General features: G+C 32.3%; 13 protein-coding genes, 1 non-coding gene and 1 pseudogene across 15 annotated transcripts; 10 read left to right on the top strand and 5 right to left on the bottom strand.

The window, feature by feature from the left end:
* Positions 1-8930: 8930 nt before the first annotated feature.
* Positions 8931-9529, bottom strand: LOC125810077 (histone H3.2). The gene has a single exon (XM_049489594.1). The coding sequence runs from the start codon at positions 9480-9482 to the stop codon at positions 9072-9074; it is 411 nt and encodes a 136-aa protein (XP_049345551.1). The 5' UTR covers positions 9483-9529; the 3' UTR covers positions 8931-9071.
* Positions 9530-11907: 2378 nt separating this feature from the next.
* LOC125810072 (dirigent protein 22-like) lies at positions 11908-13183 on the bottom strand. Its single transcript, XM_049489589.1, has 2 exons — positions 12876-13183; positions 11908-12303 (listed from the first exon to the last, which is right to left on the bottom strand). The coding sequence occupies exons 1-2, from the start codon at positions 13158-13160 to the stop codon at positions 12022-12024; spliced, it is 567 nt and encodes a 188-aa protein (XP_049345546.1). The 5' UTR covers positions 13161-13183; the 3' UTR covers positions 11908-12021.
* Positions 13184-14358: 1175 nt separating this feature from the next.
* On the top strand, positions 14359-20200 carry LOC125810074 (uncharacterized). Its single transcript, XM_049489590.1, has 4 exons — positions 14359-14543; positions 17449-17583; positions 19270-19356; positions 19944-20200. The coding sequence occupies exons 1-4, from the start codon at positions 14415-14417 to the stop codon at positions 20100-20102; spliced, it is 510 nt and encodes a 169-aa protein (XP_049345547.1). The 5' UTR covers positions 14359-14414; the 3' UTR covers positions 20103-20200.
* Positions 20201-21875: 1675 nt separating this feature from the next.
* LOC125810041 (transcription factor VOZ1) lies at positions 21876-25727 on the top strand. 2 transcript variants are annotated; one of them, XM_049489556.1, is made up of 5 exons: positions 21876-22068; positions 22614-22875; positions 23272-23409; positions 24161-24677; positions 24791-25727. In XM_049489556.1, the coding sequence occupies exons 2-5, from the start codon at positions 22648-22650 to the stop codon at positions 25339-25341; spliced, it is 1434 nt and encodes a 477-aa protein (XP_049345513.1). In that variant the 5' UTR covers positions 21876-22068; positions 22614-22647; the 3' UTR covers positions 25342-25727. The 2 variants fall into 2 exon arrangements, with proteins under 2 accessions (XP_049345513.1, XP_049345514.1); XM_049489557.1 differs by lacking the exon at positions 21876-22068 and adding an exon at positions 22204-22396.
* A 402-nt stretch (positions 25728-26129) lies between these two features.
* LOC125810080 (transcription elongation factor 1 homolog) lies at positions 26130-28540 on the bottom strand. Its single transcript, XM_049489597.1, has 5 exons — positions 28413-28540; positions 27316-27439; positions 27052-27122; positions 26610-26631; positions 26130-26450 (listed from the first exon to the last, which is right to left on the bottom strand). The coding sequence occupies exons 2-5, from the start codon at positions 27426-27428 to the stop codon at positions 26378-26380; spliced, it is 279 nt and encodes a 92-aa protein (XP_049345554.1). The 5' UTR covers positions 27429-27439; positions 28413-28540; the 3' UTR covers positions 26130-26377.
* A 5175-nt stretch (positions 28541-33715) lies between these two features.
* Positions 33716-35123, top strand: LOC125810042 (cyanidin 3-O-galactoside 2''-O-xylosyltransferase FGGT1-like). Its single transcript, XM_049489558.1, has one exon. It carries the CDS (start codon positions 33726-33728, stop codon positions 35121-35123), a length of 1398 nt encoding a protein of 465 aa, XP_049345515.1. The 5' UTR covers positions 33716-33725.
* Positions 35124-37754: 2631 nt separating this feature from the next.
* Positions 37755-38177, top strand: LOC125810079 (uncharacterized). The gene has a single exon (XM_049489596.1). The coding sequence runs from the start codon at positions 37774-37776 to the stop codon at positions 38158-38160; it is 387 nt and encodes a 128-aa protein (XP_049345553.1). The 5' UTR covers positions 37755-37773; the 3' UTR covers positions 38161-38177.
* Positions 38178-41740: 3563 nt separating this feature from the next.
* On the bottom strand, positions 41741-43828 carry LOC125810071 (ras-related protein RABA1f-like). The gene is made up of 2 exons (XM_049489588.1): positions 43531-43828; positions 41741-42930 (listed from the first exon to the last, which is right to left on the bottom strand). The coding sequence occupies exons 1-2, from the start codon at positions 43749-43751 to the stop codon at positions 42504-42506; spliced, it is 648 nt and encodes a 215-aa protein (XP_049345545.1). The 5' UTR covers positions 43752-43828; the 3' UTR covers positions 41741-42503.
* Positions 43829-50495: 6667 nt separating this feature from the next.
* LOC125810054 (GDSL esterase/lipase At5g45960-like) lies at positions 50496-55131 on the top strand. The gene is made up of 5 exons (XM_049489569.1): positions 50496-50834; positions 51371-51501; positions 52446-52682; positions 54092-54350; positions 54928-55131. Exons 1-5 carry the CDS (start codon positions 50528-50530, stop codon positions 55122-55124), a joined length of 1131 nt encoding a protein of 376 aa, XP_049345526.1. The 5' UTR covers positions 50496-50527; the 3' UTR covers positions 55125-55131.
* Positions 55132-59931: 4800 nt separating this feature from the next.
* Positions 59932-63151, top strand: LOC125810124 (GDSL esterase/lipase At5g45960-like; annotated as a pseudogene).
* A 2471-nt stretch (positions 63152-65622) lies between these two features.
* Positions 65623-69632, top strand: LOC125810055 (GDSL esterase/lipase At5g45960-like). Its single transcript, XM_049489571.1, has 5 exons — positions 65623-65920; positions 66334-66464; positions 67425-67658; positions 68571-68838; positions 69362-69632. The coding sequence occupies exons 1-5, from the start codon at positions 65662-65664 to the stop codon at positions 69550-69552; spliced, it is 1083 nt and encodes a 360-aa protein (XP_049345528.1). The 5' UTR covers positions 65623-65661; the 3' UTR covers positions 69553-69632.
* Positions 69633-71830: 2198 nt separating this feature from the next.
* On the top strand, positions 71831-84614 carry LOC125810037 (apoptosis inhibitor 5-like protein API5). Its single transcript, XM_049489551.1, has 16 exons — positions 71831-72006; positions 72794-72958; positions 74861-74960; positions 75051-75116; positions 78461-78558; positions 78651-78725; positions 79000-79149; positions 79912-79977; positions 80063-80128; positions 80372-80482; positions 80712-80801; positions 80874-80980; positions 82768-82882; positions 82974-83039; positions 83131-83234; positions 84045-84614. The coding sequence occupies exons 1-16, from the start codon at positions 71923-71925 to the stop codon at positions 84238-84240; spliced, it is 1659 nt and encodes a 552-aa protein (XP_049345508.1). The 5' UTR covers positions 71831-71922; the 3' UTR covers positions 84241-84614.
* Positions 84615-85305: 691 nt separating this feature from the next.
* TRNAI-UAU (transfer RNA isoleucine (anticodon UAU)) lies at positions 85306-85379 on the top strand. The gene has a single exon. It is a non-coding gene; the product is annotated as a tRNA-Ile (tRNA).
* Positions 85380-90236: 4857 nt separating this feature from the next.
* Positions 90237-93809, top strand: LOC125810064 (protein IQ-DOMAIN 9-like). Its single transcript, XM_049489579.1, has 5 exons — positions 90237-90345; positions 91059-91211; positions 91354-91581; positions 92886-92999; positions 93092-93809. The coding sequence occupies exons 1-5, from the start codon at positions 90271-90273 to the stop codon at positions 93434-93436; spliced, it is 915 nt and encodes a 304-aa protein (XP_049345536.1). The 5' UTR covers positions 90237-90270; the 3' UTR covers positions 93437-93809.
* A 3100-nt stretch (positions 93810-96909) lies between these two features.
* On the bottom strand, positions 96910-98643 carry LOC125810123 (uncharacterized). The gene has a single exon (XM_049489650.1). It carries the CDS (start codon positions 98641-98643, stop codon positions 96910-96912), a length of 1734 nt encoding a protein of 577 aa, XP_049345607.1.
* Positions 98644-102800: the final 4157 nt, after the last annotated feature.

Raw genomic sequence — 102800 nt, 5'->3', positions numbered from 1 at the left:
TTTTTTCTTATCGAATATCGAATGAGAAATAAAAGGAAAGTGTACCCAATTTTAGAACTATTTGCTACTGTTATTGCATTAAATTTATAATTTTTTTAGTGACTTCAAGAAAAGAGATATGGCTAAAGCTCAGAAAATATTTGTCTGAATTTCAGAAAGTTCAGTCATTTTTCTTCGAAGTTAAACAATTATTGTATGGACTTTTACTCGTACGATTAATACTATGTGTATTAATAGTATTGGACTATGGATATGCGAGTTTCTAAATTATCTACCAAATATCATATTAATTTGTATACATAAATAACTTATTTCTTATATGCTTATCAAACGTCAGATAAAGATATACGTAATTCATTTAGGATAGGTCTGGGTGGAGTGGAGGAGATCACTACTGGAAATAAGCCAAGTCAGATCAATTTATTATATCACGACCAATCATATATTATATCACTTTACCTAACTTGTTAAATAATTATTAGTACATTAAAATTCATAGGTACAGTGACATTATTGTTTGTACGAACTTGATAATTAAGTTTCACTATTTATTACACATAAACTTAACCACTAAAAATTGTACCATCAATTTCTTTGTTATCATTTATCACCGTGAAGCTTTAGGTTTGATTTTCAAACAGTAATCTTTTTTATTAAAAGAATTTTTCTTTTTAATGATTGCATTAAGTTTATAATTATACATGTTTAGTGAGTTGATGCATTTAATTTTTCGCACGCTAACGACTTCAAGAAAAAAACTTGACATGACTGAAGCATAGACATTTATTTATGGACATAATTACTCGTATAGAACTTCAGACACGATATATTTAAATTATTACAAAGTAAGTAGATGAATTACAAAAGGAAAAATCATTTTGGCCAGAAAATTTGACCAGAATGATATTTTACCTTTTTAACTTTTAATATCTTTTAATTAAAAAATGGAAAAAAAGATCAATTTATTTTATAATAAAAAATTATTATAATTTTTTTAAAATTTCTGGTCATTTAGCATTATCTTAAAAAAAAATTAAAATGAGTACAAATTAATAGCGGTGTTAACATAAGATATTCTATAATTTTATTTAGGGAAAAAGGACAAATATATCCCCGAACTATCGTAAATGGTATGCAGATACTCTCCGTCATACTTTTGGGACATTGGTGCCCCTCCGTTCAAAAACTAGAGCATATATACCATTTATACTAACGGACATACAAGTGTCATAATCTTATTCATTGATCGACATTTATTAAATATTGGATCGACGGATAAGATTGCACCACGTATCCATATTTAGTCTTCCGTTAGAGTGAAGGGTATATATGCTCTAGTTTTTGGATGGCAGGGGTACCAGTGTCCCAAAAGTATGACGGAGGGTAACTGCATATCATTTAAGATAGTTCGGAGGTTTATTTATCTTTTTTCCCTTTTATTTATGATTTACTGTTACTTTTTTCTACTCGATATTAGATAAATTTTACAGAAATTATATATAATATTTTTTTTTTCTGGATCCTCGACATTGAGGGTCCTATTAACATCCTATATATGTTAATACGTTCTGTTGAATAATAAGAACTGTATATAGAAAAATCGAATCAACTCTTTCTACTCATAATGGTACCACGTGACATTGTTTAATTAAATAAATTGATTTGATTTTTAAAAAAAAATTACATCGATAGTATTTGATGTGGATTTGATTTTGTTTGAAAAAAATTGAAGAAATAATTGAATTTAACTGACAAATTATATGCATATATTTTATTATAATACATACGTAATATATTATTTTTACAAACAATTTTAAAGAGCTTATATACGTTTTTCATCAAATTTTATTTTTAATCTATTTATGAAAGCAAATATGTCCAAGACAAAAATATTTATTTTAGGGAAAATTATGCGGTTAAGCAAACTTATACTACTTAATTAGTCATTATAGCTATAATTTGCTATAATTACCACTTGCGACTAACATTAACCATTAATTACGTGGGTTGACTTCGAATTTGTATAATTCGTCACATTTGTATAATTGGCAACTAACATCTTCATTTGATTTGTATTTGTATATGATGATTTGTATTTTCATATGACGATGATTTCGTTTGGTTTCTCAGTTTTATCATCATATACATTCAATCTTCTTTTGTATAACTTTTTAAAGTTTGTATAATTGTAGTTTTCAGATTTTGTATAATATAATTTATATAATGTAATTTGTATAATATAATTTGTATAACTGTTTATAGTTTATATGTTTATGTTTGTATTAATTTGTTATTTCGAGTTTTGTCATATTTGTATGATTTCAGACTTTGTATTTCTCAATTATACAAAAACACACGAATTATACAAACGTACCAGTGAATTATACAAACGAAATGCGAATTATACAAATTATTGCACTCACTCGCTCGCCTCTCTCCTCTCTCTCCCAATCTCGCCCGCTAGATATATAAATACATATGTATATCAATTACATATATACAATTATTTTGATAGATATACATATACAATTCGTCTCTCTCCAATCTCTACCCTCTCTCGCTTGTCTCTCTCCTCCCTCTCCCAATCTCGCTCATCACTCTCTTCCTTATAACATGTAGCTACGAATCGTAATTAGCAAACTATAGCTATGAAGTGTAATTAAACTATTTTTGAGTGGCCATATGCGAAAGTTCCCGCTTATTTTATTGGTTTATATGTATATGAGTATCTATGACAATTTTTGGTAGGACTAGAAATGTCATTGTCACTCATTCTTCTAGGCCAAAATGGTGAATTATAAAGTTTCATTCATAGTAAATTTAGTAATTGAAAGCTTGATAATGTTTTCTAACTATTTTTCATTTTGACTGGATTGTTGTCACTTTTTTCCCCATTTTCAGTGAATCATTGCTTTTATTTTGGGAAAAATTACAGAAATCCCACATTTTAATTTACTTATTACCATTATCCCTTATAAGTTTTACAAATTTTCAAAATCCCCCATTTTCGCGCATCAAATTAATATATCAGCGTTTATATTATTGTATCTCGCACATCAGATTAATTTATCAATGCTTATATTATTGTATCTCGCGCATCAAATTAATGTATCAGAGCTATATAAGTGTTGATACATGCGCGAGATACAATAATATAAGCGCTGATACATTAATATGATGCGCAAGATATAATAATATAAGCGCTGATACAATAATCTGATGCGCGAGATACAATAATATAAGCGCTGATACACTAATCTGATGCGCGAAAATGAGGGATTTCTGTAATTATAAACTTTTAAGGGATAAATTGTAATTTTGCCTTTAAAGTATGTGATTTCTATAATTTGTCCTTTATTCTGTGTGTGATTAATAATCGAATAACCGAAATCGATAAAAACCAAACTGGTAAATGTATATTATAATTGGTTTGGTTTGATGTTGAGAATTCAAAAATCGATTAAATTGATTTGATTTTGATTTTGACCAATAATCGACCTATAAATACCCCTACTTAAGACAAATAAATTACTAATTTCTTTTGATGACAAATAAATTATAAGAAACCTTCTTTTATCATCATGAAAAGTATACCACTAAAATATACAATAAGAATAATTTGAAGCTGTTTTGATAATGGGTGGGATAAGACCCTTAAAGAAAAAAATATTTCTATCGTAATTTTTTTTTAATTCTAAAAATAGATAAATATCAAATTCATCACTTCACCGCAACTTTTAATTTGATGATTACATTAATAAAAAGGAAAAATTGTATATAATACCAAACTATTAATTCAAATTAAATGTCATAAATATACTTTGATTTAATTGTACCCTATAGCAAACTATTGTTATTTTCGCCACTCTCCCTGGTGGAATCTCGCTCGCCACTCTCATTTGGTGGCAGTCTCGCTCGCCCTCTCTCGCTTTTATGCAAACACAAATGTATAAAATGTGTTTGTGTTTGTATAAAACGAGAGGAAATTGTATATATACATATATTTTCGTTCCCCTCTCCCAGATCTTGCTCGCCACCCTCGCCTCTCTCGCTTATACAAACTGAAAACAAAATGTATAAATTGCGCTTATGTTTGTATAAAGCGAGAGAAAATTATAAATACATATGCAAATACATATATATTCGTCCTATACACTTATAATTATACAATAGAAATATTTTTCTGCCCAGTTTTCTTTTCCTTTCTCTCTATCTCGTTTTATACATACACAAATTATACAATTGATCTTTTGTATACAACTGCTTCTGTTTGTATAAAGCGAGAGAAAATTGTATATACACATGCAAATACATATATATTCGTCCTATACACTTATAATTATACAATACAAATATTTCTCTGCCCAGTTTTCTTTTGCCTTTCTCTCTTTCTCGTTTTTATACATGTACAGATTATACAATTGATCTTTTGTATACAACTGCTTTCTTTTGTATATGTATAGCAAATTATACAACTGTATTCTTTGTATATGTATAGCGAATTATACAACTGTTTTTTTGTATATGTATAGCGAATTATACATATATATATTTGCTATGGAGCGTAATTATGTAAATTTTGTTATAGCATACAAATATGAATTTTGTGTTTGATGTGAAAGTTGCTCAGAATAAAAATAAGGACACATCAAGTGAACTTAATAAGAAAGTTGAACCAAAGCGTATGAAGCTTCCATTAAGGAACAAATAAATTGACAAGATCCAAAAATGACAACTTAGTAAACTTGTTGGAAAAAAAAGGAAATTTCTTCTTTATTTTCGTGTGTTTAGTATATAGTAAGAAATATTAATCTAAGGGTGTATTTGATAGGAAAAATAATTCATGCAAATGTTTTTATTGGAAAATAAGTAAAAAATTTATTTATTTGTAATGTTTGATAGATAAGAAAAAAAAAATTATTTCAAAAATATTTATATATTATCTATCAAAACACGGTGAAAATGAGATATAAGTGATGTGTATAGATATTATATACTTCGATCATTAAATGATCAGAGAGTGCATTTACATGAACTTTTCTTTTAAAAGTATTTTTTTTTTAAAAAAAAAAGGAAAAATAACAAGCAACAGCTAATATAGAAAATAATTAAAGTAGTGTACAAATTTTGGACCACTTGGCTTGGAAAAATTAAAATTGGGAATCTTTTGCTTGTAAAGGTGGACATAATCGTAGGCTTTCCACATTTAATCCTCATTAAAGTCTCAATTCAGACAATATGGTCCACTTAGGGTGTGTTTGGTACGGAGGAAAATATTTTCCAATTTTTCCATATTTGATTGGCTTAAAATGTTTGAAAAATGTTTTTCAAATCAACTCATTTTCCTCAAATTATTTTGGAATAAGAATTTTCTACTTGATTAGTTTGCTTGACATAATAAGTTATAGTAGAAGATTCTATGGAAAATAGTGTGCAACTTCTCTCATATTTGAATTGATTTTTAATTTGTTTTACTAAAAATTTTGTTAAATCATTTTCCCCTTTTAATTTTGTGTTAAAAAAATCTAGTCTACTTAATTATCCCACGATTTAACTTCGTTTGCATGAGCTTGTTTACATTACCGATTTAGGATTACGATAAGATGAACAAAAAGATCAAAGCAATTAGTTTCACTTAACAATATCTATAACCTAACACAGTGGAGTAGTGTTTTTCATCTATTGTTTATTGTGTTTAAGTAATCACACTATTTGTTGATATTATTGTTCCTTTTCCGAATGTTCTACCTTGCTTTTCTATTAGTTATCATGTTTTTTACACTATCATTTTTCCTTTTCATTACTACTTTGATTTGCTACACTCGAGCTAAAGATCCTTCGAAAACAGTCTATCTACCTCCACAAGGAGGTACAGGTAAGGTCTGTAACCCTCACTTGTGTGCTTTCACCGGATATGTTAATGTTGTATACTGACTCAGTAAAGAGCTACATAATCTTGATAACTCTATGACTTAGCTACGCCTCAATCCTAAATAAGTCGACCAACAAAATAGTTAAAAGAGTAGGAATTTTAATGAAGGAATATTATTATCAAATACCTATCTTGGTTAACTTTTAAATCAATGAATCTGATTACTATTAGTTACCAAAAGTTTACAACTTCCAGATGTCTACCTAATGAAAATGTACAAATTTCTGGCAGTTACATATAGAGAAAAACCATAACATCAATACAGTTATGTATGGAATTCTCAGCTAGGCAGACTATACATGTTAGTAATAGATACTGTTATTTAAATTTAACGTTAAACCCCTTCGAATTGGCTCGTCTTAGTGAGCCTCTAACGCTTTGTTCGTCCTTGTCCATTGACACAGGGGAATCAGGATTAGATGAAGCAGCATTCCAAGAATCAAGATTAGAAGATGGACATTTCAGAATCCCTTTCAAATGCTTTTTTAGTAGACAAACGCCTTCTTTGTTCGAATCATCATTTGGAGTAACCTCTTTAGCTTTGACAGATATATGATTTGTGTCATCATCTGTACTAGCTTCTTTAGATTTGTCATAAGTAACTTTGGCTCGGACAAAGGCATCATCGTAATCCATTTCACCACCTCTAACACGAGGAGAAACATCTTCTAAGTTAACCTTACTACATTTTACTTGGACATGATGATCGCCATTGGCACGTTCTATACCAGCCCATACACTTGCAAAATCATCACAGAAGGTATCCTCCTCTGTAACTTTGGCATGAATTAAGTCGTAACTAACAGCAGCTTCTTCATGTTCGGGTGCAGCATGAACTATATTGGTGATAAAAAAATCTTCATCATTTGTTGTCCGAACAAGATTATACGTATCCATTGTTTGAACAGATTGTAACTTGTCTCCCTTTTTGGTTTTAGGCAATTTGAACCATCCTTCTAAAGGGAGAGACAGATTCTTTAGAAATGAGGACTTCTTTGGAGCTTCTGCCAATTTTTTCTTGTCCTTTGTGGTGAAGAATGTTATGGCAATCACGGTGGATATGAAAAGCTGACAGATTGCACATTTGATCTGCTCATGTCTCTCGAAAGACGAAGCCTGTGTAAGGCCAATCATTTTCTTGATCCCAAGAACTTTGCGCGCCAAATCTCCTAGCTCATATCTCTTGTACTTTGAGTCATTGAAAAACTTGGCAGCCAGGTAGCCTATATCAACTTTATCTTTCGACAAGCCTAGTTCTTCAAATGGGAACATATCTTTCTTTTCTGGGATAGCAAAACCAACGAAACGAATCCTCTTGTCTGTAAGAAATTTGAGGAATGGATCAGGTAACTGTTCCCCAGAATGAAATCTGAGGATCAGACAACCTACTCCAAAACACAAAAGAACCAAGATTATCTTGGGATCACGAGGGTGGCGCATGACATCAATGCCAACAATAGGTGGTTGTGCCCAAGTCTTACCTTCTGGGAAAAGAATATCAGCTGTGAATAAAGATTCAAACTCTTTTGCCTTAAAGGTTATACCTTCTAATTTAACCTCAAATCTATTGGTTTTCAAGTACACAATTCCTGCCATATTTTTTATCCGATGAATGATGACTCTAAAATACTGCTGACATGAGCTGATGGGAACAAGAATAGAAATAATCAAGATGTATCTCACAAAAGAAGCAGGAAAAATGAAAATTCTTTAACCATAATGATGTTTTGCGCAAATATTGCAACACAATGAGTGATGAAAACTAGCAAGATGGAAAAACAAATTGTGAGTCAATGGTATCCAAAACCACAAATAAAAAAGGGAGGAAAATAATGGAAACTAGTGGTTCTTGAGAAACAAACCTGTAAAAGTGGATGGTTCTAGGCTAAAGTTGTTACATTTGAGAGGTTTATGTTAGTCAATTTAGGAGATTTCACATCCACACAAATTAGGAATTTCACCATGGAAGTTATCTCAAAATTTGAGGATTTTCAAATGTATCTGTTCCACTAAAAAAGGAGACTAGTACTAAACCAGACTTTAAAGACCTTTTTCTAAGTATTCACATCCAGAAGTGTAAAGATTGGCCATTTACCATAATTTTCATTGTTTAATTAACATCTTACACCACCACAACTTACCCAGTGTAATCCCACAAGTGAGGTTGAGGGAGGCTAAAGTACACACAAATCTACCTTAACTTGGGAGGTAAAGCGGTTGTTTTTTGATAGACATTCGGCTCAAGGATAAGCATATCAAAGCAAATAATATAGAAAGTATGACAAAGCAAAGAAAGGAAAAACAAACTACAATAAAATAGTGTGGTAAACGGAGTACAAGAGATAGTAGACAGTAACACAAATCAAAGGACTAGAAACTACATGTGAAATACTATTTTAACCAAATTGAATCCAATTTGAGAAGCTGAGATTGACTAATTCATAACCTCTCAACAGAGCAAAGGGAAGTTTAAAGATCAATTGCAATCACGGACATTGTTCAAGCAAGAAAAAAATACTAGCAAAACTTTCTAAATGCATAATAGAATAGACACAGGCTTCAAGGAATTGTCTTAAGGATTCAACATGGTGTAAAAAAATGGTCATTTTCCATTACTTGTATCGTTTGATTAACGTCTTTAGACTTCACATTCATGTTTAATACTGGAATTAACTTCGAAGCAGATGGACATAAATAGGATGAAACAGATTTCACTAACCTTCAATAACAAAAAAGAGCATTTAACTCCATTGAAGCAGAATATTACTGGAAACACACCCATGCTACCTATGAGTCTTCCTTGATTTAATATTCAGCATATTCAGATTACTAACATCCAGCAATTCCCATAACATCTTTCATTTCTCATAACAAAACACAATCTGCTTGGAACAGAAGATAATTAGTGCTTGCAAAACAATGAACAAACTGCAAGACCATCTATAGCTATGCCGAACAATATATATATAGTAAGAATAATGTATGCAAGAGAAAGAGATAGTCAACTGAACATAATACGCAATATTTCATTGGAATAGACTTCATACATTTTCAGAATTGAGAAAATTCCGAATCAAAACATCAAAGGTTCAAAACACAGAAAAACACCCCCACTATATACTCAAAACACTACAACATTTTAAGCTCTTTCACCCCTAATTCTCCTTGCAAGCTGAATATCTTTTGGCATAATGGTAACCCTCTTAGCATGAATTGCACAAAGGTTAGTATCCTCAAATAATCCTACGAGATACGCCTCAGCTGCCTCCTGTAGCGCGGCAACAGCAGAGCTCTGGAAACGGAGATCAGTCTTAAAGTCCTGAGCAATCTCACGAACCAAACGCTGGAACGGAAGCTTCCTGATCAGAAGCTCAGTTGATTTCTGATACTTACGAATTTCTCTCAGCGCCACGGTACCTGGCCTGAATCTGTGTGGCTTCTTCACTCCTCCGGTCGCCGGAGCAGATTTCCTAGCAGCTTTTGTTGCCAATTGCTTCCTTGGAGCTTTGCCTCCAGTCGATTTACGAGCAGTTTGCTTTGTACGAGCCATTTCTTATTCTCGATTTCCAATTGCTTTAGGGTTTGTAGATTTGGGATTTTGATATGAAATTTTGTTTGAAAATGGGAGACTATTTATAGAGGAAAATTTTGAAAGTTTGGGCGGGGAGGGAGGATTAATCGTGGGCGTTGATTTTGTTGACACGGATCGATGACGTGGAAGAATGAGAAGGTGATCCTGAGCGTTGGTTTTGAAAGAGTTCATTGTGGAATCAACGGTTCTGATTGAGTTGAAAGAGATGTGAGTTGCGGATCGATGACGTGGAAAGTATTGTGCTTCTTTGTTTTTTTATTTGTGAATTTTGTATAGTTGAAATGATTAGAACCGTCGATAGTGCTTTGATCGAACGGTTTAGATTGATCTAAGAAGGGATTCATGGATCGATGACGTGGTAGGATCATTTTGGACATTGCTAACTACCACAATCAATTTTTCGTGGTCACCAATCACATTAACCAAACAGTTATCAATTACTACCGATAATCATCACCATTAGCTGCTTCCTCCGTTCATATTGTTTGTCAAGTATACTAAAAATAATTATCCAAAATTAATTGTCAATTTAAACAATCAAGAAATAATTAGTCAATTTTTTTCAATTCTGTCCTTAATAATTACATAACTACTAGTTTCAAAAAGTAGTCATTTTAAAGTTACAAGACTACTTTGTTGTGAAAAAAATTGTTTTTACACTTTTCAAAAAGCACAAACCATTTTAAGAATGATTGATAGTAGGGTTATATTAGTCAAATTGCACCTTATATTAAATTTTTCTTAAGGGTTGTGCATGATCTTACCCTAACAAACAATAGTGGACGGAGGGAGTAGCATTTAGCCATATATTTCTAAATATTTATGGCAAATATTATTTGATGAAATTTTATCATGTGTTTGGTCATAGTATTTGGGAAATATATTTAACCTTTTTAAGAAATATGATTTATACCATAAGTTTTAAAAACTATCAAAACTAATCATAGGTTTGTATTACATGGCACATGACTTTGTTATCATTAGCTGATTGTTCATCATTTTCATCAACAATCATATCATCACTGAATATTGTTAGCAATCAGTGTTTAAAACAGAATTACTGATTCCAATAAACTTTGCAGAAATACGAAGTAACCAAAGTTTTAATGAACCAGTAAGAACAGAAGAACAGAAATTAATTAAGAACAACTAAAATCTATAAAACATACCAGAATCTGGAAATAGACAGAACAGAAAAGATCAAGCCCACTGAATGCACAGTGTCCCCTTAAGGAAATTATTCCCCTCTAGTATTCGAGGTTTGATTTGGAATATGTCCTCCTAGGATAGAATGATCTCAATCACTAGTGTATTGATACCCAAAATTCTAGTGTCAGCGAACCACTCAACAACAGTAAAATACACGAAGAAACTTTGTGCAGAAGAAGAAGAAGAAATCAGAAAAATTCGTAAGGAAAAAGTTTGAAGAATTAGTGGTATTTATAGCCAAAAGGAACTGATTCCAAAAGGTTGCAACCTTTCAGAATCCACACGACCATTAATGAAAGTTTGCAACCTTTCAAACGGGAAAGTTTAAATAAAATGGGTCGCGCGTGGATCCGAGTCGGATCGGAACGTTTTGGTTAATTAACTAATTAATTGAAACGTTTTGGCCATTTAATTTAATTTAATTTAATTAATTAAATAAATAATTAAAATAAACTTTGTCCAAAAAATAATCTCTCGATCGTTTTTCAAAGCCAAAGCCAAAGCCGAGCCGAGCGACGACGACGGCGCGAGGGGGGTCCCTCTTTCCAACCCTTTTAACAATTAATAGAAGTGTTTCTCTATTTTTAAACTCTTTTATTATTCTTTCCACCACCGATGAGAGACAAATGCCTCTTTACTAAAGCATAAGAGGACTTTTCAAGTTCCTCTCTTTTCATCTTCCCTCCATTTCCCATTAACTCTTGTTATATATACACAACAAATATTCCATTACTACTTTGATGTTTACGAAAAAAATTATGTAAAACAACACAAACAACTATTATAGAGGGTGTTCTTATAAAAAATAAATGTTTGGTGTTGAATTTGAATTATTAAAAGTTCTCAAATAATAAGACTTGGCCCAAATACTAGTTTTTTATAGTATTCGGGAATTTGGGTTATTTGCCAAAAATATTTGCCAAATAATGACAAATTGTATGGACAAACACTATTTGCAAAAAATTTCCCCAAATTTTACTTGGGAAATCGATGGCCAAACGGGTCCATCATTACTATATATCGTCAAGATGCCAATCACTACTATCAATCATCATCACTATTAGCTATTACTATCATCCACTATAATTATCCGTTATCACCACTAACTAACTAACTATATATATATATATATATATATATACCACCATTGTTAACCATTACTCCAACAGACCGATATAGGACATAACAAAAACATTACTGTATAATTTATTGATTTGTTACAATAAAGTTCACCATACATGAACAATTACAAAAACAAACTAAACAAATAGGGAGGAAATTAAGGAGTTCAATAATGTAAAATTATAACATGACATTCAATTATTACATCACGAGTAGTGGCATTGTACCAATAAGTTCTCGCCGTCACAGTACCTCGTGCTAGCCGGAAAACACCGGAACCACCAACCACTGGCAATTCACGATACTCGCGAGACGCTTGGTTGTGTCCGAGGATACTGAGTGTGCTGCCATTGTACTTGCCTAGGGTGAACACAAAGTTAAAAGTCATAAGTAGTTCTCTATCTTCAAACGAGGTGAAGCCATATATTCCTTGAGCTCGACCAATTATCTGTTAAAAAATTAATTGAGTAAATTTAAAACATTTAATAAGATATATAGTCAGAAACAACAGTAGTCTGCTTTGAATCTCACTGTCATCCATTATTAAAAAAAAAAAGAATGTTCATGTGCTTGACAATCAAAACGAATCAATCCACGAGCATGTTTCAGTGTTAAAGTACAGGAAAAATGTTCAAATTTACCCTTATGCGGCCCTCCCTTTCACGATTGTCTAGCTTGACTATGACATTTATCACAATGAAGCCACGTAGATAAATAAAAGATTCAAAATTTACCACTAAACTATCAAATTTGTTTATTTACCTTCTTACGATAATTCAAAGTATGTCCCTAAACAACAGAAATAGTTCAAATATGCTTCCATACATTTGAAAAGATTTAGATATACCTTCACATGCTGTGAATCAAGCTTTTCATGATAGAAAATCATCAATCGAAGGATCATATATATATATATATATATTTGAGATGAAAAATACCAGCGAGATCTCTTATGTGCCAAAAGGTAAGCACATGAACTTTAGTATTTTGAATGAGATGATTACAGACTTCAATATTTACCTCGGAATTGATATTTGGTCCAATAGTCATTGGGTTGTCCATCATCCTCACTAACCCAAAAGATGTGGGAGACAAAGAGGTAATATTGGCTTGTGCTATCTGAATTGCTGATGGATCATTTCCACTCACAATGTCATGAAAATAAAAGTGAAATTTGGTCATTTTTTCCTTTGCATGTGATAAATTCTTGAACCATTTTTCAACTCCTTTTGGACTTAAATTAAGCCCAAGAGTTGAATGCAAATTAGCAATTAACAAGCAAATCATAAACAAAAATTTCTTCATATTTTCTTTCTTATTTTGTGTTACATTCATATGAAACTAGCTAGTAACTAACTAACTATATATATATATATATATATATATATATATACAATACATAAAGGTTTATGTTGACTTTGGAAAAAAATGAAATTTGAGTTGACCTTGGGAAACTCATAAACAACTAAGTATTGACCAAATAAAAATGTGAAACTTAAGAACCAACTAATCAATGCGACTTCCATATAATATGCAGCTAGAAACGCTCCAAAAGGCTTCTTATGGTGAGTTACGTTATACCTAGAATTTCAAACTTGATATCGAAGCAGCTAAATTATAAATAATGTATAAATTTTGAATTTGTCTTAAATAACGATGTTTCAAACTACTATCACATATTGCCTATTTGAATTGACTTATTATAAGTGTTTTTAAGTCAAAGTACCTTTTAGATTTTTTAAAAATATTTGAGAAAATTTAAAAAGATGCACTTAGAAGGAAAAATTACGTGACACGACAAACATAGACTTAGAGGTTTGATCAACTTTTAATTTACGGAAAAGGGTCATATTTGCCCTTGAACTCTTAGAAAAGGGTCATATTTATCCTTCGTCATACTTTTTTGATATATTTTCCCTTACCATCCAACTTTGGATACATATTTGCCCTTGTACAGTTAAGTATTGTGTCACTAGTTTTATTAGTCTACGTGGCGCCTACATGGCTCCATGTGTATATATTTTTATTATAATTAAAATTTTATTTTCTCTCAATATGAAGCGTCGCAAGAATGAAGATAATAGAAATTAGGGCTAGGGTATTGAAATCGGGTTAATGGGTCTTTATTTTGGTTGGGTCGGATAGAATACTAAATAGAAAGTAAAATTTTAATTATAATAAAAATATATAGAGATGGAGCCATGTAGGCGCCACGTAGTCTAATAAAACTGGTGATACAATAAATATATACCCAAAGTTGGATGAAGAGTTGGACGAGGGTATATATATACAGATTTAATTTAAATGTGCTTGAAGACCATAGCCTACTTATACTATTTCCTAATTGGATCATTCCAAAAAGAATTTCCAGCGCTAACCTTGGGTACACGCAGCAGTTAGCTTATTCCTCAAGAAAATGTATCAACCACCGGACTGGTCAAATTCCGGGGATCAAGCAAGAATAATACTATACAATATATATAAAATACAAAATTCCCAGATCAAAGAATTTTACTTTTTAGTGTTAAAATTAAAATCGAGTAGACAAAATCCAAAGTGATGGTCCTTCCATTATTGAAGTTAGGGACACTTGCTTTGAGAACTTTGAGTAAACCCATTGCTGCTAGGCTTAAGAAAGAAGCTGGGTTGCATCCCAAATTCCGTAATTTCATCATCAGCATTGCCCAGGTAATTCCCATGATAAACCCTTTTAATAGTATTATGTAATAGTAATAATAGTTTGTGATTCAAGTTTTTTTTTTTTGGGTTGAGCTGAGGGTTTATTGAAAATAGTATATTTACTTGGGTGAAGTGTGCGTATATTTTATCTTTTTCACGCCTCATTATATGGGACTACACTGGGTATGTTGTTGTTGTTGGGTTGGTGATTGGATTGAGCCGATGATCTATTGGAAACAACCTCTGCATACATTTATTTTTCTTAGACCCCATTGTGTGGGCCTACACCGGCTGTTGTTGTTGGGTTAGTGATTGGATTGAGCCGATGATCTATTGGAAACAACCTCTTTTACCTATTGAGGTAGGGGTAAGCTATGCATACATTTTCTTTTTCAGACACCGCCTGTGTGTGTGGGACTATACTGGTTATATTGTTGTTAGGTTGGTGATTGGATTGAGCTGAGGGTTTATCAGGAACAAACTCTTTTATCACTTGAGAAAGAAGTCTGCATATATTTATCTTTTTTAGACTCCACTATGTGGGACTACACTGGGTATATTGTTGGGTTGGTGATTGGATTGAGCCGAGGGTCTATTAGAAATGATCTCTCTACCTGTGAGTTAGGGGTAAGGTCTGCCTAGATTCTATCTTTTCCAGACCCCATTGTGTGGGGCCACACTGGGTATGTTGTTGTTGGGTTGGTGACTGGATTGAGCTGAGAGTCTATCAGAAATAGTTACTCTACCTATGAGGTAGGGGTAAGGTCCGTCTACATTTTATCTTTTCCAGACCTCATTGTGTGGGAGTAAACTGGTATGTTGGTGTTGGGTTGGTGATTGAATTGATCAAATACATGTAAATTTAAAACTAATTGGGGTTGATTATATGTACTCCTTCTGTTTCAAAAAGACTGGCCTCGTTTCCTTTTTAGTCTGTTTCAAAAAGAATGACCCCTTTTCCTTTTTTGGCAACACTTTAACTTAAACTTTCCACGTGACTTGTTTAAGAACACAAGATTAAAGGGTATTTTGGTACATTTGACATAACTTTAATTTAGAACCACAAGATTAAAAAGTTTCTTTCTTTTCTTAAACTCTGTTCCAAGTCAAACTAAGTCTTTGAAACGGAGGGAGTATCATTTTTAGGATAAGTGTCATTCTTTGGTTGATCTTGGGTCGACATTTAAATAGGATGAGTTGGGTTGATGATTGTATATTGATTTGAATTTATTCTGTCATGATTCCTTTTCTGGAATACATCAACAATATATCCAGTATAATCTTACAAGTGAGGTCTGGAGAGAGTGGTGTGTGCGCAGACCATACCTTTATTTTGGGAGGGTAGAGAGTTGTTTTCGGAAGATCCTCAATTCAAACAAAACAATTTTAAGCAAATAATGGAAAAAAATGAAGAACATAACAATAGCAATAAGTCAATAACAAAATAATATGATAACTGAAGTAAAAGAAACAACATATGATAATTAAAATAGAAAAATAAGATAATAGGAGAGTGATAATAAAGCAAAGGGGACAACAAGTATAATAAGAGATTGTTGGTTTTAGAAGAATTGTGGAATTTTTTGTATGCGACTGTTTTGGTCATGTTTATGAATGAAAATACGTTTACCTGATCAAAATAAAGAATTGTGGAATTTTGCCGTTAAAATGGTGAGAATTTATAGATTCTAGCTTTTTTTCCAACTTGATATTCAATTATTTGTAGAAGAACTGTTGTGGGATCACCTTTTCTTGCTTTGGTTTTGGGTTGTTCAAGTCAAGAGATTGTAGGTTTTAGAAGAGCTCAAAATGTAGGAGAATCATGTTTTTTTTTTAATGGTGACGACTTATAACTTCTTGTTTTCTTCCAACGTGACATTCAATTATTTGTAGCAGAATTGTTGGGGAATTTTACCATCTTTTGTTGGTTCTGATCCACATTTAAATTTTCCAGAAGGTTGGATCATCTTAGAAGGTCAACTAAGAGGAAAATTGTTCCCTGTCATTACAATCTCTCTGTTTAGCTATGAGTCCAGTTGCATCATGTAAAGTTTTTTTTTCCTGAAGAGGGTATAAATTCTGCTGTTTTTGTATTTGATAGTATGATTAGTAGATGCTAGTGCTAGTTTAAAAGAGTGTGTCCAATTCTAAAATGTGGGTGGCTGCCTCATTGAGTAATGGCCTTAAATTTATATGAACAGAAATGTATCACGTTCTGTCTTTCAAATGTTGGCAAGTCTCTTCTCAAGTATTTCTGGTAGTATAGATATATAGAATTGCAATTCGTCACTGAAAGACTGCAAATCTTAATGCCATGCAATGACATCATTGCTCTGTTAGAAAGACTACCTGTTGCGCCTAACATATTTGTAATTGACTCCTACTACTTTTGTTCATACAAGAAAATGTGATCTAGACATTGACAGGAATATATTGACGTATTGATGACAAACTACAGTGACTAGCAAATGCAATGGTTAGACTTCACAAGCATGATGGTCATTTTTTGAAAATATTGTGTCCATTGATGCTTGTGGTATCTCCATTAAGGGATTTTACGTCTTAGAAATTTTGTTGCATGCGCCTCACTTTTGTGGTTAATACTGGTTTGTATTATAGTTCATGAGTTTATCTGAAATTTGTTGTCTACGCAGTTCTTCTCGCAAAATAGCTGTTCATTTCACGTGGTCTGTTTTCCTCTATGCTTCATGTGGTTATACATGTAGCACACTTGCATCCCTCTCTGATTGTTCCTAGATATGTTTCAATACATTCCACATATTTCGTTTCAGATGTGAATACTCTAGTAGACTTCATTCTTTCAACGTTATGCTCCACTTCTGTTTTTACTTTGACTTGTTAAGAGTTTCTGCATATATAGATCATCTTTCATTACATACATTGCTGAATCCAGGCGAATCACCGGATAACAACAACCATGCAAAGACGGATATATGGCCATGCAACTGATGTTGGAATAAGACCTTTGAATGAAGAGAAAGCGGTTCAAGCCGCTGTTGATCTTCTGGGGGAACTTTTTGTTTTCTCGGTATTGTTTATTCTCCTAGTTGATTTTTGCAATAATGTCTGATAGTTAGCTACCCTGATTCTTACCTATTACATATGTTATTTTTGTGAATGCGCAGACAAACGTTGCTAAGCAATCGAATGGTACAAATTTTTTTACACATGTAAAACTTTATATGTTCTCCTTAGTTACCCCCAAAAGAAAAAAGGAACATGTTATGTTCTCTCACTCAAATAAGGTACTCCCTCCGTTTGTGGGGTAAAGAGGCGGTCTCCGATAGACCCTCGGCTCAAGAAAATTGTTTTTGAGAAACGCATGAAAAAAAATGCAAGAGTAGAAAAGCTATGATGAAAATACAAAGGCTTATAACTCTCATCTTCCATTGATGTGTGCGCTTCGCCTAGACCAATATGACTTCTAAATCTTTCTCTGTACAACTCCCTTAAAATTTATTCTTCCAAAAAGTCGACTGCTAGTAGAACAGAAGGCACAAAGAGCCATGAGAGATATACCACCTTGCTTAGGAAATTTTCATATGTCAATATACATATCAAAGCTTTGTGCATGTGCACAACATCTGATCTTGGTAATTTAAGAATTATTGCTTTGGGTGATTTGCTTCAATGAAAATAAAGTCTCAGCTGCCTGTCATGGCAAATTGGCAACACAGTTTTGAAGGCCAGAGTTGTCTACGCTATTTCATGCATGTGCCGATGTTTAGAATCTCTACATTGCTTTCTTGCAACATAATTTTCTTATGGATAAATCTATTGAAAGGGCTTTTGACAGAGAACTCTTTTAATTCCAAGCTAGCATATGCAATAAACATTTGAAACTTAATTAAAATCTGATAGTGTAGTAGCCAAATACGTGTCAGTGGAGGAAGATAAGAGAAGGCGGGAAGTTTTTAGGGTTGGTTTTGGGTGTTTATGAAGTATTAACAGTTCAACAAATGATTCGATTCATTTACTTGCTTGCCCAAAAATATTTGTTCAATGACTGCAGTAAGTTCTTGAAAAGAAAAAACTCCAAGTCTTGACAAATTTTGTCTTGTACTTGCTGGCATAGTAAGAGTTGGCGCAAACATGCGAGGTAAGAATGCATACAATAGACCGCTTTGGCTCTGCCCTTTTGGGCCTTGCACATAGCGGGAGTTTAGTGTACCATGATGCCCTTCAGTGCTTGCTGCTACTAAATCGGATATTGTAATGTCTCACAATTTCTTAATTGGATGGTCAAGCAGTTTCTAAATTCTTTGGAACTAATATGTCAATGGAAGTGGAGAATGCAATGGAAAAGTTATTAGTCCAGCAGAGCTGGCTGAAGCTGCCATATTGAAAGTCCTAATGCCTGTTTCAGCTGCTCATTAACAGTGTGATAGAGTAATTAGGTTTAAATTAATGTCGGTGCATGTTGCATGATGCATCCCGTTATACTAATGCTTGGTCACTGGAACGTACAGATTATCTTATGCCGTGACGCATTTTGTGTATGTCACTTTCAGTATAACGACAAGCCATTAGGACTTTTTTTCTTGAATCTATTTATGTTCAGTGGAATCTAAACATACACACATCAATGTCTATGTCTTGAATCTCTTGAGACTTGTGGTCAACTTTAACCCTTGAAACATGACCTGCCGTTGCCATCTGCTGCCTGTGCATCTTCTAATTAATGTTTGTGCAACTTTTGCAATGTGCTGAACAGGTCGCAGGTGCTATTGTTGTATTTGAGGTGCAAAGGAATTCTCGGTCAGAGGCTAAGAAGGAGGAACTTCGTAGGCAAGAAATGGAGGTAATCCTATAATATTCTTCTTATTTCTTCTTAGCAAACTGTTATGTGTGCTTTATCTATTATCTAATCTTCAAGCTTGACTGTTTCATTTTCACCTGAAAGTTTTAACATTGTCCTCTTGATATTTCTCTTAAATATGTACTTTATCATCTCTCTTTGAAGTTTTTCCTTTAATATTCTATCTAAATCTGATTGCCTTGGATGATGACGTGCATTAGTCTGTTGATTTGCCTCTCGTGGCGGGGTATTTTTGCACCACTAACCACTAGTAATATCAATATTTCCACCTGTACTGTTGGATATAATTCAAAGTCAAACTCAGATATATACACCATCTATTAGAGTAGTACATGCTATTTTATTTTATCACTTCTGGTACTAGATATCAGCATGGGGTTCTAATTCAAAAAGATTTTCTTCCTTTGCTACTTTTGCTTTTTATATCTGATGATCTGGTGAACTATGTTCATGTTACGTTCCACCTAATTGGAAATTTTAAAAGTTCTATATTTCGTATAAGAACCTGTGAACTTTCTTCCTAGATATGTGTTCAAAAGTTATATCTTAGTTCAAGAAGTGTTTTTCAGAAATTGAGACTACGAGATGAAGCATTGGAAAAGGAGATTAAGGGCCTTCAAAGCAAAATTCAAGAGCTGGAACAGCTAGCTAGGGGAAAGGGACTTGCTGGTATGTTCAATTTCAGAATTCCTCATATTGGAGAAGGCAAGTCAGCAACACCAGCATGATTTGTTTGCTCAGTTTTGGCTACATAGGAATCATTTTTTTTCTTTTCATTCTTTTGATCCAAGTCCTATTTGGCTCATTTTTTTAAAAGCTCGGTCTAAGCTTCTATCTGCTCACTGTAAATAAAGTTGAATCTTGAATTAGCCGTTGTTTATGAAAGTTTTTGAATGCTAAATTTGGTGAAATTAGCCTAAATTTTGTTGTGCCATGTTCTTCTTAGTTTTACATTCATCCACCCAACCTGATAGAAAAGTTGATGTCTGTGACGATATACGCTTAAGAAACTTATCATCTTCAACTAGCATCTGATGTTGATGCTAGTTAAAAGTGAGTCTAGATGCCCCCTTATCTGCAGAAATCATTATTGATAGCAGATATCAGTAGTGATCAAGAATTTGACTATCATGGAATCTTGAAGATGATAATGGGGGTGTACCCTTTATGCCTTTCTTCCCTTGTTCTTTCTCTTTTTATTATTCACACACACAATAAAAGCCCTTTCTGCTGAACGGATCTGGATGCTGCTCATAAAGGCTGAAAAAAAGAGGCCAATCTCTCATTAACACATCATCACAAAGAGTCATATTCTTCACTTTGGTTCTTGATGAAAAGTGTCAATGGGAATCACTTTTTCCCTTTTTTTTGTCCGTCAGAAACAACCGCTCTGCTCGCCAAGGTAAGGAGTAAGGTCTACGTATACATTACTTTCTCCAGATCCCAGATCCCATATGTTGGATTACGTCGGATATGTTGTTATCTTTTTGATTTAGTGAGATTGCAGCTCTTCAAGATTGCCTTGGAAACAACTTGCAAACTTATTACCTGACTTATTATTTATTGATTTGATCTAAATATCGAGCGGTTGTTGGCAACTTTTTTTTCTAGTCATCTGTTTTAGGAAGGGAATTGATATTCCCACAACATGAGTGAGAATCTCATTGTGAAATTGTAGTCCTCAAACTTCATATTGGGAACAAGATTCTATTTTTGTCCTTATTCCTAGACAATGCAATTGTATTCCATCCACTATATTGGTGTGGGGCTAGAAAGTTACTTAATTGTTCGATCGATTCAGTAATTTTAGTCTAAATTATATATTTTTATCAAATAATTTATTCAATATGTATAAAAAAAATGAATTTAAAATTCAATTACCAACACCTAATATCATTATATTAAAATTTAGAATCTATAAAATTTAAATTTTAACTTTATCGCTAACAATCTCCCCACTTGGGCCAGTCTGTTTTGTCGGTAATTAACATTATTCTTAGGCTTAGCTATAGAAAAATGGTAATTTAATATAATTTTTAAATGTATAAATTTTATTTTTTATTTTACATATTTTTGGAGGAGTAGGAAAAAAAGAAGTTCCATGGCTTTTTCTAGTCAAATAAATAAAGATGATAAAACAAATGGAAGGGATGGTGAGATTGTTAAGAGATCTTTTTGTCCTTGAACTTTTTTTCGTGTTTGAGCTTTGAGAATAAAAAAACAATTTGTAATCTTGTTAAGTGAAATTTAGCAAAACTTAAAACACATACGTCGAAAGTTTCTATGCAGAAATAATACGAAACTTCAAGCGCAACTTCAATCACGAATACTCAACGACACTTAAATAAAGGACCCAATATCAATCATCAAACATAAATCTAAATTAGTCGAGCCAATCGGGGAGTGGGGGTATAAAAGGAAATTCAAAGCAACAACATACATATATGCACCCCTTGCCTCATGCTTTTGCCGCGTAGACATGAAATGTCATCAAAATCGCATTTTTTTTTGCTTTCTTTAGGTATTGATAGTAACCACTAACCAGTCTTCTTCTACTTTCTCTAAGCTCAAAATTCCAAGAAATCTACCGAAGCAAAATCCCAATTCTTCTCTATATAGAAGGAACACTGAGCAGCATTTTCACTTCCTCTCTATCTTCACTTGCATTTGTTCAGTTTGGTTCACCGCTAACTGGTGCAACCCCTTTTAGTTTTTTTTTGTTGGTTTACTTTTCGAATTTCTTTATGTTTGGAATGTGATTCTGCTTTTTGGCGAATTGAGTGTCTTTTTTTTCTTGTTTTTATTCTGTTTTTTAATATATATATATGCATAGATTTTAGTAGAATCTGATGCTCCAATTGTTTTTGATTCCGATAATTTGGGGGTTTCAAGTTGTTGTTTCCATCTGGAGATCGTGAGGAGCGAGTTTTATTGGTTGTTTTGAGGTTTAACTTGGGTAATCTTTCATTTATAATTTTGGGTTTCTTTGGGATTTGATGCTTGTGAGAAATACTTGGATTTGGTAAGAAATTGATGTTTGAATTTTAGTATTGTGTTACATTATGAGTTGGGTTTTTCTTCTTGTTGTTTGAGGTATTGGGTTTGTAACAGATATTCTGTACTGGTATTTATTTGTTGCATATGGTTTAGGTGTTGTGGTGGGTATGTATTTGAAGAGAAATTGATAAACAGAATGGGATGTTTAGAGTTAAGTATGTTTACTTGTTGGTTTTTTGCAGGTGAGGAGTTTAGGGTGTTCTTTTGTTTGATTGGATGAGGAAGGTTTCGAAGAGGGGTGCATGTAAGTCTGCATCACACCAGCTCTTTAAAGACAGGGCAAAGAACCGTGTGGATGATCTGCAGGGTGTGTTAACTAATCTACAATCTGCAAGGAAGGAAAGCCGAACGTATGATGTTGGGTTGCTTGAAGAGCAAGTCCACCAGATGCTGCGTGAATGGAAATCTGAGCTTAACGAGCCATCTCCGGCTTCTTCTTTGCAGGCAAGAACAAATATTTACGTCCCTTTTAGCTCCGAGCACACTTAGAGGTTTTATCTTTTGTACCTGCCCGTGGTTGGTGCATTGCAAAGAAAAAAATGCATGTTGGTGTGTCTTCTTATATGTAAGCTTGCGTTTTAATGGTCTCGTGTCTTGAAGCATGCTTGAGCACATGCACAGAGAAAGTTTTGGCATATAGCGAGTGCGGATCAATTCCACTATGTTAGTCAAAAGACAGTATTTATGAATATTGTAGGTTGTGTGAATTTATGTTTCCTATATCCTTTGTGTTGGTTTCGTTTATTGAACGTGGTATTGTTATAAGTATGTTTCTGTCTTCGGGTATTGGTGGCATAGAGCTATACAATTATGTGTCTTTCATAATGGCTGCCTTTGCAGGGAGGAAGCCATGTGTCATCATCAGCAGATATCTATAGACTGCTATTGGGTGAGGAAGAAGATGATGCCACCAGCCCATTAGCTGCACCTAAGCCTGAGCCTGATGCTCAAAAAGTTAGCGTTACTGGTTTTCAAGAGGTATGCATTTTACTTGTAATTTCATCTTCTGCAATTGCTGGACTCTTCTGATTGGTATGACCTTGTGACAGAGTTATCTTTCTATAGATTAGCTTGAGCATCACTTGATTGATATTTGATGTTTAGACCTGGTAATTACAAGGAGGTTGCTGCTTCTCCTTGGGAAACCTTTCACAATTGATCAACTTTTATGTCTAAAATAAATGGGAAGATTATTTCTAGCCCACATTGATCAATATCAATAAGAATAACAGCCGTATATGTATAGGTATCTCCAATCAAATTTAAGCTTCATCTTAATGGTTTCTCTATCAGGTAGCCATTACAGTACTATTTTCTTCCACAAGTATTAATGCTTGGAGGAAGTCACATTTGACATATTGTTAATGCCCGATTGAACGACATAGAATAAAACTGAGAGTATCACTTGAATTAATCTGAAAGTGAGTGCTATGTACACTTTGGCCTTTTAGGAAGAAACTGATGGTCTAATTTGGTTTGAAGTTCATGTCTGTTGTGGCTGCTATTTTGCTTGAAGTTTTCCTTAACCATTATCCTACAGCATGTTTCTCATTTATGTATATAGCCTCCTGACCCTTTTCTTCATATAGCTTTGTATATCTCCTTTGTTGGTTGATTTCTAACAAGTGAAGATTAAACCTTTTGCAATCTTTTGTTTCTTCAGCTGGTTTAGAATGCCTGTTTAAGTGATCAATTAATTCTTACCTGTTAAGCAATTTGTTTGCTGTAGGGTTTCAATGTAACTCAGGTGCTGCAGGAGCAAGGTTTCCAGTTGGTTGATCAATGCAAAGGCTTGCCTTTGATGGTTAATAACACAGTAGTCAACAATCTTGGCATTGCAACACAATTGGATTACCATTCTTTTGATTTGCATCACGAATACGATCAGCAGTACTTACCTGGATTTGATGCTTTAAATCTCTGCCTAGAGGATGCTATGCCTCCTATTCATATTAGTCCTCCGCCCTCTGCTTTCCTGGGGCCGAAATGTGCACTTTGGGATTGTCCTCGGCCTGCGATGGGGTCAGACTGGTGTCAGAAGTCTCAAGACTACTGCAGCGACTATCATGCTTCTCTTGCACCTAATGAAGGCTATCCTGGGAGACCTCCAGTTGTTCGGCCAATGGGTATTGGCTTAAAGGATAATTTGCTTTTTCAAGCTCTTAGTGCTAAAGCACATGGAAAAGATGTTGGTGTTCCCGAGTGTGAGGGTGCTGCCACGGCAAAGTCCCCCTGGAATGCACCTGGTGAGAGTTCTGGGGCATATCTGTATTCCTGATTGCTGAGATTTTTTGTGTACTTAGTGTTACACTTTTACTTGTGAAATCTGATATCCGCTGGTTTGCTTATGCTTCTGCAGAGCTATTTGATCTTAAAGTTGTTGAAGGTGAAATAATTAGGGAGTGGCTTTTCTTTGATAAGCCTCGAAGAGCATTTGAAAGTGGAAACAGGAAGCAGAGGTCATTGCCAGATTATAATGGACGGGGTTGGCACGAGTCAAGGAAGCAAATGATAAATGAATTTGGTGGGTTGAAGAGATCCTACTACATGGATCCACAACCGATGAAAAATCTAGAATGGCATCTTTACGAGTATGAGATCAACAAGTATGATGCATGTGCCTTGTACAGATTGGAACTGAAACTTGTTGATGGGAAAAAGATTCCCAAAGGGAAGATAAGCAATGTATCAGTTGCTGATTTGCAAAAGCAAATGGGAAGACTAACTGCTGAATTTCCTTTGGACAACAAGCGAACTGTGAAGGGCAGAGTGAAGGCTAATATGAAGTATGTGGGAAACATTCATACTGCTCCGGTTCCAATTGTTCCAACTTGTGAAGGATTTGATTATGGGAATAGCGACCCTTATGACTATCTTGTCGACGATCTGGATGGCTACTTCATAACGTAATTATATACATTCGATGATACTCTTTTTCAAACAAGAGGCTTTTCGCCTTTGTATTATACAGCAGTTTCATCTTGAGACTCAAACATCCGGTGGTAGAAGTGTTACCCTGGTTCTGTTTATTCATCAGTCGGGGTCAACCAGATGTCTCCCCTTTCCGTGGGCTTATGGTCAATGCTTCTTTGTCATGTGAGACGCGGTCCCATCTAACTATGGAGCACACTTTTAACTGCATGAGAATGAAAACCCTTTTTACTTGTTCTCAATCTACATACTTTAGAACCAAGTTGACACTAAATGTATTTATGTTGTAGTGTCGAATTTGGTGACCAAATGTAATGGTCATTTTCTTCAACATCTGCTGCTTTCTATGTGTAATGGGGTTCCATTATTATGATTTAATAATTTTTTTTGGTAATATTTGCGTTAACTATGTTCAGGTAGGCCTTCACTCCAAATGGGAAAGATATGCTCCTTTTAACATTGACAACTCTAATAAGCTTTGTTATACTAAAGGGACGTAACAAGTGTCCCTTCAACAAGTACTCAGTGAAATAATCGATGCGATGGACGAATTGGTTCAGATACTTGCACCTATATTGTGCTGAAGATATGTTAATTGCAAGGTTAGGATGATTTGTCAGGAAGTTGGTTGGCTTATATTGAACTGGACCAGCCAACTTCAAGCTTCTATAATACTGCTAAATGACTATTTTGAATCCTTGATTTCAAAATTCCAGATATGGTTTGAACAGTCACCCTATAACATGTACTTGAGACATCATGTAATGGGAGAAATAAAACTACTTGACATTAGGTAGATACGTCGTTAATCCAATTTCATAGAAACAGTTGTACTTGCACAAGCAGAATATAAACAAGATAGGTTCTGCGTCTATTTCAAACTATTTAGACATAGAAAGCCTCTTAAATGGAGTTACTTATTAGACTCCAGCGAGGCCTGGATAAGTTTCTCGTTCTTCTGAGGCAGTGAGATAGAACTATTGCCAACGGTCTACTCATAGTCCTGAGCAGTTCATCAGGATCTATAAGAAACATCTTCTTCTTCGTAGTTGTTGACTCGTTCACACTCGTCGATCCATTCACTATATCTGTGAGTTCCCAACAAAGACACATGAGAAATGCAGAGAGGAGAGATAGTTTACAGTAAATGTATGTGAATTCAGTATAAATATGTGTGTACTTCTCAAAATAGTTTAATATCTATATCCATCACTGAAGAAATCAATGGCAAGGTTAGGTGCACTTACATATCAATAGGTTCTGTTAGCGCTGCAAAGACAAACACAAAAAGAAAAAACTTGTTAGCGATCCAGTTATACTTGTGCAAGCAAAAGTCAAATGAGACATTAAAAGGGTGAAAAGACATGAAGCCACGGACAAAATCTTTCGTCAATACAAATATGGCATGAGCAAATGCAATATGCAGTCTTATCTGACAGAAGGCAGATCCTTTAATCTAGAGTCTGTTAGGTAAACTAGAAAATACTCATTCATTGAACACATCGATAAAGATTACTCTTCTATGTTATCCCCATTTCCTCTTGACTACTTTCTCATGGAAGTAGTAGGTCGCAAGTTATACATTATATTTTCCGACCAAGTGGTTTTAATCATCTAATCAAATGTTATTACAAAACATAAGCATAGATAAATTAATAGATACTCGAGAAACCAAAAGTCTAGATATACCTGTGACAGTGGTGCTGAAGCTCTCCTGGCAGATTCTGCAATTTGCCTCGCCAATCAAGTTTTTCATATCACTGGATACCAGGAAAGATGAACGTGCCATAAGAGTGAGCCAAAAGCAATTACATGTTAAATTAATTGTTGACCAAGAATGAGAAGCAATGCAATGTCCAAAGTGGTGAGGAGGCGGAGAGGGAAAAGCTCAATCTATCCAATGTCTATGAAGAAAAATAACTTGGACATGAGAATGCTATATAATTAACTTACATGCGACATTCCACGCTGGTGCCATGGCTACAGAAAGGACAGCTGAAAACAGTATCAAGTTTGTCCATCCTCTTCCTTGGAGGTGGCTTTGATTTTGCCTTCCTCTTTCCCATAGCTCAAGTTACTGTAAAGTGCATTTAAAAACACAAGTCAGCCGCAAGAACGTTAAAACTAACTACTAAAAGGAAGTCTGAGTACTTAACTATTCTATAACCCATCTTAATTAATTCCATTATAATAGATCAAAACTATGAGCTATTAAGTTACTGTGGCTCATTGCACCAAGATAGCAGCAGAGAACAATTCTGCACTAGACTGATATGATACTATCATAGTGCCAACTACCAAGATCGCAAAGAAATAGTTATACACCGATAGCGGTTTAACACAAAGAAAACACGTCCATGCTTATATTTTTCTCTCTTTCTTTTACCCCGAACAAAGTATAATGCAGTATGATGGGAGATCCAGCTTAGAGTTACAGTCTTAAGCATACTTCACTCCATATTCTCCGAATGCAAGTTGAAAACTAGAGTAAACGAGACCTTGAAGAACATTCAGTTCCCCTAAAATCCTACAGCAACGACATTCAAAACAAGATCCTCAAATTGTTGGACCCCCATTTAAAATCCTCCTTAGATTGTCCTCTAATTAAGTCATATACCAGAAAATAACAACTTTTAGCAACCAAATCAAGACATAAAACTACAAACATGTGCAGAGAAGTAAAAAATCAATTTTTACGAAAAAATTAGCATAACGGAAATCCGAAGCAGCCAAGAAATAACAGATTTTCCTGCAACACCAAGATGTCTTTTCTGAGCAATTTACAGATGAAAATTGATTATCAATACTTCATGAAACAGAAACAAAATCAACAGATTCGTCAAGGAAAGACAAAAGGGTGTTTGCCAATAAAATCAAAAAGTTAATCAAACATATCAATCAACAGATCCAGATTTTCTATACACACACACACACACACACACATATATATATTCAAAGTCTTCTCTCTATGCTAGATCGAAAAAAACCCAATCAATTATATGCAAATCGGGATCAAAGGGTGTGTTAAAAAATCGGAAGAGAAATCAAACCTGAAATCGGTTGAACAGCAACAAAAATCAAAATCGCCTTTCAATAATCTGCAAAAAAAACAACAAAATTGAATCTTTTTATACAAAATAAATTCATAAAAAGGATTGAATTAGAAATTCGATAAAAAGGGAAATCACCTGGAAACCCTTGGACCTCAAAGAAGAAGAAGAAAAAAAAGCTATCAATTTATGGCGTTGGAAGGCCTTTTTATCACAATCGGAATTGTATTTATACCTTGTCATTTTATTTATTTTTGGGGCTCTTTTCTCGAGGATAAAAAAATGTATCACGTAAATTAAATCTAAAGACTCATACAAAATTGTATGAGGAGTAAGTAATAATTGGTGCAAATTTTTCTCGGTCTTAATTGCTAAAAGGAAAAAAAGTTTATTGTAAATTATATATGATTTCGTGTGTGTAAATTATTTGGAAAAGTTAAAGGCTCGTAGAGAGTTAGAAACAAGCTAAGTAAAAAATGCAAAATTTTTTTTTAGACAAGCCGTAAAGATCTTGTCGTCTATGACGCGTCAATTTTATTTATGCTGTAATATGGAGATATATTGTGAACTATTAATTATTCCTCTAATGTTTTAAAATTTACCCTTGGAAATAATAAATAATAGAGAATTATAACCTCTCCAAAATGGGATGTCAGCTATAACCAGGGGCAAATTGACATGTTAAAAAATGGATACATGACCTTTCGATATCTTTATAAAATTCTTTAAATATTTAATATATATTATAAAATTAATGTAATATTATTTATTGACATATATACAAATTAAATGGTGCAATTGATTAAAAGTTAAATTACATATATACCTAGTGGATTTTTTTATTAATATTGCCTTCTTGTTTGATGTTTTATGAATACAAGGAACTTGATCAAAGGGATACAAATTCAAAATGCTTAAAGATTTTAAAGTGTGATAACGATTACAAATTCGTCTCCTCCTCCTCCTCTTACTTTTTTTTTCTCCAATAAATTTTAATAATTATCGACTTCAAAATTTATTACAACTATAATAGTTATCGCAATAACTAAAAGATTTGTTGAGTTATTACAACATCTTTTGATGATAATTGATAGTTGTTGTAATAATTCCATAATTATTGCAACAACTCAAATTTATTATAGCAAATAAAAATTAGGTCACTCATCTTTTAATATATAACTTTTAAGTTATCTTTAATTGAAAACACTTAAATAATCGAATGTATCTAAAAGATGTATATATAGCCTTCGTGTGTCCCTTTAATTGGTCGGTCCTACTAGCATGTTAGAAAAAAAAGAGAGAGGATATTTTTGCTCTAAATTCACGTAAGATAGAGTGTCAAATTAAATTAAATTAAATGTTCAGATGATCATTTTATTCGAGTCAAATGTATTGAGGGAGATAACGTTTTATTTATTTGTTATTTGTATCGTATTTCACTATTTCTTAACAAACCATTTATTGACAAAATATTAAGATATATTAACTTTTGACAGACTTGACAATCTTGTCGATGTAAATAAGCTTTTTTTTTTAAGAATTGAATAAATTTTTATTTTCAACTATTCCAACACCAACTTTTTAATAGGTTTCTTGTCAAAGTTCCTTTATTTAGTTGAAGACTTTGATCGTAGTAAATTTACATGCATAAACTCAATTCACTTACAATTATATTGATTAGAATGACTAAGTTTAATGAACTTTGAATTTCGATCAGTTATAAATCCTCATATTATAATACCACAGCACCAACTGATCGACATTCCATTAATCAAATTACAAAAAAAAATATTGAAGAGTTATCATATCTATATTACTATATATAATAAGTGGGAATGTCTACTACTTAGCACATGACAAGTGTTGGATGATATGTGCTTAGATAGTGTTGTACATTCTTCTTTTATGGTTGTACCTTTAAAATTTATATTATTGAACAATTTAACACCATTAATTACCTACCTCATTTGGGCCCATATTTAAAATTTTAAAAGACTTTAATGCTTTATACTTATTCTATTTCCACTTTGGACAAAAATATCCTCCCAATATGCATATTTTTTAAAACAAAAAGTGGGATCCATTATTGATGTATTGAAGGATGCTTTGGTAATTTTCCTATGATGAATTCGTTTTGTTTGTTGTTAATTTTTTTTTAAATAATTGTATAAAATATTATAAATCACAATAATTATTTACTTAAATATTCAAAAGATATAAAAATATGTAAAAGATCTTATTAACTCTTCAAATTTTATCAGTGACACATAAATTGGACAAATGAAATAATATATATTATTTGAAAATTACTTAGAAAGTACAATAATTTACAGTAATTAACAATAGAATATTTTAAAGACAAAAAAATTGATTGAATCTCAAAATTTTATTAGTACCACGTAAATTGAGAAAGAAGAAATAACTTTTATTATTTGAAAATTGCGTAAAAGATATTACAAATTATACAACAATAATTAGCAATTTAGACTATCCATTGATTTCATAAAGTGCACAAGTATTGTAGGACATTCTAAAATAGTGTAATAGACAATAATTGTTGGACGGATGGAGTAGGATTAAGTCTTTCTTTCAGTACTTTTCTCACATTAATTAATTTCTCTCAGCATTCAATTAGTGAATCTTTAGTAGAATTAATTAGAATATTTTTACTTAATACAATAAAAGTTCAAATAAGATTAACATAAAGAAAAATAAAAAAAATCCGAAAAATCTATCAATATATTAAACAACATACAACATATATAACAAAAGTTATAATAAGATTAGCAAAAAGGAAGAAAAAAACAAAATTCTTAAAAATCATCAACAAACTACATACAAAATAAAAACAAAGCTATTCCAACAAAAGAATACATAAAGTTAAAATGAACTTTAAGAATTCTAGCATCTTAAGCATATTGAGGCAAACATTTTAATTTAATGTCATTTCTCTCCAAAGAAAGAAAGGCATTGAATATTTTAATTTAATGTAAAATTAATTTTTTTGGGGTTATGAATATAAAAGGTTTGAAAGTTATGAATATTATTAATACTAATTAAAAGTATAATTTATGAAGATGAAGAAGTGTGAGTTATGAAAATAACTTTTAAAAATAATATAATTGAGAAAAATTCAAAAAAGGAGAAAAAAGAAAAATGACAATGAAGGTCATAGAGAGCGCCACATCACCGTTTAAGGTAGCTCTACTGATAATTGTGAAGAAAACATATTAATGGATTAAAAATCAAAAAGAGGTAATTAAACCCTAAAATATTATAAAGACATCTACAAAATTTGGTTGAAGCTCAAAATCTATTTGTGCCATATAAATTAGGATACAAGAAATAACATATATTATTTGAAATAACATGAAACGTACTACAAATCACACAATAATTAGCAACTTCAAAATTTAAAGGATATACAAAAAATTTGATCAACTCTCAAAATTCTACTAATGTCACATAGTTTGGGATAAAAAAAGTAACATATACGTAAAATGTACTATAACTCATAATAATTAAATAACTTCAAAATCTAAAAGACATATACAAAATTTGTTTGACTTTCGAAATTCTATCAATGACACATAAATTGGGACAAAGAGAATATTGAAAATTACATATAAAGTATTATTAACCACAATAATCAACAACTTAAAATTTAAAGAACATACAAAAAAATTGTTTGACCGTTAAAATTTTATTAATGTCACATAAAAAAAATTAAAAAAAAATAATAATAAAATAATATATATATATATATATTGGGCCCGTGCTTGCACGGACTACTGTAACTAGTAATTCTATACAAGAGCATGAAATCAAATATGTTGACACGTGTTTTTCGAAGCGACACATAATGAACATGCAGTGAAGACAAGTAACACATGTCATCCTGCTGATTAGTCATCGGGACACATGTCATGCTCTCAACATATATATGGAGTTTGTTTAATACCTCACTGATTCACCCTACCTACTCTACTTTCAAATTTTTCGGTTTTATAATGTTATGTCATGTTTAATATCGTAGCTACATTTTTTATTTCTAGGGAAATAAATATTTTATTCGACTTAAGAGCTATCAATCATATAATTAGAAAAACCCTTAGAAATAAGCTCATAGCTAGCCACGTGTCTATTCCTATTTTCTCTACTAATTTGTTGCATATGAATCTTGTGATCCTTAACATTTTCCTTTCTGGTATTTTTCTCTGAAAACATTGATTTATCATGCATAAAAAAAACTTCTTTTTTGCCCTCTACTTTCAAATATTGTAGATTTTACCTACTGAATATATCGTTACATGGTTAATTTAGATTCATGCGGCGTAAAAATCATTAAAGGAGCAGTATTTCCTCTCAGAAGTTTCCTCATTTTCATGATTTGAATCAACAACTCTACTTGATGATAGAAAAGAATTGGTAACTCTTTAGCCCCCTTTTTTTTTTATTTCTCACTTGATGTCTGATATCTATATATGGTAAATTTACATAGCGTAACACTCATTTAAATAGATACACTCCCTATTAGAATATTTTCCATATTTTGATTAAGATTGGATGGATCCAATTCATCCCATTGTAACTTTTATTAATTTGTTATTTGTTTCTTTTCTTGTTAAAAATAGGAAGACCCCATCTTACATTCTCTTTGTGGTTTACTTTGGTATCATTTTCCCAAAATTAAATTTTAATAGCGTATTGCCTAAGATAATCCATTCATACTTATAGATTCGGCATAATTCAATAGTTTTAGCTCAATATTTGTATTTGTGTTAAAAAAAATCTCCTATCAAGAACCTAGTAAACAAACATAATTGTGCTCAAAAACCTGCAAACTAAAAATTTTGGCTCCACCTCAGATCGGTTAATTGTTGCATTTGTGGAGTGCAAATTCATTAGAATGAACCATATGAAGCTCACATACTAGATAGTACTAATACTTTGTGTTTGTGCAACTATGGCATTGATGTGTTAGTACAAAGTACTCCCATTTAATTATTTTTTGTTAAAAAGTGACGAGTAGTTCTAATTTCCAACTTCTAGTCTTGTTTTTTTATACAAAAGAATTTAAGTCACATTTCTTATTTTAGTGTTTTGGAGTCTTGAAATGCGTATTCATGATTATTTGAACTTTCCGTGTGTAACGCTCATGAATTTTCTAGAAAAAGGTGATCAATGCTTATCAACATATTTACTTGTAATTTACATTATAAGCGGTCGGATTGAGTAAATAATTTACACTGTCAGTATATAAAACTTAAACTCTGATACGAAATTGTTGATTTGCAGATCAAAGAAGATAAAATGGAGGACAAGAAATTAACTTTTATTATGTATCCATGGTATGCCATGGGACATCTTACTTCATTTCTTCATCTATCCAACAAACTTGCACATAGAGGCCACAAAATTTTCTTTGTCCATCCTACAAACACACTTTCCAAATTAGAAAAATTCAATCGTTATCCTGAACTCATAAACTTCAAATCCGTCACAGTTCCACATGTTGATGGACTCCCACTGGGAGCTGAAACAACTTCAGATGTTCCTATTTTCAATCAGAATCTTCTTTGTCAAGCATTGGATCTTACATTACCAAAGATTGAATCTTTAATTCAAGAAATCAAACCCCATTTCATTTTCTATGATTTTGCTTATTGGGTTCCATCCATTGCTCGAAAATACAAAGTTAAGTCTGTGCATTACTGTTCTATTACTCCATCATCTGTTGGTTATCTTATGCGTGGCGAAAATCCATCTTCAGAAGCTGAAATGATGGAACCTCCACCTGGTTTTCCTATTGATTCATCAATCAAACTCCACAAACATGAAGCTCGTTTAATCGTAGCTCTACATTCGATGGGGAAGAATTCTAGTAACTCTGGTTCTGGTTCTGGTTCTGGCTCTGGCTCTGTATCGTTCACTCAACGTTTGCTTTTGGCTTTTCAAGACGGGGATGCCATTGCATTCAAAACTACTCGAGAAATAGAAGGACCTTATTGTGAATTTGTTGAGCATAAGTTCAAGAAACCAGTTGTGTTAGCCGGGCCAGTTTTGCCCGAACCAATAGAGAGTTCAAATACAGAGGAAAATTGGTCAAAATGGCTCGAAAAATTCAAAGAAAAGACGGTTATTTTGTGTGCATTTGGTAGTGAATGTAATCTCAAGAAAGATCAATTTCAAGAACTGGTTTTGGGACTTGAACTTACTGGTTATCCGTTTTTCGCTGCTTTAAAACCGCCTATTGAAGCTGAGACAATCGAAGAGGCATTACCGGAAGGTTTCAAAGAGAGAACACAAGGGAAAGGCATTGTTCATTCAGGATGGGCAGAGCAACAATTGATGTTATCTCATCCTTCTGTTGGATGTTTTGTCACTCATTGTGGCGGGAACTCGTTATCGGAGGCGATGATTAATGAGTGTCAATTGGTTTTAGTACCAAATTTTGGTGATCAATTCATTAATTCAAGATTGTTTGGTGGAGACTTGAAAGCTGGAGTGGAAGTTGAGAGAAATGAAGAAAATGGATCTTTCACTAGAGATGGAGTTTGTAAGGCAATCAAATTGGTAATGAATGATGAGAGTGAAGAGGGGCGTAAAATAAGAGTGAATCGCGCAAAGTGGAGAGAGTTCTTGTTGAGTAAAGGGCTTGAAGATTCTTACATTGATGCCCTAGTGCAGAAGCTACAATGTCTACTCTGATTGCAAGAGACTGTTTCCACAACTCGAACCTGTAAGACTGTAACCTCCTAGTAGTTTGTTGAGTAAAGGACTTGAGGATTCTTACATTGATGCTCTTGTACAGAAGCTACAATGTCTACCGTGACTGTTTCCACAGCTCGAACCTGTAAGGCTATAACATTTTAATAGTCACGTGACAACAACTTTATAAGTTACGCGAGAACATTAATATGTTAACTACATAAAAATGCTTATATGTTTCTTTCATTAAGTATGTTGATTAAGGTTGATTGTTTTAGTTCTTTCTTATTTCTAATTTTAGATGTTGGTTTCTTGTTTCTACTACCAAGTGATTTCTGGCATGGAAAACCTTTTACTGCTCATAGTCACTTATTCTAAGTTATATATACATTAACAGAAAGAAAAATATTTGGCAAGCAATCATATCTAAACGTCAAATATTAGTATATATAATAACATTTTGCTTGGGGGTGTTCGCGGTTGGATAAAAATGGATTCGAACTTACTATATAAATAAATTTTATTTGGTTTAATAGTTTTAAAAATCGATAATATTTGATTTTGATTTTATTAAAAAAACGTTGAAGTGAACCAATAAATTATATACATATTTTTTATAGTTAATTATATCCTAATACATAAATATACTTTTTAACTTAACCGTAGCTTACATTTATGCCCTCTAATTTGGGTATGCATAAAGACACTTGAATTTTTATAAAGTTAAATAACTATGTCATCTTATGTGGCAATTTGCATCTTAAATGATATTCTACGAGTATTATGTGACCAAAGGCGAACCTAGGATTTGAAGACGATAAGTGTACTATCAATAACTAATGCACGTTAGTTAAAACATGTCACCCAATATCGATTCATGTACTATATATTTTTATTAAACATAGAAATATAAAACTAACGTAATAACTTATAAATTCAAGTTAAATAACTATAGTAGATAAAGTTTACTTTGTGAAGTGTTGGTTTTTAATTTTACTTAGCACCATGAGGTCGCAAGTTCGAAACTATCAGCCCCTTATTTTTATCCAATCTTTTTACGAAAAAATAACAAAAAGAAATATAGTAAGTGGGATTCGAACCCAGTTCCATCACCTAAAAATGAACCAAAGGTTGAAACCAATAGACCCAATTAACTTTAGTATCAAATAAAGTCTAATAAAATATATCACCTATTCAAGCTATATATACACATATATATACATAATTTTTTTCGAAGTTAATGGGTGCACGTGCACCCTCACGTAAGCACTATATGGTCTGAAACATTCTTCTCGAGCCTGATTTGAGAAGTTCAACACAGTAATTCAGCATTTTGACATGACTCGTAATGGAGATGATCACCTCTGTAATTTTATCGGCATTCTGCATCAAATCAATGTATTTATTTGATTGTTTATGTTGATATTGTTATCACCGACAATGATTCCAATGACTATCATAAATAGGGTGTGCAAAAATCGAATCGACCGATAAATCGAACTGAAAAAGTGTTATTCGTTTATTGTTATTGAGTTATTGGGTTAACGTTTATTTATTGGTTTTATAAAAACATTATTAGATTATCGGTTTCATATTGGTTTTTTAATAGTGGGTATTGGGTTAACCAATAACCCATTAAGAATATAATTGTTTACTATATTAGCTTTTAGTTATACATAAATATCAAACAAAAAATATTAATATAGTAACTATATTAGACTATAACTATAAGAACCCTACACAATTAATACTATTTGACTCTGTTATCTGCATTTACCCTTTAGGTATTAGTATTACTTTAGTCTTTAGGTTCACAACGTCAAAACCTAAAGAACTAAGAACGACGACGGGCAGGGTTTGAAACAACGACGGCAAGGGTTAAACAATGACTAGGATTGTAAATTGTGAGTATTTGCTTTACTTTTACTACACTAAGCAGAACCTTTGCACTCAATGAGTAATTTGATTTCTCTCTTTTTTATTTCGTGTCAAAATTGTTGGACAAGTCCTATATTTGGTTTGAAATCATTTTCTTATTGGTTAAATCGAAAATCTAACCGTTAAAGACAAAAAATCGATAACAAATATCTTATTGGTTTGGTTATCGTTTTAGCATATTTAAAAATAGAAAAAATGATAAACTGAACCGATAATACTTAAAATTGAACCGAGTCGATCATTACACACCCATAGTCACAAGGGAAATCATAAACTGACTTACAACACTCACAACAAAAGTGATGTTAAGTCTAGTCACTGTGAAATAATTCAACTTTCCAACCAACCGTCTATATCTTTCATGAATACTAAGTGACTTTCTCTGTCGGGAAGGAATTTAACATACGAATTCATAGGAGTGTCAATAGGTCTACATCCCGTCATTCTTGTCTCCTAAAAAAATGTCTAAGGCATATTTACTTTGAGAAATAACAATAACTGATTTAGATTGAACTATCTCAATATTAATAGATTTATTTAAATTTCAAAATTCAAAAAATGCTACATAAATTAAGACGAAAAGTATTTACTTGCAAACTAATTTATTTTTGTGTATGATTAATTACCGTAGAACCGAATCAAATGTCAAAACCAATAAATATATAGTATTTGGATTAGTTTGATTCTATCACCTCTTCCTTAAGCTTCTACCATGGCTGACCATCAAAAACCTAAACCCACCGAGAACTTCTCTTCACCGCCGTCAACAAATCCACCCAAAATCTCCGGCGGATCATCTAACGGTGGATTTTCCGGCGCTCCACACTTTCCAAACCCTCCGGATCGTACGAACCCAGACGCCGCGACACTGAGAGAGCAATGGAGATTCGCTATCAAGCAGTACAGCAAATGGTATTCCCACGCTTGGGGAACTGCAATTTTAGCTGGGCTTTCATTTTACGCCCTTGGTTGGATTATCAAAGGCTCTAATCCTTTGCCCTCTTTTAAGCACGAAGAGTCGGATGCTAAAAATGCTTCTTCATCTTCGTCTTCGTCATCTGATGATGTTGCTTCTGTTCCGGAGGTTAAGAGAAATTGATGATGACGACAATTTCATTTTAGGTTCGTTTTAGAAACTTGAATTTCTCGCAGTTTTTGTTCGATCTTGTTTTGTTTTTAGGCATAATACATAAACTTGCCTAGTCTTAGCTGGAAAACACTTAAATTCATATGAAGTTGAACAAGTAGAAACATACGTCCATATATGGCATAATACAAATTGATCCGAGTATATAGAGTGTGTTCATCTTTGCCTACTTATGCACACCCAAAATTGGAGGGCATAGATGTGAGCTACTGAATCCAAGTTAAAATACACGTTTATGTATTATGCCTAGTTTTTATAAACACGGAGGTTACATGGGAAGACTAATGCGCCAGAGTAACTCTTTTTTAAAAAAAAAATGAGTTTTTGTACTATGCTCGGTTACATTTACAATATGCCTGAATCACTTTGGATCGATTAGATGAACTCTCTATATCCACTTTTTATAAATTTCATTTCATTTATAAGAGAATTTGGCTAATTCAACCCTCTTTCTTAGGTTGAAGGCATGCTTGATGATTTATTTGTCTATTCATCCTTTTCAATTAGTAGGTTTGGGGGTTTGTTTGAGTTTAAAGACAATGTTTTTTATGATTGTTACTTAAATTTTATCGTGTCGTATTGTTAAATCCGTTGGGTAACGACGAGAAGTCAATGACCAATTTGGTGTGATCACGTCATTACCCTATTTTTCTTGTAGATTATGTGTGACATGTAAGGATGGAGAATGATACAATCTGTCCAAACGTTGTATTCATTAAAACAATACCAAACGATACAATACAACACAAAACAACACAATTTGATACATTATGAAAAAATGCGTAACAGCCATCCAAATGAAGTGTAAGGAATGGATTGAAGGTTGATTGGGAGCACCAAAGGAGTAAGGACTGTTTCCATGTTTTCTTAGTTGTCTGAGAACGAATTAGAAGTTGTAAATGTGGCTTAGTAATTTTAAAATTGGAAGCTTAAAATAATTTTTACCATCCAAAAAGTGACAATTGTCTTTTGTGTGTGAATTTTGGCTGCCAAAATGCCCTTTTTGTCACCCTTCTGTAACTCTCGTCCAAGATAAGTCAATATCATCTCTAAGGATATTTCGCAGTCTAGAACACGTTCGAGAAAGTGTGCTTCGTTTACATTCCAGCCTCTTAGAGCTTGCTACTTTACCAGTTGATTTTAAAGAATCAATCTTCTCTGGACAAGGACGGTACCTCAAGGAGAAGAAGTTCAGATTTGAATCCTCTTTCTTTCTTTCATTTATTTACCCTTCAACTCATGTGGACAGAAGTGAAACTGCTGACCCTCCTTCCTTTCTTTCTTTTGTTTTTTTTTTTTTTTTTTTTTGTAGATAAGTTTAAATCCTTTTTGATTGTTCATGTTTTATTCTTTTCCTTTTACGCCGAAGATTGCCATTCTTGCCTTTTATCTCATTAACGAGAGGACAGAAATCCTGAAAATCCCACATGTTCTCTTTCTTTTAAATATGCCTCTGAAGTCTTGCAATATCTTTGATCTTTTTATGTACATGCTTGTATGAAAGATCAGGAGTTCTTATGTATGTCTATCATGTCTGTTTGAGACATCATATGCCGAAACCCTCTCTGTTGCTTATCCAATCCCTGACCTTACTTTATAGTTTCATTTGCTTTGTTGAATGTAATATTAAAAATCTGACCATTTATGCATTTCTATTCACCTATTTTATCCTGCTGAGAACAGAATGTAGCTGCTTTGCTCTTTGTATATGTGAACTTGGGAAGGAACAAATAAACATGTAGAGTTAATATACTTCCTATGATCTCTTTATCCATATGTAATGGGAGATCTTTGCTGTAAATAAATGAAGCCTGTCTGGAGAAGCGTCAATCTAATTCTGGATGCATTGCCTAATGCCTCTTATTTTCAGTTGGAATGTAGCAAGCAACTAGTAATTGAAAGAAGCATATTATACATGGAAGCTCTTGACAGGATTTTGACTCGACTCTCCCCACACAGAGAATCTTATCTCCATAACGGCCTCTTGTTATGCTGTGTTACTTTAATCGCCATTGCCTTTTAGCTTTGATCATTAGATGAGCAACTGCGCATATACATTCTATTGACCCTCTAAGTGTTGATTGACATCTTGTTAGTGAAATATCATCCCAAGTGCTAATTGTTTTTGTCCTGTCTGGACCACCTCATCCTTGACTATATTTTTTCCTTGTCTATTACAAGTTTTATGCTTTTCCGAAAGAGAAGATGTGATCTCATTACCAAATCAGATAGTCAACACCACCATTCTTTGTTTGCGAATATCTACTAGCTACTGTTTCTCTGAATTGCCTTAGTTCTTTCCTCAGCTCTCCACTCTCGTTCCTTGTACCATGTTGGGCTCTAGCATGAACTGGCATAATACATTCTCAGTTTCAATTCCCATGTGGGGTCATTATCTCTTGAATTTATAGGAGGAAAGATGACAAGCTTAGAAGTTATTTCTTTTCCTTGTCTTTAAAGTTCCGTGTCTCATGTGTTCAACTTGTCAATTTGGTATCCTATTATGGTTGCAGAGACTTATTTTCCAATTTGCAACATGGGAACAACACATGGAGTGGGTGATAAAGAGTGCAAAGGGAAGAACAATGAGAGCTCAAACTTTTAAAATTGTACACACTAAATGTGTCTATGCCATATGGTTAGAGCGGAACCAGCTAGTCTTTGAGAAGAAAGCCAGAGATTATGAAGTCATTGCCCGAGAGATAGCATATATGTGTAGTGTTCAACAAATCTTTAGCTAGAATAATAAGTTGCGTAGAAACTGTGCTCTAACACTACACATATAGACACATTCAGTGTGTACAATTTTAAAAGCTTGAGCTCTCATTGTTCTTCCCTTTGCATTCTTTATCACCCATTCCATGTGTTGTTCCCATGTTGCGAATTGGATAATAGGTCTCTGTAACCATAAGTTGATTCTACTCCACAACTGCCTCCAATTCGCAAGTAGTTCAGATAAAGGAACTGAAAATGAGATAGAGAATTAAGAGGTCTCTGGGTTACTCTTTCCCATGTAAAGAGGGTGGAGTAAAATGACCTTGCTCCCAAAAACAAAAGAATGTAGAGTAAATATAATGTTTTTAGTTGACTAAGCTTGTATAGGCAGCCTTCTCTTGCCATAATCTTACCTACCTGATATATAGCATGGCCAAGCTTCTGAAATCAACTTATTTTGATTTACGGAAGTGCTTTTACAAAAAGTATTTTTGGTGAGAGACCATTTGTGTTTGGCTAATCAATTTGAAAAGCACTTTTGAAAGACTTGAATTGTATGCTAGCTTTTACCACGAATTGTGTAGTCTTGAATGTGCTCAATGGTTTATGTTGTTTAATCATTGTGATATTTTGTGAAAAAATAAGCAGAGAATAATAATGAAGAAAAATCATGATTGTTAGTGTGTTCTGACTTCTGTCGTTATTTTACTATTCTCGTCTAATTTGGAGGGACAAGAATACAGTGAATGAACTTCTGCCATTGGGATGGTGCAACTATCTCTTTTTTCTTTGTTTTGTTTGGTTGTTCATCTAAAGTAAATTAGTTCTTGTTTCTGAGTATGTTTGTCTTTTGGATGGCACAGACTCTCTTTACTCAATGAAACAAGTTACTCATGAATAGCTGAAGTCTCTCCCTCCCCTCCAACCTCTGCCCTACGGGCTTCTTAAATTTCACTTGCTGCAAGCTCTATGCGGATGGAAGTGCATTCACTGCTAACAACTAATTCCTGGGCAAATTCAGTGCATCTGCTTCCTTGAAAAAGAAACACCAAAATTGTAATAGGATGTGTACCAAGACCAAAATCTGCTGGTGCCCGCTGAGAGTCTAGGCAAGTCAAGTGTGCTTTTTTCCCTCGACCGTTTGTTTCCTGCAATGAGTTCAACAATGCAACACGAAAAACAATAGTATCCTGAGTTGTTTTTTGTTAAGAAGAGTTTTGATACTTATTTCCTGTACAGTAGATGTGCATATCAATAATACTGTAGTTTTGAGTTGTTGTCAGTTGACGTTCTGTGTAGCGTGGATAAGTTACCTTACCATTTTCACAGCTGAAATGTTCTTAATGCCATTGTACACTTGTGAAAAGACAACAAATGGTTCTTAAGCAAAATTTTACTTCCATCCCCCATTTCCCCACCTCGGTTCCTCAAATTTTTCTTTCCGCTAAATTACAGTCGTAGAGTGGGGAGTGCTATACAATTTTTGTACAGGAAACCTGAAATTCTCAGCATTCCTGCATTTTTCTGCAGTTCATATATCTGCATTCTGAGAAATGTAGTAGTGAGTGGTTGATCCTTGCTCAACCGGAACAACAACCGCCCTTCTTAACAGCAGATACATCATTTCCAATGTGGATCGTTTGTCCTGCAGGCAAAGATGCTGGATCATCTCCTGCATCAAGAGCTTTCTTGCTAACCACCCGGTAAATCTGAGTCAACACTTCTGTGAAAGCGTTTTCAACATTCAGCGCCTCAAGAGCAGAGGTTTCCATGAAGAAGGTATTCTCTCTTTCTGCAAATCCCTTTGAGTCGTCAGTGGGAACAGCACGCAGGTGGCGGAGATCTGCCTTGTTCCCGACCAGCATGACGACAATGTTCTGGTCTGTATGATCTCTGAGCTCCTTGAGCCATCTCGCAACGTTCTCAAATGTTACATGGCGAGTAATATCGTAAACAAGTAAGGCACCAACTGCTCCTCTATAATAAGCACTTGTGATAGCCCGGTACCTGTTTTTAATTTTATAGCCAAAAGCTATTTAGAAACAATTCCTCCAGGCATTACAGGTGAAAGAACATTGCATTCAAGTCATAAGTAAACCAAGATGCATACGAAGACTTGTCGAAAATTTTCTCTTTTTCTTTTTGTTGTTGTTGCTTCACATGATCTAATAGACTTTGGAACAATTAGATGATATCTATCTGATTGTATGATTGATCAATATGATCAATGAAGAGAACCATGTGTTCTTAGATTCAAAACTCTCTGTGATGACAGAAATACTAGGTGATTTCTTCGACTTGTCTAAGCCTTGGTAGATATTGTTATTCGTTAGGTAGAAGGTACCATGTGGAACTAATTGAGGTAAGTAGACAAGTTGGTCTGGACATCATGGTTGGAAAAAAGTTATGGATAAAAATCGTACAAAATGATGAAAACTAATCTTTTTCCGGTTCAATTATCTTGTAGGCTCTTCATTTTTTGGATTCGAATTTGAGACCTCTGATTAGATTCTTGGTGAGAGAGCAATGTTACATTAATAACTAGTGCATACATATACAGTTATGCAATGCATGTTATAAAACCAAAAGAAAATTGGGATTGAGTACCTTTCTTGGCCAGCAGTGTCCCAAATCTGGGCTTTGACAATCTTGTCATCAACATGAATGGTTCTAGTGGCGAATTCAACGCCAATAGTCGACTTAGATTGTTGGCTGAATTCGTTTTTGGTAAATCGCGATAGCAAATTCGATTTACCCACACCAGAATCCCCTATTAACACCACCTTGAACAAGTAATCATAATCTTCCTCTGATCTATATGTTCCCATAATTTCCCTTTTCTCTTAACTTGCACATAAGATCAGTTAATTAAGGAGTGTTTCTCTATCTTCCTTTGAATTAGGGATGAAAGGGAGAAGATGAATAACATGAATATTCATTGAATGATTTTACTATTAACAAATGGTGCATATTTAACCTCCGTTTATTTCGAACGGTTGAGGGGAGAAAGAGAAGAAATAGTTTTAAGTTCAAGTATTATATGGTTAATAGTAGTTGGTTCGTAGAATTAATTTAAATTACAATTGTTTTAATCAGTGTATATTTTATGTATAGTAAATAATGAATCGTGTGAAGATCCCTTTAATCCGTGTATAATTTTGATAGGAATTATTATAGTTCAAGGAGAAAACAACACCACCCTATTAATTTAATATTAAACTGACAAAATATGGATATAATTAATTTAGGGATTTGTTAGGTATCAACTCTTAAGATTATCACAAGAAATATTCAATAATTTAGGGATTTGTTAGGTATCAACTCTTAAGATTATCACAAGAAATATTCAATAATTTAGGGATTTTTTAGGTATCAACTCTACTTTCTCACCCTATATTCAATAATTGGCTCACAAATTGTATGATAATGGGGCTTCCCCTCATTATCTCAATTGTGTGATTATAATATTTTTTGTCCAAACTCTATCCAAAACACACTTCAATAATTATCTCAATTCTGACCTCGACCTTGACTCGAGATTCGATCCTAACCCTCAGCTCGAGATCCAACCTCTAACTCTGACCTTGATCGAAGACTCAATTGACCTCGACTTAGGATTTGAACCTTGACCCTTAATCAACCCAAGACTATCTTGACCCAAACCTCGATTTGGGACGTAATTTCAACCCCAACCTCGATCGGGGACTTGACCCCTAGCCTGACTCGAACATGGGACTTGGCGCTCGACCCGACATGACTTGAGATCCAAACTCTGATCCTAGACGATCCTAATCCCAACCTAAACATGGAACTCGACGACCCCGACCCAAACGTAGGATCTGACCCTAGCCCTTAGCGCCTTACTGGAGACCTAACTCCGACCCTCGACTCGATGACCCGATCCCAACCTCCACTAGGGACATGACTTTGATCTAGGACCTAGCCCTAATTTGGAGCTCAACCCTTGATCCAAAATCAGGACTCATTAGTATATAATTTTGTATCATAATTTTCTCCAAGTTATGACCCAGAGAATCGTGATCCAAATTCATAAATAATTATTCCCTTATTTTGTGTTTCTTTTACTTATGCCCCTCATAACAAAACAAAAAAAAGTTCCTCGGAGCACAAGTATATATTTTCATATCATAATATCTTTTAGCTTACATTTTGCATGACTTTAGTTTCTAAATAACTTCTCCCCCATTTGACATAGAATTTCAACTAATATTGACACAATATCAAATAAAAATATAGTATTTGATTTGGAGGAGCCCATTTAAAATGGTGTGAATTAGCAATGAAAAATATTATGTGGTTCATGACTAACAAAATTAATGATGCATGAGAGGTAGGATAGTGTAGAGAAGTGGAAATGTCCTATTGAGCTGTCATTGGCCTTAAAGTCCTTTAAAGTAATTATTTTTGCTTGTGGGTCAATGCCCCTATAAATATATATATACACACATATAACCACCACACTACAAATTGGTGGTTGTTTTCAATTTTTTGTACCTACCTTATTTATTTGTACTACAAATTAGGTACTCACTAATTTGTAGTTTGATTTTTGTATAAAATATAATTTATTGGTTTGTATCTTCAATTTTTGGACATTTGTGAAGTTTTTTCATACAACCTTTTTGCCTTCACAAAGGAGGAGTAAAAATTGCGTACATATTATTCTCTTTCATAATTTACCTGTGAGACTATACATGATGTGAAGTAATTGTTGTTACAAAGTTCTTTCGTCAATTCTTGATTAATAAAACTACAAATTCCTTCAAATTAATGTGATTAAATCTAGTTATTGTAGATATTCCCTCACTTTCGTCCCTGGACATTTTTAATTTCCAATTCATAGATAAAAAAAAAAAACCATAATTGGTTCATTCTTCATCTAATTAGATAGATTCGATAAATGATCAAGTAATTTTTGGGAATTTCTAAGAAAATTGAGGAGGGTATTTTTTTTGGTTAATTCATCCCGGCTCACATGGAATTCCGGTCTTTCTTAGTTGACAACTTTTTTATTGCAATTTGAAGTTCTCTAGTTACTCTTGCACAAACAACATCAGAATTGATTATTTGGGAAATTTTTCAAAATGTCAATATTTTAACATTTAATAGGATCCATTGTCAACACTTTCAATATTTAGTAAAAATGTCAAAAATAGTTTATTATGTATCTTATTCAAGTTTTTATTATTTGTTTTAATTGAAAGAATACAATTGTTAAATAGCAGAAAGGAGAAATTTAGGGGAAAAGATAATTTTAAAAAGGAACAATCCCTTAAAAGTCTCATCAGTTACGAAAATCTAAACTGAATACTTCATCGGCGACCCCATTGTTGATCAATTTTCTCATTATCGATATTCAAGATTCAATTGAAAATATTCAATCTCTGATCAATTTATTTTGATTAAAATCTTTTTTTTTCCAGTTTGGTAAGATAGATTTGAACGAAATAAGACAAAAAAAATTTGTTGACAAACAGCTTTGGAGATGGATTTTTCTGCTGGAAGTTCGATAAAATTGGTGGAATACAAATTGGACCATATATTAGTTAATTGCTTCATCGTTAATCTGCTTCTAATTGATTATAGTTTTAATATAAATTTTATACGTAATTGTAAATTGTATCTATTTTCATTGTAAATTGTATGTATTATGAACAACGTATGAATAATTAGTTTTGGTGGATTCGTTGAATTTTTTTGCTTGTTGAATACGAAAATAATAATGGATTGTTTGAAGACATGTTTTTTTCATTGGCTGTTTGCTTTTAATTTTTCGAATCAAATCGTATCCCTACGAAAAACAAATTGGAGCGGGTACAATTTTTTACGACAATTGTACTGTATTTTCGTTTATTTATTTGTTATTTGTTTTCTGTTTATTGAACTACATTATATCTTAGAAACCACGTCATATAAATACAAATTTATACCATAATGTAACTTATAATCCACACCAGACAGATACAATAATTATTATGATATAATGAATACACCAAATATGCTATACTGATTTAAAATGAATACAAATGTATAAAGTTAATATGTATCTTAACTTGACTGGATACAAACAACACTCTTGCAATGTCCATAACTAGAAAATGATACACATAGCATAATGAATACAAACACATGTAAATACAGTAACTTGTAAAGCTCATAACACAATCACAAACAAATATGCCATAATGAATACAAAACAATCAAATAATAAGGAGTGAATACAATCTGAAATATCAACACTATTTGTTTTAAAGGAATACAAATGTATAAGTTAATATGTATCTTTACTTAATTGGATACAAACAACACTCTTACAATGTCCATAACTGGAAAATGATATACATAGCATAGTGAATACAAAAACCTACAAGTACAGTAACTTATAAAATCACACAACACAAGTACAACAAATATACCATGATGAATACAAAACCATCCAATAATAATTCATTAATACAATCTGAAATATCATCACTATCTAAAGTATAAAAATATCCTTAATTTACTGAATACATACCAATGTACATACCTAGAAAAGGGTGATTCCAAATATGTGGTATTTTATCAAAACTAACAAAATATCCACAACAATATTTTGATCGTCTCTTCCATCATTTTAGCAGCGGATCCTACAATATCCGCTATTTCTTGAGTAATACGTAGATTAAATGATGGGAAATCTCTAGAAAATTGTTGATTAAGTTGGATACCTCTAGTAATTCTCTTAAATTCTGCCAGTGAAAAGTGATTTGGAGTTTATCAAACCCTAAACGTGATTTCAACTACAGACAACAATTTTGAACGATTTAAAAAAAAATCATAAAACAAATCTTATATGCATATCTTAATCAAAGGGATTGTGTGAATATCTTTATCAAATATATTTTCCAATTTCTGAAAGAAAAAAACAAACCAACAAAAAGGAACAGAGAGAGACAAACTTTGAAATGGAGAAGAGTTGGAAGATGAAAATATGAGAGAGAAAATATTCACTTTTTTTAAAACATATGAGAGAGAATTAATTGAAAAATGTGTAATTAAGGTGAAATAAAATAGGAAGTAAATTAGGATACACAATCTTTTCTAAAATAATGATATTTTGACATTTTTACTAATATTTATAAAGTATGGAGGTTTTTACTAATTAAGTTAGGTTTTTTTTGACTAGTTTGCTAATTTTCCCTATTTGAATTTGAATTGAACTTTTTAACAAATACATCGATCTTTTTAAAATAAAATACTCCTAGAAATGACTTTTGTAACTTAGGCTTATTAATTAAATTATAGGAATTTGCTTAAAATATCAAAACAAAATGATTCCATTTCTACTATTATAATAATAATATATATTTCAACCTGCTTGAGTGACTATATAAAAAAAATAAAAATAAAATTGCACTACGAAATCACATAAAAGATGAATATTGATAGTTGATACCATTTCATAAATAACAAATGGAATCACAAATAGTTTGAAAAATAAGCAAAATTACTTACTACAATAAATTTAAATATATTGATAATGTTATAATTCTTCACATTATCAATGTATATACGTTGTCAAAAAAGGGATTAAAAAATACCCCTAACATTTGTAATATATTTTTATACTCCCTTTGTCCTTAATTACTTGTCTACTTTTGAATTGACATACCTATTAAGAAAATAATTATTGACATAGTGAGTTACCATTTTACCCCTATTAATTATGAAGTTGATGAATTAAAAACTTAAAATTTGCAAGAAGTTCTACCTTTTTCAAAGTAATTAATTGAGGGTATAATAGGTAAAAATAATTTGTCATTTCTTGATTTGTCAAAATGAACAAGTAATTAGGGACAGAGGGAGTATATGTTTTCGTAAATCTATCAACTCATAAAAGTCTCCGGTATTATTTTCGATTTCAAATACACCATTGAATATAATTGAAAAAGTCCAACTAATTGTTCGTGGTAATAATGGAAGTCATGTAAAAGTATATTTGGACCTTTTAAATTATTGTTCAAATAATTGCATTTGTGTGCTACCCAATGATAAATAAAATCTATGGAATCAAATCCTTATATAATAATGTTTGTACTAGTTGACCACAAAGGAAATTTTTAATTTAATTCGATTTCGACTGAGATTTATGTTTTTTTAAATTTTTGGTGTGTATAAAATAGGCATTTAAATTTGTATAAAAATGAATAAGTAGACATACAAATCAAGTCGAGTGCATTTCACGTGAATTGCCATGCAAATCAATTTAAGTGTTAATTTCTATACACTCAAAACTAGAAGACATAATTATCAGCTAAAACCAAATTTAAAAAACATGTTTATATATTACAATTCGACCGACTTGATATAAGGTCTCGACTGCGCGAAGGTGTGCCAAAAAAATTCGATAGCTTGAAACCTTTATAACAAAGTGATGGACAAGTGGAATGATTTTGATTGATATTATATTTTAACACATTCTTGGAATCTTCCACTAAAGAATTTTGCCATAACCACACAAGATATACCACGTATAAGGGGATACAATTATATTTTTTATTATAAAAAATATATATAATTAAAATACCGTGGATCGGTGCATTAAGTTCCTCTATGCGCGGAGTCCAGAGAAGCATAAGTGGATTCATGATTTGAAGTTTATGAGTTCTCAATAATTTTAAATTTAAAAACAATTTTTTTTTTCCATATGTGCCTAAATGAAATCAAACCACGTACAACAAATATTTCTTATATATTAATCGATTTCTCAATATAAATATAAAATATATGTAAAAATTACTCGATTCGCCCCTTCAAAAAAGGATCGAACCACAAAAGCTACTTTTGAGTCAGAATAATAATGGAAAGAAAAAAAACAGTTGAAGAATTCATGAGCTACTTTTGAGATTATTTTTATGTGTTGAGCATAAATATTTTTTGTTGTATTATTAATAATGGAAGTGGACCTATATTTGATCAGTTGGAAATAAGAACGAATTTTAAAATTTGTGGTCGAAATAAAAGATCACATATTTGAAGGATAAAAATTAAACATCATTTCAAATTAGGGACACAAGTTAGAATGATCCGATTGAAATTATGTTCAATCAAACGCTGAAGTAGATTCTAAAGAGCTATTAATATTTTATAAATTTATTTTGAATCGAGATCTTTTTGCTCAGTTTTGTTCCCTTATAAGTGATCAATTCCATTTTTCATCTTGAATTGATCAAAATATGCGAAATTTCTTACTTTTCAAGAAAAAAATTAATCCTATAATCGATTGTCTGTGGCTAACTCATATTGCCTATCACCATTTCGCTATATCATTGATTTTTTTCATTATTGGTCATATGTATAGAATTAATTTCGGAATTAAGTATCGTACGAAAAATCTTTGAAATCCTTGATAATCAAAGAGAAGGACCCTAAAAAAATTATTTTAAATTTATATAGAGGTCCACTGCTATTATTAATAGTACCTACACACACCATATATATATTTTTCCCCATTATATATACAACACATTATAATAGACCAAAAAAACTCATACTAAATTTTTCTAACATTTTTTTCTCTCCCAATTATTATTCTTCCACAATGATTTTTCCTTGTAAGTTTATTCTCTTTTTGCCCATTCTTCTCATTATTATTTTCCAAAATAAAATTCAAGGTCGAACATTACTAAATAATAATAATAATAATAATAATTATAAAAAGTTGCAAAGGCCATTCAACAATACAGTTTCAGCTGTTTTTGTGTTCGGAGATTCCACGGTTGATTCCGGCAACAACAACTACATAAACACCATCGCAAAGTGCGATTTTCCGCCGTACGGTCGCGATTTCGCGAACCACGTTCCCACCGGAAGGTTCACTAATGGCCGTCTCGTCACAGATTACTTAGGTACGTATATACAGTCAAATATTTTTATGATAGCAACGTGTACATATTATTATTCATGTACATATATAACATGGGGAAATACTTTCATAGAAAACGTAGTCATTATAATGAAAATGTTGTTATAGGAAAATCTGGCTAGCCGTACATTAAAATGTATTTTTTTGCTCTATCATGTCATTTAACATGTATTATGATCTACATTTTCATTTCACATATTGATGTTTGACTTATCGAACATGAAATTTAAGAAAAAAAAGGAATATTTTAAAATTTTGTGGTTTGAGAAAATTAATAGGATATAGTTATTTGTGTAACGATAAATCATGTTATTAAGGATATAATTGAAAGTTTAAAGTAAAATTATTTTTGAAAACAAGAAGATATCGTTGATTTTTAAGTGCCACCTAAAAAGAAATCACCAACATATAGAGGTTTTAGTGTTTTTCAATGCTATCTAATCGGTATAGTATTTTTTAAAAAAATATGTAAACTGTCAATGTATATAACTTAAATAATGTTATAAATTTTTGTAACAGCTTCGTATGTGGGAATCAAAGATTTCGTGCCACCCTATTTGGACCCAAGTCTTAGCTTGGACGAACTCATGACCGGAGTTAGTTTTGCCTCTGGTAGCTCTGGCTTTGACCCTCTTACTGCTCAATTAGTTGTACGTCTCTCTCATTTATTTATCGAAACTAGCGATATTATCAAAATATTCATTATAGTGATTCGAGATTTCGAGGAAAGGATATTAATTGACTTTTCTTAAATAAATCATTATAGACTAGTGTAATTGTAACATAATGGGGAAAATTACAAATAATTAACTTTATAGTAATTTATTAGGTGCATTTAATTAATTTAAAAATTATTGCAATCTTGCAAAATTTATTTTAAAAGAAGAACAAGTACTCTGTTATAATCTGACACATGAGTTGCATTGACTTCTTTTCTATATAAGTAAATTATTCCCAACAACGAAACTTGTACTATCTGCATTACCTTTAATTTCAAAAATATAAAAGTATATAAGTTTATGAATCAAGAAAATGACTTCTCTATTAATCGTAAAAGTAGTAAGAAAAAACAAGTTCTATAAATAAAAAATTGTACGTTGATAGTCTCTTATACTAACACCCTCTAGTCGTCCCTCACTCCGATCCTGATCTCAATAATATTTGTTTTTATAGTATTTATCTAAATTATATGTAAATGCTCGAGACATATGTAAATTCGTTTTTATATATTTTCTGTTTACTTATAAAATATCAAAAAATAAACAAAAAAAACCCATTTATTTTTTAGAAAGCTTTCCTTTTCTAGTAATGATGTAATTAGATATAGACTTAGGGTTTCATATCATGTTCCAACTTTATTTTTGTGGAAGGGTAGTCATTTAATTTTTCAAAAAAAATTAAACATAACGATTTGAATATTATCGTACGATAAACTACTGATATTAAACCAAGAAGAGAAATGGTAGGTATAACTAGATGGTAAGGTGTGAACAATCAATCATCATACTATAGAAATTGGATAGGTTCAATCTATAGTAATTAATTGTTGATTATTGACAAGATTGTGATTTGATATTGATTATTATTATTGCAGGATGTAATTACAATGGAAAAACAGCTGGAATATTTTAAAGAATACAAAAGAAAACTTGAAAATTCAATTGGAAAAGAAAAGACAAAATTATTAATAAGCAAAGCAGCATTTATAATAAGTGCTGGGACAAATGACTTTGTTGTAAATTATTATAACACCCCATTTAGAAGACAAAAATATTATAATGTCTCTCAATATCAACAATTCTTGATGCAAATGGTCCAACAATTTATCCAAGTAAGTATCTATCACATAGTATTAAATTATAGCCATGTGATTCTTATATAAATGTGAAAAGATATGTAGGACTAATATTTTTATAACAACTGTTTCAATATTTTTCAGTTGTTATAAAAAATATATACTACAACATAATTTATTATAGACATAATATATAAACATGACCCTTAATTTGGTGTCAATTGATAACTATGACTTTTAACTTTGAGTGTGCACAAGTAGACACTTAAACTTGAATAAAATTGAACAACTAGACGCATTCGTCCTATATGACACCCTACCTGACAATTTTATGTCCTACGTGACGCCCTACGTGTATTATGTCGTCATGTAGGACACGTATGTCTACTTGTTCAATTTTATACAAGTTTAAGCGCTTACTTATGCACACTCAAAATTAAAAGGCATATAATTATCTGCCGAAGCTAAATTAAGGGTTTGTTTATCTATTATGTCTTTATTATAATAAAATGTTAAGTACTATAGAAAATGACTATCACATGATCAAAGTAGTTTTTTTTTAACTTTAAGATTGTTTCAACAAAATATACCATTATATGGTGTTCTTTTTACCTATAATTATGACGTCTGTTAGGTAGATATTTTCTGGTCATTATAATAAAATGGCGTTATATGTTATTATATGGAAAATTGATTCTTTTATTCATATCGGAAAATATTATTATAGATGATTGACCGTTACAAAAAATCTGACCGTAGACATATATTTTTATATTTATACTTTGATAGAGGTGAAGTGCTTTTATAGGACTTTTGGAAATGATATAAATATATATTATAATAATTTGGAGGCAAAACATTTATGATGATTTATGAAGTGGGGAAGGGATGAGTTAGGTGTGGTAACGTAATTACTACAATTATTTGGAGACAACCAAATTTTTTTTATATATATATATATATAATGAATACATATTAATTCTTCTTTAGTAACATGTTGTGCATCTCAATTAATTTTACAGAATATCTTCTATCTTTAACGATCAAGTACATGATGATTTTGCCCACTAAAACTCAAACAAATGAGAAAAAAATTTATGTAACATCTTTTGTCCTCACTAAAATTTAAACATAAGATCTTATTATTTTCAATTTATTTCATTGATAACTGGACAACATACATGGTCCAATTAGGTGCTTGAATTTTTAAAAATAAAAAATTCTATAGGAGGTAAGAAAAAAGAGGAAAATTGGGAAGGGATTACATGATAGAGAATCGATTCTTCGCGTAATCAACCAACTGAACTACTAAAATTGTCTGCCTGAATTTCTATTAGATATGGCTTTTTTTTTTTTTTTTTTAAAATCCAAATGGTATATGTATCAATTTAATGTGTTTGATATTAATATTTTGTATACATAAAACTTTATGTTAATTGTTCTAGGGTTTGATGAACGAAGGAGCTAGAGTGATCGGCGTCGCCGGAGTTCCACCTTTCGGGTGCTTACCGATAGTCATCACGATAGATTCCGGTGACGCACTTCAACCCCGTCGATGTATTGAATCGTACTCCGCCGTTGCAAGAGAGTACAACTCGCTTCTTCAACGTTTATTAAAGACTATGGAAATTCATGGCACAAAATTATTCTACGTCGATATCTATGATCCAATAAATGACATGATACAAAATCCAATTAAATATGGTGAGCAACCCAATTAACTAATTTTCCATTTTTGGATTTTACTTAGATACACCTTAGGGTGGGCTTGATATATGTTTTATTTTTCAATTTTTATTGGTCAAAAATTTCTGAAAACCAGGTCTTTTAAATTAGAAAAATAACTTTTCTAACAAAAATAGATAAAATAAGTATCGTAAGTAGCATTTCATACTAATTGTGTTGTCATACCCCCAATTTTCCATTTGCCTCCACCCCCGCCTCCACTCCCAACTCACTCCTACCCCTCATCCTCCTTCACCCCTCGCTTCTTATATATAAATGTTTTTGAAATAATATTCTTATGTTTATTTAGTCAACATTTTAGCAAATAAATGTAAGAAAATCATTTTATTTTAGGAAAATATATTCTAGGAATTTTTCAGGTAAAACATTTTCTTCATATTAAATACATTTTTAAAATACAAAGAAAGTCTATCATGTAATTTAACTTGTTTTAGCAAGTTATCGACTTTAATTTTTTTAGTTATTAATTCTACTTATGGTAAACAAGATTTTATTATTTAATCTGATGGTGTAAAAATTATTTAATATTTTGTAGGATTTAGTGAAGTTACCATGGGATGTTGTGGAAGTGGACTTATTGAAGCATCAATTCTTTGCAATCCAAAATCAATTGTATGCAATAATCCTTCAAATCATATGTTTTGGGATGCAGTCCACCCAAGTCAAGCTACTTATTACACTGTTTTCCAAGCAATACGTCCTTCTATTGATTTTGCTATCAACCAATTATAAACATCGGTGAATCAAGACTAGAATTTGGAAAAAATAAAATAAAATAAAATAGTGACCGATTTTTTTTCTAGGTTTTGATGATATATTATGGTGGATGTATTTGGTGGTGGAGTCAGAAATTTAAATTAAGGGATTTATGTTAAAAGATACTCCCTTCGTGTATTCATTTTTTTATTTTGTACGGTGCTTAAGAAATCATAAATAAGAAGATAATTTTACTAACTCACCTCTTTAAAAACTTCTTGAGAATTTTACAAACATATGTGAACACGTTAAAAAAAATTAATTGCAAGAGTAATATAGAAAATAATTAATTAATATTTTCTTGATTTAGTAGATGAACAACTAATATGAGACAACTATTTTTAGTATAATAATCAACTAATATGAAACATAGGAAGTAATAATTATGTAATTAAGGCGATTCAACAACTTATATATTAGATAGATAGTCTTTCCCTTCTTTCAATAATCAATTCACATAATACAAATTCAAATTAATTAAACTTTAATACATACATCACTCAAAAAAAAAAAAAAAAGAGAGATTATATTCAACTTGCAGAGCAATATATTCTGGATTTGCTCGCAAAACCAAAGAGTAGGCATTAACATATTCAACGTGCAACACAGTAAGTATAAAAAATTTATTCAATTGATAATATAACTTTCATGTAATATTTTTCTTGAAACATTGTTATTCTTAGATTCGTTTATCAATTTTAACTTTAAATTATTATTATCAAAATAAACATTACTTTATAAGGAATATACCAACTTGCTCGTCTCTCTCTATTTTTGTGTATCTAGTAATAAAAATATATGGTAGGAAACGTAACTCTTAATTAATGATAAGATATATAATATTTTAGAATTATAAGTAATAATAATATATATGACAATGAAGTATGCCTAATTCTATGATTTTTTCTTTTATTTATTAAAATTAATATAAATTTTTATTCCTTTTGTTTTTTCTTTATAGATTTTGAATATGTTAACATTGGCTGCTGTGGAACTGGCATATTGGAATTTGCATTGATTTTTTTTGCATTGTGATGAGACATGTGATGATATAAAGTTGGAGGGAAATGGTTCCGGCTAGTTCAATGATATAAAATCGAAGTGATCAATATGGTTCCGGCTAATGATATGATATAAAGTCGAAGGAAAATGGTTCCGGCTAGTAATATAATATAAAGTTGAAGGGAAATAGTTTCGGCTAGTGATAATGGTGTTAAAGGAAAATGGTTCTGACAAGAGTTTGACTATTGTGATTTGATGCATTTGATACTTCAGACTGATCTACTTGATAATTGTGACTGATCTATTTGATACTTGTGATTTGATAATTATTGTATTGTTGGTGGGCTATATGTTGTTGTATTCACTACAACAAATATGATAATATATAACTAGGTTTATAATTACAGAAATCCCTCAAACGGATATGATAGTTGAAAAAGTGGGGCCAACGCGTGTTGAACAAAACTTTCAACCTGGTTTATATTGTCACGTAGGTCGAAAAATGGTAAAAAATTAATTAAAAAATAAGTTCGAGGGGGGGGGGGTAATAGGACCTTAGTAAAAGTTAGGTGTGTCTCAGGGATTTTGGGCATAGGCTGGGGGTACTTATGCATTTTCTCAAAATTTAATTATTTTTTAACATATGCAATTATATATAAAGAGCCTTTCGGTAATTGATTTACATAATGCGAATTCAAATTAATTAAACTTTAATACATACATCACTCCAAAAAAAAAGAGAGATTATATTCAACTTGCACAACAATATATGAAGGATTTGCTCACAAAACCAAAGAGTAGGTATTAACATTTTCAACGTGCAACACAATAAGTATAAAATATTTTTTCAATTGATAATATAACTTTCGTGTAATTTTTTTCTTGAAACATTGTTATTCTTAGATTCGTTTATCAATTTTAACTTTAAATTATTATTATCAAAATAAACATTACTTTATAAGGAATATACCAACTTGCTCGCCTCTCTCTCTATTTTTGTGTATCTGATAACAAAAATATATGGTAGGAAACTCTTAATTAATAATAAGATACGTAATATTTTAGAAGTATAAGTGATAATAATATATATGACAGTGAAGTATGCCTAATTATATGGTTTTTTCCTTTATTTATTAAAACTAATATAAATTTTTATTCTTTTTGTTTTTTGGGACAAGGGTATGAAAAATACCCCAACTTTGGTCGAATTTACTGTTGTGATACTAAACTTTCATGAGGATCTACTACCTCCCTAGACTATTTAATACCGTATTTTAAGCATATATATTTGCCCACATGGACATAAAAAATAATGCAAAATTATAAATAGTAATGTGTCCACGTGGGCACATATATACCTTTAAAATACACAATTAAATAGTTCAAGGGGTAAAAAATACGGTATTAAATAGTCTAGAGAGGTAATAAGTCCTCATGAAAGTTTAGTAGCGCAACAGCAAATCCAACCAAAGTTGAGGTATTTTTCAGGCCCTTATCCCTTATTTTTTCTTTGTAGATTTTGAATATGTTAACATTGGCTGTTGTGGAACTGGCTTATTGGAATTTGCATAGATTTTTTTGCATCGTGATGAGACATGTGATGATATGAAACTGAAGGGAAATGGTTCCGGCTAGTTCAATGATATAAAATCGAAGGGAATGGTTCCGATTAGTGATATGATATAAAGTCGAAGGAAAATGGTTCCGGCTAGTAATATAATAAAAAGCCGAAGGGAAATAGTTCCGATTAGTGATAATGGTGTTGAAGGGAAATGGTTCTGATAAGAGTTTGACTATTGTGATTTGATGCATTTGATACTTCAGACTGATCTACTTGATAATTGTGACTGATCTATTTGATACTTGTGATTGACATATTTGATATTTGTTGGTTGTTGAATTGTAATTGTCGGACTATGATTGTTAAGCCTTGTGAACCGTGTATTGTATAAACTGTTAGGTTATGCTGATTTTTGTGCAGGTTGTAGTTTGAGGAGGTCTGATTGGGATAAATGGAGTACTCATTTTCTATCCTCTATATCTATAATCTAATTACGTCTTGACGAAGGACTTTGAGAAATAACTGTTTGTCATCCCGGTGGGCCATCTTCTTCCTTTATGTTTATGCTTTGTACTTGTCCACTTTTGAATTAACACACTTATTAAGAAAACAATAATTGATATAGTGAGTTTACCATTTTACCCCTATTAATTATGAAGTGGATGAATTAAAAATTTAAGATTTTCAAGAAGTTCTACATTTTTCAAAGTAATAAATTGAGGGTATAATAGAGAAAAGGTTTTTGTCCTTTCTTAATTTGTCAAATGGACAAGTAAATAGGGACAACTAAAAAAAAAAGTGGACAAGTAATTAGGGACAGAGAGAGTAATAGATTAGTGACTTGTACACGTGACAATCAGGTTGTAGGGTTATATTAGAATAACTAAGTTTTCCGCGCTTATATTATTCTTGTCTTACTTTTCAAAAATCTTTCGTTTTGTTGGTTTTAAGAATTGAAAATTCGACGAGAGGGAGTTGCTCGAATGGTAAGCACCCCTCACTTCCAACCTGAAGGTTGCGAGTTCGAGTCACCAAGGGAATAAAAGGGTTGGGAGCTCCTAGGAAAGGTAAAAAAAAAATTGAAAATTCGAAAGTAAAAGTATAAGCTTTCTACTTTGCTAAGGTAGTTCTATATATGTACCAATATACATTGGCCCTTTAGTGACATTGATTTGCACTTCACTAAATTCTTAAATTTCTTGCCTGCATGCACTTTCTTTCTTAGGAAGTTGTTATTGTTAACAACATGATTTTCGCAAATAATCACTATAATAAATTTAATTATGCTCCATAGCTATAATTTACATATTTACGGGCTGTAGTTATTAATGTTTAAGTTGTCTCGTTTGTATAATTCGCGGGTACATTTGTATAATTGAGCTATTTTTGTATAAATTCGAAATAACGAATTTATACAAAAACAAACATCTGAACTTTAAATAATTATAAAAATTATATTATACAAAAGTTATACAAATTATATTATACAAATTTCAAATTATACAAACGTGCGACTGATACAAACTTGAAACTCTAGTACACGTAATTATCACTGAATTTTGATCTCGAGTGGTAATTAACTAAAACTGTAGCTATGATGACTAATTAACTAATGAATATTTGCTTAATCATATAATTTCCCCATTTTTAAATTATTGAGTTCATGTGAATCGGTAACAAAGTTATTATATCTGTCTTGCTCATATAATAAGGCAAAAACTTATTTGTTAGAATTGTATTTATATTTTTATTTGAAGTTTATTCTTCTAATACTTTCATGCGTTGCAAAATTATTAGGATTAGTAGTTAACTTTAATAATTACTAAAATTTTCTAATAATTATTTTCAATTGACAATGTAGCTAATCTAATTCATTTAATTTTTTGAGACATTGTTAATCTTAGATATTTGATCAATTTCAACTTCAAAAACACTTTTTTGTGACAATTGTTATAATAATAACATTATTCTATAAATAATATACACACTTGATAAGAAATTGAATCTTTTTATCTGATTTAGTATATCGATTGAAGGATTAATTATCTCCTAACTAACCATATATATAATTTCTCTTACCACTTTTTTATTTTTGATCAAAATATGTTTAAATCATCAATATCAGAATGACTATTATGTCTTGATCTACCTTTCCAGTCTCCACCTATATATATATAACACCTTATGAAGTCTACCATTCATTATCCATATCTAATCAAAATGCATTTTTCATATTCTTATATTTTTCTTTTACATCTTCTTGTGCTAATATTCTTCATATTGAAAGCTCATGCTCAAAAACACAATAGTTTAGTTTCTACTATTCTTGTTTTTGGAGACTCAACAGCTGATCGCCTGGAAACAATAATCACATATTAACTCCTATTAAGAGTAATTTTAAACCCTATGGAAGAGAATTTCCCAACCATGTTTCAATAGGAAGGTTTACTAATGGGAAGCTTATTTATGATTTCATTGGTAATTTTTCTACAAATACTTTTATTAGTTAGTTTGAAATGACACATAAAAATGTTGCAAAAGGAGGGTCTAGGGTGGATTTTGCATGTACAACTGAATCCATTAATTTCAGTTCGAGCTATGTTTGAAACGTATTAATTATTATAGATATAATTAAAAAAAAGTGTGTTTTATCTAATAACTTAAACTTCTAGATGAGATGGTCACATAGTCTGAGGCAGATTCAGAATTTATGCTTTAGGAGGTTGTTTCGTATATGCTGGACAAGCGTATATAAGTTTGGGATAAAATTTAGCTAAGGTAAAGGGTATTTGTATAAACAAACAACTTCTTCCTAGATTATGCGATGCATGCTATAATTTTTATAGAACAAACTAAACGATCAATAAGAAATAATACTAGGAATAATCTTAGCATAAGTATATAATTAATCCTATCATAACTCGTCTTCAAACTAAAAAAACCCATGTGTTCAACTTTTAAGATTCTTAATATTGAATTTATTTTAATTCTTAAACTATGGATTAATTAAGACCTAATATATATTGGTGATTTTAATGCAGCTAAGCATGTTGGTGTCAAAGAATATGTGCCTCCATATTTAGATCAAAGTTTAAGTATTGAAGAGCTCAAGACTGGAGTTAGTTTTGCTTCTGCTGGAACTGGAATTGACCCCCTGCAACCCTACAATTGTGTCCTAGATATGAATATAATGTATGTTATATTTGTCCTCCAAGAAAAGAATTGCGGGAGGAACAACTACTTAAGGCTTAAAATGACATAAAATAAGTGAAATCTCATGCAAACATCAAGGGAGGTGATTAACCGGTACTTAGAGAACTACCTGGGATGCAGAAGTAAGTGTACCCTAAGGCTCTCCTCTCGCCCACTTTTTTAGCCAACACCATCAACCCCATTTTTCACTGGGTCAAAGGCAATAGTATAATATTATCATCTTTGAACTAAGTTTGTTTGATTACCCCTTAGGACCTGAATATCATTAAGAATAACCAACATCTCATAAGTATAATATATTTGTCCAAAACTTGCATAATTACATATATATTGGGATGAAACAACTCAAAAGTACTTTTAATATGGTGTAATATAATTTTCGTCTTTGAATTAAGAGTATCCAACGGTACCTTATAGTATATCATTGACTAATGAGTAATTTCTAAATAAGAAATACCAATATAGTATATATATACTGATTTAGTATTAGTTAAGCAAAATTATCAGCGTTAATGATACCAATACAATATATGATATTGATTTAGTATCAGTTAAGCGAAAATTATAAGCCTTAATGACGCGGGGGGGGGGGGGGGGGGTATTGACTGTAATTATTTATGAGATAATGGATATTTCTTGAATTACTTTGGATTTGAATATGAACTTGTAATTATTTGGATTTTATGGCCCATTTATATAATTTTTCCTTTTTTTCGGTTCAAGATTTGTTCTATATTATAAATTTGTATTCTCAACAATGATTAATCCCCCCCCCCCCTCCTCTTTGTTTGTGGGAATTTCAGAATGTGATCTCATTATCAAAGCAAGTAGAATACTTCAAGGAGTATCAAGAGAAAATGGAGGCAGCTATTGGGAAAGAGCAAACAAAAAAATTGATAAAAGAAGCATTGTTCATTATTAGTATAGGCTCAAATGACTTTATTGCAAATTACAAGTTATATCCATTTCGTAGTCAAAACTACACAGTCTCAGCCTACATTAACTTCTTGTTACAACATGTTCACAACTTCCTAAAGGTTTGTCTGACTAATTTAAGTTGTATATGTTGACAATATAAAATTTTCGTATTATATACTTAGTTTAATTAATTAATTAAATGGAACGTTATAGTAAGTACTCATAAAAAAAATTATGAGTTGGGTTTAAATAGAAAAGTTATGATAATGAATGGAATGATCCCTTATTGGATCAGGACAATATCCCACGACTCTTTATATGATCTGGATAATTTTTAATTATTCTCTTTTTGAGTTAGCTTTTAGGTGTGAGTTAAGCTGATTGAGATTGAATCTGACATGGTTTTATACTATAGTCAGGCCCAAGAAATCGGACAGTTGCGGGGGTGTGGAAATACCCCGATCTATAAATATGCACACACTGGACCGGATAGTGAAAATTCAGATAAAGAATGTCTGGATCTAGGCGTAAATGGGGTTGGGGTGATGAATGGAATATCCCACATCGAATCTGATGAATCTTGGACTACTTCTAAAGCTTAAACAATCTTTCTCTCTTTAAGCTAATTTTTAAGGTGTGAATTAGGTCTAAGATCAAATTTGACAGATCTTTTCAAGGATTCATACATTATAAATCTATTTGAAATTCTTTGTTGGTGATTTGCCTTTGAAATATCGAGGAAAATTTTGATTCCACCACTTTCGTAAGACTTATTTATCTTCAGTTAATGATGGTGAAAACACATCGTTATAATAAGTAGTGTGGTAAAATAAATAGTTATAAATAAGTAGTCTAGCTCGATCCAAATAATAATGACCCAATGTCTTTTTTGGTTGGACCAATTCAACTACTAATATCCTACAAGTCTTCTTTTTTTTAATCTAACTTTAATTAATTATTTGAACTTAATTTTATGCAGGAATTATTAGATCAAGGAGCTAGGAAAATTGCAATGGCAGGTCTACCACCATTGGGTTGTTTACCAAGTGTCATCACACTTAACTCAAATGATACATTTTCAAAGAGAGATTGCATTGATTCCTTCTCTTCCATTGCTAGAGACTACAATCCCAAGCTCCAAACCAAGTTAAATGGCATGCAGAATAGCTTTGCAAATTTGGGTTCTAGAATTGTTTATTTGGAAGCCTATAAACCTTTTATGGACATAATTCAATACAAGAAATTATACGGTGAGTACATAATTGTGATTCGTATTCTATATTTTCAAAGAGTTTTAAGTTTTATATGACTGTTAGAAGTGTTTATGCCATCAGATTACTTAAAAATGACGGTAGATAAAATGATAATAATCCTTAGGTTATTTCAAAGTGATAGTAATGATCAGTTAGGTTAGTTCAAAATGATCCATATTTTAATAACATCTTGGTCCTTTAAGTTTGGTAAAAAATAAGTATTTTCTATTTTTGTCAAATATTTAAGAAAAAACACATAGAATCCTCCTAAACTTGACAGGACAATTTCCTTTAGCAGTTAAACTAGACAGGTGTTTAACTACCTCCTTATACATAACGGAAACTTTGACAAGAAAACATGAGCTCACATGTTGGAAGTGTAGCCATTTTCTCTAATAACTACCGTTGTCGCGGGCTAATTTTGCTATAAAATTTCTGTTTATATTTGAAAAATCATTATTATAGTCAATTAATGCTTTGGAGTTTGTTAAGCGGTTCTTCATGTCAAAATTCGAGCCTTCTCGGCATAAATATTTAAAAAGAGAAAAATATTCAATTTTGACAAAATTAAAGGATGTCTAGAGTTGTTTAAGAACTTTAGGGGACCATTGTGAACTTACCCAAAACATAAGGGACAATTTTTTAAAATTATTCTTAATGATGTATGTGAAGTCCTTCAACATATCATGTTCTCTGTATATAAATATATTTAGAATAATACTTTCATTTACTTACTAAACACAATATATATATATACATAGTATCTAAATGGATTTGCATGTATTTGAGAAACATGACAAATCTCGATCGCCTCTCTGTCCTCTCTCCTATCCCTCTTGCTACTCTCCTATGTATATGGACTATGGTATCTCATATACATGTGAATCACACCAGATACATATATTTAGCGTAATTCGCATGTATTGAGATACAAAACGAATCTCACTTGCCTCCCTCTCCAACTCGCTCACCTCTCTCCCTATTTTTGTGTATCTGGTAACAAAAATATATGATAGAAAATTCTTAATTAATGGTAAGATGCACAATATTTTAGAAGTATAAGTAATAATAGTATATATGACAGTTAAATATAACTAATTATATAGGTTTTTTCCTTTATTTATTAAAACTAATATAAATTTTTATTCATTTTGTTTTTTCTTAACATGCAACCACATGTCAAATATTTGCCCAAATGCATCAAAGTATTATTGGTGGGATTCAGCCCATCCAACTGAGAAGGCATATTATCTTATTTCTAAAGCACTTTTTCCAACTATTGATTCCATTATCAAGAACTAATAATAATACTTTGTATAAAAAATAATTTAATAATTTTGGTGCGATAAAATAAAAATAAAATGATCATCTATGAAATCAAGTTAGTTATCGATCATGTATTATATAAAAATCCAATTATGCACGATGACATGAAAGGACAACTTTACTACAATATATGAAAAGTTCTCAGGTTAGCATAATCGCGATGATTTTCATATTTCAAATCTATAATAACGCAATCGCGATGCATATTTTCCTCACGCAATTGCACAAATATGTACAAATATCTGCATTCGTCAAATTGGCTCTTTTTGAAACATGAAAAATTCAAATGAGAGATTGAATTATTATACTTACAACAATAACAACATACTCAGTGAGATTGATTTATTTATTTTTGGTTTTCCACCCGGTGTCCAGAGCCCACATTGGAGCTCCGACTAAATCTGAATCGCGCTCTGCAGGGTCCATTCGGGGGTGGCGCTCCCAACAGGATTTTCTCCATATTCAAGGCTCGAACTCGAGACCTCTGGTTAAGGGTGAAGCACACCCACCAGTGCACCACAACCCATGTTGGTAGTGAGATTGAATTATTATACTTAATTTGATAAATATGATTGTGTGGGTGTATGAATGTATGTGTGTCAAATTAAGGTTCATAGAAAGTTGACTAAAAACTCCTATACAAAATATTAGAACGCACGTTATTAGGTTACACTTATTTTTTATATATATTTATGAAGCATGCACATTCATAAATAGCCGTTTGGTGATCAAAAAGAGTATAAATTATGAGACAAGTTAATAATAATTGTATTGACACTTACACCAAACTCTAAGAAATTAATTAATTAGGGATGGTGGTTGAGAAAACTTTAAACAACATTGGAAGTGTTTGGTCCATCAAACAATTACAAGAACAAAAGCAACATTGATCATCGCAACAAAAATTATTTTTAGCGGTAATAAATATCATATTAATAAAGAATGTTAAAGTCTGTATCAATATTAATTAATTTTATTGGTTCCAGTGTCGATATAGACTCTAGGAACGTTTACAAAGAGTATCAGTTACCTCTAAAAAGAATAAATTTAGCGGCTATTAAGTTATTGTTGTTAATTGGTTGTCTCTAAAATCAATTTTATAATGTCATGCAATATATATATATATATATATATATATATATATATATATAACTCCTTGTTATAATAAAGTCACCAAAAGCCATAAGATTGAAGCTTTAAACTTTCCAAAATTTTCTTGATCAAATCACAAATTGTTAATATGAGTGGTTTATATTCTTTTATTATTCTTATATTAATTTTCTTCATGTTGGAAGCTCCAATATTAATTCAAGCTCAATCTAAGAAGAATAGTTTAGTTTCTGCCATTTTTATTTTTGGAGATTCAACAGCTGATCCTGGAAATAATAATTATATATCAACTCCTTTCAAGAGTAATTTCTCACCTTATGGAAAAGATTTTCTAAACCATGTTCCAACTGGAAGGTTTACTAATGGAATGCTTGCTAATGATTTCATTGGTAATTAATTCTTTTTTTTCTTTTCGATCCTTGAAAATAATCTCTATCATCTTTAGATCTCGCTTGTGAAATTACACTAAATATGTTGTTGTAGTTTGTAGACACTAATTAATCAATGCAAAATACTTACATTTTAAATACAGGATCTAGAGTCGGTGGATTCAGAAAAAGTGTCATCTAGTTATATGTATGTATAGATCTTGGGACAAACATATTTTTGATGTATACATACTATACACAGAAGCCCTTGACACTCTGTATCATCTTAATGAAAATCTTGATTCTGCCACTAAATTAAACTGAAAGCAATGAGTTCAATGTAAAACCTAACTATAAAACTCGTCTTAGATCCACCTCTCTCTATATATATATGCAGCTACATTGTGCTTTAAATTTGTGTTTGATTAATGCAGCTAGGTATGTTGGTGTTAAAGAATATGTGCCTCCATATTTGGATCAAAATTTGAGTATTGAAGAGCTCAAGACTGGAGTTAGTTTTGCATCTGCTGGAACTGGATTTGATCCCCTTACACCAAAAATCAGTGTATTTTATCTAATACTCATCTGTTTTTTTTTTCTCACTTGGTGTTTGGTACCTACATTGGAGTTCGATTAAATTCAGATTCACGCCGGGAAGTCCCATATTGGGGGTAAAGCGCTCCCTAATAAAGGTGACTCCATATCCAAGGGGACTCGAACCCGAGACCTCTTGGTTTCTCATCCGGTGTTTGGTACCCACATTGGAGTCCGAGTGAATTCGGATTTACGCCGAAAAGTCCCACATTGGGGTAAAGCGCTCCCTAATAAAGACGACTCCATACCTAAGGGGACTCGAACCCGAGACCTCTTGGGCTTCCTACCTGGTGTTTGGTACCCATATTGGAGTCTGCCTAAATTCGGATTTACGCCGGGAAGTCCCACATTGGGGGTTAAGCGCTCCCTAATAAAGGCGACTCGAACCCAAGACCTCTTGGGTTTCCCACCCAGTGTTTGGTATCCACATTACAATCTGACTAAATCCGGATTTACGCCGAAAAGTTTCACATTGGGGTAAAATGCTCCCTAACAAAGGCGACTCCGTACCCAAGGAGACTCGAACCCGAGACCTCTTGGTTAATTAAGTTTGAAGGACTACTTACTACTCCACCATCTAATACTCATCTGATTCTCATTAATCCTATACTCTTTCATCATTTCTCTTTATGGGATGGAAATATAGTGAGATTCGAACCCTCACCATAAATTTTGAGGATGTGTAGAAAACATATTTTTTTCATGTTCCGTTGGTCAAATTTTTTGAAAAACATCGTTTCTAGGGAAAATATTAAAGAAGTTATTAAAAAACAAATTCCACAACTGACATTGCATATTAATTGTGTCATTCTCACTTACTGACACACCAACAAATCCCACAACCCCTACCTTCATCCCCTACATTACATAGTATTTATCTAGATTATATAATTTTTTTACGATTTTTTCTTTTTTGTGGAAATATATACAGACTGTGATCTCATTATCAAAGCAAATAGAATATTTCAAGGAGTATCAAGAGAAAATGGAGGCAGCAATTGGGAAAGAGCAAACACAAAATTTGATAAAAGAAGCATTGTTCATTATTAGTGCAGGCACAAATGACTATGTTGTCAATTACAACACACTTCCAATTCGTAGTAAAAGTTACACACTCTCATCCTACACTGACTTCTTGTTACAACATGTTCAACTCTTCCTCCAGGTTGGTTACCAACTTCAACAATTTTTCTCTTATGAATACAGAAAAAAATTAAGTTATATACACTGATAATATATAATTTTAAAGTATTTTATACGATTGGTGTGATTTTATTGTTGATAGTAAGTTCTTATGTTGTCTTCTAGGTTATCATATCAGACTTGATGTAATTAAGAAGTTTTCTAATATTATTATTGGAGGTCAATCTTACTTGTTAGTATAAAAAAGAGAAATTAATTAAGTTGCTCCTGATTACGAGAATTTTATTTGCTTGATTACGAAACGTAGCAGCATTTTGATTTTAAAATGTTGTGAAATATATTGTCATTGTGTGCATAATAATAGTAAAATATATTGTATTTGCGTGCATAAATAAGTGTATCATGTGTATATAATATCTCTATAGCGGAATACATTGTATCCGCGCATGCATGTAACAATTAATAGTGAATTACATTATATCACATGATTAATAAGTGTACATGTATCCGCACATATGCAGTATCTCTGTCTAAGTGTGTGTATATATCCACATGAATAATAAGTGTACGTTATCTGCTATAAAATCTCAAACTTCATTATATTTGTGATTTTTTTAAACTACCACTATTTCAAATAAATACAAGGTCTTAGTTTGTTGTGTTACACAATTCATTACTTAATTTATCCCAATTTATGTGATACGTTTTTTTTTAGCATGCTGGAAAATAATATCACATTTCTATATTAATAAGTAATTATCAACAAAAAATATCTCATTTTATCTTTAATGAGATGATTTATAGCCACACAAATTGAAACTTATTTCACAGTACAAATTTCAAAAGTCTTTTATGTTAGATCATTATATTTTTATTAATTTGTTCCACAAAGAATGTCAATGATTTTTCTTTTCTTTGGTTTAATTTTGTGTAGAAATTGGTGGATCAAGGGGCTAGGAGAATTGGCATGGTAGGTCTACCACCAATGGGTTGTTTACCAATTGTCATCACCCTTAACTCTGATAATGCATTTTCAAAGAGAAATTGCATTGAATTCTACTCTTCCATTGCTAGAGACTACAATTCCAAGCTTCAAAATAAGTTAAATGACATGCAAATTAAGTTTGCAAATTTGGGTTCAAGATTTGCTTATTTAGATATCTATGGACCATTGATGGACATGATTGTAGGCCACAAATATGGTGAGTATATTCTAATTCTTATGTGTGGAATACGAGAAGAGTCGGGTCATAGATTGATTTTCTGTAGGTAGTCTTACCCTTAACACCTTATGAATCCGTGACTTTCTGATCAAGTGACAATAACTTAACTTACTAGTGTGTGGTGATTCCTTTTGAATAATTCTAATTTTGATATGGAAACTTAAAAACTTATTTTCACAAATCTAATAATGAATACATAACAACTAACATGTGTGTGTTCATTCATGCATTATAATCACTAAATCATTATTAATTAATACACAATCTTATTTTAGTTTTATCATTAATAATTTGTAGTAAGTTAATATAATTTGATGTTAACGCTTTGTCCATTACAATATAAATATTTTTAATTACAACAATAACATATATACTCAGTATAACTTCATAAATGAGGTATGAAGTGATAGACTGTGCCTATCTTGGGATCTTGAATGACTGTTTTTGATAGACTCTCAGCTCTATAAATACTTTTAATTTTTTTTATTTTTTTTTATGATAGATTTTGAAAAGGCTAACTATGGCTGCTGTGGAACTGGCTTATTGGAAGGTGCATTTTTGTGCAACCCAAGTTCATATGTCTGCAAAAATGCATCAAAGTATGTTTTTTGGGATTCAATTCATCCAACTGAGAAGACATATTATCTTATTTCTCAAACATTTCAGCCAACTATTGATTCCATCACCAAATAGTTTTAAGTTATATGTAATATCAGTATAAGAGAAACTTTTAAATTATGAGGTTATTTTTAATTGTTGTAGCATGTTATTTATCTTATTTTTAAGCTTAATAAAGAAGTTTCGCATTAAAAAAAAGGTTTATTTGTATTATTTTTTTTAGGAAAAACTACAGAAATCTCATACATCAGGGGTTAATTACATCTTCTTCCGAAAGTTTCCTCAATTACAATAATTTTGAATTTTCATTTCTCTCGGATACATTCCTTGGTTGTTCGATACATTGCAAATGATACATTATTTAATGGGAGAGATGTATCTGAGAGGGTATAGGAATGTACCCGAGAGGGTATACCAGTATAGGGATGTATCCAAGAGGGGATTTTTGTAAAAAAATTTAAATGGTAAGAATTTTAGAGATTATGATATCTTAAGTTATGTATTTAAGAAATTTTTTAGGCCAAACCCATCAGTGGCCCCCTAAAGTTGGCTCCAAGTTTCACTTAGACACCTCAACTAGGCGATGTTCATTTTAGACATCTCATGTAGGGTCCTGTTGTGTCATTTTGATACTTTTTGCTGACATGTCAAAATGAGTGTGATACACTCAACGATAGCGCGTGAAAGGTTAATTTAGCCATTTTTTATTTTGTTTTCTCTTCTTCTTCTCCATTTTTCAAGCCACCACTTCCCGCCATTTTGTCAAGCTTAAATTCCTTCAATGGAGGTCGAATTTTTTATTCAAATTTGTTTTTAAGTCATTTTTCTTCTTCTACTTCATTGTATTACTTTTCTAAATCTACCATCACCTCCCTCCACTTTTTTGCCGGGAAAATGGATACCAACACCCATATTTCATATTAATTCTCTCTTTCTTTCTTCCTCTCCCTCTTTTCTTCCCAAAAAACAACACTAAAAAGAAAGAAGAAGAATAAATATGAAAAATAGTAAAAGAAAAGAATAAATTTTAAAAAAAATGCACAAAAGAGATTTTGAGTGTAATGAAAAAAGAGATTTTTTTTAGAATAATAATTTTATTTTATTTACTAAATAGATTTTAAAATAATTTTTAACTGAAAATAACACAGGTAATCATTTAATTGGTTGTTTGCATATGTCATCAACGAATATTACACTCTCCTTCAGTTTTTTGTTTATTGTAAAAAAAAGTGTCAAAATAATATAACGGGACACTATATGAGGTGTCTAAAATGAATATCGCTTAGTTGAGGTGTCTAAGTGAAATTTGTTGCCAACTTTAGAGGGCAACCGATGAATTTGGTCAATTTTTTATTTTTTTAAGTGACTTGATAGCGTAAAAAGTAATACACTAACGATGTAAACACTATAACAAGCAAATGAGACATTCAGTGGCTATATATATATTGACAATATTTATTATCGCAAAAATATTTAACGTCAATTGAGTTAATATTATTGCATCTAAGTTGCTAAAGTCTTTAGCAACGTTTATATAAAGTGTTAGTTATAAATATTCATATTATATTATAACCGCTAAATATAATATAGCAACAATTATATTATTCAAAGATTTCTACATTCATTCACCAATCATCGCTACTATTCCTCATCATTATCAACTAGTGTATCGCCGCCAGAGGCAGACCCACCTGGTAGCGTGAGGGTGTACGTAGATTTGGTAATTTTATTTTATTTTTGTATATATGTGTATAGATAATCTAAGAAAGGATGATATATATTTAATTATACACTCTCATAATTAGATCTATTTGGGTACACTACTGGTTGAAGCTATGATCGTATATCTTGTATCACTGTGAGTTTGAGCCTAGACACGGAGCTACTTTATCTTCAAATCTTGTGTTTGTCTCTGCTCGCCGCCCATCATCAACAACTATCACCATCTTCAATTAACCACGACCACTATTATTGTCAATCACTATAATTAATCGTCACCATCGCTAGCTACTATTTACAATCATCACTACCAACTATCAATCACCGCCATCATCAATAACAACTATATATAGTCAAGCATCATCATCATTCACCACCCCATTAGATATCACTATCATCCAACTGTCAACAAACAACAACAACCATTAGTAACCATTATCCAACACCATCCTCAATCTTGATTATTTAATATTTAGATCTTAATGCAATATGTTACGGTTTAGATATATCTGTATTCAATATCTAAAACATTAATACATATCTTTAATATTCACACGTTTTAATCTTAATAAAAATAAACATTGTTCCCTAATTTGGCCTTTTTTTTTTATCTCTTGTGTGTATATATCCGTTTCTTTTCTCACTAATCTGAAACCCGTTTGTCAGCCCAAGTCTCATTTCCCTTCACTTCTACTGTCTCTACTGCTTAAACTTACAAGCTTAGCAATGGCGGAGTCATCGGACGAGGCCATTATCGAGAAGCTTTACGAGTACGGCGAACGCCTCAACGAGGCTAAAGACAAGTCTCAGGTACGTAAAAACTCAATTTACTTTTTCAGTTTCCCGTTCTAGGGTTCGAATTTGAATTGAATCTGCATTTTTTTTTTCGGAATTGAGATAATTTTTATTGAATTGTGGTTTATTGAGTCAAATTTATGCGTAGTGGTTTTAGTTTAGTTTGATTGAACAGCGGTGTACTGAATGAAATTTGTATTTTTTTTATTTTTTGACAAGTTTCAGCTAAGTTTGAGTGAACTGTGGTGTATTCAGTCAAGTTTAGTTTGATTGAACTGTGGTGTACTGAATCCATTTTTTAAATATTTTGTTCGAATAGTTTTAGTTTGATTGAACTATGGTGTATTGAGTCAAATTTCTATATTATTTTTGGATAGTTTCAGCTAAGTTTGATTGATCTGTGGCATTATTTGGTGTATAATGTGGATGATTGTGAGAATGTAATTGACGTAGTGAAGAACAGCATGTGGTGTATTGAGTCAAGTTTGTATATTTTTTCTAGTAGTTTCAGCTAAATTTGATTGAACTGTGGTGTACTGTATCAAGTTTATATATATATTTTTGAATAGTTTCAGATAAGTTTGATTGGACTGTGGAATTATTTAGTGTATAGTGTGGAGAACTATGAATATAAATTAAGACTGTGAAGGGAAGCATGTTGCTTATTCAACCAAATTTATGTTTTTTCGAGTAGTTTAGGCTAAGTTTGTTGAACTGCGGTGGATAGAATCAAGTTTTTATATATTTTTTTTCAGAATAATTTCAGCTAATTTTGATTGAACTGTGCAATTATTTGGTGTAGAATGTGGAGGACTATGAGAATATAATTAAGGCAGCGAAGAGCAGCAGTGTTAAAGCTATGCAATTAGCAGCTCAGCTAATCCCCAGATTCTTCAAGTATTTTCCTAGTTTATCAGTCCGTGCTGTAGATGCTCAGCTGGATTTCTGTGAAGCAGAGGAACTTGGGGTCAGTCTTTTGTATTTGCCTTTTTTAAAAAAATTCCTTTTAATATCAATTTGGACCTTTCTCCATTTGTGTCTTCATCCTGGTCTCATGCTAATATTCTCTATTTCGTTTCAAATTAATCAGCTTGTTTCTTTTTCTTATGATTATTAAATTATGATAAGGTCGATTTGTTGTTCTTCCTTAGTGAGTTTTTTTCCGAATAATGGAACTTTTAGGCATGATCACATGACATGTCAAATACTACTGAGACACAAGAATGGGTGCGAGAGATGTGAATTGTCTTGCAGTTTTTAACTGAGATTATTTGTAGTAGGTTTGTCTATTCTTAATCTGTTCTTGATGCCAAAGTTGCGTGGGACTAGCTTAGGTAGCAAATAGCAACTAGGACTGACTTAAGAAAGTATTCATATTGCTGGAGGTGGATGAGGAAAATAGTTATTTCCTTTAAATTGGTTCAAGTAGATTTTTTAATTTAGAAAATCTAAGGTATTTTATTACTACAAGCACTAAAATAGTTCATATTACCAGAATATATACACAAAAAGCATCCGTTTAGCTATGCAGGGAGCTCAAAAAATCTAACATTTCATCTTGTTCACAACATCGGTTTTATTCCAACAATACAAAAGATGGAGACAAGCCCTTTTAGTTGCTGAATTGTCAAATTTGTCATCCTTCTTTCTTTAAAGCATCTATGTTTTCTCTCTTTCCATATCTTCAAAGCTGTCAGGCTACCGGAAAATGCATAAAAAGGTGGCTGACTGAGTCAGGTTCTGCTCCACACATGTAGCATATATTATATAATGAGTTACACTTATGTATCAAATTCTCCTCAGAAACACAAGCCTCATTAAATGCAGCCCAACCGAGACAAGCTACTCTAGGAAGCACTTTCACTATCACTATCCATATCAACATCAAGTAGAGTTAATTGAAATGTGCTTATTTGTAAATTTCTTTCTTTCTTTTTTAGTTGGCCATTTCAGTAAGCGTTCTATTTCTTATTTTTTGTCGACAAGCAGCGATTGGTGTGTTCAATTGCTTCATAAAATTGAAGTTAATGAATCATATGATTTGGGAACTGAATATTTTTGCTGTATGTTGGGATTTGGGAGTATCAATTCATGATTGAACTTTAGAAATGAAGATAGTTGTTTGCCGGTTCGAGAATATGAAAAGTAGTAGGGAAAAAAATAAAATCATGACATTGTGATAATTGCTTTTTCAAAGCCATCCTACGTGTATATTTATACTGCAAGTTTATTGTTGTGTTCTATCCCTGTTGTCTTAATTTTTGTGCTTAAGTGGAAAGATAAGGTACATAAGTTAAGAAAATTTATCCCGTAGAAGTTCAATACAAACATAAAGAGAGAGGAAAGACCAGTACTCTTTTCACCAGGTACATAATTGAGGTAAGCGTAAGCTAAGCCCGAACACCACCGTAATAAAATAGAAAGAAACCCTGTATTTCTTGATCTTAATCAATTTCATTTTTAGGTTAGAAAATAGGTAGGTAATGACGAAAAGGTTGTGATGAGATTGACCTTATTCTGTCTGTTACCTATTTTACATTCGGGAATTTCTCTGTTTCTTGATTACATACAAGAATTCGGTTTCATTTGTAATTATTATTTTCTTTCTAGGTCTCAATTTTCTTCAGTTTCTATTCGGTTTTTCTTTCTGTCTTGCTTTACTGCTTTTAACATGTTTAAATATCTTATTTGTAATGGAGTTCCTATAAACATTTCGACTGCATGATTTAAGTTTCTCTTCACAGCTTACAGATAAAAAAGAAAGGACTTCTCTTAACAGTACTTATGGCATAAATGAGACTAGAAGTTTGTAACGTTGATGTCTCTTGATGGGATCTTTGAGCTTTGTTTGACCAATTACTGCTTGCAGGTTCGAGTGCAAGCCATTCGTGGACTTCCTCTTTTTTGCAAAGACACACCCGAGCATCTTTCGAAAATTGTTGACATACTTGTTCAACTCCTGACTGCTGGTATAGAAATCTCTTAGTCTTTCCATCAAGAAATGTTGATTATGAGGAAAGATATGTGATCCTGACTTCTCTATCTTTCTATTCTTCCAGAGGAAAATGTGGAACGTGATGCAGTAAACAAAGCCCTTTTGTCCTTGTTAAGGCAAGACGTAGAAGGTATGTAGATTCTTTCCCACTGACATTGAAACCAATGCACATAGGTTTTTTCTGTAACTAAATTCAACTTAAACTGAGTTAAGAAATTAAATTGCTGAACTTATCAAACTGCACTTTCTTTCTTCTGGTGGATGCTATTTCATGTTTCCTGGTACCACTCTCTTAGCAAAAAGGTAGAACAATAGATGCATTAAAGCCTGGTCTACGAAAACAATGGATGTTTTGTTTGGTACCACTGTTTCAGTGTTTCTTGTATAGTGCCTTGGTAGGTGTATTGTCTTTAACTTACTCTGTAAAATGCCATAACCTTGAACATTTGTTGTGTGAAGAAAATGGACCTTGGGCCCAGCCCTATAAGCTATCTTATGAGGTGAGGATTGTTAAGATCGTTCAAGGAGACAAACATCCTATCCCTCATCCACTGTAGGACACTTACACCCCTGCAAGCCCAGATTTTGACATTTGGAGCATGGTGATGATAACATGGGGGCGCAACATTGCCTGAACCAATAATAAGGATGGATCTATACTATGTGAAGAAATTGAACCTTGAGCCGAATCAACCCCAAAAGCTGGCTCATGAAGTGTGAAGTGAGATTGCCCAAAACCATATAAGAAGACAAGCAACTCATCCCTTGTGAGTCACTTAACAATGTTTCGTTGGCTACATTGGAATAAATCAGCAAATTTATTGCTGCAGTGCACATTATATGTTGCATTTGATGCACCATTAGGCATTAACAAGCATGCTCTTCTGGTCAATACCTGGGCAACTGTTTACCATTGTTCTATTATATATACCTTGATTAAGCTACTAGTTCCAGGATTTTGCAGCCATAGGTATGCCATATTAAAATGCATCTTTTTATTACACTTATCTGAGATAGGAATTTTATTGATTAAATCCTTCTAGGAAATATGTTTTTGTCCAAATTTATAATTAGCTTAAATAAGAGCTTAAGTGTTAGCTAGGTGGATATGTCAGCTACAGACAAATATTTATACTTCAGTACGACACTGCTGAAGGATGTAGTGCACATTTGTTCTTTCAAAAGGAGGAAGATCTCCGCAGGGATGTAGTTATGTGGGTACTTTGTGTTGAAAGGAATAAAGAGCATTTGAAGGACTAGAGAATGAATTTTTACCTTACTGTTATTAAAAAATTACCAGAAATGAATTTGTACCCTAGATGACTCGTCTTTTTCCCTCCTTCGATAAACTTTTGATATGGTGACCAGAGGGTGTTGTGGATGCGGGGAAGTCAATTAATTAAGTATTTAATTATATTTTAAAGTAGATTTATTTGTTGGTTAATTATATTTTAGTAGTTTTCATTATTATTCTAGAATATGATTTATGTTTCATAGCTTCATAAGGATTAGGTTAAGCTATAGTCATTCGTTTGGAAGCTGAAGAGATTGAAGTTCTCTCTTCCATTGAACTCTAAGGTTTCAGCCTCCCTTTAATGAGCTGAATATATATATCTCCCTGTGAATCGATCCTTCCCTAAAGATCCAGAACAGAGGGCTTTATCTTTGGTTTTGAGTCAACCTTGGTGCACCCACGAGGTCCCTGTAAGTCTAGATGATTGGATGTCATTCTTAAAAGCCATGCCCTTTTGTGAGTCATCCATTTTCTTGTATTCACGTGTATATCGGGGCTTCTCTGCAAAACTAAGACACTTTCTCTAGCTGGGGATCATTTGTAAAAGCAGATGGATTAAAGATCCTTTCCGTATGCTAAGGGTACCAACATGAAAACTAAAAAAAGTATTAAATTCTAATGGAATTTTAAGCATAAAGTGCAGGCTTTATTGCTTTAATGTAGAAAGCGCAAATGTTGAGAACTCCCCAAATAACATGTAAATCATAACAACTTTTTTGATAAGAAAGTGAAGATAATTAACAACACATCCCGAGGTACCAAAAATTGTACAAACTGAGAAGACATGTTCCTTCTATATCTTGAAGGAATACCCTTAATAAAGGAATAGTAAGTATTAACAATGAACACACAATAATTTTTTTTCTTTGAATAGGTAACAACTTAGTATTATAGACCAGTACTTAGGTAGTAGTACTGAAAACCCCCTTTACATGAACACACGATAATTATTTGGACAAAAGAATTGAAAAAAGTATAATTAGGTGAAATAGTTGATATGTAGTTCTGCCTTCTTCCGAACATTGCCATTGTTAATGAGATGTAAGCCTTAGCAGCTTGGTGCCTAAAGTAAATGATAAACCACTGTCTAGGTGAGGCGAAGCACTCTTCCTATGTTGCATCTAACTTCAGGGTTTAAGCTCACTTCAAACAAGCCTCTGACAACACCCTAAAGTACTATGCAAGTTGTTTTGCTTGAAATTTAGCATCATCTTATCCCCATAATTATCTGGATTAAAATACAATCTATGAAATCCACTTCATCAAAAGAGGGGAAAAAACGAGAAAAGTAAGAAATCATCTTTTATGAATTTAAAAGGTAAGGCATGGATGTCATGATATGTTTGTGTGAGCAGTTGTAATAGTGCTTAGATGAGAATTAGTATGTAGCCTATTTTTTACAACTCTGATTCCAATTCCCGTGGTGTGTCCTTAATTAGTGAAAAAGTGGTATGGGATGCTTCTCATATCAATTTTTTGGAGTCTGTAACCTATATCTTCATGAAAATTTTGGAATCTTGGGTGCAAATTTTTTGAACTGCTGTTCCTTTTATTCCGAAGAAGAAAGAAGAAAACCCTAAGTAAAGGAAGAGAATAACCACAATCAAGCCAAAAAGAATCTTATATACATATATTACGTACACACTTCTTCTTCATAAGGTTGCATGGTATTCAACCCATAGTCCATTATGCAATCTTGAAGTCTGAGATTGAAGAGAGGTTAGAGCAGCATATAGTCAGAGGTGTGAGATCCTTTCCTGCTTCTTCATAGTTTATTTTCGAGCCGAGGATCTTCCGGAAACAGCCTCTCTACCTCCTCGAGGTACGGATAAGCTCTGTGTACCTCTACGCTTCCTGGACCCCGCTTTTGGGCATACACTGGGTTTGTTGTTGTTATTGTACACATTGATGAGGTAGAGGGAGAAAGAGAGGAGGTTAGAGGCTTAGAAGGGAGAAGAATGCCTGAAGGGTTTGCAAGGTTAACAGATAAGCAATCCAAGAAAGGATGCTCTGCAGTAGAATTAGCATGCTCGCTATGAAACTTTTCAATCACTCATTGCTTTGCCTTCTGCTAATTCATTTTCCGTCATTTTTTCATGATGCTTTAACTGGGACAATTTTTTCTGATAGAATTGCTGCTCTGTTATTAAGGCAATTTGACTTTCTTTCTGTTCCTGTAGCTTCATTGACAGCTCTTTTTAAACACATTGAGACTATTGATGAGCAGATGTCGGATGACAATCTCCGTGAAAGGACCTTAGTTTTTATTAAAGACAAGGTAATAAGGTCAACATTCTCTCTGCGGAAGCTGTTAATATACCCATTTATAAGTCTTATGTATTCTAATTGGCTATATGATTTTGTCTACAGGTATTTCCTCTAAAAGCTGAGCTCCTCAAGCCTCCAGAAAAAATGGAGAGGCACATAACCGATCTGATAAAGAAGGTAGTTAGATATTCTACTCCTGTTCTTTCTGTCCTGTAGGGAGTTAATGAGGAGATTTGTTAAGTATTTTGACTTGCATTTCAGAAGCTTTGCTTCTTCGATATTCTGCCATTACCTGTGATATCTTGTAGAGTCTACATACTATTTGATTGTTCTCTCCTAGAATATGGAGATACCTGTAATACCAATGAGGAAAAATTCCTAGATGCTAAATTCTGTATTTTCTCGACGCTCTTCAATGAGAATGTGAGAAGATTAATTGCATCTATTGCAGAGCCTACAAGATGTGACAGGAGGTGAATTTAAGATGTTCATGGATTTTTTGAGAAGTTTGAGCATATTTGGAAATAAAGCTCCTCAAGAGCGTGTGCAAGAACTGATTGAGATCATTTCAGGACAAGCTGATTTAGATGCACAATTCAATGTAAGTGTCTATTTCATTTTAGAATGTTGTAGAAATTTCTGGTTTCCTGTTGTTCTCGCAGTCAAAAAGCATCACACTGGGGTGGTTGGTTGGTTGTCTACTAATGTATTTCCCTTAGTTACTGAAAGTATTGATTATCCTCATCTTTAGAACCAACAGTTGGATGATAAAAACTTTTCACTGCAGTTTAGTTGGTTTTCATATTAGCAATTTCATCCCAGGGTGAAAACTTTTACAATCTGTCATTGGATTGAAACCCATAAACTCAACACATTGGGTAACTTCTGTCCCGGATTTCACACATTAAATCAACCAAACTAGTACGAATTCCCAAAAGCCTTGGAGCTGAACAAATCTGTTTGAAACCCTTTATAATAGAACTGATCTAAACCTTAATACATGAAAACTTTAAGCATAGAGGTTCGTTACCATTTTCAAAAAAAAACTTTAAGCATAGAGGTTTCACTCTGTATCTGCTTTCTTGGCGTGTAGCACTTAAAGCACTACATGAATGAAACCTCTGAATTTTTTTGGATTACTAAAATTGGTATACTAAATGTGGTGTACGTTGTAATTCGTACATCACCTGTATCAATAGAAATCATATGCCGTCCGGAATGAATTAGATTTCTGCTCTATGTTCTCCGTCTTCTTTCCCTGTGAGTCCAAACTTCTTGTCTGGTAAACTTCTGTACCATCTGTCCGCTTGTTAATCTGCAGGCAGCTAAAGAATTCCTTCATCTGAATTGTTTAAAATTGCAGGTTTCAGACGGAGACCACATCAATCGATTGATAGCCTGTTTGTTTATGGCTATTCCATTTTTCGAGGTTTGTCCTTATTTTTAAGTACTTCATTACTTTTTCAGTGCTTAATACAAATTATCATGCCTAACGGTTTCTATGTTTCATGCAGAGGGGTGCCTCAAATAGCAAATTTCTAAATTATTTGAATAAACATATTTTCCCAGTATTTGACAAGGTAATACCTGAATTCCTTGTATTGTAGCATAATACTTATTTGGTTCCCTTATCTGCTATGAAATGTAGCTATCGCATTGGGTATAATTTAAGTGTTTGAAACATATTTATCTAGTATTGTTTCAAATAAGAAGCTAATTTGTCAAAGAAAAATTATAAAAAAACAATCTTTCTTTGTTGTTGTGGATATTAATTTGTTCTTTTGGTAGTTCAAACAATTGTTCTAACCTATTTTTGTCATCAGCTTCCTGAAGAACGGAAGGTAGACCTGCTCAAAAACCTCGCAGAGAGTGCACCCTATACAATTCCTCAAGATTCGAGACAGATCCTTCCCTCTGTTGTTCAACTATTGAAGGCAAGTATTTAGTTTTCCTCAGTTCTGGTTAGAGGCATCTTTATACATGCAGAAAATTGTAGGGTTGATTAACCTCTATATATTCTAAATGTTACTCCTAGATCCATATATATATTAACTCTACCTTATATTGTTCCATGAACAAGGTGAACTTTTGAATTTGAACTATTTGAAAGATAAACCTTTGCAGTTAATCATTTTCCTTATGAAACTTTTTATTCTCTTTTAGAAATATATGCCTCGTCGAAAAGCGGGAGAAGAGATGAACTTTACTTATGTTGAGTGTTTGCTGTATACTTTTCACCATTTAGCTCACAAGGTACGTCTTTCTCTTGGATACATATTGTGTATCTGCACATTGAGTTCTCACCACTTATTTGTTGTCGGATAGGCGCCAAATGCCACCAATAGCTTATGTGGTTACAAGATTGTGACTGGACAGCCATCTGATAGGCTTGGGGAAGACTTCTCGGAGAATTACAAAGAGTTCACAGAGAGGTAATTTGTTAGTTAAACTTTTTTCTAAATTTTTGATCTGGAATTCTCATCCTGCACCGAGTGCATATATCAAATAATGTTCTTGGAATATTAAAGTTAACATTTAAAAAAAAATTATAATGTTCTTGAATTTTTTTTTTCTTTTTTACCGAGTCATATGCGCACTAATTTTGCCTATTAGCAAAGTTGTATGCATTGGTTGCTGCATGGAAAGTAGGAATATTCTGCCAGGATAGAGTAATAATCAAAACTTCTCAGGTCTAAGTGGTCATAATGTTAAAATGTAGGCCATCTTAAGTAAGGTTATCTTTGACTTTTGATAGTTAGACCTCACAATATTGAGAAAGGTGGTTCAACTGCAGTAGATTATAGTGATTTTGTTAGTTATCAATCAGCCCAGGAAGAAATAACTTACTGAAAAAAGCTTGATCATAGTTTGTGTTTTGTCTTGCTCTATAGAGCTTATTCGTAATTGAAGACATTCATTCCAGGTAGTGCTCATAGTTATTGGGGCTATGTTGCTTGGACTCTCCAAAATTAGTGCCGCACCCGTGTTATACCTTTAAAAATGCACTACTTTTGAGGATCCAATAAGTACCCGGAGGCATTTTTAAGGAGTCTGAGCAACATAGGTTGGAGGTGCAAGGTACAAAAAGGAATAGATAATACTAGCAATGACACCGGGAAAAGAGAGGAATGCACAATATTTTTTCTATTCAAATTGGTTCTAGCAAGTGTGGGAGGAAAAAGAGGACGACGATGAGACTAGCAATGGCCTAGGAAAAAGAGGAGCACCAGTTGAGGATTGGGAGGAAAAGAGGAGTGGGCAAAGCTGGAGCACATACCTTAAAGAATGGTGAAGAAGCTCTTTGTTTGTTTGTGTTTTCTTTTGGGGTGGGTGGGGAGGGGGTGTGTGCAGTGGGTGGGGGGTGGGGTGGGGAGTGAGAGAGAACGAGATGAGTGGAGAGAGGGGGGTCCTAGAGGTTTCTGTCAATTTCTATGCTAAATCAATCATTATGTATGCTTCCATTATTTTTCCTTTTCATTGATCTGCTATAGTATCATAAACACAATTGAAAAAGTATATAAAACCAATATTCCCAATAAATATATATAATCCTAGAAGAGGAAAGACATAATTACTGGACTGTACTTTTTCCCTAAGCAAGCTATCGGAACCTTGCTAACTGTGGTAGGCTATAGGTGTGCAGTTCACTGATTGGGTGGTGTCAATGATTATGTCAAACTCCCATGTTGGAAGCACTTATCCTTTTAATTTACTGTGCTTTTTTTTTCTTTTCTTTTTTTGTTAACCGTGGTGTCCGGGCCAGCTAACTTGATGTGCTTTAGGAGTGGCAAAATAAAAATTAGCCCATGAAAATATGTTCCGCCCGTTTATTAATTCAACCCGTTTTGACCCACCCAGCAGCTCATCCAAAAGTTAAAAGTTGGGCTGATATGTAGCTCAAATTGATTCATGAGCTTAAATGAAAAGGTGGAGACTCATATAACCGATCCCCACTTATATTGGATTGAGGTGTAGTTGTATAAGAAATCAAAGAAATTAAAACTTGGGAACAGCTGGGCTATGACCTATTGTTTTAGCCCACTTGACCCAACTCATTTCAGCCGAAGTAACCTTTGGGTGGGTTATTGACCCATCCATTTCTTAACACAACCTGTTTTTATCCGTCAAAACTCAGCTCAACCCGCTTATTTGACACCCCTACTGTGCTTGCATTCCTTCAAGTCTTGAATTCACTTATCTTCTTTGGTATTTGATTCAGGTTAAACTGTGTTGAAGAGCTTGCTAGGGCTACCATTAAGAAATTAACTCAAGGGATGGTGGAGCACAATAAAGCATTTGCTGCTGCTAAATCTGATGAAGAAAAGGAAAAAATCGTGAGTGCATTCTCCAGGTTCTATCAAAATGTTTTTAAAATGCGACTTAATGATGCACTATTTGAGCAGTAAAATCTTTTGGGTTCTGCAGAAGGCTCAAAAGCAGAATACTACTACAGGGCTGAGGACTTGCAATAATATACTGTCTATGGCACAGGTAATTAAACTGAATTTTAAGACATAGAAATACATTTTGAATTTGCTTATGCGAGACTGTCTTGAATCAACTGTTATCTATGATTACTCAGCCATTACATGCAAAAACACCTTCATTCATCGGGGACAAAAAAATCAACCTTTCTTGGAAGGAAGTTGTGAAATCTACAACACCAACGACTGCAACTTCAACTGGGTATGTTATTGTTTGAACTACTAAACAGAAAGAGGGTGTGGTTACACTAAGTTTATCTGACTAATTTGGTCTCATAATTAATATTGTTGCATGGATTATTAACTGGATGCAAAGTGATATATAATATATATCACATTAGTGAAATGAGATGTCGAGTATAAACCCCCCACCCCTGCTTTAGTAATAACATTGATTTGGATTCAATCAATACTTATAGTGATACAACTCAAACCAGGTTTCATTTATAATAGGCAAGTTACATATGAAAACTGTCTTCCTTCAGCCCATGCATAGTGTTTCATTCTGATTGATTTGCAGTTTTAACACATTTATCGGTGGTCAGAAAAGCTAACTGCTATCCCCAGAATAAGCCTCTAGTTATTATGGAATTCTATTTTTCTTTGTAGCCACTTTGATGCTCGGTTTTAAGTAATTCAATCATCTGATATCATTTTACATTTGTATATGATTTTGGTGTCATGCTAAACTATTCTAGCACTATTTTAATATAGCACAAAAACCATGACCCAAGACATAAACTAGTACAAAAAGAATGGTCTTCTTGGCTTACTGTTTGTCTATCATCCCAAGATGCTTTTAGGTCTCGAGTGTTAATTGTTTGAACTCTAAGCTTTTTTTGATTTACCCGTCATTTGTTATTTGCCGACTGTTATTGTTAGTTATTTACTCAAAATTTCATTCAATATTGGAAGATTTAGCAGAGGCTTATGTTCTTTTAGGACGGTCACTACCTACCTTTTCATAGACTTTCTCATCTTACCTTAGTTTTGTCCCTTTCTTTATCCTCAGAGTAAAACGACCTGCTGGTGCTATTAATGGTTCCAGTAGTTCTGGACCAAAGAAGGGTCGGGGAGGTGGTAGCATGCAGAACCAGCTCGTTGATAGAGCTTTTCAAGGACTATCATATGGAGGGAGAAGTTCAAGAGGTAGAGGCAGAGGAAGGGGTTTTCGTGGAAGGGGAAGAGGAAGGGGGGGATATCACTAACCCAGATCCGCCTCAGTGTGATATGTTAGACTTCCCTGTGAACTGAAAAGATGCAGAGACACCGGTTTCGTCTTAGAGATGCATTTTTGAGAAGTAGTCAGATGATTTATGGATTCGGAAACGTAGTTGATCCCCTGTACACGTAATGATATATAGACTGTCAATTCTAATGTGGCAGTCGGAAGCTGATCTTTCTCAAGATACTCTCACAATTACCAGCAGTTTGCGCCCTTACTCCGGTCAATGTTTGGTAGCAAAGGAAACGAAAAAACGAACTTTAGTTACAAAAATGATTTTAATGGAGATTTTGTAGTATTTGATTTGATTTTTATTTGGAAGACATCGTTTTGTTGTTAATTTGTGACATAATTTATTTAATTTATTGTCATCGTCGTTTTAGTAAGCTCTGTATTTGAACTGTTTTAAGTGTGCGTAGATACCGTTGAACTTTTTTTTAGTATATGATAATATCAGTAAAAACTTACCTGCATTGTTATACTGAACCAATTTGAGTTATATATTAATTAATAATTAATCATGGATCACTCAAGGATACGCACACTGAAAATTGTAGTATTAGGTGTAACTTTATTTGACCTGATCAATTCGATTATGCACTCGCCATAAAACTAAGTTTTGAACACGAAAAATTCATTGTTCAACTCTTTGACAACATGAAAAATATCAAAAGCTTTGTCCTTCCACTATATCTATCCAAGGATGGAAATGCAGGGGCCTTTCGTGTCTCCTCCATTAAAGAATTGAGGTTTCATAGTCACTAATCAATATGTTTTTCTCTCCCTCCTTTCTTCGTTTATGATTTAATATTTTATATTTTATATGAGATACAACAAAATCTATTTGTTTTTTTTTTTTCATTTAAGTAGACTCGAGAAGGACGGTAACAAATCTTTAAGAGGGAATTAGAAAAGTTTAGAGTTTCTAAACACTAAACTAATTTATTATGTAGAACATGATTGAAATAAATAGTTTAGTAAGCATTTGGACAAATCTATTGAGATATTAAACGATCAGATATTAAAATGTTTAATTATTAAATAAAGTGGTCCCGTAGCTCAGTCGGTTAGAGCGTTGGTCTTATGAGCCGAAGGTCGCGGGTTCGAGCCCCGCCGGGACCATATGAGATTTAAGTCAGCCATGATTTTTTTTGGGCCTAACATGAAATTCTTTTCTTGTCCAATTAAAAAAATAATATAAGAAAATACTTTTCAAGAAGAAAAAGATATTTTTTGGCTATATATTTAGGGAACTTCACTTTTGAAAAATATATACTTCATGAGAATTGAACACCAAGATTTTAGTATAGATATTTTGGGGCTAATAGCTTTACCAGAAAAGGAGGAGGGGAGTACATATCAACCAAAAACCTCATTTGATCGTCAAGACGAGTTAGGTGGGAGGGACTTCTCTTGATAACACTTTATTTTCTTGAACTGGCTAATTAATTTGAAAAATACTTTTATATTAATATAAAAGCAACAATATGTACTTAATTAAAATTTCAAAGGTTCATTTTTAGCTTTTGAAGAATTACTTCACTCCTATATTTTCTATTCTTTTTTTAAAATAAGCATTTTTTACTACTTAAAAACTTGTTCAATCAAACTATTAATCAACAAAACCAAATACTAATAAGAATAATTAAGATCTTGTAATTGCCTAGCATGTGTGTTGAATTGTTATCATCACCCTACTTTTGTGCTTGATTATGATTGTTAGCATTGTTATATAAGTGGAGTAATATAATCACCCTCTTAAGTTACTACTTAATAAAGTAAATCATATCAAATTAATTTAATTTATCATGATAAAGTAGTTTAATAAAATGAAAATATACATTAATTGTTCATAATTAAGTGATAAAAGTATACGTGCAGATAATATCATATATTTATATTATTATATTATATAATTTGATATAAATATCAATGTGAATAAGCTTTTGTCCTCTTATAGTTTCTCTTCATTTTTTAATCCTACTTGGCTTTGTGATTGATCTCATTTGTTTGAAAAATGAGAGTTGGCTTAAAAGTTTCAATTTGATGTAATTATACTTTTTTGACTTTTGACTTTTGACTTTTTAATACTAGGGAATTTCTAAAATATTCTTTTTCATAGTATGACTTTTAAAAGAGTAAAGTGGGCTCATAAATAAGAGATCTTTTGGTGGGATTGAGACCTTATACCTTATGGTTTAGTTAGTTTACACACTAATTATTTTACATTATAATGTAAAGATCATTTACACAGTGTTTAATAATAATGAAAGGGCTATGTGATGATTAATAATGAAAAATATTGTTATATATAAAAGGGCAGTCTAATTATACATAAAATATTCTGCATTAGCGAGGTTCGAAGAAGGATTGCATCCTAAGGAATATGGTTTAATTAGTTTATTCAAATATACTATTAATAATTGTTTTCACTGTTTGAATCAGTGACCTATAAGTCACATTAAAATAACATTATTTTAGAAAGATAAATATATCTTTGAATAATCAATTAATCCCTATCTCGCTATTGTACATATTCTTATTATTCCACATTTTATTCAACATAAACCAATAAATAATTTTTCGCCTAACATAATGCATGTGTTATTTGATACTATCAATCAACTAGCCATCCTTCAATGTATGTGGCTATGCTACCTCTGTTTGCCACAAAAAATTCCAAATAAATAGCACCTCTTTTGAGTTCTTAAGCAACCATTGTATTAATTATATTATATATTATATTATATACTATATAATAAGTGGTATGAGATAAATCATTATCAGCAGATTTGTTATTTTCCTCGTTTTAATTTATTTGTTACTATATTTTATTAATTAGTTCTAAAAAGAATACTATATTTTTTATATTTAAAGTAATTAGCTTTAAATTTTTGTTTTATCTTTAATAAGAATCTCTTATAAATGACACGAATACTATAACATGTTTAAGATCATAACTCACACATTTAAAAGAAATCCTAACAACCAGAAAATATATTATAACATGTTTAAGATTATAAAAATTTAAAATTGTTATTTGTGCATGAAACTTTATACGTAATCAAATTGTATCACATAAATTAATATACGGAGCACAAATTTTAGGAGGAAAACAATGCCATAAAGCCGTATCATGAGGGTTGGTTCAGCAGTCGTTGTAGCTGTGTATTATTGACTTGAATACATAAATTAAAGATTTGATTGAGATTTGAGAATTGATGAGAGTTGCTTAAATATAATACGATGTTGTTTGTTTTGATATTGTTGTGTTGTTATAATGAAATATTGTTATAGAGAACATACAATATAACATAACATGAATGATCGATTTCACAAATTAAAAATATAAAAATATTATTATGGAGAGATTTGAATATATAAATGGAATTAATATAAAAAAGATATAACTAATTTTGATATTTAACTAATTGTTTTTACTTTCACTCTTGAATATAGTTTTTATTTGCTTTAATTATTAACTCATAGGAAAGAAAACGTGACCAAACCTAATTCACTTGCCTTTAATCATATTTTACAAAATTTAACTAAGTTTATACTAAAACAATTTTTTTCCAACAAACAATAACATATGCAATTACACCAAATTCATTGTTTAATAAAATATACATTGTATTTATCAACCATCCAAACAAGCTGTTATATGCTATAGTTCTTTGGTAGTTCAACTCCTTTAGGGGCAAAAAAATATTCTGAGCTGTTGTTGTCAAGCTGAAGCCTGAAGGGCCATGGCCAATCCACATATTTTTTCACACAAATGACAAAGGTATAGTACCTACCCTTTTGCTTTTTTGCTTTTACATTCCTCACATTATTTCTTCTCTGTCACTCATACTATTTTGCAATTCCAAAACTGTAATCATTACTCTTTTTTTCTGTGTGTTTTCAGGTATACCCTTTTGCTTGCAAGGGCTTTTGCTACTACTGTGGTATGTTCTTGTACCCACAATTTAATTTTTTTTATGTTCAAAGTTTTCAAGATTACATTTTTATGTGTTCTTGTTACTCTATGGTGTTAATATGTATCTGGGGTACTCTTTGTTTGACCAAAATATTTTGTCCACAGTTTATTTCCTATGTTTAAAGTTTCAAGATTGCATTTTTATGTGTTCTTGTTACTCTATGGTGTAAATATGTATCTGGGGTACTCTTTGTTTGACCAAAATTTTTTGTCCACAATTTGTTTCTTATGTTCAAAGTTTCAAGATCACATTTTTATTGTGTTCTTGTTACTTTCTGGTGTAAATATGAATCTGGGTACTTTTTAATTGACCAAAATTTGTAAGGAGAAATGAGGATGTGTGTGTGTTGATGTGGGAAAGAAGTCAATAGTAGTGTTTAGCTCATTGGATTATTAGCTCTGTGATATTGCTTCCTTACTGAAAGTAGAAGCGAATAAGGGTTTTGATTTGGCTGCTCTGGGTGTTTTTTTTAACCTACTAGTAGAGTTAAGAGGGCTAGAGGTGGAGTCAGGATTTGAACTTTATGGGTTCTAAATTCTAGGATAACGATATTAAATGTTAGTAACTGGGTTCTGAATTTTAATTTAGTACATATTTGATTAATTTTCTTAATATAAATACAAGATTTGAGCTAAAGCTATTAGGTTTGGCTGAATGTGTATGTTAGCTTCTAGCCCTGCCCCTGGTTATGCTTTAAGTACTGCAGATCATCTGCAATGATCTTCCTGCGACCTGTCTGTTTTATTTTAGACATAGGGTCGGGTTCACATGGTTGGTAATTGGTGGTGGTGGGATTTGTGCACCATGATTAGTTTGAATTTAATTAGATGTTTCTGTGTGTGTTAAGTAATTTGTTAATTATATATTTATGCTAATTCTGGCTCATTATCCTAAAAGAGTAGCGAGTGTAATGGGTTAATGATACTCATGTCCTGGATCGGCCTCTGTTTAGACAGAATCTTTCACTATCTAGTTGGAGCTTTTGTTGTGTACCCCTATTGATATATGGAGGAATGCATGTTAGACCATAAACATATATTAAGTAATGCTTGATCAATTTGTTTAGAACACCTTATGGCATTTATGATTGGTGAGGGAATAATTAATTCTGAACAAAATTACGAATAGGTCTGAGTTAGTTAGACATTGCTACATGGTTATATAAGTTTGACCTACAAGGAGTTTCGTGCATAGGATGTGGAGTTATTTGTATATGAGGCGATTTCTACTACTGTATTGGACAATTATCGTTGCATTTGCTTGATATGCTAGCACAAAGTTTCATTAAGCAGTAGGTAACGTTTTAAGTACATACTTTTGTGATGATAGATGATGCAAGGTATGAGGTATCGGATTTTTAAGTATTATTTTCATGAATGTGTTATGTAGTCTATAATTGAAACTTTCTAGGTTGTCTGAATGCATGTGTCTATTTTAAGGTTTTGGAATAATTCTTCTTACTTCTTTGGCCCACTAAATCATTACATCACTTGCACTCTCTGATTGCTTATTCCCCATGAGCTGTAGTTTTAATTGCACTTTAAGTATTAATAAAGCACATATATCTTGCTGTTATTAGAAAAGTTCCCTATAATATAACATGTGATAGGCTGGCAGAATTTATTGCAGAACTTTGACTTTGGTTGTTCTGAATAGTGGTTGAAAAACTACACCTGAATTCTAAGTTATGCGTGGTTGCCTCTGCAAATCTTCATTATATCGCTCCGTTTGTACCTTCCTTGAGAGAGTGTAGTCCTCCTAAATCTCCCACTTCAGAAGCCAACGCCTTCTTATTTTCAGTTTTTTCGGTTGAAGTCACATTTCCTTCTATAATAATTGTATTTATAAGTCCAAATCTTCCTTCTTGATGCAAACCATTTAAAATATCTTCATTTCTTCCATCCTCGGATTCACGTATGTATTAGACGTGGCTTATGAAAAGTAGAAAACTTCATAACTGATACTCTTTTCTTTTTCAATTTGTTATGTCCTGCAGGGTAAGACATATATATATATAACAAGCATCTGCAATGGGTTCTGGATACTGGCTTAAAAATGTAATCAGTTTACGAAAAGCAAAAGATGGCAGATCGAAAAGATTAAAGGTAAGCCTCCCAACGACTTATTGTATCAACGATTTTTGTTTAACTTATGGATTTTAGAAGCTGTGGATCATTCTCTTAATATATCTTAGTTTCCAGACTCAACGTTGAGATTTACATAATATGATAGGTACTATCAACTGTGGACAAGGAAGTAAAGGCAGTTGACAAAGAATACTCCCTCTGTTTCAATTTGTTTGTTTTACTTTCCTTTATAGTCCGTTGCAAAAAGTATGCCTCTTTCCTTTTTTGGCAACTCTTTAATTCTAACTTTCCACCACATGACATGTTTAAGACTACAAAATTAAAGGGTATTTCGGTACGTTCAACATATCTTTAGTTTAGGACAACAAGATTCATAGGTTTTCTTTACTTTCTTAAATTCCGTGCCAAGTTAAAACCAGACAATCAAATTGAAACGGAGGGAGTAGTTTGTTTAAAGGTTTTGTTTGCTCTCTCGGGACTCAGATTGATTCCTACAATGGTGCTTGTTATTAATTCCATTGTGTGTCATGTGGCTTGACTAAAAGGTTGAAAGAGTTATGTATGTCGCTTAAATAAATAAGTATTCTTAAGACGGGAAGTGAAATTATTAACGGATACCCTCTCATACACCATGATTCTATTTTAGTCCATTCCTTCAGTTATTTTCATGAGTTGCTTTCTTCTCCAGTACTAGATAAGATCAATCAGATTCATAGTTTTTCTTGAGACAGGGAACTTCTATTGGACACAAGGAGGATGAAAACTCTCAGAAAGAGCCTTCAAGAAGAACAAATGGTGCCTCTGTCAAAAAGCACAGAGAAATGGGAATTCCTTCTGAAGATAACGCAGCCATAAGGATTCAGACAGCTTTCCGTGCATATATGGTAACATAAGTTTGGTTAACTCCATAAGTTATAATTTGCAATAGGGATGATCATGAGTGCCTCAACTTGTTTCCCTACAGTTATCCAAAGAAAATGCTACAACTCTTTCTGTAGGTTGAATATATGTTTTCTCCTTTTCCAGGCAAGGAAAACTTTGCGTCGCTTGAAACGGATATCAAGGTTACATTCTATGACACAAGGCCCTTCTGTGAAAAAACAAGCTTCGACAGCCTTGAGCGCTCTCCATTCATGGAACAGGATACAAGCCGAGATTAGAGCTTGTCGTGTTCGTATGGTCATAGAAGGACGACTTAAGCAGAAGAAACTGGAGAATCAATTGAAGCTAGAGGCAAAGCTTCATAACTTAGAGGTTACACTTAGCCATTTTCTTCTGCTCTTGACTGGTTTTATACTAGATTTTCCGTAGGATATGATGCCTTCATATCTTTATTTGCTAGCATCTTTTTTGCTCTCATATACCTAGTTTTTCTTTTATTTATTTTTTCCGGAAAAGGGTCAAAAATGTCCTTATACTATTGCGAAATTATATAGAAATGCGCTCTGTTAATAGTTTGGTCCAAAAATTACCAATGCGTCTGTCATAAACAATGAAAAAAAAAAAGAAGAAAAACTTCCACTGTCTAGGTACTCCCAAAAAAGGAATATATATTAGTTATGAGTAGGATCATTTTGAACTACTTCCATGTTCTGAAATCTAAACCTTTTTTGGAGTTAACTACACAGTTACCTGTGATTAATCTGTCTCTAAGACGATACGTGGATAACAGACTAAGTATTATTTGTATGACAATGACGATACATTTGAAGCAGTGTATCAGAGATCTGATTGGATCATAATCCCTTACCATAAAATAGCTGCATGTGCGGCAGCACCAACTATGAGAAATCCTTATCGAATGATTATTCATTCCCTCATAGGAGCTGTTCTTTCACAAAGAAGGTTCTTCGTGCGCAATAACTTCTAGAAGCTTAGATATATGATTCTTATGCATCTTCCCATTTCCATTCTGGATTAGATTCACACCAAATGAACATTCTAAAACACATGAACAACCACACTTCATTAATGCAAAGTTGTGCCTCCACGTCATCCTTGGTCAAGGTTGCAAATTTATTGTTGCAACGGAGTTCTGTTGTTTCTGGCTTAGCTTAAAGTGATTCACCCAAAGTCACTTGAAAAACAAATTATTACAAAGTATATTAGGAATGGTACTGCAATTAAAAGGTATAAGTGGCAAGGAAAGCCAAAAACTTGCACAATTTCACATGTAAATTTAGCAAGTGTTCCAAGACCATTAAAAGGTCCGTAGTCACTGGAGTACAAGTGGCCAGTGGGAACACTATTGATCCTCCTAGGGGGTGGGTTGGGAAACAAAAAGGCCCGTAGTGGAAGAGGTGGATTTCAACTAATGCTAATTAGACGTTCCACTCAAATGTTCTAATATTTGAGATAGTTTACCTCCATGTTGCTTGGACTCTCCAAAAATGTTGTTGCACTTGTGTCAGATACTTAAAATATTTCACTATTGGAGGATCCGACATGTACCAGTTGATACTTTTTGAAGAGTCCGAGCAACATAGGCTTAACTTCACAAGTTTTTTGGCCCTGCATTATGCAGTATTACTTCTCTAACATGAGCCAGTGGCTGACAGGTAGAGTGGAGTGGTGGCCCTGAAACAATGGAAGTGGTTCTATCAAGGATACATCAGAGAGAAGAAGCAGCAGTGAAGCGGGAACGAACTATGGCATATGCATTTTCTCATCAGGCATGTTCATTTTATACGATTCTCTAGGTTATAGTATTTTCATTGTCCATTTCAGAACAAGAATCATCATTGTTCGGAATATTATGTCACAGTGGAGAGCCAATTCCAACCCAATGTTTGGATCAAGTATCCATGATTTAGGCAAAGCTAATTGGGGCTGGAGCTGGACAGATCGCTGGATCGCTGCTCGACCATGGGAAAGCCGAATCCCTGTTCAATCAAGTCCAAAAATTGCCAATAGAACAGCAAGCAAGACTCCTAAAAGTTACAAAACTCAAACAACAAAAACACCAGTTTCTGTTAAATCAACTTCTGCCAATCAGAAACGTGCTATGAAGCCTCGAAAGCTATCATACGAAGCAGCTGATAAACTAACTGCACAGAAAGGAATCAACAAAGTTGAAACAAGCATTGACAAACAGGAGGTGGTATCTTAGAAGCAATTGAAAGAAAGATGATCTGTTCAACATAAGACGCGTTTCTACAGTTCCGATGAGGATCAAATGATGCTGAAAAACTTGAAGATGGATATGTGTCTGAACAGTGAAGTGAAGTTTGCCAGTCTTTCGTTTAAATTTCCGAGCTCTTCCGAGCTTATGTATATGAAAGAAAAAAAAGGTTTTTCATTGGTTATAATGTGTATAGATAAAGCATTTCTGTTATAGGTTCAGAGCTCAGAATATTCAAGTTTGAATGTTCCTTTTTATTGTGTTTGTTGCCAATTTTTTTACTCAGAACATCTGTTTTGTACAAAATGTAAAAGATATTGCAGCGTGTTTTTGGTTATAGTAACATCTTATTGCTTGGTGATACTTTGTTTTTGGTTATATGTATCCCATGTTGATTTCATATACAATACATAAATAGACACTTTAATTTGGTCATCATCAGTTGAACACTTCGACTTTCATTATAATCATCTAGACTCTTCAACTTGACACAGGTGTCTCGCGGACACGTTAACTTTGAAAAGGCATATCTAGATACCTTTAAGGGTGCATTCTCAAAGTTAGGGTATTTACGGGGTCTAATTTAAACCAAGTGAATTTGGAAAATCATAAAAACTTTGATATCATACCTCTTCATCTTCATAAAAAAATCGCAAAGCACGATCATATTTTTTAGGCGACAGTTCTAAATTTTTTGAAGTTTAGATTATTGGAGACATGAAAAATGAACTATTAAGGTATCAAAATGAATTATGTGAACAACTTGATGGGTGGTGAGTGGGTGGAGGGACTTATGACTTTAGCCTTTGTGAAAACAAAATTTTAAAGTTACGTTCGGTAAAAATATGACATTTTCTTAGTATGGACTAAAAGGAAAAGTATGTCACATAAATTGGAACAAATGGAGTAATATCTTATCCACCTCTATCCAATGCTCACTAGAGATGAGAAATTGAATTTTCACAAACAAAATGAAAGTCCAGATAGTCAATTAACTGAGTTACTCAATTTTTTTCGATATAAAATAATTTAAACTAGACATTAATGTCTTATTCAATAAAAGATAAAAGGAAAAAAATGAAAACAAAAACAAAGGACAGAAATCTTAATAAATTAAAAGTGAAGTAAATATTTTGACTGTTGATGAATAGTGCAAAAAGTTTAATGTGAGCATGCCTATAATAAATATGTAACCTCCATATGACAATCAATCATTGTAACCAAACCAAAAGAGGAAGCCCTAGCTAGGTTTGTTTATTAACTATTCCTACTATTCACTTTATGTGATTCAAAATAATTATTATTTAGAGTAACAAATTTTTTATCCTTTTAAATATTTGAATAGTAAATTATTATAACTTATAGTATTTTTAAGAGTAAAAAATAATTCATTAAGACATTATTAGCTACTTTTTTCATACCTCTTGTCTTAGTAAACTTTCAACTAAACTTAATAATCATGTCGCTCTGTCGATAAAAGTTAAATTCTTAAAAAATGCATTAAGAAGATCTCAACACTTTTATCCAATTCAAATTTTTAGAGCAAACCTAAATGAGTCGTTATTTTGAAAGAAATTAAACATTTTATATCAAAATTTACTAATTATTTTTTTTAAAAAATAATTTTTATCTTTATACTCCGAATTGTCTCACATAAAAAGAAGAGAGGAGGGAGGGTGTATTAAACTTGTAAAATAAAATGGCCTAATAAACCTAGTCAATAGTTTTATGATTTTTTTTTCTTTCTATTTTTGGGGAAATCCTTTATTTAATGTCCACCAGATAGACCTGCCCACATGAATGAAAAGCTACTTTCTTGTAGTCATCATTGCTAGATGGAACTCTTCATATGAAAATCACAATTCCATGGACTCACATGGTGTCAGCCTCAGGTTTTGCAGAGGAAATTCTTGTTATTTCCTTCGTTTTAATTTATTTATCTGATTTTTACTTTGGTACAATATTTTAAAAAATAATAAATAAGACTTTTGAATTTCGTGATCCTAAACTAAAGATATGTAGAATGTATCAGAATGTTCTTTAACCATATGATCTTTAACATGTCATGTAGATAGTTAGAATCAAAGAGTTGTAAAAAAAAAAAGACATCCGGCTTGAAATAGACAAAAAAAGAAAAGTAATACAAACATATTAAAAAGAAGAGAACATTAGTCTGTGTTCAAATTAGTAAATCAGACAATTGAAATAATTTAGAAACCGAAAAATAGAAACTTTGAAGAAAGATATGTAGAATGTAACAGAATGTTCTTTAATCAAATGATCTTTAACATGTCATGTAGATGGTTAGAATCAAAAAGTTGTCAAAAAGAAAAGAGACATTCCACTTGAAATAGACAAAAAAAAAATAAAAAAAATACAAACATATTGAAATGAAGAGAATATTAGTCTGTGTTCAAATTAGTAAACCAGAAAATTGAAATAATCTGGACCGAAAAATAGAAACTTTAAAGAAAAATATTCGAGATCACAAAATTTAGTTTGTATCCTTAAGTAATTTAATCCCCCGATGTATCCGAAATGTTGAATTACTTCCTCCCAAAATAAAAACAGATATAGATATAGCTGAAATAGCGATGCCTCAAACGCTTACGACTTTGTTGAACTCAAAGATAGGTACAAATCACATGAAGACTCAACTTTCTGTTTATAAGAAAATATACGAAAGTAGTTCGCAATCAAATCAAAATCCGAAGCCAAGTCGAGCAACGACAACGGCATGAGAAGAGACTTTCTTCTCAACTCATTGTGAACTAGAATAAGTGCTTTTAGCCTTCTAATATAAACACACTAGTCTTCTTTTTACGGACATTCCCATTAGAACGAAGTCAATAATGTAAGATTTTCAATGAAAATTATTTCAGACGAACACATTTCCCACAAATTTCGTAAGGAATTTCATGTTTAGTATGAACTATCTAAAACAAATCTTGAAACTCCTTGAATTATTATTAATAAATGCATGTCAATTATAGTTCAACTTCAAATGCTAGCTCATAAAACAATTATCTAAAATCATATAAGGAGACAATAATACAGTTCTTTCTAGACAAAGTGAAAAGAAAGGGCCAAAAAAAAAGGATACAAATTCAAAAAATTGAACTATGCTTACTCACGAGTCATGAATTGAGTAACACCTACTACTGCTACTACTACTAAAGGAGTGACCACTCCATGTGCGTAAAGTATCCCGTATTCATACAGAATTTAGTGAAATATTGCACTTTGAAAGTGTAACATAGACAGTCTATCATGATACAATTATTAGTGACTGATTTCACATATCAAACCAGTAACCTATAGGTTATAAGTCACACAAAATCAAATTTACTGTTACTCCAAGACTTGGCTCAAGATTTTTTTTTCATTTCTATAATAAGAATTATACATTAATAAATCTAACTTACAAATATTTCAGCTCCAAAAAGGACTTGATGAAAAAACTAATCTTGATAATGTAGAAGAGTAGTGGAAATTGAACCCTGTTCATCTTCTTGTTGTTGTTGTGTTATTGGAGTAGTACAAAGTCCCAATAAGCCATCATTTGCAAATCCAATATTATTGGAATAAGATATAGTTTGAGGAAAAGTAGAAGTGGACTGAAGGGGTTCCCTCAGATAATTGAACATTTGGTTTTGGCCTAAAACTGTGGGGAAATTTTGTGGTGAAAAGCTGAAGCCATGATGATTATGATCACCAGAAAAACTGATGGATTCATTTTGATGACATGGTTGAAAACTGAAAAAGTTGCCTAATTGAGCTGATTGGTTTTTGGTTTCTGACTGAAAATGGCCTTGTGGGTAAGTCTGCAATTCACAAAAAGATTGAATCTTTGCATCTTTTGCTGATTGTCTTTTGGTTTCTGAGTGGAATTGGCCTTGTGGGTATGTCTGCAATTCACAAAAAGATTGAATCTTTGCATCTTTTGCTGATTGTCTTTTGGTTTCTGAGTGGAATTGGCCTTGTGGGTACGTCTGCAATTCACAAAAAGATTGAATCTTGGCATCTTTTGCTGATTGCCTTCTAGTTTCTGAGTGGAATTGGCCTTGTGGGTAAGTCTGCAATTCACAAAAAGATTGAGTCTTGGCAACATTTGGTGATTGGTTTTTGGTTTCTGACTGAAAATGGCCTTGTGGGTGAGTCTGCAATTCACAAAAAGATTGAATCTTGGCATCATTAGTTGGTTGTTTTTTGGTTTGTGAGTGAAAATGGCCTTGTGGGTGAGTCTGCAATTCACAAAAAGATTGAGTCTTGGCAACATTTGGTGACTGTTTTTTGGTTTCTGACTGAAAATGGCTTTGTGGGTGAGTTTGGTATTCACAAAAAGATTGAATCTTGGCATCATTTGGTGATTGTCTTTTGGTTTGTGAGTGAAAATGGGCTTGTGGGTGAGTCTGAAATTCACAAAAAGATTGAATCTTGGAACCATTTGCTGATGAATTCACAATTTGGGTGTCATTTGCTTGACAAACTTTTGAACTCTGTTCTTTATAGCATCGCTCTGGAAATTGATCAGTTGAATGCTGCATTGTGGCATTAAGTTTCGAAGAATGGCGAGCCAACTCTTCTAACTCCGTTTTCTTATCAACAGACCAACTTTGTTCAAGAGCAAATTGGCCTTCTTCATTTCGGACATTCAGTGCTTTATTTGTCGAGTCAATCTTATTGGAAAATACTTGAAAGGGAGTTTTTTCAAGCGCATTGATAGCCCTTTGAGCTTCTTTAATCAACCAATCGATAGCCTTACTAGGACGGTCATAGCCAAGACGATCTTGCACGTCATAGAACTGAATTGCCGTGTTAGGAGAGAGTCTAACACGCCTGTCCTTCGGACCTGTGGCTGTTGAAACCTTGCTGTGCCTGTCTTTCCTCCCCGTGGCTCGGACAATGCAGCTTCCATGGACTTCCATAACATCTTTTTTGGCCCTCTTTGGCTTCCTTTTTAGTGATACTCTCTTGGTTTCCTCTTTGTGACTTGGACATTGTGTGTTGTTTTGGTGTTTTGGGACTAAAGTTGCACTAGGGGGAGTGAAATAATTAGGCCATTGTTGCAAATGTTGGTAATCACTTTGGAGGATTTCATGAAAAAATTCATCTTTATTTTCATCATCATCATCTTCTTGTTGTGATGATGATTTATCTTCATTTTCATTTGATACTTGAAGTTGATGATTCATTGGAGGATCAAGATTTGGAGTAATCTTATTATTGCTTTTTGACTTCTAACTTTTTCAAGTGTAGTTGGTACTTAGCAATTGCTTTTTATAGAACTTCTTATGACTTTGGACCCTTAAGTAAAAGGTCGTACTTGAGAATAACAAATGCATAAATAGGTGAAAATGAATAAACTATGAAAAAGTGGAGATATGTTTAGTGTTTTATTGCTACAATACATCACATAGTCAGGATTTTCACCAAAGTGATTTAAAATGTAAAAACTTTTGGGCACACAAAAAAATAGAAGTGGGTGGAGGGTGCTTCTCACTTAGAATTGGGTGTGGTGGTTAGGGTGAGTTTTCCTACACGGTTGAACGCCATGTTCTAGACAAAGCTGCAATAATCTTCTTAAAATCGATGTGCCTTAAAGTGGTCGAGGAAAAACGCAAATATACAAAAAAAACCAGAAGTTCCAATATCTAAATATATCTACATAAAACTAATTTTAATAAAAACTATATACTATAATTTTCTGATGAAGAGAATTCAAAAGAATCTGTTGCACCTCCTAGCTCCATGTGGCTCTTGCAAAGATTGAACCACCAAAAGAATGCGGTTGGTGGTAAAGATTCTTTACTTTTAATCAGAGTTTTTAAATTTGAACGTTGAAAACATAGGCCTCTTTTGAAGAAGCATTAAAATCCCGTAACGAACTTTCTACATATATGGTGACTTTCCTTTGTTGAAGAAAATGAGAATCAAAAAAAAAAAACTAATCTTATGACATAATAACTATCAATTGAACAGGAGAAATTTATTCAAGTGGTTGAGTACATCTATCAACAACGGCAGTGCCGGCTCAATGCTAATAAAAATTAGGCATATGCCTTAGGCCCCCAATTTTAGGGGCCCTCTAATTTTTACCACGATAAACTATGTGTTATAAAAAAAATTAATTATCTAAAACAAATGTTTCTTTCTTTAAAAAATATATATTATTTTATTCTCCTTAACCTCAATTAAATAGAAGAAATCAAGAAAAAATTTGTTTTGTCTTCTTACATTCTCTTCACTAACTCTCGCGTTGTAATTTTCTAGACCCCTTTTATACTATATGTAAGTTAGAGCTCTATCAAAAATTGAATCAATAGTAAAAATCATGTTTTGGATAAAGTGAATTACAAGCATGTTTAGATTGACTTATTTCATGTGTTTTAAAACAAAAAAAGAAGGTTTATAAGCAGTTTTGTCAACTTATTACTTATAGAATAATGTTAACAATTTATATAATAATTGCCTCAACTAAAAGATTTTAGGCCTTTAATTGAAATTTCGCTTTAGGCCTCCAAGTATGTTGAGCCGCCCCTGATCAACGGCATATCAAAGGTTTGAGCTATGTTCGAGAGTAAATGAGAACACTATTAATCCTCGACGGATCGGACGGGAAACAATTTTCCTGTGACACTAGCAAGTACTTCTAGTACTAAAGTAGACAACTCAACACACTCTTTTGGATTTACATTTTATCTTTTTGTGACATACATTATGATCAGTAGTGTTCAATATTACTCCCACTGCATAAATAGTTATTTCTGTTTTCCTGTCACTTCATAACCTGTTTGCCATAACCAATAATAGCCCCTACAAAAAATCAGAGTAACTATGACAGTTATTTTTACGGTGAATTAATGAAAAATTTATGTTATAAATGATAATTTTTCTATCCATTTCTCATTGAAGTAACTTACTGAAAAACACATGGTGAAAAATACATTTTCACTGAAATACGTAAAAAAAAATTCAATTTTCTGTATGAAAACATTACCTTATCGATTAAATTAAAATATTTATGAAAATTGAGGACGTAAAAATATGGTAGGAGGTGTAGTGTAAATTAGTAGTTGTAAGTATAATTTTTGTACGTTGAAAAACTCTTTAAAATATGATATGTAAAATTATGAATTGTACGTAAATTTCCCCCTAAAATTAAGGACTCCTACAATATGGTAATAGGTGTGTGTCAAATTAGGAGTTGTACGTGGTTTTGTTTTTAATATGAGGTAGAAAAAAATTTAATACAAGAAAAATTAATGTTAGTAGGGAACCTATATATAAATGGAAGGTGTACATGAAAAAAATTAAGGACTCTTATAATAAAAATCCAACGCCACGTCGAATGTGTCTATTTATTTAATTTTATATAAATTTAAATGTCAAATTATGCACACGCAAAATTAATGGACAAAGATTCTATTGAAGCCAAGTTAAATGACATGTTTATGTATTATGTTAAGTTCTTCATTGGCTTCTACACAACATCATGTTGTTTCAATCCCCAACTAAATTAGAGCAGTTTCAAAAGAAATATCTCTAATGATCAAGGATTCTATGTGTCGACTAATATCGATCAATATTTTTCAGTTTAAAATAATTTTTTACCTAGATCGTGAACACCCTTTTTTTAAAAAAAAAAACCTTTAAGTAGGGCCCTCTAAACTAAAGAAACAAAGAAAATTGCATGCGTGCATGTGCTTGGTCTTTATCCCCCAACTTTAACTTGTTAGTACTTTTTTTTAATTATTATTATTATCTTCGTGTTTTACTCTCAATATTTATTACTAATAGCTTGTAAAGTTAATATAAACCCGTTTGACCATAAAAATTCAGGATAGAAGGAGTATTATATATAATTAAACCAAAACATAGAAGATATTATATTAATCTAGTCTAATTAGTCAAATCCTTAGTGTCTTTTTTTCTAATCCAAATCATTATTGTTCCCCTAATCCTTTGCTAAATCTATTGCAGCAATAAATAATTCAGCCTAAAAGCTGAAAAAAGGACCTAATTAAAGTACATAATTGACTTCAATTAATTATTAATTAATTACTTGGGTACCTAAGAGCTAGCTCGTTTTATGTGTATATACAGACCCTTTTTATATTTATTGAAATAGTACAATTTATCTTTTTAATGAGGGTGTCATTTATTCAATCTTCTTATTGTTATACGAAATATTATTATAAATTAAGAACTTATAATATAGTACCATAATATGAAAATTGAATTCAAAGAAAATATAATTGGTAATAAATAGACTTAGTAAATTTTGATGATTGATAAATAATTTGAGCTAAAGGAATTGGACCAGATCAAATAAATTATTAAAATAAAACATGTGTTGAACTAAATGAATAATAAGGTACAATAATTTCATATTCCATTCAAAATATGAACTCGTAGTAAAACTCTTTGAATGAAAGAGTTATTTCAATAACAATAATGAGAATTCTTTGGGAAGATCTTGGATAATAACAATAACATACCTCGAGTTTTTTTGGTACGAAGTTGTTTTTGTCAGAGAGCAATGCTTTATTTTCAATGTGGAACTTTTAGATGTGAATTTAGATTTAGTCGGGCTTCAATTAGGGTACTGAACATCGAATGGGAAACTCAAAAAAAAAAATATACCTAGTAAAATTTCATAAGTGAAGTCTGTAGAGGGTGGAGTATTGAACATCGAGTGGAAAATCCGAAAATAATAATAACATATATACCCAATAAAATTTATGAAGTGGAGTTTGGAGAGGGTATAGTATACACATACTTTACTATGACAAAAATAATTTTTAATAGCAATAAATATACACATTAATAAAGGGTGATGAAGCTTTTACCAACATTGGTATATAGTCATTGGATCCAATATCGATATAGGTTTTATGGAGTTTACAAATAGGGTTAATTGTCACTAAAAGAATATATTTAGTGACAATTAAGATATTGTCATTTATTAATTATCGTTAAAGAGCATTTTTGGTGTAGTACCTTGGGACCTCATGACTCACAGAGTTGAGAAACTATCTCTGAAAGACCCTCAATTCAAGACCAGCAAATTCAAGTATAAAGACAAAGAAAACAAAACATAACAACTAACAAAAAAATAATAATGCAAATTAAGCCTAAAAAAAACAATAACAATAAATAATCTGATAAAAACATATTAAAGATATTGAATAATCTTTGCACGAAATAAAACTCTTAAATATATAAGTCCCAACTATGTGAAGCAAGGAGTTTGCCTCCAACTCAAACACTATTTTTCCTTAAATATCCCTTCGTTGAATTTTATTAGATTTTTTACCCCCTTGAAAAATATAGTAATAATTAATATAAA

The sequence above is a fragment of the Solanum verrucosum genome, unplaced genomic scaffold, assembly GCF_900185275.1.
Source record: "Solanum verrucosum unplaced genomic scaffold, falcon-dt-bn FXZP01000281.1, whole genome shotgun sequence".
NCBI lineage: Eukaryota > Viridiplantae > Streptophyta > Magnoliopsida > Solanales > Solanaceae > Solanum > Solanum verrucosum.
This window is presented reverse-complemented; position numbering and strand designations above follow the sequence as displayed.

Bases quoted from the DNA above. Each gene is read 5' to 3' on its own strand.
- LOC125810077 (XM_049489594.1), bottom strand. From the start codon at position 9,482: ATGGCTCGTACAAAGCAAACTGCTCGTAAATCGACTGGAGGCAAAGCT.
- LOC125810072 (XM_049489589.1), bottom strand. From the start codon at position 13,160: ATGAAGAAATTTTTGTTTATGATTTGCTTGTTAATTGCTAATTTGCAT. The intron at 12,304-12,875 runs GTAAATATTGAA...ATTTTTTAACAG, and splicing joins GACCAAATATCAATTCCGAG to ATAATTGGTCGAGCTCAAGG.
- LOC125810074 (XM_049489590.1), top strand. From the start codon at position 14,415: ATGGTCCTTCCATTATTGAAGTTAGGGACACTTGCTTTGAGAACTTTG. The intron at 14,544-17,448 runs GTAATTCCCATG...TGCTGAATCCAG, and splicing joins TCATCATCAGCATTGCCCAG to GCGAATCACCGGATAACAAC. The intron at 17,584-19,269 runs GTATTGTTTATT...TGTGCTGAACAG, and splicing joins GGGAACTTTTTGTTTTCTCG to GTCGCAGGTGCTATTGTTGT.
- LOC125810041 (XM_049489556.1), top strand. From the start codon at position 22,648: ATGAGGAAGGTTTCGAAGAGGGGTGCATGTAAGTCTGCATCACACCAG. The intron at 22,876-23,271 runs GCAAGAACAAAT...CTGCCTTTGCAG, and splicing joins CTCCGGCTTCTTCTTTGCAG to GGAGGAAGCCATGTGTCATC. The intron at 23,410-24,160 runs GTATGCATTTTA...TGTTTGCTGTAG, and splicing joins GCGTTACTGGTTTTCAAGAG to GGTTTCAATGTAACTCAGGT.
- LOC125810080 (XM_049489597.1), bottom strand. From the start codon at position 27,428: ATGGGAAAGAGGAAGGCAAAATCAAAGCCACCTCCAAGGAAGAGGATG. The intron at 27,123-27,315 runs GTAAGTTAATTA...CCTGGTATCCAG, and splicing joins ACCAGCGTGGAATGTCGCAT to TGATATGAAAAACTTGATTG. The intron at 26,451-26,609 runs GTAAGTGCACCT...GGGAACTCACAG, and splicing joins CTAACAGAACCTATTGATAT to ATATAGTGAATGGATCGACG.
- LOC125810042 (XM_049489558.1), top strand. From the start codon at position 33,726: ATGGAGGACAAGAAATTAACTTTTATTATGTATCCATGGTATGCCATG.
- LOC125810079 (XM_049489596.1), top strand. From the start codon at position 37,774: ATGGCTGACCATCAAAAACCTAAACCCACCGAGAACTTCTCTTCACCG.
- LOC125810071 (XM_049489588.1), bottom strand. From the start codon at position 43,751: ATGGGAACATATAGATCAGAGGAAGATTATGATTACTTGTTCAAGGTG. The intron at 42,931-43,530 runs GTACTCAATCCC...AATTAAAAACAG, and splicing joins GACACTGCTGGCCAAGAAAG to GTACCGGGCTATCACAAGTG.
- LOC125810054 (XM_049489569.1), top strand. From the start codon at position 50,528: ATGATTTTTCCTTGTAAGTTTATTCTCTTTTTGCCCATTCTTCTCATT. The intron at 51,502-52,445 runs GTACGTCTCTCT...TTATTATTGCAG, and splicing joins CTCTTACTGCTCAATTAGTT to GATGTAATTACAATGGAAAA. The intron at 54,351-54,927 runs GTGAGCAACCCA...AATATTTTGTAG, and splicing joins ACAAAATCCAATTAAATATG to GATTTAGTGAAGTTACCATG.
- LOC125810055 (XM_049489571.1), top strand. From the start codon at position 65,662: ATGAGTGGTTTATATTCTTTTATTATTCTTATATTAATTTTCTTCATG. The intron at 67,659-68,570 runs GTTGGTTACCAA...AATTTTGTGTAG, and splicing joins ATGTTCAACTCTTCCTCCAG to AAATTGGTGGATCAAGGGGC. The intron at 68,839-69,361 runs GTGAGTATATTC...TTTTTATGATAG, and splicing joins GATTGTAGGCCACAAATATG to ATTTTGAAAAGGCTAACTAT.
- LOC125810037 (XM_049489551.1), top strand. From the start codon at position 71,923: ATGGCGGAGTCATCGGACGAGGCCATTATCGAGAAGCTTTACGAGTAC. The intron at 75,117-78,460 runs GTATGTAGATTC...CTGTTCCTGTAG, and splicing joins GTTAAGGCAAGACGTAGAAG to CTTCATTGACAGCTCTTTTT. The intron at 78,726-78,999 runs GTAGTTAGATAT...CATCTATTGCAG, and splicing joins TAACCGATCTGATAAAGAAG to AGCCTACAAGATGTGACAGG.
- LOC125810064 (XM_049489579.1), top strand. From the start codon at position 90,271: ATGGGTTCTGGATACTGGCTTAAAAATGTAATCAGTTTACGAAAAGCA. The intron at 91,212-91,353 runs GTAACATAAGTT...CTCCTTTTCCAG, and splicing joins CAGCTTTCCGTGCATATATG to GCAAGGAAAACTTTGCGTCG. The intron at 91,582-92,885 runs GTTACACTTAGC...AGTGGCTGACAG, and splicing joins CAAAGCTTCATAACTTAGAG to GTAGAGTGGAGTGGTGGCCC.
- LOC125810123 (XM_049489650.1), bottom strand. From the start codon at position 98,643: ATGAATCATCAACTTCAAGTATCAAATGAAAATGAAGATAAATCATCA.